The sequence below is a fragment of the Styela clava genome, chromosome 7 (assembly GCF_964204865.1).
Source record: "Styela clava chromosome 7, kaStyClav1.hap1.2, whole genome shotgun sequence".
Classification (NCBI taxonomy): domain Eukaryota; kingdom Metazoa; phylum Chordata; class Ascidiacea; order Stolidobranchia; family Styelidae; genus Styela; species Styela clava.
In genome coordinates, this window is record NC_135256.1 from 6,797,263 (window position 1) to 6,915,035 (window position 117,773).

General features: G+C 34.7%; 8 protein-coding genes across 12 annotated transcripts; 1 reads left to right on the top strand and 7 right to left on the bottom strand.

Annotated features, from left to right (window-relative positions):
• Positions 1 to 2,059: 2,059 nt before the first annotated feature.
• LOC120327789 (uncharacterized) lies at positions 2,060 to 13,388 on the bottom strand. Its single transcript, XM_078114245.1, has 12 exons — positions 13,272 to 13,388; positions 12,404 to 12,557; positions 12,004 to 12,050; positions 11,828 to 11,926; positions 11,008 to 11,146; positions 10,543 to 10,668; positions 9,849 to 10,016; positions 9,363 to 9,493; positions 9,042 to 9,104; positions 8,058 to 8,167; positions 7,492 to 7,636; positions 2,060 to 6,858 (listed from the first exon to the last, which is right to left on the bottom strand). Exons 2-12 carry the CDS (start codon positions 12,480 to 12,482, stop codon positions 6,757 to 6,759), a joined length of 1,209 nt encoding a protein of 402 aa, XP_077970371.1. The 5' UTR covers positions 12,483 to 12,557; positions 13,272 to 13,388; the 3' UTR covers positions 2,060 to 6,756.
• A 56-nt stretch (positions 13,389 to 13,444) lies between these two features.
• On the bottom strand, positions 13,445 to 16,885 carry LOC144425057 (kelch-like protein 31). Of its 2 annotated transcripts, none has more exons than XM_078114246.1 (6): positions 16,753 to 16,885; positions 16,080 to 16,246; positions 15,414 to 15,533; positions 14,682 to 14,776; positions 13,965 to 14,111; positions 13,445 to 13,576 (listed from the first exon to the last, which is right to left on the bottom strand). In XM_078114246.1, the coding sequence occupies exons 1-6, from the start codon at positions 16,872 to 16,874 to the stop codon at positions 13,460 to 13,462; spliced, it is 768 nt and encodes a 255-aa protein (XP_077970372.1). In that variant the 5' UTR covers positions 16,875 to 16,885; the 3' UTR covers positions 13,445 to 13,459. The 2 variants fall into 2 exon arrangements, with proteins under 2 accessions (XP_077970372.1, XP_077970373.1); XM_078114247.1 differs by having other exon boundaries at positions 13,476 to 13,576; positions 13,970 to 14,111.
• A 72-nt stretch (positions 16,886 to 16,957) lies between these two features.
• On the bottom strand, positions 16,958 to 24,155 carry LOC120327791 (propionyl-CoA carboxylase beta chain, mitochondrial-like). The gene is made up of 10 exons (XM_039394150.2): positions 23,796 to 24,155; positions 22,614 to 22,733; positions 22,252 to 22,377; positions 21,903 to 22,016; positions 21,347 to 21,499; positions 20,608 to 20,877; positions 20,266 to 20,389; positions 19,737 to 19,945; positions 19,199 to 19,397; positions 16,958 to 17,911 (listed from the first exon to the last, which is right to left on the bottom strand). The coding sequence occupies exons 1-10, from the start codon at positions 24,018 to 24,020 to the stop codon at positions 17,790 to 17,792; spliced, it is 1,662 nt and encodes a 553-aa protein (XP_039250084.1). The 5' UTR covers positions 24,021 to 24,155; the 3' UTR covers positions 16,958 to 17,789.
• Positions 24,156 to 24,662: 507 nt separating this feature from the next.
• Positions 24,663 to 62,679, top strand: LOC120328446 (elongation factor G, mitochondrial-like). Of its 2 annotated transcripts, none has more exons than XM_078114488.1 (17): positions 24,663 to 24,878; positions 25,116 to 25,289; positions 25,953 to 26,141; positions 26,538 to 26,686; positions 27,099 to 27,289; positions 27,930 to 28,006; positions 28,403 to 28,566; positions 29,692 to 29,773; positions 29,899 to 30,036; positions 30,825 to 30,926; positions 31,397 to 31,543; positions 31,871 to 32,001; positions 54,370 to 54,439; positions 54,605 to 54,697; positions 59,348 to 59,495; positions 61,208 to 61,422; positions 62,261 to 62,679. In XM_078114488.1, exons 1-17 carry the CDS (start codon positions 24,798 to 24,800, stop codon positions 62,393 to 62,395), a joined length of 2,286 nt encoding a protein of 761 aa, XP_077970614.1. In that variant the 5' UTR covers positions 24,663 to 24,797; the 3' UTR covers positions 62,396 to 62,679. The 2 variants fall into 2 exon arrangements, with proteins under 2 accessions (XP_077970614.1, XP_077970615.1); XM_078114489.1 differs by having other exon boundaries at positions 25,137 to 25,289.
• LOC120328447 (uncharacterized) lies at positions 32,900 to 39,326 on the bottom strand. 3 transcript variants are annotated; one of them, XM_039394935.2, is made up of 8 exons: positions 38,785 to 39,326; positions 38,004 to 38,180; positions 37,423 to 37,564; positions 35,851 to 35,973; positions 35,217 to 35,441; positions 33,579 to 33,674; positions 33,433 to 33,483; positions 32,900 to 33,237 (listed from the first exon to the last, which is right to left on the bottom strand). In XM_039394935.2, exons 1-8 carry the CDS (start codon positions 39,309 to 39,311, stop codon positions 33,208 to 33,210), a joined length of 1,371 nt encoding a protein of 456 aa, XP_039250869.2. In that variant the 5' UTR covers positions 39,312 to 39,326; the 3' UTR covers positions 32,900 to 33,207. The 3 variants fall into 3 exon arrangements, with proteins under 3 accessions (XP_039250869.2, XP_077970616.1, XP_077970617.1); XM_078114490.1 differs by having other exon boundaries at positions 37,423 to 37,570; XM_078114491.1 differs by lacking the exon at positions 33,433 to 33,483 and having other exon boundaries at positions 37,423 to 37,570.
• LOC144425285 (uncharacterized) lies at positions 48,549 to 51,807 on the bottom strand. The gene is made up of 5 exons (XM_078114851.1): positions 51,553 to 51,807; positions 51,098 to 51,243; positions 50,736 to 50,828; positions 50,126 to 50,233; positions 48,549 to 49,123 (listed from the first exon to the last, which is right to left on the bottom strand). The coding sequence occupies exons 1-5, from the start codon at positions 51,722 to 51,724 to the stop codon at positions 48,995 to 48,997; spliced, it is 648 nt and encodes a 215-aa protein (XP_077970977.1). The 5' UTR covers positions 51,725 to 51,807; the 3' UTR covers positions 48,549 to 48,994.
• Positions 62,680 to 63,196: 517 nt separating the features above from the next.
• On the bottom strand, positions 63,197 to 112,383 carry LOC120327875 (maltase-glucoamylase-like). Its single transcript, XM_078114376.1, has 60 exons — positions 112,267 to 112,383; positions 111,847 to 111,982; positions 111,357 to 111,450; positions 109,981 to 110,200; positions 109,302 to 109,450; positions 108,578 to 108,746; positions 104,464 to 104,560; positions 103,442 to 103,680; positions 102,420 to 102,538; positions 101,722 to 101,908; positions 100,935 to 101,048; positions 100,227 to 100,314; positions 99,515 to 99,659; positions 98,922 to 99,046; positions 98,224 to 98,404; positions 97,647 to 97,766; positions 97,207 to 97,347; positions 96,663 to 96,788; positions 96,160 to 96,298; positions 95,351 to 95,596; positions 86,885 to 86,971; positions 86,330 to 86,435; positions 85,231 to 85,366; positions 84,754 to 84,967; positions 84,204 to 84,352; positions 83,725 to 83,893; positions 83,226 to 83,322; positions 82,698 to 82,936; positions 81,948 to 82,066; positions 81,343 to 81,529; positions 80,376 to 80,489; positions 79,313 to 79,400; positions 79,098 to 79,242; positions 78,672 to 78,796; positions 77,891 to 78,071; positions 77,162 to 77,281; positions 76,924 to 77,076; positions 76,024 to 76,149; positions 75,334 to 75,472; positions 75,053 to 75,205; positions 73,143 to 73,248; positions 72,648 to 72,804; positions 72,386 to 72,491; positions 72,062 to 72,219; positions 71,607 to 71,720; positions 71,120 to 71,277; positions 70,630 to 70,749; positions 69,770 to 69,897; positions 68,771 to 68,877; positions 68,416 to 68,536; positions 68,208 to 68,327; positions 67,774 to 67,870; positions 67,348 to 67,481; positions 66,877 to 67,038; positions 65,831 to 65,947; positions 65,494 to 65,642; positions 65,265 to 65,409; positions 64,841 to 64,939; positions 64,295 to 64,453; positions 63,197 to 64,045 (listed from the first exon to the last, which is right to left on the bottom strand). Exons 1-60 carry the CDS (start codon positions 112,306 to 112,308, stop codon positions 63,797 to 63,799), a joined length of 8,430 nt encoding a protein of 2,809 aa, XP_077970502.1. The 5' UTR covers positions 112,309 to 112,383; the 3' UTR covers positions 63,197 to 63,796.
• Positions 104,857 to 108,044, bottom strand: LOC144425150 (zinc finger BED domain-containing protein 6-like). Its single transcript, XM_078114545.1, has 4 exons — positions 107,660 to 108,044; positions 106,309 to 106,604; positions 105,942 to 106,220; positions 104,857 to 105,685 (listed from the first exon to the last, which is right to left on the bottom strand). Exons 1-4 carry the CDS (start codon positions 107,664 to 107,666, stop codon positions 105,230 to 105,232), a joined length of 1,038 nt encoding a protein of 345 aa, XP_077970671.1. The 5' UTR covers positions 107,667 to 108,044; the 3' UTR covers positions 104,857 to 105,229.
• Positions 112,384 to 117,773: the final 5,390 nt, after the last annotated feature.

Genomic DNA, 117,773 nt, shown 5'->3' on the forward strand with positions numbered 1-117,773 from the left:
CATTCTTGAATATCGATTCTCCTGACGAATTCGGTTCATGATTTCCCTGTTTTCTTTTTGTACTTTCCATTCATATATCAAAGTTACGACCAAGACATAGATGTTTAATAAAAATGTGAAAGATGAAAAAATCACAGCCGCCAGCCATTGTCTATATACTTCCTCTTTATTGAATGAATCGGTATCATTGACCGAAACATTTTGGCTTTTTTGTAGAAACCACATCTTGTAGAAACTCCGAGAACGTTGAAGCAAAATGAAATTTTATTTATAATGCTTTAAAAAACAAAAATAGGTTGAAATTAGTGCATTGAATGTTTGGCCGAATTTTAGCCTCATATTTGCAGAAAACCATGTAATAATTTTTGTATTTAAATAAAATTAATATTGTGATTTCATATGGAGATATGTAGGTATAACTTTGTTATTTTATTAGAATTTTACTGTTGTTTTAAAACTAATAGTAGTAAACGGAGACAAATCAGTTAACATACCATCATAGCTTGTTTTTTTGGAGCTCTCGGAATATGTGCACCAAAATGGCGCACAACCTGAACATAGTATGTGTACCATGTTACGGTTCAGGTTGTGCGCCATCTCGAAATATGTGCACCAAGATGGCGCACAACCTGAACATAGTATGTGTACCATGTCACGGTTCAGGTTGTGCGCCATCTTGGTGCACATATTTCGAGAGCGCCGTTTTTTTTAGCTGGACATAATTGAGTTGAATAGTCCAAAGCCATTTTACAATATGACTAACTAGTTCTAATGATATGTATCTCAGTTCCACGCATGATTAGGACGTTTTCATGCATTGTTATTTAGTATATAAACAGGTTGTTGTTCACTATCTGATTGCGGTATCACACGTTGGAGTTGAAATTGAGAATAAAGACATTGCCTCGTTGAAGCCTCTGATTAAGTCTTGGGAGATCGGTGAAAGGCACTGTCTTGCTATTCGTCGTTGTCTAACGACCGAAGAAACATTTTTCTCCCCGGCAACAAACAACCAACAACAGGTCAATATTTACTTTCCTACCTACGAGGAATGCAATATGAGAAATAATCTCCTTGCATGTTTCTACTTTCTACCTTATCTAAAACTCCTGGACTAAATTCTGTGAAATTTATAAATAGGTAACGCCAAGAAAAAATGGCAACTAACCCACAGTCTCATCTCGTAAACAAACTATAGGTTCTCTCATTTTGCAAATATTCTGATAAATTATTTGTCCAATTTAGCAAATAATGACTGTCGCTATCCCACACCCATAGCTTTTCAGCAAGTTATCTCCAGTTTATTGCATAGAATTATTACTGATAATAGTTTTCTTACAACCCATTCTATATAAAATGCTCAGACACCTTGGCATCAAGTTTTTATCTTCACATGGCGCTTGAAAAAATCTTGAATATATCCAACTTATTAGTTAGATTCTAGAGATTCTTTAGAAAATATCTCTTGGCGTCGTCTCAGAATTCATCGTCTGATAATTTGAAAGCGATTTTGTATTTAAAGAAAAGGGCTATTTTGCATCAACAATAATAACAACGACATTTTTCCTTTTTGCCCATATTCATTATAGATTTCTCGAACATTTCCTCAAAGCATTAATTCCACCTGTCAAGTTAGTATAACGTTGCCGTACCATTCAATTGAACGATTAACATGAGCAACGGAATGCAAAATCCTGCAAAGTCAGTGAGATTTTTCAATAGATCCGTTGACACCCATGAGCACTGTGTTACAATCAGGAAGCGTCATAGAAAAACTGCAAAGTTGCTTTCTATTGTTATAGCAACGTACGAAAGAAGCATTCTCGGCATATTAGTAAAAATTATTTTTTTTTTAGTTCGTATTAAAAAATGACGAAATGGTCCTCTGTGGTTAGTCGCGAACAAAACTTGATCGCAGAGGATTGACCGCAGTAGCCTCATGCAACACACGCATAAAACTTGTCATTCGATACAAAAAAGCAAATTTGCAAATCAAGTCCCAATCCATAACCGTAGAAACTTACACCGCTACCGGAACGACCTTAGATGAAAATCCGGATTTATTTAAAAAATGTCGATTTGACATGATGCTCAATATACCGGAAATACGTTGTGAATTATTGCTCCAATTTATATATTATTTTAACGTTTGGTAGTGCGCTTTGAAATATAACATAAAGATTCATTAAAATAGATGTGTGAATGCACTATTGCTATAAAAATATATATATTTATTTTGTTCGTGCAGACTTCAATGTGTTTGCTATACAAATAGGCGGATGGAGTGCACCAATCAAAAATGCCGACGAAACTTATAAAAACGGTGAATCGTCAAGAGGCAAAGTTTCCTAGGCCAATCGTTATTTCTTTGAAATGCTTATCTGTAAACTTGTCTTTAGGCTCTCGCCAGCCGGCGCTGTAAACAAAATTTGCAGCATATAACAACACCACGCAATATGTAAACTAGCTAATGAGTATTTGCAGTATTTGAAGGAATTCAGATAATCACTGCTTTACTGACACGTAATCTTTTTATATATGATTCAATTATGATTTAAGTTTGGTGAATAAAATTCCTAGTCTTGAAAAAAGTAAAAATACAACGAATAAAGATAGCGATATATAATAAAGTACAAAATATATCTAAATATGTTAAACTACAACAGCCTGTAATAAAGAATGAAGCGAATACAAAACATTTTTGCAATAACATATTGTCAAAAATATGAATATAAATGATGTTAAATTCACTATATAATTACTACATATCAAACATTCTATATATGAGTGATTAAGTTTGCATTCCATGTGTAGACCAATTTTTTTAATCATTGTATAGGCTAGTTTATGGTTGATTACAGCGGACCAAATTTGAAAATTTAACCAAGGTCAGGGAACCTATTGGAGGAAAAGTCCTGAGAAACAGACACAATGATATTTTTACGTAAATTGTGCGAAAAGTTAGGAAATCGGAAAATAACATAATAATTATCATAATTCTTTTCATATAGACATCAAAATTGTGCGAAAAGCTAAGAATCGGAAAAGAACATGATAAATATCATAATTCTTTTCATATAGACATCAAAACGGGAGGCAGTCTCAGATACAAAAATCGGTACACCTGAAGTATGCGCACCAAGATGTCGCACAACCTGAACCCTAATCTGGTACACAACCTGAGTTCAAGTTGGGCGCCATCTTGGTGCGCATACTTCAGGAGGTCCCAAAAATCTTCTATGTATTCATCAGAAAATAGTAATATGATGATGAGACTGATTGGGGGGCTATCTGTGATTGTACCTTGAACTATTGTTTCGTGCCGAGCAAAAGAAAACAGTCTCTGTTTCCAATCACCCATGTCCACTATGGTACTGATAGTAGCAACTAGGATTATGAATTCCAATATAAGCGAATCAAAAATTATCAGGTGAAAGTACGAATTGTACTGTATAAATGAAACTATAGGACCAATGATCATTGCAAAGATGGGTATTGCTCTAGCAATCAAACACCGTTTCATTATTCTTCTTAAATTTGCATTATTATTTATTTTTAATTTCCAAAAACGATAAACGAAAAGAAAAAGTAAAAAAGATTGTGAAATTGCCATAGCAATATACATAGAAGCTATTTGCAACAGCAATGTGGGAATCGGATATTGCTTTTCGGGTGCGCAACCAACTGAGGTATTGCTATATTCACCACGAATAATCATTACGAGTAAACCCGTAAGCACACCAATGATAATAAAAGCTAAGATGTGCCAAATCAATACTTGCATAAATTTAAATCGCTTTACAGAAAATAGCTGGTACACTTGTCTGTGACGCCTAAAGTAAATTAGGTACGGTATAGAGACACAAATAGCGACCAAAACATGCTTCACATATCGCAGGTTTCTGCACAGATCCACTTCATCGTCATAAGAATAACGTAATTCAAGAAAATCAAGGCATCCCACAGCAACGAACAAAATCAGAAACGTTATGATTAAGTATCTCATAACGTTCCTATCTGTATATCTTTTCATGTTTAAATATCGAGTATTCCCATGAATTCGTTTCATGACTATTCTCTTCTCCTTTTGTACTTTCCATTCATAAATCAAAGTTACGACCAAGACATAGAAGTTTAATGAAAATCTGAAAGATGCAAAAATCACAGCCGCCAGCCATTGTCTATATACTTCCTCTTTATTGAACGAATCAGTATCATTGACCGAAACATTTTGGCTTTTTTGTAGAAACCACATCTTGTAGAAAATTCGAGAACGTTGAGACAAAACGAAATTTTATTTATAATGTTTTTTAGAACAAAAATAGGTTAAACATGGTGTATTGCACGTTTGTGCGAATTTTAACCCCATATTTGCAGAAAATCTTGTAATAGTTTTGCGTTAATATATGAGTAATGTTGTGATTTCTTATGAAGATCTATAGGTATATATAATTTGACTACCAACGAATCAATATTTAATTTCCTATTGATAGGTATGTATTAGAAGTAGTGATCTCCTTGCATGTTTCTACTTTATACCTTATCTAAAACTCCTGCACTAAATTCTGTGAAATTCATAAAATAGGTAACGACAAGAAAAAAAAAATCAAATAGTTCACAAACATTCATTCTCGTAGACGCAATATATATATATATAGGTTTTCTCATTTCGCAAATATTTCGATAAACCATCTATACAATTAAGCAAAAAATTACTGTCGCTATCCCACACACATCGCCTCTTACAACCGCTTCTATATGAAATGCTCATTTACCTTGGCATTGAGCTCAAATCTTCACTTGTTTTTGAAACTATCTTGAACATATACAAAACTATTATTTCACCACAGAGTCCGGAGATTCTTTAGAAAATATCTTGTGGTATCACCTCAGAAATCAGAATTCATCGTCTGACAGTTTGAAAGCGATTTGGGCTGTATTCAAAGAAAAGGGTTATTTTTGCCTCAAGAATAATAACAAAGACATTTTTTCTTTTCGCCCATATTCGGTATAGACTCCTTTAATAAATATTTCCTCAAAGCAATAAGCCTCAAATCGTTGCAAACATTCAATTGACAATAACAACGGAATGCAAACTCCTGACTCAGAGATTTTTCAATAGATCCACTGACTTCCTCGAGCACTGCGTCACAATCAGGAAGCGTTATAGTAAATTTGCTGAGGTGCTTCCTATTGTCATTGCAACATACGAAAGAAGCTTTCTCGGCATATAATCAAACACGAATTATTTCATATGATGGAATGATCTTTATGCAACCTACACATGAAACATATCAAACTTACACCGCTACCGGAAAGGCAATATCTGAGCACTCGGATTTGGCGAAAAAATGACTAACTTACATAGTGGCGTTTACAATTAACAATTATCGCTTTAGTGTTTATATTAATTTAACGCTTGGTAGTGTACTCATTTGAAATGTAAGATATGATATCATTTAAAATATACTTATTTACGTACTTAACAACAGAATAAACGCAGAATAAAAATGAGAAAGAAATTATATACAGGTCTCTATCTCACTCCACTCAAGTTTACTCACGCCCATTTTTACCCACTCAAGTTTTTTTTATATTAAATATCACTTCGAATAAGGTTGTATGTAGCCCCGAAACCCCGGCCGTGGAAATGCACAAAGTCACAGCCACACGTGACCTCTAGAATGAAAGAAGCTACAAAGAAAGGTAGACACAATACACATCCAGCATTTGACATATTGAATAAGAAACTACAACCCAAAGGGCATCTGCACCTATTCAATGAAAGGTGCAGACCATCTATCCCAAAATGTCACATACCCACAAAATGAGCACGCAACTAAAAAAAAACACTTTTCTTAGAAATAAGCATAACGTTACTTTATAAGGCGCAAGCTAGAAAATAAGCACAAATATTAGAAATAAGCACGATAGATAACCCTGTATATACGAGATGTTATATATTCGGAATTCTATTTTTCAACAGCCTCAAATCCGACCCAAATCGCCCAGTGTCTGTCAAGTTTTGTTGGAAACAACAACCTAGTGTAAGTATTGTCATAAAAACTTGACTGATAAAAATACCAACGCCTTATATGTGTAAATTTCTGTTATAAAATTCAGTTTAGTTCAGTAAAATTTTATTGGCCAAGTTTCCCGACAGTAGCTACAGATTTCCATAAAATATAGATATAAAAAAAAGGTTAACAACTATTATTGGTACAGATCTCATGAAAGCTAATCGATGGCGCAACATTTTTAAAAATCCATTGAAATTTTGCTGACAAAGAAAAAGGTGGTACTGATAGATTTCGGTGTGTGTTGCTTTTCAACGAGTGTATGCTTAACCAAGTACACTAGTACTTTCCTGCCCTCCTGTTTTTTAAATTAGTTATTGGTGCGTGTTGGATATTCCAAGAAGGCCATACTACCAACTGATTAAGATTTCGTTATGGTTCTTGAAGTAAGATTTGCGAATTGTACATAGAGTATGAACAAATCTAACTGAAAATTATATCAGAGTATGTAAAACGAAGGAGAATTTTCACAAAAATGCAAATTGCTGATATCTGCCTGTCTTAGATTACATTATTACCTACAACAGCTCTAAGCCTCCAAAAGATAAAAGTATGGAGATATTAATAGACTCAACAGAAATGAATCAATTATCTTCCCTCAACTATTTAACAACAGTTCCTCAATTTATTTTGATTCCAATTGAATACATTAAGTTGCTATTTCACTATCCTCCTATTGTTAAACTTCACTTGCATCAGCAGAGAAATCATCAGTCCATTGGCAAGTACTAGAATGTTGATGTGAGATCTTTGAAACATCTTCAAATGTTAATTCTTTGCCCTGCATACAAAATAGAAAATTACTTTTTCACAGAATTCCCGGCGCTCCATATGTGTGTGTACCAGTATGAAGGCAATTAATTTTGTTCGCCCACTTTACATCAAGTTGTGTAATTGGACTGAAACCCACCTGCAGGGGGTATATATTCACTTGGCTAACGAAGACGGTCAGCGAATTCGTTATAGAACTAAAATAAAGAATAAAATTATGGCTTAACCCTAACCTGGTTGGTGCACACATTACAAGAGAACCGAATTCCCATATCTGTGACAATTATACTTTAAAGCTTGAGTGCAATCTCATAAAAAGTAAGAGCAGCAGTTTTCAACCTTATAAGTGTAACAGAACCCCAATCAGTGCTCCAGAGGCTCGGGGAACCCCTGTGCATTAGTCCAGCTGCATTTTATTGTCTGTATTACATCAAATATAAATATATATATTAATGTAAACACGGTACAGTAGAACGATCTTTAACATGTTGCAAGTTTAGTAACAGAGCCAAACCTTATAGGTATTTAATTTAATTTAACAATATACAAATAATAATATATTCTCCCGCATTTGAGTGTAAACTTCAAAACTTTGTTAAATTTTTTGTGCCTTGAAAACATTGGCGAAAACCTAGAAATATACCTGCGTAATACTTTCTAAGTCAATAGCAGGTTGATATTCCATGTTAGGTGCAGTATCATCACTAATAGAGATATTTGCCAAATCCTCAGAACCAGAATCCTCTTGTTCCTTGTCATCAAGGAGCACTAACTTTAATTCGGGTAGTCTGAATATAATAGGGGGTATGGGGTTAGTTAGCCAGTTATTTGTTTCACACACATGAACCTCATGGTGGAGCAAGTCATAAACGAACAGCGGTTACGTAAACACCTTACAGTGTTCATCATTCGCATCGTGCATAATTATTTCCACAATACTCGGACCTGCAAACCAACGCAAGATAATCAGAGGTAAGTGTAATAAGTATAATTGTTTGCTCATGAACACTGAAGAGTAATAACGTAACAATTAGACGTGCGCCAAGCTGACTAAGTGTTAAGAATACGCTTGCCACCACCCCTCTGATTACTGTGTGATTTTTCAGGTCCGCATACCAAGTGGAATAATACTGTGCTGTAGAGCGATAAATATGAAAATCCTATCCTATTTTATTCTAGCTATAACTTTGAAGACAAATATTAAAATACCTTTTATTTATTCTTTTGTATCTACAATTCTTCATTTCACTTGCACTAACTGCGATTGCAATATTCTCTATTGTTTGTTGTCCTTCTTCCGGCAATACTTCATTTCCAACCTGAGGTGAGCAATAATGTATTATATGGATAACAAACTCTCGAATGGTAGAAGAAAAAAAAGTGACTTGGATTTGGTACTCTGGTTCCTCCATTGTATGTGAACCAAGATGGTGGACACCGGAACGTAGTGTGTGTACCAGGCTAGGGTTAGGCCATAATTTTATTTCAATTTTTCATTAGGAGTTCGGATACTAGCCAATGACTCCCATTTGTAACTAAAATTATGGCCCACCCTAACCTGGTACACATACTACATTCCAGTGTCTGCTGTCTTGGTTCGCATAGTACAGGAGTACCATATTCTTGATATATATCCAAAACAGATGAAATGTAAAAAGATGACCTTGTAATATGAAAAGTACTTGACATCTATCAGCCTCAAATACCTAGCGTGGAAGTTGATGTGAAATAAAATATACAAACACATATATGCCTATATACCATATTCCTATCCTGTTGTGTAAAAGATAGAACGTGAAAATACCAAAATAATTGCATTAGGAAATAAGAAATATTCAGTGTTACAAGGATTTAGTTATATTTATCCCGAAGAAGAAGGCTGGCAAAATGCCTTGGCGTATCACAGTCTCTGATTCGATCACCAGTCCATGTCAGGTATGGAATTAGTTAGCCAGTTTATTTGTTCCAGATTCACGGACTTGATAGTGGAGGAAGCAGTGCTACATGAAAACTACCCTGTTGCTTTCCCTGACGCATAGCATGATGCACCAACCACCCTGCCATGGTACCACTAAGATGTTTAGAATAAATTGATTGAAAATACATGCAATGAAGTAGGAGTACAGGCAGCATTCAACAGGGATCGGATTTTATTCACACAAACTACGCTTAAAAACTGCATGCATTTTCTACCTGTTCAACAAACGATGTTTCATCACCTTGTTGCCGTATTCTTTTAACTCTCAATTGTCCCCCCTGGAGTGATAAAGAAAACAATTTCACGGATATGTCATATGACATGTTTCAGAATGCTGGTTGAGCATATGTACTAAATAGTGAGCTTTGCTCATTTCTTTTTTCGAAGAACTATATAAGCCTGAGGTTGAAGGTCAGAACTATACAAAACTTTTAATTTTAAAAATTCTTTTTATATAGAAGATGATTTCTTCAAGCAAACTTGTCAAGATATTGAAACAACAACTGACTAGATCAAAACTATAGAACCATACTTACATCTTGCTCAGTGAATGATTGAATATCTTTCTGAATAGCTAATTTGACCATACATGTTCGTTTATGACTCTCACAGTTATCAGCACGAGAAAATGATCTGTCGCATATTTCACATTTGAACGGTTTTTCTCCTGCCAGAAAGAACATTTAGGGATTAGTAAAGGTTCTATACTTAATAATATCAAATGCAGTAAAATATTTTTATAGCACTGACAGAGCAAGATTCGGACTCCACATGAATTTTACCAAGATTTCGCTAGAACATAATCTGGATTCAGGTCAATGTAGTTTTATTTTTTATGGTAATAAGAATACAAAAAAAAAAAAAAAAAAAATTGGGAATAAATTTTTTTGAACTCTGATTCAGCATTTTGAATAAATAGTTAAATACATTAAAAAAATAGGGTAATGAAATACATTTAATTATTTCAAGCAAAGTGAAAAAATCATCTAGACAAGATGTTTGATCGAAAGAACTTTTGATACCTGTATGAGTTTTCATATGACGTTTCAAATGGAATTTATCAAGAAACTTTCTATCACACATTTCACACCCATGAAGACCAATACCCGTATGCTTCTTCTGATGTAACTTTAATCCATGAACATTTACAAACTGACGACCACAAGTTTCACAGCTGAATGGGCGATCTCCTGTGATTAAAATTCATTCAGTTTTGCACACCTTTACTTAGAGAACGGCTGAAGGAAAGCAGCTAATTAAATGTAACCATAAAGACCAGGGTATTATTAGTGCTTATGATCCCAGATGCCACAAACAAAATATTAGCCAGTAGCATTAGGAAGACTGAAGTCATTAAATCAACTGCTATAACTTAGACAAAACCCAGAACAGTAGTGACTTGATTTACCTCATGAGGATAGACTTCACAATTTGGTATTCAAAAATTTTATAAATTTTCTGGGGCTTAAACCGGATGGCACAGGAATAGACCCACAATTTTATTATTTATCTCAGTAGTGAGGATAGCCGACTAGACAGCTTAATCATATGATAATGACCTCGTCCGATTACCAGTTCATGAAGGTATGGGTATAGTAAATCATTATATTTTCAGATACATGAACTTGATGATGGTGGAAGCCATCAACAGTTCACAGAAACAGCTTTGTTGCAGATGTAACATTCACCATTTCATATTTTGCAGTAACTGTGTACCTGTATGCATCATAGTATGTCTTCTCAGATGATTTTGAAAAGCAAATGTTTTCCCACAAATTTTACAAGTCAATGGATTATTATGTCGAATAATATGATATGCAAGTCTATTTTGTTGCTTGAAACCTGAAATAGAGAAAGTCTTGTATACATTTCACAATTTATTAAAAAAAGCTCCATCATTAAGTTACACAATAGCTTTAGTAATGACAAATAATTCAAATACAGGATAATTAATAGAGTAGTCTAGTAGTACAGCTTGTATAAAAAAATAATATGGAAAAGACACAAAACACTTTCTCTGGGCAAAATTAGGCGCTCCTGTAGTATGTGCACCAATTTGGCGCACAACTGAACCCTAACCTGGTATGTTTATGTTGTGCACCATCTTGGTGCCCATACTACGAGAGCATCCAAGACTATATGAAAATGCATTCCTTTCTTGATAAATTACCAAATACATACGTTTTCCACAATGTGGACAGATAGGCTCAGATTTGCTGTGGGATTTCTGATGGATAAGCAATCCACCTTTATCCTTAAATTGTTTTGCACACAGTTCACAAAAGAAAGGTCGCTCATTGGAATGGGTTAATTGATGTCTCTACAAATGATAGAAAATTATTAAATTATTCAAATCTATTGGTCAAAATATACATTAAATTTTCGAATTTCTTGCTGATAGATAGTTTGCTGAATAATAATGAACAGCGGATAGGCCTTAGTAACTAATTTTTATTAATAACAAAATATATCTTGAATAATTAGTTGCCAGTGTTAAATTTAGGTCCTATTTCGAAATTTTCAACTTGAATGACCAACCATCATATTAAATATAAAGAGTTAATAGCGAACATGTGACGATAATATACATTTTGTGCTTTTCTTAAATATAAATTGAAGGGGTTGCGACATGTTAAAAAATATTCAAAAGTGGTTGCAAAGCAAAAAGGGTTGGGAACCACTGGCAGAGATGGAAAGATTCGGGACCCAAGAATGGTCGCTCTCTACGTATTGTTCACAGTTTGTATAAACCTTGGTCAGAGTAAAAGGTTTGAACAAATAATAAAAAAAAGATAAGCACGGGTGATGAAAACACCTTGCAAAAGCATAGCTTAGTAATAGAATTTCGAACATAAACTTGACACGTTGACTCATAAACAACATTATCCCATTAAAATCATTCATAAAATGATGTTGCAACAGTTCAGTTCTTCAATTACATTAATGATATTATCTTAATTCATGCATGCTATACAATTAATTTTTCAAACAAAATTTAAACCTTTAAATTATCTTTCGTTTTAAATTTTTTGTCACATTGATCACATTGAAACGGTCTTTCTGTAGAATGTGTTCTTTCATGCCTGGTTAGATGATCTGCCTGAAATACATGCATATATACTTACAAATCAAAACATATCAATGATTTACACAAATAAAAACATTTTATGAACTCACCTTTAAAAATAATTTGCCACACGTTGTGCAACAGTGTTTTCTTTCACCTAATTTTAAAAAACATCCCATAATAGAAAAGTAAAATTAGGTACTAAAAGAGATTGCTAAATCTATTTTGTTCTATAATTCTAATGTCAAAAATATTCTTCAATTAATAGAAAAAATAATATCAGAAAAAGGGAAAACAAGTTGAACCAAACTTCATTTTGAATCTTAGTTCCAAATGTCTTCAAATTCTTATTTATATAAAGTTCTGTTTTCGTTTATTTCATACTTGAAAAATGATCAATAAATAGATGAATATAATGGAATGAAAATTCTTTGCAAAATAAAGTTTTTAAACTAGCGTTAGTTGCAGCCTAAAAATAGGGTCAGCTAACACTATGATTGAAGCATTTACCTGAATGACTAAGCATATGCCTTTTTAAATGGCTTCTTGATCTAAACAGACTTTTACAAAGATGACAAGAAAATGGCATTCCTCTTGCAACTAATTTCTTCGCTTTCTTTTCAATTTGCAAGTGTTCAGACTGACTACCAATTACAGTTACAACCTATAAAAACAAAGGCAAAATTTGAGACTTTCTATCTAATTGATTTGAAGGTACTCCGGAAGTATATGAACCAAGATGGCAGACACCGGAACGTGGTATGTGTACCAGGTTAGGGTCAGGCTATAATTTTATTCCAATTTTCCTTATTTTAGTTCTATCACGAATTGGGGGACTAGCCAAGTGACTTCCATAGTATTTGTACCTGAAACTATGGCCTAACCCTAACCTGCTACACATACCACGTTCCGGTGTCTGCCATCTTGGGTCAAATACTTCGGGAGAACCGATTTGAAAATGGGATACATTTAATTCCAATTGAAAATCAACATACATAAACAACAAAGCACCATTCAAACATAATGACATGAAGACTAAAACAGATCAGTACCGGTATCAAACTTACAGAGTACCGGTAGTCTTTCTGACTTTGTCTAACTACCAGATCGCTGAAATGAGATCACAAAACCGCCACACAATGCACAATTTTTAAACTTTGATGACATCATCACACAAAACTTTAGAGTGAAAAACGAATCATTGGAGCCCACAGATAATATTTGGAATCAGTAGAAGTTAAACCCTCCTAGTGACAACAACAATCATTGACCACTGAAAATTTCAAAGCAATTGGACCCGCTTTCAAAGAAAAAAATTTTTTTAAACAACAACAACAAAAACACAAATTCATGTCCAGTATGTTTTCTTCAAACTTACTGCATTCACGCTGTCATGGGCAGTTTTCAGATGTAACTCTAGCGATTTATGATCACTGAAGACTTCTGAACAATGTTGGCATCGAGGTTTAGTGAAAGAATCTTGGAGATATTCAGTTCTCTGCGATAAAAGATATACAATACATTTATTTATTTCTTCTCTTCTTGGAAAAAAATTGTACACGAAGCTTATGAAGTTAAAGTCTCACTTGCCTGGTTTGAATAAGTTTGATTTTGCACAACTACAATTTCATCTGTTGATGTTTCTTTACTTTTACATCGCTGGGGAACCAACTTCAGAAAATCCTAAAATTATATTGTGAAATTAAAATCATAATCTACTAGTTGAATGTAAAAATGTACAACCAATCATGATGTAAGTGATTCAATAGTCTTGCTGAACGACAACACAAATATGTATTTCTGTAACGCTTCATTGTCAAACTTTTTCCAGAAATTCGGTCCTAATTCGACCGCAGCAAATTCTTAAATCACTTAGGATAATTATCTTTGCTCTTGCTACAGCAAGGGAATACCAAGAGAAATTTCCAAGAGAATTGTTTCCTGTGTGCGATTCTATTGCTTGGCGTTGTCAGCAGTGTCTGCATCAATATGGGCGTCAATTTAACGTTAGCACAAATTCATTATGTAAAAAACAAAACATGAACAAATGTGTAACAACAATAATACAAACCTCACATGTTTTTTGCAAAGCTTCCATCTTCAGATATTTTGATATTTTTAAAATTGCCGGACAATACTCTTTGCTGAGTAGAATTTCCCCGGTATAAATGAAGTCGAGGATCATAGTGAATGACTCTGGCTTTGGCATGTTGAAAATCTGAACATACATTTAATTACTAATTAGAATAATGATCACCAATGAATGAGAATAATAAAAAAAATTCGGCAATGTGATGATCTAGTACAGTGGTTGAAATACAATAAATAAATGTTAGATTTGATCTTGCCCGCCTTATTTGTTTTTAAAACTTCTTTATTTTATTATTTATGTTCTATCCACGTATTTCCAACGTGTAATTTGAATAAAACATACTTTCGGCGTACTATCTGGTAATTTGAGCTTATTGCTAGCTAGCTATTTTGAGGTGCGGCGCGAGGCATGACAAATTCTAAAAAGGGGGTGTGGCTTAAAAAGTTTGAGAACCACTGGTCTAGTAGTTAAGCATTAGACTTAGCTGTGTTGACATTCCAGATTACTCTCGGGTTCCATCCTCATGCAAAATTGGGTAGGCAATGACAGAACTGCGAAAATTTCTGTCTCGCCAGATGTGTGAAATATCAGTGGCTGCGTATACAGGTGCCTTGTGTATTTATAAAAATTGCAATCTATTTGCTTTTGTGGTCATGAAGAAAGTAACAACTCTAAATCAAAAGATAACTAACTTACAGTAATCCTCCTTGTATCAGATTGCATAATATTTGCAAAATATTCAGATGAGGCGGCAAGAATGCACTTGTGAACCCAGTAGGTATCATGGTTACCTATAAAAAAAATTTATTCAATATGGTTACTGCAAATTTGCAAAAGTATTTTCAATTCGTCGAAAAACTGTTCAGAGGAAAGAAGAGGTTCAATCAATTTGTACTAAAGTGAACATGTTAAAACTGAAGTCTGCATTTGATTTTACTTGTCAAATTGCATGTCTAAGAGGCAAAATTGTGATTGGTATAACATATTGTTTAATTCTGAATAATATTGAAAATACTGATTTGAAGATTTTGGTTAGTGGCACCTCGTGCTAAGCGTTAGAAATACACTTGTCATCGCACCTCTGATTACTCTGAATCAGAACAGGTTTGAATTCTGTGGAAATATTTATGTACGAGAAGATTGTTGAACTCGTCACCACTGGTTCACGTAACTGCTGGACAGTTACTGCTTCCTCTATTATCAAGTCCATACACCTGAAACTAATAACTTATTACCTAATCCCATCCCCAATATGGACTGATAACCAGATGAGAAGCCATTTTCGATATATGATTAAGCCATCCTATGACTTTCCTCCCCCTCGGGATAAAAAGATTCCTTATTGTTTCTATTTGTAGTTCCAGCTTCGAATAACAAAACAAAGGAAGCTTGTCTGAGGGAAAAATAACACAATATAAAATATTTTACCGATAACAACTTGCAAATCACAGAACTTGTTTTCCATTCTGTCTTGGCTCAATTTATTTATAATTCCTGTCCTATGCCTGGATTTCAACACCATTTCATTTGCGTCCTTCCATACCATACCTGGACCATAAAAAATAAATGCATGTATGATCGAATTTTATCTACCTTTTAAAGGAAATTGAATACATGATTATTTGAATAAGTTATGGTTAACTGGTTACTAAATTAACCAGATAGCTAATGGTTATAATTATTTTTGACCCATAACTTTCGTCTTGGGTTGTAGTCACTTATAGTTATTTATATCTACAGATCCACTCAAATAAAATTGAATTAAAAAACTAGTGATAAGGCTGCTAGCTGGTAAACAAAATATAGCAATCAAATATAAGATTTATGATCAAAATGTATTGCTGGAAACTTAATGTCACGAAAAGTATTTTAAGGATAGAAATTTAAAGTCATTGATCAAGTTTGCATTTGGATAGAAATATATACAAATTACTAAAGTTAAGAGTATTGCGCTTCGAGTTAACGGTTCTGGCGGTTAACATATCAATTTTGTCTGATAGGTTTTCAAATGTTTCATTAAATACATCCCCATGTTTAATTACTAAGCAACCAAGAATATAAACATTATTTTTGTAATAAAATAAGTGAAATTACCACTACTCAGTACGAGCACTTCGATGGCATCTGATCGTGATTTCAATCTATTCTGTTCAACAAAGGAGTCAATCAAGTCATGTATATCACCAATGTTTTGCTTTGGAGTTTCTACAGTAAGTTCTTGGGTGTCCTCAGTAAGAAGAATACTTTCTGACAAGTCATTCCTGAAAATAAAGTTTGATTTGATATTAACTATGAGGTATGCAAATTTAATATCTAATATAATCAATGTTAATATACAGCATTACTAAAAGTCCCAATTTTTATTTTAGATATCAGAACCTTGGGTGTCGCTGTTCGATAACCAGCTTTGGTTGCCTGAGACTTCTTTTCCTTGTAAAACTGTATAACGATCATTTTCTCATTATTTGTGTTCGATTGATTTTTTTTACCAATTGGAAAAAATGAGCTCGACTATCACAACAAAACACCTTGAAAATCTTTCAATAAAACAATTTTACAGCAAGTCTATTCACTTTATACAAGCAATTACTGCTAAGTAAGGGGGCACTATATTTCTGGTAAGAGTCTTTCTGGTTTAGCATTGCCTACATAACTTATTGAACCTTGAGTGAGGCCGTAAGTGTGGAATATTTAACCTGACAAATTAGATAACACTAACTACTAGGCCACTGCGACCAAACTTTTAAAATAAAATAAAATCCCTCACCGTTTGATTAAAAAATTCAGCAGTGACAAAACATCACCATCAAATACATCAAGAAATTTGTTAAATTCTCGACAAACAGATCCAGCTACTTCACCAAAAGATACTTTTGCAGATTCTCTCATTTTCAAATAATGTCATTAACACCTGACAATTCTAATAATATTTACTTATTTTGCGTCAGCTACAACATTCTAGATCATATACACTGAAAGTTAAAGTGGACTTATATTCATTGGTAAATAAGAGCATTCTGAGGACTAGCAAAAAGTTTATTTTCACATTGATGTAAGAGGGGGACAGTTTGATATACAACATTAAAACAGTACACATTATCAAAGTAGTACGATTCAACAACGTCAAAATATCAGAAAAAATCAAATTAAAATATCATCATTGTGACTTGAATAGTTTAAATAATAAATAAACATTAATTGAGATTGAAAAGATATTCTGTATGCTAAATATTGCTAATTTTATCTTATTTCCCTTTAGTATGAAAAAACACTCCTATGAAAAAACACTGTACTACACACAGTACATTTTAAGTGTGTCAGGATACACCACCAACTAAATTGTATCAATATAATATTGAATCAACTGGCCAGTGTTATACAACAACGTAGCCTTTATGTAATATCATAATTCAAATATTATTTTTCAAGAACATGATAAAAATATCTTCTACCCAGTTAAAAATTCATCCTTGGCACAAACAGGTTTCAAAATATTCACCAAATATGATCTATGTTATTTTTAATTATTTTACATATCACCGATAATTTCACACAACTGTCTAATTTGTATATCACGATAAAACAAAAAAAATCCCATGCTAAAATTGTTGTAATAGTTAATCGCTGATTTTATCGAGCCATTACAAATGCAGCTAAAATTGCAAGCAAGCAATTTGAATAATGTTCTGATGATACCAAAATGACAAATAATATAATTGGCTATGATGAATTTTGAACTGGGAAAATGGCTAAGATGCAATAAGTTGATAAAAAGCAAATGAATAATATTTAAAGTTGTTTTCATTAAAGAGGTATATTAGCATGTTTTTTCTTTGGATTGCTCTGCCTCTTACTACCAAGTAATTTTAAGTCTCTACAAATGAGTGCTCTTGTCGTGTTTGGTTCAATGATATCATCAACATAACCTGAAAAAAAAAGATTAACAATCATAATTACTGTTGAGTCTAATAATTACGAGAAGGAATTCCCGCCCCAGCCAGTAACTTTTTTGTTCTTGGGAGGAATTTTGCTTTGTCTCCACTGCAGCACTACTAATATTATTTACCAGTACATATTACTATAATACAGAGTGGTTGCTAGAAAAACAGAAAATTTGGATGTCAGATGAGATCACGAACAAAACGTGTCCTCATTACTTATCGATTTAATTCGGTAAGTATGTTGATAGGTATTTGTCTGTCTGTTAGATGCACGCGATATCTCACGAAAGCATTGAATCTGCTCCAGATTTTGCATGTGCATTCATCATATGTCGAATCAGAAGGCTATTGATTTCGGATGAATTATGTCGTCTAATTAGCGAGTTATTAATCAATTAGTGATATGACACAAGGTGTCACTATGGAGTAAGAGTGCTGTTTTGGGGGACCCCCTAACTTTCGATCAGTAAGTCTTGGTCTCTGACCGATATTTTCATTTCTTTTTTGATACGTTTTTATAGGTGCAATTGGAATGATAACCCACAAGTTAACATTTAAATCCCTACATGAGCTTGGACTTTTAGGCTAAGACACTGCTCTGAAGTGTACGGCCACGTTTGAGCATCTATAAGTGGAATATAACATATGCTTTTAAAAAACTTTGTAAAAATTAATAGCTGTTTGACAAATTTTCCCTTTTTTTAGCGACCACCCTGTATATAATTATGCACTCATTATGAACTACTTAAATTCTGCAAAAGCGGGAGTGTGACTTGCACATAACACTAGCTAAGGATGCATTAAATTAGTTCCAAAATTGGTGAAGAGAGGAATTTAACAACAACTGTTAAAAACCAATGATCTAATCTGTACTCATTCAGCAAAGAGTCCAAGTCATTACAAATTATGTGTGATATGTGGGGTAAATCTAAAATTTTCAGCCTTCTTTGTTTGAGACTTTGTTCATAACATTGTTCAGAGAGAGATCAAGTTGAACTAAAGACTTGCTTTATCACCAAATGTTTGCAACACAATATACAGAATAATTGTAACTACAACTGTCTGTAGAAGTAACTATATCACATGCTTTTAACGTATGTTTTTAAAATATTTATCCAAATGCAAATATTTATCCAAAGGCCCGCACATCCATGTTTTTGGCAAGTAAGGTATTGTGCACAGAGTCTCCAATAGTAATAATTTACCACCATTACAAGTTGAATAAACAACTTACATAAACACAATGCGATTTTTATTTATTTTAAATCTTACCTCTTATTGCAGCAGGAAAAGGATTTGCAAATTTTTCAACGTATTCTTCCTCCCTGTCAGCTTGATCTGGTATTCCTCTGAATATAATTTGCACAGCTCCTTTAGCTCCCATCACAGCGACTTCAGCAGTCGGCCATGCATAATTAACATCTCCTCGCAAGTGTTTCGAAGACATGACATCATATGCTCCACCATAAGCCTGGAATCAATACACAGATGAAGTATAGTTTGTCAAATTAAAACTGTAAACTAAACTGCACTGAAAAGAAAACGTTGTACATATTAAATCTTTTATTACTTTTAGTAAGTCACATGGGTAATTTCTATTGATATAACTAGTGATGGTATTCAAAATTTTAAAAACAAATTCTCTTTTGTATCAAGCTAAAAACAGATCTCTCATTCCAGAAAATGTATTCATCTCAAGAGTCAAGAACAGGTTTGCTGACTATCACAACATTCTTTGCACAAACCCCCCGAATCCTACCGCTGGTAATAATCCATCAATGAAGAAATTCATCCCGAAAAATCAGCCTACCTTTCTAGTAATTATGGTTATTTTTGGCACTGTTGCTTCTGCAAACGCATAAAGAAGTTTGGCTCCGTGTCTTATAATTCCTCCATATTCCTGAGCAGTACCAGGTAGAAACCCAGGCACATCTACTAATGTTATTATAGGAATGTTGAAGGCATCACAGAATCTAACAAATCTTGCTGCCTTGACTGATGCATTTATATCCAAACAACCTGCAGTAAACAATAATGAACAATAAGGATTAGCTTTCATATTTATCCCATGGTGCGGTTACCAGTCCATGTCGGTCATTGAATTAGTTAGACATTTATTTGTTTTATGGACTTGATAGTGCAGGAAGCAGTCAAGCAATCCTCTCACACATAATTATCCTCCACAGGATTGCAACCTTCAAACCCACACAGGATAATCAGAGATGCGATGACGAGCGTATTTATCACAGTTAGCACAATGTACCACCTGTCAGTTGTGATTATGAAAAAAACTATATTTCAGAATCGATATCGCATAAGCATCAAATGAATAACTTTACCTGAGGCAACTTTGGGTTGATTACCAACAAATCCAACAGTTTGTCCATCCATTCTACTGAACCCAATGACAATATTTTTGGCATAATTTGGCATCACTTCCCAGAACTTGTTATTGTCTGATAACTGGGGTTAAAAAATATAAATAGGCTACTATGTTTGAATTCTTATTAAGTCAGTGTAAAAGTAAAATACTAAAAATATATTACAAATAAGCAATGGTTGTATGAAAAATGGTGAAGAATTACAATATAACAATTATTTACGTTATGCAAAACTTAATATTTCACTCACCATAATTAGTTTGAATAATAAAATACCACAAAAAATAAACAAAAACTTACAGCAGAAATAACGTCCAACATATTATATGCTTTTGTACTTTCAATAGGAACGAGATCATCCAGTATAGGACATAATCGATCAGCAGGATCGTCATTTCTTAACATAGGAGAAGAGTCAAGATTGCTGAGTGGTAAATAACTATAAAATTCTCTCAATTGTAACAAGGCATCTATGTCATTTTCAAATGCTTTATGCGCAACTCCCGATACTGTTGTGTGAGTTTTGGCTCCACCTAATTCCTCTTGTGTAACATCTTCATTTGTGACAGACTAGAAAAAAATTGATTTCTTAGATTAGATATACGGTATTTCTTGATTTGTCAAGCATATTAATACAGAAAATATACACAATGTTTTTGGTAAAGATGGAGGGAGCGATATGACAATACAGTCATCCAAATTAGATCACTCATATTTACTACTATGCATAGGATTTACAGTTATTGAATTGACCACTTTTATCACAAAACATTATAGAAAGTTTAAAATGAACTAATGATTGAAGCAATGGATTTACTACTTGCATGTATACAGGTCGATGCATATTTCAATTCATAACAATTATTCAAGTGTATCCACTAAGGAAATAGTCGAAATTCACAGTTATCAAAATAATTTTGGCCTCATTTCATTTATATATCTAGTGTGAGTATCTACGAATGATTTTATTATAGTTCTATGTGAAAATAGCATCAAAGCAAAAAATCAAATCAAAATAATAATAAACAAGTGAACTTACCTTGACAACATCAGGTCCAGTAATAAATAAATAAGAAGTGTCTTTCACCATGAAAGTAAAGTCAGTTAGTGCAGGAGAATACACTGCACCACCGGCACACGGACCCATGATCAATGATATTTGCGGTACAACACCAGATGCCATGACGTTTCGCTAGATGATGTAAAATTGGATAAATATATGAAAACTATGTTATTCTCCTATTCATCAGACAATCAATGAGTCAACATTGTGATATTATTCCTTACTAGTCGAATCTTCAAAGTTCTTCAATCTCACACACATTCATTGATAACTCATGCTATTGATTGAATTTTCACAAGACTCACTAATTTTTCTACAAAGCTTTTATGCTGGTAGATCCCTATGCATAAAATGCAAGGATGTTGTAGTAAGAGTGAAGATAACTATTCTAAGTGATACCCGAAAGACTCTTTGTTTCACATATAAATTGCAAAAGGGGTTATTTCTATCGATTCAATTTTTGAATGTATAAGCTAGTGCGTAATCAAAGAAATTTTGATGCAAACAAACTCAAAACAAGAATACCACAAACCTGAAATATATCTGCATAACCAGCAAGTGATTCTACGCCTTCTTGGATTCGAGCTCCACCAGAATCATTCAGTCCTATGACTGGAGCACCAACAAGCATAGCTTGGTCCATTATCTTGAAAATTTTAAATTTACATCCGGATTCTCATGTTTATGTTAAAAATAAACCATAAATACCGAGATTTAAAGAATAAAAATAAGTAAGAATAGCCTATATTATTGCTTTGAGAATGACAGTATTTAACATACCAATAACTGCATATATTTGAATGTGATTACCTTTAACATTTGAAAAAAATCCTGTTCAACATTCATAATATATGTACTTTTAGTGAATGTTTGACTCATACCTTACAAATTTTCTGAGCGTGGGCAGATGACAGAGATCCACCAAATACAGTGAAATCTTGTGAAAACACAAATGCTTGTCTTCCATGAATTAATCCATGTCCAGTTACAACAGAATCTCCTGGAAACTGAAACAAAAAGATATAACAAAAGAAACTATGTGGATTACTATGACCTACAGTCATTATTCATTTTGTTTGGTGTACTAATTATTAACCTTTATAAGCAAGATATGATGTGCAAAAACACATCAATAAATATTTGCTTGAGAGCGAAGTGAATAAAAGATATACAGGATAGGCTTTTTATCCCTGGCATAAGAAAGATAAGCTTAGATAATGAGTCTTAAAAATTGAAAAAAAACCTTATTAGCATCAGCATCCATTCCAAAGTCTGTACATCGTTGTTCAACAAACATGTCATATTCAATGAATGTTCCTTGATCAAGTAGAAGATCAATACGCTCTCTCGCGGTCAATTTGCCCTGGAAAATTCAAGTAATTTAGATGTGATAGAGCAGGGGCGGAAAACCAGTATTCGGCTAAAATCGACTGAATTTTTCGAAATATCTTCCGATCGATAATGAATTTGTGGCTTTCGACAAGTAATGTTTTTGTTTTTATATAGGTTGGACACAAAAATATTTTAGGCATGTCGTTATGTCCATTCATCATCAGATGCAATCGACTACTAGAGACGTGGCGATCGTCGAGCTGGTCACAATCGACATGTTGGCCACCTCTTTGATAGAGGAATAGCAAACTGGGGGATATAGCCTAAAAAGTATTGCTTTGGTTGTTTTGATCAGGATTGTACATTTGCAATAAAATATACAGTCATCACAGCTGAAATGTCCTTTTATAATCACAAACAGTAAACGAGAATGTCGGTCAGAGACAGAAGACTTACCGATCGAAAGTTAGGGTATCCCCCAAAACAGCGCTCTTACTCCATAGTGACACCTTGTGTCCCATCACTAATTAATTTATAACTCACTAAATATACGACATAATTCATCCAAAATAAATAGGCTTCTGGTCCGACATATGATAAATGTACATGCAAAATCTGGAGCAGATTCAATCTCGCTTTCGTGAGATATCGCGTGCATCTAACAGACAGACAAACAGACAAATACCTATCAACATACTTACCGATTAAAATCGATAAGTAATGAAGACTTTAGTAAAAGATTTCTGATAATTCAAATAATTCAATTTTAGATATAAACCCTTCTAAGACTTAAGGCTATATATATTTCAATATTCATTAGTATTCGTTATAAATCAGAATATATTAAAGTAAATATTATTGTTTGCAACTTGCTTAAATGTGTCACCTAAAACTAAAAACGACAGAAAAATGTTATTTTTACAAAATACTTGAGATAAACAATCCTGGTTCCCCGCGACTTCCCTTCCCCAGTAAAAATGTGTGTTTAATTTTGTATGTTATTTTTTACTGGATGGAAAAAATAAACTTGACTATAACTAGCCTATACGACTCATGAGAGTCAGAGGTTATATAATTAAGTTTACTATTCTACCTTCTTATGTTGTGCTTCCATACGATATTGTCCACCACCTTGAAGAGCCTTTTTCCTTTTCTCTTCAATCCGCTCATGAACTGATAATTGAGTGCTTGTGCGATGGTGACTTAAAAATCCCATTGCTTGTGCATATTTGCCAGAACGTCCAACAGAGTTTATTCCATTAAAATTCGACCTCAATAACAAACTTCCCAACGTCTTCACTTTACAAAGGTTGGCCATAACTTTAGTGTATCAGTAATATCAATGAACAGGATAGATGATGGCGCAAAACAACGAAGTCCCAAATCTGTAAATTGCTTGTAAGAACAACTTTTTGGATTTCGAATATGTGGCACATGAGGTGGCAGCATTAAAACGTCACTGGCACAACCGTGATGCCACGTCAATCATAGGCTGAAGGACACTCACGCCTGAATGGTTTCATGCTTTATTGTATGTGAGTTTGGGAATTTGGAAACATGTTCTGATTGTTGCCAGAGAAAGACAGATAGAGATTGATTGTCACAAAAACAAAGTCAACACTATTTATTCATTAAGAAAAATTATTTAAACAATAATACTGTAATAACCGTGAGTTAAGATCGTTTTGTGCAGGTCAGTGTTCTGGACCAATAAAAAATATAAAAATTACCGTATTTTGTTTTGCTATTGCTGTATTGTAAAGTGAAAATACTATGGTAACATTTCTGCATTTTGGGTCGGAATTCTTAATGCTAATATTGTCTCTGACTGTCCGTATTGTTAAGTTAAATTCATCAAGGTGATTAAAAAGGCCTTGTACTTCCAGAAATTCTCTTCGACCTTCATAATTCTCACAGTTCCCATTTATATTAATTCAAAATTGTATTTTTCTTCTTCAGCTTTGGAATATGGTGACAAAGTTATGAGATAAATTGAGACTTAGTCTATAAACTATATATGTATTTTGAGTTCAGCAGGAGTTGTTTATTCCTGGACTAAAACGGGTATTTAATTTTACTTCCTTGAAGCTACAAGATGCGTTTGGTCTTTAATGTTCTCGGAAGGCGATTGCAGCAGAAAGGGCTCTCTACATTATATTGTGGATCAAAATTGAAGGTAATCTAAGGTTATATAAGGATATAATAATGGCCATGCTTTGATTTTTATAGCTAGAATTTAGGAGTTTCTAGGTGGGGCTTGAGATTGACATGTGCAAAATTGGTTATGCTACGAATTTAGGACTCAGCATTCAAACTTATAAAAATGAAAACACATTTAATTTTACTTATCACAATATTTCTATGTCAATTTATTATTAGTAGGCCTAACTGATATATATTTTGTTATTTCAAGCTTTCAGCTCTTTCATTGCAGCATGCAAAACTTTTTGCAACGACTTCAGTTAATCACGATGAATTTTTACGAAAAATGCGAAACATCGGAATTGCTGCTCATATTGACTCAGGAAAAACTACAGTTACAGAGCGTCTTTTGTTTTACACTGGAAAAATCAGCAAAATGCATGAGGTGAGAAAATAGTGAAAATATTGTCAATTTTCATCGCATTGAGTACATGAATCTACACAAACAGCTTAGCTATTTCCTAATCGGACATAGCTGACATGGACTGGTAACAGAAAACAGGAATAATATTGACTTATTTGTTTCTGGGTTAGATATGAAAGGCATATCCTTTCATATATTACATATTCATATAAGTATGGTAGTATGATTATCTAAGATAGCATTTAAAATCGTTTTTTATATGTAGTATTTTCAGTATAGAGCTGTGCATGAAACCTATCGGACCTACGCTCATGTCCTTGAAAAATTCCATTCATTTGTTGTTTTGCTTTGTGTTTTTGTAGTTTAATTAACTCATTTTCTAAATTTGATGAAGTTTGCTCGTGTATCTATCTATCAAATAAACACAGATGCCTATTTTAATATTTCGTTTGATCTGTTTCGTACTTCTATGCAATATATTTTGACTTAGATGTCTTCTCGTAATTTATAATACTTTTTTGTTTCAAGATCTTTCAAAGTTTGATAAAGTTTGATACTCCTCATTCCATAGTCTTTTTGAATTATCAATTAATTGATTAATTCCGGGGGTTTGTCCACTCTTCAGCAATACTTTTTTCTGAAAGTTTTGTTTTGGAGAATGTAACATTTGATATTGTCTTGTAGGTGAAGGGAAAAGACAAAGTTGGTGCGACAATGGATTCAATGGAATTGGAGAGACAAAGAGGAATTACCATTCAGTCAGCAGCAACACACATCACATGGAAAGATCATCCTATTAATATCATTGATACCCCTGGTCATGTGGATTTCACTGTTGAAGTTGAAAGAGCATTACGAGTGCTGGATGGTGCAGTTAGTATATTTTCCTATTATTTTCCTGCATTTTTTAGTGCATCTTATTAAAGTCATAGGAATGATCTGCTTAACAATTGTGGTTGCTGATATTGATGACTTTTTAACAGTTGTATTGCTACCACCCAGTGATATAGCGAAAACTTCATGTTCATCCATTCAAATATTATATATATATATATATATGTATAATGTGCGTTTTTCGGGTTTGACACCCGAGCCATAAAATTGATTTAGAATGTTGTGTAGGTATTGTTATATTATATTCCACAGTTGAATGTACAAAATATATTATATTTGGAATTCTTACTCAATTTTACCAGTCCTAATCTGTAATTGGGTTATAAAAACAAACTCAGGATCTTATTTTATTTATCTGATCTGATTATTTTTAAGGTTCTTGTTATCTGTGCTGTTGGTGGTGTTCAGAGTCAAACATATACAGTATATCGACAGATGCAGAGATACAATGTTCCTTGCATTGCATTTATTAATAAACTGGATAGAATGGGAGCAAATCCTCACAGATGCCTTATGCAACTAAGGTCTGTTTTTTGAGTGTTATTATGAGTCTTTATATCCTTTTTTTCTTGTGATGCTTTTTCACGACTTTTGCTCCAAACAGGGCCCTGTACAAGCAGCCACAGATATTTACTTATATGTAAGGAGCTTCTATCATTTTGGACGTTTCTAAATCTGTCAGATTTAACATTGCCCACTTCATTTATTACACCCTGGGTGAGGTAGGGGTCATGAGAATTTAACCCGAAATTTGCTATGCCAACAGAGGCAAGTCTAACGCTTCAAATGCTAGGCCAACATCCTTTTAGGACTTAATATATTTTGATCATTGAATACCGGTAAGTACAAATTATGACTTGAGTCTCGGCTATCCTGCCTTCATAGGTTATCCATACATTCTATCTACATGTTAGATTTTGGTCAATGATATTTCAGAGACAAACTTGGACACAATGCAGCCTTTATGCAAATTCCAGTTGGTCTTGAGTCGGAATCGACTGGGATAGTTGATGTTATATCAAGGAAAGCGCTGTATTTTGAAGGAGAATCGGGAGAAAATATTGTTGAGAAATCAATTCCTGACAATTTAGTTGATATAACAGAAGAAAAAAGAAATGAATTAATAGGTTGGCATTTGCTTCATGTTTTGGGACCTATAAATCATTTTATGCTTTGTCTTACAAAGGAAGATTTTGTCAGTGACAATGCACTTATTACTTATCGATTTTAATCGGTAAGTATGTTGATAAATATTTGTCTGTTTGTTTGTCTGTTAGATGCACGCGATATCTCACGAAAGCAAGATTGAATCTGCTCCAGATTTTGCATGTGCATTTGTCATATGTCGTACCAGTAGTATAATTAGCGAGTTATTAATTGATTAGTGGTGGGACACAAGGTGCACTATAGAGTAAGAGCACTGTTTTGGGGGATCCCCTAACTTTCGATTGATAAGTCTTCAGTCTCTGACCCATATTCTCATATTTTTGTATTATTTTGTTTTTGCAATGTGAAATAAAATTATTTCTCTGGATTCATTCCATCGTGGATTTCTATTGCATGAGTTGAGCTGGATTTTTGTTAACTTGAGCATTTTTTCAATGATGTTATTAATTATTGCTGAAATGCAAGGGACTGTATTTTGAAGTTAAATTGACCATCGTGTTAGACTCTTTTATTTTCCTAATATACTGTCATGTTTGCTGTCAGGTATTTTGGCAGCTAAAATGACATTGCAAAGTTTAATAAGAAATTCGACTTTTTCAGAATGTGTTAGCAACGTTGATGATGAGTTAGCGGAAATGTTTCTTGTTGATAAACAGCCCACAGATGAACAACTTTATGTATGTAATCGAATGCATTTATTTGAATATTCACATTTATCGGGAAGATAAATTGACTGTATTCTGTTTAACCTGTATGTCCTAGAATAGACGTAGTCCCATGTCAATGCTATATATGCACTAATAAAACAAACGCAATACACAGTGATCAGTGAGTTTAGGAATGCTTTGATCAAAACTTCAAATATGGTTTGAAAACTGACAAAAAAATGTTCTGCTACAGATGGAAAGCTAATAACAAATGTCAGCTCACCTCATCAACTTGTCAGGTATATATTATTTTTCAAACTAAGAAAAGTGGAAATAATTTGTGGTATGCTTTTATATTTCCTTGTAACTTTGTTTTATTCACCATCCATATCAATATTACGTAAATCCTTATATAATTTTCTTCAGGATGCTATTCGGAGAGCTACAGTTGCCAGAAAATTCACTCCAGTATTTATGGGAACTGCGCTTAAGAATAAAGGAGTTCAGCCTGTGTTAGATGCCATTGTCAAATATCTTCCTGATCCTTCAGAAGTAAAGAATTATGCGTTAGATAATTCAAAGCAAGATGAGTAAGTTTACATTGACTGGATTCAATTTGTTTAGTTACGCAGGGTCGAATGCGGAGCAGTTTTGATTATCAGTTTCTAAATAAGGGGAATTTGTATTTACAGAGCGTTTAATTCAATTTGGATACTTTTGCAACGTCCATATATTGTTGTTTGTAGGCTAAGAGGTTTTTCCACAAATGAAAAATTGACCCATATTAGCGTAAAAATGGATGTACAAATTCCTCAGTTGTGTGACGGTTTCCATCAGTAATTGAGTAGTTAATTGTTTAATAAGACCGTCTGAAGCAGTGGTCGGCAACCACCGTGCTGCGGTCCATCGCCGGTCCATGGAAAGGTGACACAAAAGCGGACAAGGCCCTAACAAAACCTCTATAGTTCAACCACTTACCCTACAAATAAAAAACAGCACCCAACAGCTAACCAGACAAACACAACGCATTTGAGCAGCCTGTCTGACTTCACAATCAATTCCCATGTCATTATGTCGCAATAATGCTGGGTCAATTGTGTCCTCTGCGCCAGGGTAAGAAAGTCTCACACCAGTTCGAATAAGATCTCTCGAACAAAATGATTCTCGCTAAGAACGTGACTACTCCACTACTGACTCATAGCTAACCATCAATAAAGTCAAACATCAATCAATACCCAGACTAGAGACAGAAGGTTTACAGGCATTGTTACCTTTCCCAACATCCTATTAATGTGAGGCCTGGTTTTCAATATTGATAACTACAAAAACGAAATATCAAAGTAGGCTGGATGTAAGAAACACGATATGTGTGTCGTTGTTGACCATATCTCCAATATGAGAACAGTTAATCGCCAGCCAACAAGTACATATCTCGCAATAAATAGCATCACTTTGGTTTTTTAGTATATTGTCATCATAAGTGTCCTAACGCGTATAATTTATTGCATGAGCTTAGTTTGTTTGTATAAAAGTGGTCCGCCAAAATTTTCGCCAGGCTTTACAGGTTCGTTACCTAAAAAAGGTTGCCGACCACTGATCTAAAGGTGTTGTTAGTGCATTAACTTATGACATAAAAGCCATTTTAATTTATATTCAGTATAACTAGAATTTTTTTGTTTTTTTGATGTTGTTCATGTTGCATAATTTTATTTCAGAGAAGGAAAGGGTGAAAGGTTACTGATGAATTATGAAAGAAGTTTCGAAAATCCTGCTGTTGCCCTTGCATTTAAACTTGAGGTTGGCCATTTTAATTGTTTTAATTGTTCACTCTCAAGATATGCAAGTTATTCTATGTTTGACATATTATGTTGGGAAAAATATTCACTGAAAAATGTACTTTATGTCTTATTTTTTAATTACAGCAAAGCAATTTTGGGCAACTAACATATCTTAGAATATATCAAGGAGGATTAGAAAGAGGCGATTTTATCTACAATACTCGGACTGGTAAAAAGTCAAGAGCATCAAGATTGGTGCAAATGCATGCAGATAAAATGGAGGTTTGTGTGTTTCATTTTACTTCATTGTTCAATGATATCAGAAATGTAATAATAATGTGATATATCAACAATTTACATTGTTTTATTTTCTTTACTAAACAGTAGCTATTTACATATTGTGAAATATCAGTGGCTACTCATATAACACCTTGTTCGCACCGAGATGCACATGCACAAGTAAACATCCTATTAAAAATATCCTTTTGTTTTATTCAATCTCAGGATCCCATTGAAATATTTTTTTATTTGATCTTATATTAAAGTATAACTATGGAGGTCTCAATTACTGGTAATAGATTTCGAACCAATGTAATATAATTTTGTTCGGGTAGTTGGATTGCCATCGCTCAATGGCCCACACAGCAGAAAGAGTTCATGGTTTGGCGCATTGTGCTAAGCGTTAGGAATATGCTTGCCTAGCTCTGTGTTCGCTGGTTTGAATCCTGTTGCAGGTAATGATGTGTGAAAGAAGTTCTGGACTTCTCGTCATCCTATGGTGGTTCACATAAGCGCTGGTTGTCTACGTAGTATTCCACCATCAAGTCCATGCATCTGAACCAAACAACTGGCTAACTAATCCCATACCCAGCATTGACTGGTATTCGGACGTAGGGCCAGGGTAAGCCGAATGATTATGTTGCTGTATCGGCTTTCCTCTCCCCTCTGAATAATTATGAAAAGCCTATCGTATCCTATATATCTGGCAAGCTATTCTCATATATGACCTATACTGGTAACTGGCATCTTATCAACCCATCTACTTTAACATTTTTCAACACCTCTTTTAGGATGTGAATGAAGTGTTTGCTGGAGATATTTGTGCATTATTTGGAGTTGACTGTGCTAGTGGTGATACTTTTGTAAAGGACAAGAAATATCAGGTTTCCATGGTATGTATATATGTATTTTTTTTTTCCTTTTTATAATAACCTTATCTTAAAATTATGCGATTCCAATGCGTTTTTTTTAAATATGAAGGATTTAGAGTAATTTTAAAGTAGATTGATTTCTATATCAATTGTCAGGAATGTTGGTGGTGCTTTTTTCATAGTTTAAAAATGTGTTTTTTATTTACAAAGCTTTTTTAAAACTGTTGTATTTGTTTGTATATTTTGAACCTTGCAGGATTTCAAGAGCTTTTGAACTAGATTAATTTCAGTGTCAATGATTACAGTTTGTTGAATATGTTCATGTTGCTCTTTATCATAGTTTAAAACGTGTTTTGCTGCTTGTTGTTTGAAATGAGGGATTTTATAATCCCAATCACTTGTATTAAAACACCATGTCTACATTCATCTTGTCTCGTATACATTAACCTCATTTATCATAACACTTTGCTTCAATTTTTCCTCTATTGTAGGAGTCAATTCATGTTCCTGAACCAGTAGTGTCAATGTCATTGAAATTAGATGCAAGAGATGATAGCGGGAAGTTGAGTAAAGCTTTAAACAGATTCACTAAAGAAGATCCAACCTTCACTGTTTTTTGGGATCAAGAAGCAAGAGAGGTTTGTTGCCACATTATACCAATATTTATTATTTCTGTTTTAGTTATGAAAAGTTCAGGGCTGCATTTCAATATGTTTCGCGTATGAATGAACATATTCATCACTTAACAGCTTCTCAGTTTTAAGAGCATCACTTACACCAGTGGTTCCCAATGTGATGTTTAATACTTCTCATTCGGTGCCAAAGTTTCCCACCCTTGCTATGTTTTTGCGGTATGGCCAATTATATCTCATACAATTTCTATACGCATGACTATGACTTGCATATATTTTCGACATAATTCTGCTCAACACCTATCACTTCATTCCTGATTTTCTTCTGTTTAGAGAGTGGTATCAGGAATGGGAGAACTTCATTTAGAAATCTACGCTCAAAGAATTACAAGCGAATACAATCTTCCTGTTACGCTTGGAAAACCAACTGTGGCATTTAGAGAAACAATTGTTCAACCTGTAGAGTGAGTTAACTAAATTTGGTGTGATGATGGTTAGATAGTTATGTTAGAAGCATGTGAAATACCGATGTTAGATGATTAATACTTCTACACAAGAGTATCTCAATCATTATAAAGGTTACTGAACATGGCTTGTCATAACTCCCGTAGTATGTGTACCAGGTTAGGGTTAGGCCATAATTTTACTCCGATTTTCCTTATTTTAGTTCTATTACGAGTTCGGACACTTTCTGTATTAGCCAAGTGAAGATACATAGGTTTCAGTCCCTTCAGCCCCTAATTGTAGCTTAGATGCTAATATGTGACATATGCTCTTGTATCAAACACTTGGCATTGGAAAACTACTATATTTTTGGAAGGTTCACACTCATGGGTGAATAAAAGACTATTATCCTCTGAATAATTAGGGAGTTATCCACTTTCCTTTCCCACAAGATAATCATGTGAATTCGATCTGGGCTTCCCTTATCTCATACTTTACATGGGCTGTTGTGGTTAACAAATGATAAAACTGCACAAGCATTTAAAACATTAACATAGATAAAATTCTGACTAAAAGGCTAGGGTGGATGGAGATTACAAGTCTCCATTTAATGCTATTTTGCTTTACGTGCCGCCTCAGATGTTTTTTGCTGCAAGACAATACTTGCTCGTTTCGCCAGTTCACTATTCTCCAAATGAAACAAATACATTTTGTTATTCTAGTTTATTAATAAAAATTGGCTAATAATGCTGCTATGAAATAAGGGCACAAAAAGAATAATGTGAGTAGCACTAGCAGGACAGAAAATTAGGTACTCCCCTAGTGTGTGTACCAGGTTAGGGTTAGGCCCCAATTTCATTTCGATTTTTCTCATTTTCGTTCTATTATGAGTGCGGGGACTGTTGGATGTAAACACAACTTGATGTAAAATAGGCGAACAAAATTAGTTACCTCAATATTGGTACACACACTTCTGGAGCGCCGAAAGTTATGCTGGCTGTACTATTTCAATGCTTAAAATGAAAAAGTATCTAAAATACTTTCCTAAAATCGAAGATGAGAATGTAATTTAACAATGACTTGTTTACGACATCTTTGCCTAACTAATGATGCCAGTTCAGTTGAATTGATGACAGCAAAATAAATTGTGATATATGTTTTGAAGCATTGGGTGACTGACTGGAAGATATGCGCTAATTATGATGTTGCTTTATTACATTTTTGTCTCACTGCAGCAGTTCTTCTCCCGCAACGTCCTGTTAAAACATGATTATGTTTATTGACATTTCTAATATGCAGGTCTTATTTTTTATTTATTATACTTGTTGCATGCTCTAATAGAATAAAGCTGATGGGATGAACTATCTCTCGGCAAGTCAAAATGTATGAATGCAATGGATATGTGTTAGATGTATAGATTTTTATCCTGGCGCATTACTGCCGGAACATACCTTGTCAAAGCCATTTAATGGTGTTGGCTCACTGTATGAATCACCGCTTGTCTGCGTTGGAAGCAAAATATAATATTTTAGTTTTGGTTTTTGGGGAGTCCATTTTTGCAATTAACAACATAATGCTATCAAAAAATTATACTCACATCTGCTTCTTCGTTGAGAATCGGCGCTGGACGAAATCCCGATCCTTCTGGTTCCGTTGGTCTGTCCCCTCTACCTCCTTCGTCTATGTCAAAATCCTAGGACAAATTTTAAAAATAAGTAGTACATTTATTTTTATTTTCGTATACTTGTCATCTTTACTGCGTCATAGAGTCACTCTAGCGCAGTAGTTCTCAAAGTGCAGTCCGCAGTCGCTTAGCTTTAGGGGGCCGCGAGACAAGTTCGACTGTGGCACAGAAGCACTACTTATGATGTCATGCTAGTGCAGAGTTTCTCATAATTACGCACTCCCCTTCGAAGACATTATTACGTGACATATCGAATGTTCTGGGAAGTTCTGAACTTCAATTGCTGAAGCATATGCAAGGTGCAGTCACGCTGACGGAAACAATCGCAAATGCAATCGCACGTGTTATTAGCGACTTTTTCAGTCTTCCAAAATTTTCAAAAGGGGGGGGGGGGGGGGGAATTCCAAACAGGATGGCAGAGTGACATGATTTGAGAGTTGCATTGCCCCAAACTGAACCCAAGATAGAAGAACTAGTGGAAGCCAAGCAGGCGCACCCACCCATCTATCTCATTGAACTAATGTCATGCAATGAATGAAGGCTTGATGTACCGTGTAAGCATTCAATTCTTTAGTGGATCGCGAGTCATCAGATAATTTATAAGGGGAACGTTATGCATAATTTTTTAAGTTTAATAACCACTGCTCTGGCGAGATTGTCATTCTGGTGATGGGGTTGCAATTTTTCTTCGTTTGGCAGTTGTTTTGATTTAACGTACGCTATACTCTCTTTTGTTCTGTAGCATAACTACAGAGTCCAGTGTTAAAAATTAGTGTTTTAATATACAACAGCAAACAAGCTTTTACACTTCTCTACAATAAATAATATTAGTGCTGATTAATGATTTCGCTCATGCTCTCAAGGCCGCAGCCGCTGTTATCAGTTGTGGTCGGTTAGAGATGTAAAATATCCACCTCAAGAAGAAAGATACGTGAAGTGTTTCAGCTCAGTTTTATGTATAAAAGCTTTGTTGTTCTTAGTAAGAATTATGGGATTTTCATTGTCTCTAGTTTTTGCTTAGTTGCGATTATGCTAAGCTTTTCCTATTTGGAAGGATTTGGATCATTACGAACTAATTATTTGTTGCTATTGCATGTCAACGGAAAATTGAGAAAACAAATTGGCGATTTACCGCTTGATTCTAACCTATTGCGGTAATCCGTAATTTCTTTTGTATTTCGTCAAACAATGCATTTGAATTTTTGTTTGCATAGTTAAAATATGTTTTTTGGAATGAACGGACCCTGGTAAACTTTAAATTTTGTGTACGGACCTTCAGTGAAAATAGTTTAGTCTCCATATTTATCCATGAGGAAAGAATGACCGATAACATATTCAGATGGCGTATCACGGCCTCTCGTACGATTACCAGTCCATGCCGTGTAAAGGATAAGTTAGATAGTTTTTTGTTTCAGATGCACGGGCTTGTCTGCAATTTGCCTATTTACAAACGCTATGCGCATATTAAAATAAAGGAAGTCTGCAATGTTACTAACGCTGTTACTTTTTATTTGTGTTCATTTTCGTTGCCAGATAAGATTTTACATTTACCTGAGGGAAAGTGACGATGGGCAAAGTAGTCGTTGTAGGTCCTTCTGTTGTTTCTTCAGTTCTAGGTTTTGTTGGACGTCTGCTTGGTGTAGGTCTATGTGGTAGTCTACTCGCAGGGACTTCTACTCCGCTGCTCATTGTAAAGTCTTTGCATCGTATGTGAATATTGTAGGCAGAACGTCCGGGTTGTGTCCAACCCGAAATATGGCATGATCTCTCTGGGCGCTGTGAAGGATAGGGAAAAAATAGTTTATTTTTCTTCCCCTGGGAGAGAAAAACCAGTAAGACGACGCAATACATAGCGTGCCGAGACCCCTCATCCGCTTCCATATCGACTAATGGATCAGTTAGCCAGTTATTTGTTTCAAAATCGTGGACGTGATGGTTGAGAGAGCCCTAACCGATCAGAGGCTATGTGAACCACCCTACGACGGCGAGGAGTCCAGCAATACTCTCGCATATAATTGTCCCCAACAGAACTCGAACCCACGCAGTATGATCAGAGGTGCGATGGCAAGCCTACTCCTAACGCTTCGTATACGATGGGTACAGCCGCAAGTTGAGCAGTTTAATAGTAGCACAACGGTTTTTGTCAAATGTAATGTGTTACTTAGCATTATAAGTTCGGACTTACATCTCGTTCAACTCCACACTCGCAATTCCCAGACCTGCATTCTGGCGCCAATACCAAGGTTGCTGTTGCCCTCATGTGATCGAAGACGCACACTCCGTTTGTGCATTTTTTACATCGCCGTACCTGTCGAAGTTGAAAGAAAATTTCAAAGCTGATATGACTGCTACAGACGCTTGTTTTGAAGATAGGAGCATAAAACCGTTGAAAAAATGAATGTGCTCGTTCTAACTTCTGCGCGCGATGATAATTACGGGCATTTTGACCAGGTATAAAATTTAGGACAATATTAAGACAATTAAGGTTATTCTCTTGATACTGCAATGGTTTATTAGACGAGTTATACGGCCTATCAAATAATACTTTCATCTAGAGAATTTTTCTATCTCTCCTGCTTACGCAATCGCTTACTACATGGGTTATAAGGCTTATTAAATAATATAAATAATACTTTTGGTTTGGATGATTCCTATATTTATCCTGGTAATGCAATCTATTATTACACGAGTTATGCGGCCCATTAAATATTGAATAGTTTTGTTTAGTTTATAGAGAATTCCTATATTTCTCCTGATAATGCAATCGTTTATTACACGAGTCATACGGCTTATTGAATAATCCTTCTGTTTAGAGAATTCTCATATTCTCCCGATAATGCAAAATCGAATAATATAAATATTACTTTTGGCTTGGTGAATTCCTATATTCCCTTATGATGCAATTTCCTATTACTCGATTTATACATATTCAATTAAACATTGCATATATGGGTTTTATTTTTGTACAATAAGACGCATCGTTCTGGTGGTCAATGTTTTTGACGTTTTGCTATTTCGACAACGTTGATTGATTATGGAGACGAACAATAGTCTACAGTGAAAGTGTTGTTTGGGGGGAATTAACGCCACGAGTTAATGATTTATTGTCTTGGTTTTCGTTTTGCACCAAAGTTCGCATTGTTTCCCAATGTCCCAGGATACTATACCGCATACCAATTTATTCCTGTTATTTCAGGTTGGAGCTGCCAAACCAATATCGATGTCATCTGCGTGATAATTCTTTATTATCTCCCCTACGTTTTATGTTTTTCTCAGCCGTACATGATAATATATATTTCTAGACGTGAATAAATTGGTTTGATGTAATACATAACGGGTGGGCCATCCGCAAAAAAGCCATTATTTGGGAAGGATTTAAATCTAATCGTCTTTGGTACGGTTAAGCCTAATATCCATAACCTAATATTTCACGATTGGGAAAATTGATTCTGCAAACATGTCTTGACCGTAAATTTACTCATTTCCCTAGGTCGTCACCAGTTCGCGTCGTTTGAGTGTTTTAATTTATTTGGTACCGGTAATTGTTATCGCGAATTGGGCAGAATGTACAAGTATATATAAGCCTATTGAATTTTGATGGCGCTATATTGAGACCACTTGTATAGTATTTTATATCACTTTTAGAGTACTTGCGTACGGTAGTTATAGCTTTGTATGTTTTGAATGTTGCATTATTTTATCGAACTCAAACTTTGATTAAAAAATAGATGAATAGATATTTGATTTATAAACTTACCCCTGGCCTTGCTATTCTCTTGATCGCAAGAATGTCTCTACCATCTCGTTCATTTATTCTCGCTAAGCTTTCCCGTGCCACAGACATTATATCAACATGGCGAATGGTGGGGCATGAAATGCGCCGAGAGTGCGTGTTTCTCCTGTTACTGAACAAAACATATATTCTTTGAATATGAGAAGCAAGAATGTCTTTGCATGTGCAAGCATATGTAAATATGACTCATTCATTAATTTCGTAAACAATTGATATCATTTCTTTAATATATATTTTTTAAGCCGTGGTTTCAATTGGGATCTGTGGCACCCTAGGGTCCCGCCGTTACACTCCACCTTTCAAATCTGAGACACCAGGTTAGAGTTTGGCCATAATTTCAGTACAAATACTACTGGAGTCACTTGGTTAATTCCGAACTCGTAATAGAACTAAAATAAGGAAAATTGGAATCAAATTATGGCCTAACCCTAACCTGGTACACATACTACGTTCCGGTGTCCGCCGTCTTGGTTCACATACTTCGGGAGTACCCTAATTAATATTTAAATATCTTATAAACAAGAATAATACAGACAGGCTCCTACCTGGCAGTTTCATATATCGATCTCGCTGGCAAGTACAGTGGTCCTTTTCTTCCGATAGAACGAGCCGAAGATATTTTGAGTCCTTGCGTCATGGACGGTTGAAGTTTTCCCGCAAATTTTCTGTATCGCATTCCGACGGGCGGCTGACGACGAATTCTACCAGCGGGTACAAAGTGACTGGAAATAGATAAAAAAAAAAATAGTAGGAGTTTGTACCGATGTCATCCATCTTTGAATCGAATATTGAATGTAAACGTTTGCAATGCAATCTTTATAAATCTTTTTACAGAAAATCTTCACTACATTTTGTACCACGTATATATTCTTACACTGTTGTGACAAAATTATATCATAGATTACATCATTTTCACACCTATTTATGCAAGTTACAGAACCAGAATTTATAGTGACAGATACCAACAATTTACTAGCACTATATTAGTGAATTTATTGAAAAAAAATAGTCAGGGCCCGTCGATTGATATTAGCTGTTAAAAAATCACCCAGTGTTTTGCAAACTTGCTATTTTCGGATTCATGAAATTTGGTTAATGGTGGATTAAACTATAAACTATAACTATATCTCGACAACTAAAGTTCGAGTTTGAGCTACTATATTAAGCAGGTAATGTTATACCAACTATGATTGTGATTGTCCAGTACTTTTGGAGATGTCTTGGAAAATCAAACAGCCACCAAATGGAGCTATTTCTAATGATTGAATATTAGTTGATAAATTTTTATTCAATTTACTGAAATCTTATCACAAAGAAGTAACTTACTACGATGTAGTTTCAGGTATTGCCATGAGTATTGCTGACATAGCAAGAAGGAATCCAATCGCTCTTTCCATCTTCTCACGTTGCCCTAACAACCAATGTACGACTATTAAACTGCAAATGACAAGAATCGTTAGTGTCTTTTCGTTATGTACAAATATTGATGGAAAAATCGTATTGAAAACTGATTGCTGACTTTCCAACAAGAACAAACCTAGCATAATTTTTGGAATTCTGTCTCTGCTTTCTGCCTCAGAAAGCTCCGTCGATGCCGGCTTTTTGGGGGTGTGTCGTGGGTCGTTACGAGTCATAGTCTGACTTTGTAAAAATTCAGGAAGACAATTTTTTAATATTGTATGTAATAGATCATGGTGACATTTAGAGGCAAATCCACGTACATATCTTATCACTTTGAATACTTTGGAGAACAATGGTTCCATGGTAATAATATTAATCCTGAAAAGATAAGCACCAATAAAACATCTTATGCGACGACAGATGATATCCAAGTCGATTTGCTCTCCTGCCATTAGGATTATGCGATATGCCTTGGTTTTAGGTTTATACTTGAACATTGTCCTAGCTTGGCATCTCTTCATCAAAGGCAAAGTCTACTACCTGGTATATTTAAGAATTGACATATCAGATTCATCACAAATTTTGATTTTTAAGTATTCTCGTGAATGCTTCTCTGATCGAGTATAGCGATTCCCAATGCGGTTTGTTTAAGCTGTCTGCCTTCATTTCAAATTGTAGTTGAACCATAAATACTATCTATTTTATACCGACGGCGAATCATTAGGGTTCCTTTTCGTCGCAGAATTGCGGCGCAAAGGTGTGACTCATTTTTTTTTGCAACATCTTTGCGGCATTTTAAAGAAAGGTATACAAGCCTATATCACTTGGCTGTGATTGGTCAATTGGTGTTGGTATCTATTTAAAGACCACGGGGGTGCTACAATTTACGAGAAATACATTATTTCGAATGGAAAAATATTGTTTAATTATATACATTATTTAACTTATTGGTTCGATGAGGGTTATCTTATCTGTCTACTCTCGGTTTTTATTGTCAGATGAAATCATCTTAGCTCGGTATAATTATTTCTTTTATTTGGTTTTCTATGCAGTATTGTTCATTTAAACCAATTAACATTATAATTTATTCAACCGCAGGCCCAACCGTTGCACAGTGCATTGACTATTGATTGAATTGTAATAAAAGAAACCCACCGTGTTTGGTTCAATGTACAATGTTGCAAATGAGAAATAAATCGCGAGAGCAGCAACCGGACACCGACCCCAAAATAAATCAGTCTGGTTTTGTATTAGTCATAATACCACTAATCCCTTAGGAAAGGTTCAAATAGTCGCTCTTTGTAAACCACTGTAGTGTGTCGTACATTGGGGTTTGTTTGGCCGAGTTCAATTGAATTTACCTGATACCTGATTGGATGAGACCCAAGAGATTTCGCTTTCGATTTATTTATATCTGCCAACATCTTATAATCTGGTATAGATAGTGTTTATTTCCAAAAGTTTAGCTCTTGTTTTGGAGAGCTCTTTTTGAGTAATTGTGGTCCAGGGGTTTAATATTTAATAGTTCAGAGTTCAAATCGTAAACAATGAATGATCCCCTGTCTTCATCGCTTCATTTTTTTTTAAATTATGCTTTGAAATTGGCGATTTCGAATTATTTTAATAAATCTATTCAGTAGAAAGATACTGACGCATGCCAATTTATACTTACTAAAGTTGACGTAAATCTTCATCTCACTGCGTGAGTTGTAAATTTCGGAATAAAATCGTCGATTTCGATTATCGGATTCCTTACCAACGAAACGTCCTTGTGATTTGTATTAGTTTCGTTGCCTGATTTCATTAGTTATATTTTTTTATTTCGAATTATGTTATTCCATAAAATTGAATATAAGGGTCTTCGCGTTAACCTTCTACATTGCGATCTTATTTGTCTGACCGACACCTGAATGTAGATAGGTATTAATCGTTGATAGTTATGTAATATGTCTGGTAACATGAATTATAAATAACTGTACGAACTAAGAACATCTCGAGGGAGCAAAATCCGTTATAGACTCGGACGTGGGTTCCGCAGTTCGGTTCATGCTAACAGCATAGAATGAAAAATGGAACGTTTATACATAATATAATGGTAAACTACAGACTTCGCATATTTTTGACTGTTTGTGGGCTTTCATTGACTGTTCTTGTTCTAACCCCGGACTCCTGATCGGAAACGATGCTCAAAGTGTTATTTTCGAAAAAAATTTCAGGTTTTGCCCAACGTCTGTCATAAAATTTTTCACATTTTCATAATCCTGATTGATGTGGTCACAAGTCATATAACGGTTGTTAAATTCGGGATCGCGCTCTTTATATTTCAACTGCGCATTTATGTCAAATTTACTAGTATCGTATGTTCTGTGTGCCCATATACACTGATATATACACGCTATTTCTTGTATGTCTCTAAATTGGACCCTATATCATCGCTGTTTATTATTTTTAACTTTCTATCCATACCACCATCTCTAGCCTCCTCTACGTTACTCCATGTCCAAACGAATCGTTCGTTGGACTGAGAAAAACTATTGATCACTGTTGGATCACAATAAGCCCTTATGTATACATTTCATTACTCTTCTTTGTTTACCATCGTTTATCACAAGTTCGTTAACTGGGGTTAACCTGGCGTTCTCAAATTTAGTGAGGAATGCTGATTTCTGTCATTCAATAAGCACTTAACCTCCATTACTGTTTGGTCTAGTCTGTATGGTAATCCAGCCTTATCCGATTACTAAGCGAAAATTCAACATTTACTCTGTAAAACTAAACCGTCTTATTTCAACAAAATCCTTCGTTTCTATTCATATCCATTAGAGGTACGTTCTCAGCAGATAACATTTTCTGCGGGAGTGATTAAATTGAATCAAAAACTAATCAAAAGGCATTCTGTTGTTCTTAATTGTTTTCTGACTAATTGTTCTCAGTTGCCAAATCCTGGTAAGTCATTTACCACGCATGCGATGCGGGTAAAGTGCTTGTTGCCTATTTTCTCCCACAATATCCCCGTCCCGGACTAAACTTTGCAATATTACGTTGTCTGCCATATATTTATGTAGTTTGCTTTTTTCTTTGGAATTTGACAATTTCTCAAAAAAAAATGTTGCATTATGCATTTGTGTGTGCACTGATTGCACTTTAACTAAAGTGGTGTCAAAACATTTCTTGGCCTCTGAAGTTCTCTCGCTATGTGTGGCGACCGACCCATATCCAAATTTTATGACCGTTTACAATTTGTAATCATTTCGAAAGAAATTCCAATTATGGTGTATGATCGATGACGTCTTTTAGGGTCGTAATTAATTTAAGGGGATCTAACACCCCCCCCCCCCTTTTAAAAAATATTCGTTTTTTTATCATACACAGCGGGTTTTCGTAGCTTGACACACTTTTTAGACCTTAAAGACTCCTGAAACCCACGGACCCACTAGCCCATACGGTCTATCTCGCATATCAGAAATTACACAACCACCCTCTCTTCTTTGAAATTTCCCTGAATACGCCCTTGCAGTGAATGTACATAGGAAACATTAACAATAGCATATTTTAATTTAGAAATCTTGTCTTGTGCATGCCATATTTATTATATCTGCAATATTGCATTAGGATAGTGCTATATTAGTTACTTGTGTGACCAATTCCAAATACGGACGTAGCGCTATAACATATATGTATAGAAGGAAAAACATTTGGTTGTATGTCTCAAGCCCGCTTTAGATTCCTTGAATTGTTGTAGGTTTTCAACAGTCGTGTAGCCAGATGTACATGCCCATGTGGGTTCAATGACGAATAATGCGATTGGATGTCTAAAACCTTAACGATGACAAATGCGTATGTTTTGAATACTATGAACTTCTGAATATGGCGTTTAAATATTATTTTGTCGTAGACTGATTACCGATTACTCTGGCGAATGTAATCTCTCATTTTAGCCGCTTTCGGTATTTTGAGATTTTCATATGTCCATTTAGGTCATTTTCTTAATATGTACGGTGTTCTGTCTGTATCCCGTTGGATTTAGATTTTAGTCCAGTCGTATGCGAGAAACTTATGACTATTCAAATCTGTGCGACTTGCATACAGTTATTCGTAGGAAAAACATCCTCCATAATTATGACCACTTTGTTATTTTGCATTATGCCACGTGGTTTCATTATATGTTGGAGAGATCATACTCGCCCACCTGGAATTAGTACCTCCCGTAAGTTTTAATCTGGGTAAATTCTTTTGGATAAGAAAAGTAAATTAAGAAAATAGATAATTTGGTAATCCGCAGTGTGTGTACCAGGTTAGGTTTGGGCCATAATTTTATTCCGATTTTCCCTATTTTAGTTCTATTAAGTAGTTCGGGGACTGTCTGTGAATATACCCACAGGTTTTAGTCCCTTTACACAGCTTGATGTGAAGTAGGCGAACAAAATTAGTTCCCTCCATCCTTGTACCCACACTTCTGGAGCGCAGCTAATTTTTCGTCAGCTGGACTATATATGTGTGCTCCAAACCCTGTTACAATATACGTGATTTCCAACATCGGTAATATTTGTAGCTATGACTTCACTAAATAAAATTCTGTAACTTTTCGAAAATATTGGTGCTCTGAAAATAGAAGGATAAACTGGTCTAGTAGGATTCTTTAAATACAGATTGCAAAAACAATTTCGAACCGCGATCGATTTTGTCAAACTTTCGTTATCAGTTATACTATTTCATTTCGAATTAAATGCGATATGAGATTACAGCTACGGTATATGCTTTTACCAAAGAATCTATTTCAAACAGTTACTTAGCATGTGGTCCCAAACGCAATGTTCTGAATTCCATGTTTAACTGGATATTTGGACCTATCTTATATTATTGTTCCCAATTGTAAAGCTATTGCAGTCGTAAGCGAAATACTTCACATTCCAATACAATCTGCTTGTTTGTACTATAATCAGAATGAAACATAATGTTTCTTGCGTGTGGGCCCCATTACCAACGTTATCTTTACAACTGAATAATTTTTCAATCTTCTCAATATCAAGTTCATCAAATTTTTCTTTTTTGAACATAAACGACTTTGGAAAAATACAATAATTTATCAAGATTGTATCTCCTACTTGCGGAAACATCTTGCAGTTTATATAGTGTATATTGCAAGGTTACAGTCGGTCGTAGCGGCCTAAGCGTCATACAAGAATAATCCGTCATTAGAGTTCCAGATCGTTCAAGCAAATACGGAAGAACTGCGCGTCGGTTTCCTGACTAATTCCAGGTGGTATTTGTTAACGGAGAAGCATATATTGATAAAATTCAACCTCTTAAAAATTATTCCAAAATATATCCCTCTGACCATGTAATTCAAATAATAAAGCTCGCGGGCCTTCGTTAAAATTAGAACTTAATGTCGTCGCCTGACTTGATTGCGAAATTGTCGGTATTCCGTTGTATGTATACCAGGTTAGGGTTAGGCTATAATTTTATTTCGATTTTCCTTATTTTAGTTCTATTACGAGTTCGGGGACTGTCTGTTTCAGCCAAGTGAATATACCCCCTGCCCATAGGTTTCAGTCCCTTTACACAACTTGATGTTAGGTAGGCGCACAAAATTAGTTATCTCCCTATTGGTACACACACTTTCTGGAGCGCCAAATTGTTTCCAGAATGCAGCTCTTCTGTGAATCCAATCGAGAAGTATTTCTTAGTATCAATCCCGGATAGAGTCTGTTGGACTTAGAAATTAGATGAATGTAATCCAGCGCGCGAGCTATCTTTAAAAATTAGTTTTCGTTAATGGGAGATTCGGAACTTTTCGACCGCGCGTTTTAAATGAAACACCTGTGCGGAAACGAATTCCAAAAAAATTAAGTTCTTATAAATAACCTGCCGGAGAAATTCCATCACAAGTTGAGGCGATTCGATACAATTATAGCGATCAGCGGCGCCTAATTACATAATAATGATCACCTATTAAGTTTTAATATTTTTTTGATTTACATTAAGTACCTGTTGTATTATCTGCAAAATGTATAGTAGATTCGTTATAGCATATCACCAACCACAAGTATGCCCACCCCTTATTTTCTTTTAATATGTCTTATTTTGGGTATAGTGCGGGGTTTTTCTTTCTTGTATAATCAAGCATTACAGTGGTTGTATTATGGGAGCCATATGAATACACAAAACTCAACTTTAAAAGACATCGTCTACTCGACTAGCGGCCCATGTATATGCAACTGTCTTACAAGTTACAAATTTAACTTTCTAGACTCGATGCGGTTTTGATTAATTTCTCCCAGCTCCATTTCGATTTATCTCCAGATTTCTGTCTGTGGTTTGGTTTTTCCCCTTCATTCGGCTGTTAATTTATCTTGACAGGGGTGCACAACCTCCATTACTTATTACGCCTTACCTATACTTGCCTTGTGCAAATTTTGCAGCTAAAACACACACCACAACGGCCGTTGTTGCTCAACCGAAAATTCACCATTTTACATTCTTATGCAACATGTACCATCATCTAGATATCATCGCCATTTTAGCAAAATCAAATATATATTGTCGTCATCGAACAAATTCTTACAAAGCCACTCAGCTAAACTATACAATTTGCATGTTCGCTAATTAATTTTTCCTCTCATAGTTATCACAAGTACAATTGTTTATCAAATGCGAAGTCAAAATAATATAATGTATGGTACTATGTCGAACTGTTCAGCTGAAAGTTGAGTTCTTGTTCTTCTATTGACTATAAATACAATGTCTTGGAAGTTGTGAAAGCTGATTCTACTTTTGTCTTCGGTCTTTTAAACCTAATAAAAATAGCTATTCCTTTAGCACAACTGCATTTGCATTCTCTGTCACCAAATAAAATGCTAACATTGAAAATAAAATATCAACGGTTTAGATTAAAGTCATGTATAAATACACACCCATTGCCAATCTGACCGACTCAAGTCAAAGCATGCCTAATTAGCATGTGATGGATAGCACTTGTACTACCACTCCGAGTTTTTCGGTATTTCGGCTATTCTGGTACAAAATCGCAGCACAAAATTTTTAAAATGATTTTCATTACAAACATTTATTCATATTTACTTCTTATTCCCCTAACAGTTTGGACTTCTCGAAGCACATTCGCGTCTGAAGACCATATCATACGACTTAGATTATTGAGCTAGCGCGATTTTTGCAAATCCATTAGTCGTTACTGTAATTAAGTTTATTTTGGTTTCCATTAGCACTACAATACCCTCGGTCTTTGTATACACTGCACATTGATCTTTACTCTCGTGGTCATTGTCTAACTCCATTTATCTGATAAGTTATCTCAAGGAATTTCATCGCGACGCCTAATCCTACTTAAGTAATCAGAGTAGAATTGTCAGGGTATCCCGAACCTCGTTGCTAATATCAGTCTAAATGGGCCTTTTTAACAACGCACAAAATGTCTTCACCATTTCAAACGTCTTTTAATTTTAGACTCCAGTATTTAATTTATTCGCATGTTACAGAAGGAAAGTATTTCGTAACTCCTATTTTCGGTATTCCCGTAGTATGTGTACCAGGTTAGGATCAGGCCATAATTTTATTCCGATTTTCCTTCCTTTAGTTCTATTACGAGTTCGGGGACTGTCCGTGTCAGCCAAGTGAATATACCTGCCCATAGGTTTCCGTCCCTTCACACAACTTGATTTAAAGTAGGCGAGCAAAATTAGTTACTTTCATATTAATACACATATTTCTGGAGCGCTGTATTTTTTTTTTAATTTGAGGCATATTAGTCGAAAACATCTAATGTCCTCAGCAAACTCTTTTCATTTGGATTCATACATACGTCACTGACTCTCTACTTTTGTCTGTCAGAAATCGATGATGACCTTGATAGAAGTGTCGCCAAATGCCATAATAAACAATATTCGTTTATTGGAATTTGCTTTTACTTGCCTGAAATAAATAAAGACAATCGGTTTCCTATTCAAGTATATTGAAGTTGCTCAAACCCAGTAATCCAGCCATGGACTTCGATGGAAACGCGTGCGAAGAAATTTTATTTTGTAATCACACGTGACATAGAATCAAACGTATTTCCAAGTGACATATTGTTGGATACTTTATTCAAATTCATTGCCTTTTCTGTCTATGACGACAGTTTTTGTGTCGTCTTTTACCGATATATTGGATTTAATTTCTTAGCAAATAGTTGAAATTAATTTACCAGACACTCTGAGCAAAATAAATTAAATTATGTTGACTTAGCTCTTATGGTCACGACCGTCGTGGTCTGAAGTGATAAATATTTCTCAGATACGAATGTTTTATTGAATGATATGTGTTTAATTTGGCGATGCACTGATTTAATAAATCATACTTGGGGTTTGGTATGTCTTTTATTGTCTGAATTGTATAAATTATAAACCTCGGATCAACTTGAAACTTGTTTTAGTCAACAAAAAGATTAACTCTATTATATATTTATTATATATCCGATATCCGATTTATTATATATACATCTAATGTCCTCATTATATCCTCCTTATTATATAAATCGGATAGATGATATGTTTTTGTTGAAACTTTGAATTATTTTTTTGATTTTCATGTCGAATAAAAATTTTATCAAAGTTTGACGGTAATTGAATTATACGTATCTAGACATTAATATGAATGTAGTAGTTCAATCATGAGTGAATCATTCTTTTTTGGTTTGGCCATGTACAAAATCATGCAGGACCATAGAGTTAATCGATACCACAGGAAATTCAAAAACACTTATAGTATTTTACATATACACTAAGCGAGTATGCTAAAACTTGAGTACAAGCTACTGAAGCTAATTAAAAAATACAATTTGTCAGTTTTTTTTTATCGGGAACATGAGTGAAATATTGCAAAATGCGGCGTAAACAATAGTACCCACCGTTCACAATTACAAACGGTTAAAGTTGTTTCGGCGGTTTTTGAAGATAATTCAACCAGATAATATGTTTTTCTACTTTTGACCGATTTGACTAAACAATGCTTCCAAACGTGACTATTCTCACTGCTAATTATTCCAAGAATGTCGGATCTCTTTGAGGCATTCACGGTGCTGTTAACAAACCGAAATTTCGTGAAGGTATTTTTAATAACAGCATTCAACACCAATGGCTAAATATTGGGTTATAAATTATTTTGAGAATTCTGTAATAGGACATTAAAATGGTTGACGCGCGATGAAATAAAATATAAAACGTCTTTGTTGCATAAAAGAACAAATCCGCGAACTCGGCCCCAAATCATATTCGGAGATATCTTCAATTATATGTCCTTCTCAAAAAAATGCATGTCCCACGCTTGTCCCTATTGTCTCACTTGTACCACACTTCTCACTTGTATCACACTTGTCCCTTTGCCTTACTTGTACCACCATTGTACATCCTTCGCCACTGTTCTTAGTTAAGGTAGATTTAATACTTAGGTCAGAAGTAAGCATATGAATTGAAATTCATTCAACTGGGAGAGTGTGGCTCACGTGAGACATGTGTGGTACAAGTGAGGGGGATATTGAGACAGTCCACCGGATGTCGCTTTCGAGTTTTGCGGTTGACGTACGCAATGTACGAAAAGTGGAAATCTAATTAATAATATATTATCACCCATGCCAATTCTGTCCTGTCGGTTGTTAATCTGTCAGTACAACTGATAGACAATATTTCATACTATTTGCTGTACAAGCTTTGCTTTATTATCTTTGCCAATTATGTACATAGAAGAACGATTAAATTAAATAGAAATAAATTAACACTTTACATTTGAACAATATACATTTCACCAAACATTCAATAATTCATAACATGTGCTACAGCTAATATCCGTGGCTGAATTAATCAATTTAAACAATTTCTTCAATTAATTAAAAATACAAAGTCTATTAGTTGTTGGGGTGGTAGTAACAAATTATCATATTGCTGGTTGTTCAATAAGGTCCAAACCCCGTAAAATGATATCTCTTCACGGTGAAATGGGTTTTTTTTAAATTACGTAAAATTATAGTATGTCACAATAAATTCGAAATTGTGAGTGTAGCCTGCTTGGAAAAATATGACCTAAATATTTGAAGTTTCAGAAGCGTCAGAAGCGGTTTGTTTTATATTCGTGTTGTTCAGATTTAGACTGGATGGGGTCTGCCATCATCCACTCCCCATTTCTTTTCGTAAAGTGCTTTTGGTTGACTTTTTGTGGCGCCTTCTCTGATGAGGTTGTTCAGCATTTCGTATTTGTCGCCGGCCATGCTCTCCTGTTTAAATTCAAAATTATATATTAATTTGATGCAATTTATCACAGATTTGAATCAATATTGTCGGTGCCTATTTGCCTGTAACCGAACTTTATTTTATTGGGTCCAAGGTTGAAAAAAATTACGCTATGCTATTTTATTGTTGAAATACATCTTTGATGAAACTTTTATATTCTTCAAATTAATAGTTCGTCTGGTATTTGTTTTCCAATAAGATTGGGTTTATGTAGTTCATACTCGCTGAAAGCCGATTACTAAAAATATCTGTTTCATGTGTGAAATTCAAATTTTGGGATTGCCAGGAAAGTATGATTCATTACTTTCCGCACTGGGATATGATTGTGAGATTCCACAACCGACAACAAACGTAATAAATGGGTAATATCGATAGGCGCATCTGCTAATGGACGAATATGTGTTTGAGGTATAAACTCTCAAGCGGCTAAATTTCGTCTCAATCGGTAAAAACAATTTTAGCGAACGCCTTTACACCAAATGTTAGACTGAACTGTATACAAAAACCCATTTAATTCTTGACTTTTTGGAAATTATTTAAAAGACGATGCGTAGCTGTATTTTACAGACCCGCTGCGCAGGGCCTTATGTTACTTAAATTTTATCAGATGGGGTTTAAAATTGATCTGACACAGACATGTATCAACACGGATATGTTGAATCAACGATTTTGAAATATTTGCAATGACCTTTCGACTAAAATTTCCAAAATGTTAATATATTTTGCAATTTCAAAATAATATTTTGAATAGTTGCAGAAACTTGATCCGATTCAGTATGTATTTAGTGTATTTTTCATATTGGTTCACATAAACGTATTTTTTCGCTTAATTTGCACATAAATACTTATCCTGTCTATCATATTTATCAAATCAGATTTATATCGAAATACGTTGTTTGATTTATTCCTATTTATCTTGTACTTTTGTTTACCCGGAATGACTTCAAAATATTGTTATTGGATTGAATAGTGAAATCGATTCTTACCTCTTTAAGTCCAGATTCTGAGAATTGTGAATATGAACTATCGCATAACACGGGTTCATTCAATATCAAAGATTGCATGTCGAAAGTAGCAACACACGTTTGTAGGTTCTAAAATATAAGAAAATATGTGTCAATATGTCTAAATACAATAATTTTTGATTTATTGTATGTTTGTGTGAAGTTCCGAAGTGGATTCTTTAGCTTGGCCACCCAAATACGGTAGCTAATAGAAGGTTGAGCCATTTGAAATTCTAACAATATTTATAACCAGTTTCATTATCCTCGACTCGATATCATTACCGCTCTAGCTATTGATCTGTTGTTAACTTATACGGTGGTAATGGTAACTAAATGATGGTATCTTAATGTATACATTGTTAATGGCAATTCTTTAAAAAGCTAGACTCTTGCCAGAGCGAAATCGTAGTAAAATGTATAAGTTTCCAGAGTTGAACTATCCACAAAATTCGGATTGGGCCCCAAGCACAGATTATTTAATATTCTTTCCAAATTAGTCTAATTTAATCATTAGTACAATTATGAACTTGGTAAATGACACAAACCTACATATTAGCCAAAAAGCAATGTCGGTCATTTCAAGTTAACTTACGTATGATGCAGGAATGCAATCCTCGACACCGCGCGCTCCGTCACATGTTATTTCTCGCATCTGCATGACAACTTGACACTGGTCCATATCGGCCTGTTGGATTTTGTAAAGTTTTGTATTTCATTAAAAGTGGTTTCACCCAACGTTAAGATTCGTTTCACAGACCGATCACAGTCGAGAATGAAATGAAGTTCATGCTACCGGTTACCATGGTTGGGGGACGCATACTTTGATCATCAAAATTGTCTTAACTAGAAGTACCCGATTATTTTTTATTTGGTGAAAAAAAAGTTTAATTTTTGATCGACACATTCCCTTGGAGTGATTCTAACATAAGAATTATAAAATAAACTTTTACTCACGGAACAATCGCTGACTGGTTCATGCAACAGTTTGAAAAGTTTGTTCTCTTGCGCTCCCTCGCGATTGTATTCAGAAACCAACCATTTAGCAAGAACTGTTCCGATAACAGATTTTGGTCTTCCTGGAGCGCTGTTTGGCAATGGCTCTGTAAAAATAAACATACTATGATTAGCCACAGTCATCAGGATGAGGCAATGCAAGGCTTGTACGCCTATGACTTGTATTACCTCGTATGCAGATAACCTGGATTTGTACTGTCAGAATTACACAGAAAGAACAATAAAAACCATCAATTTTGATCCATTTTCTATTGCGATGTAAGAAATAGCAATGTATGGTCTTCGCGACGACGCGATTGCCGACTTTCCACATTTGAGAAGGCGGGAATAGGCATGGCGAAAAGTGAATGCTATGGAATAATATCACTGTTAACATTAAGGGTGGAAAAACTTACCTCTGAATTGAGTAGCAACGTTGGAAATATCAGCATCATAACTTTTTAGTGATTGTCGGCCTCCATGTCCAAATCTATGCATTTCATCGTCGTTCATTGGCAAATACACGGCGTTTGAAATCTTGGCGAATGTTGCTACAATAGCAAAGCATAAGGCAATTTTGGAATTCATCTCGAAAAAGTGTTGTCTCGTGATAATGGTGTATAGGACTATAGAAAGGCTTTCACCGAGTTTTAGTTCTGTATAGTATATTATACTGTAAAAAAACAATCATTTTTAACAAATACGTCAATATTCGCAGTTGATTGTATGTGGTACAGCGAGCTTATTGGCGTTAAACGAGGTTTTAGTTTGCGTTTTTTTGACTAATTAAGTTTGATGGCTAATTGTGTGTATTAGATAAATCTTCGAAAACTTTCGTACGCCGTCAAGTCAATTTTTCGATTAGGCTATTTTTAATTCTCTGTTTTTTGCTTCCCGTTATTATATATAATTTCAGATTTTAATTTTAAAATCCCACAACTATTAAAGTATTATATTCATAAAAAACGTAGCAGTCTCGTATTCACTACGCAAAAATGACCTTTTGCCAAATTTTGACAACAACTTCTTCTTAGCACTGTTTTCGCAACTGGCAAATTACAAATTTACTTACTATGCAATAATTATCTCTACCGACCGATTCAACTTAAAATAACAATACTTTTACTCTTGTGTCATTACAGTGTCCCTCATTAATAAACAAATCATACTTGTTTCTCAAGTTTCATAAATGCGCAGTGTCGTCTTAATAGCATCACAATGGTATGGGACGAATACATCGGTACTAATGCCATCTCTCGCTGTGCAGGTCAAGACGCTTCATCGTGCCTTTGATAGAGTCGAACCTATACACTTCTGCGGTCGATTCAATGCTCAATGCATTCATACAAACTCTTACTGGTTTAAGAAGCGAATGAAACGTCGAGTGTGATTTCTGATCGCAGAATACGACGTTTATATACTCTCTCCGCCTCTTCACTTATGCACGATGATCTTTTAATTTTAAGTTACGGTTTTGATTCTTCTTTTTATGAATTTTTAAATTCGAGTGAGTAGCAAATCACGATCGTATTCCAACTTCGTCACCCAGTAATTAAGGGATTCGGGGCTTAACCGCAACGCATGCAATATGCGTATCACACATATGGTGACTAACCGAAATTTTATGTAAGAATAAAAAAATACCTAGAGAAAAACTCGAAAAAAACTTGTTAGTTAATTAATTATTTAAGCTATTACTTTAATTCCTGTGAGAAAACGTATCATCTGGGTAATCAAATTCATAATTTAGTTTGAAAATTTGACTTTGATATTTAGTTCTAGTTTGATATTTTTACATTGACTCTCGTCTATCGATCCTCAGACAACACTCGGCAATCTATCTTTTCACGCTTTGCTGACCGTTGGACCGTATACCAGGTTAGGGTTGGGCCATAATTTTATTCCGATTTTTTCTATTTTAGTTCTATTACGAGTTCAGGAATGTCTGTGTTAGCCAAGTGAATACACCCCCCGCGCATAGGTGTCCGTCCCTTCACACAACTTGATGTAAAGTAGGCAAAATTAGTTACCTTTATATTGGTACACACACTTTAGACCGCCGGGTTTTGTGTCTAAACCGTATTCGTCGGCGAAAAACATGCTGCGCTTTATGTTGCAGCTCAATTTTAAAATTTGATTTATTTTAGTAGAATTGAAAAATAAAAACTTGTAACGAATGTCGAAAATATTAGGTACCGATAATAAATGGCCTCTTTTATCAAGGGACATAAAGTACAATCCATACTAAATTTCTGGCCGTATATTCTCACCGTATTTGTAAATGATGCTATAATATACTAGCCAGATTGTATGGCATTGTAATAACATGGCGTGATTCCTCGTTGTCAATTTTTATTGAACGCTAACAAGGCCATCGTATAGACTTTTTAGCCTTTTTTGGCAAATACATGTTTAAATTATAAAATTTACATATTGCGGTCCCTGTATTACTGAAAAATGCAGATTTGTGCTTTTAAGCGGTATATTTCTTAGAAATTGGTATTTTTTCCTCATGATTACAATCTAAAATATATGTAAAAGGTCCCTCTTTCCCTGAAGTATAAATTTCTAGCTTCTGCATTGTAAACAAAATTTTATCAAAAATTAATCTAATAGGGATTTTATAAGACATATCGGCATTGCGTTCACGCTATAAAGATATAACGTGAAATTACTGTTGTCGACTTGTCTCTCAGTATTCTCTTTTGTTTGACTTTGTGGGTATCATTTTAAAAGATGAAATGAGAGGCTTTCAATCACAGTTTCCCCGTGGGATCTATGGATGTCTTGATGAACATGCTCTCCTTGGAGTTTTATTCTCTATGGAAATGCCATGGAGGGAGTCTTTACAAACAAAATTGTCAGAAATTACTCTAGATTGAAAGTGTCTAGTACATTAGAAACCAAATCACACCCACTATTTTTATATTTAGCAGACACCCTATGGATTGTTTTGTTATTATGTTGTTGTTGTTCTCGTTGGTATTTTTTTTCTTTAATTATTTGACTAATTGCTTTGAAATTTTTAGTGGTCAAAGATTGTATTTTTCGATAGAAGGCTATTACTTTCATTTAGAATTTCTGTCATCGAAAAATTGCGCATCTTGTGGCGGTTCTGCTTTCGCGTTAGTCTTGAAGATTTCGGTGCCGATAGTCTACTATGCCATATTGCATACCACACTACTTCGTTTTGACGTGCTCATATATTTGAGCATCGCTATCTTGTATTTCAGATTTGATTATACTCACAAACGACAAAGTGGAGGATCTGGACAATATGGTCGCGTGATCGGATATGTAGAGGTATATTCAAAAATTAATTAAAATGGACATTTTTGTTTATGAAGCTAATCACGTCATTTTCGCGTTCCAAGTATTTTTTGTGGTGCTTTAGCCCACAGGTAATAATATTATATTTATTTAAATTTTCTATTTATTGGCATCTGGACACAATGTTTGATTTTTCAGCCTCTTTCTCCCGACAACTACACGAAAATTGAATTCCGAGATGACACGAAAGGACAAAATCTTCCGAGGCAATATATTCCAGCGGTTAAAAAGGTAATGTAATTGAAATTTTATTGTTTCAGGTAATTTGATTAAATTTTGCCTTATTTTCAAGGGATTAAAATGTTCCTATGCGTCAGGAATACCCTCTACAAACTGAACTGATTTATAGATTTACTTGTCAAATTGATTTTGCACAGAAATAATTTATGCATAGCGAATTTTAGTCAACTAATTGTTCAATAAAACGGCATACTCAATTAGATTAAACTATTACAAGGCTAGTTTTTTATTTTAATAGTTGTCATAAAACCGAAGATATTACATTTTAGATAAATTCCTAACCAAAATGTACAATATATATAACCAGTTGTATTGTAGTTTTCCGTATTATATTGCTGTCCTAATCTTCCCTTCCAAAACGAAAAAAACAATTTTAAGCATCAGCAACTCTCGGTTGGGACAACGCTGCCCATGCCCCCACAGTATCAACACATTTTGAAAAAAATGTACTTTTTTCATTTCCTGTCGTTATGTACCAGGGGTCATCGTTTGGTCTGAGGTTCGAAGCTAGAGGTTTAATGTTTTATGTTTATTATGACGTTTGTCTATTAGAACTATTACAAAATACGATTTTCTCAAAACCTTGAAATGTGAGATGTTGCGTTTAGTTCTGCACTTCGCATTTTTTCAAACTATTGAATAGGAAACGCCAGCGTTACGTCATTACAAGCAGTTATTGCATAAGACTTGTAAATTGGGAACTTGAATGACAATTTCTAATTCACATGATATCAAATTTTCTCATTATGGATTTTACGCTTCCGCGGTAATATTAAAATGAAAAAATAGACTCCATTTCCTTGCAATTAATTCGTAAACTTAGACTTTATTTATATAATGGAGTGTAATATGACATTCAAGATATTTTCCGGGCGCTAGTTTGATATATTGCCAGCTTTTTTCGTCTTATTCACGTGGTTTAAAAAAAGTGGTTCTGCTTTAAGCTTGATAAACATGTACATCTACGCTATTTTTATATGCAGCCCATGTTAAAATTTTAGATGACAAAAGGGAAATACAGTGAATGGTCAACCCTATGCGCTGCCCTTATTTTAACAATCGTTGTGCCGTGGAGTAATTTCAACTCACCTGACTTTTCGTTGTGGACATCTGTTGTTGTTCGAAGGCTAAAATGACTCAATAAAGTGGACCTCTGTATATACGTATAAATACGTCACTGTTGACGCAAATATAGGGAATCATAAAATTGTTTACCTCTCAAATTCCCGTAATTTTTTTTTGCAGGGAGGGTAGGTCAGTTTTTTATAACTAGACTCATGAGAATAATCCAAATTGACGAAAATGTGCATTTTGGTATTAAAGTCCTAAATTATCTATAAGATTTACAGTCCAGCCTCGCTTTGTAAAATTGTTTGTCAGAAGACCTAATTTGTCGATCAAAGCGGTGTTATCATTTGCATATCTTGGTTAGACACACCAGACTGCACACAAAAGTACCCACATTAGATACATGTTCCATTGACGCAGGAGCATATTGTTTTCAACATTATCTAAGTTATTCTGATTATTTTATGCATAACTTTTCTGAGTTGACCAATATTTTGGCATAGCCTCGGCATCGCTTTTCATCTACAACCGAGTGTGTGTGTTGTTCACGAGACTATTCACGAGACTATTTTGTTTTCCTCGCCGTCTCGTTTTGGTGCAGTTTGTAAATGGTCAGTATTCCTATGGGATTTGAATGGGCAGTGTTTATATTTTAATGGAGACATATTGAGCAAAACTGCTTGTAATTTCCCATCAAATTTGCTACGGTCAGCCAAGAGTCACACATCTTTAAATAATATCAGTCTCAGACTAGAATATGTGTTTCTGGTAATTAATTTTACAAGAAGCAACAAATATCATATTTTTCTAAAAGTGCTGACTGTTGCATGACGTCATTACTTACTTGGGCAAATCATAGCCACTTCATGTAGATGTTATAACTTACGTGAACTATGTTGTTGGCAAGTAAACAACAAAGTAACAACAAATATGTTATGAAATTTCCCAATAAATGAAATTGAGATGTATTTTGTCTGTCAGCATTTGCATGCCATGAGTTGGTTATTTTCCTGCAATATTTCTTTTTTCAATGTTTGTTTTCGAACTGCATGCTATTATTTCTTGTACCCTCGTTTTTTATCGATCCCATGATTTGAATAAATTCATGTCGTGCGACTACTAACATTTGTATTATAATATAGGATATGTAATAAAAATCATTTTATTAGCACCAAGTTGTAGGCGTTTTATTCGGAGGTATTAAAAATATTAATAGATGTGGACGGGAATTATGTTCATCATTTTAGATCTGTTACTTCGCTACAGTTTGCTAGTTTTTGTTTGTAAATTATGTCAAAGTTATTTTGCACAATAAACCTGTTTAAACTATTCAGAATACAATTTTAATTTGCAAAGAATTCGATAATTTACATTTTCAATCACATTCGCTCGAGTTAGTGACATAATATTTGACAACAGGGTCGTATTGTTGGTGTTTTATTTTGGTAAGATTGTAAACGCATCGTGTTGGTTGATCTCACCGCTTCGTGCGTGTTGGAGAAGGCCCCTATGGCCCATGGTAACACAGAACACTTAATAACACCTTCCCATGTAATTATTATTAAATCCTATAATGTCCGTCATCCTTGATCGAATGTCTGACGACGAGTCAGGTCAATCCTTGTCAAGGTGTCGAATCCGATTACAGGATTAGTGGTCTAATACCCCTAGAGCACAAAATTACTACACCACGGAGTGAAAAATTAATTTGATACCTTCTAATATAAAAAAAATACTTTTAAGAAAATGCGTGTATTCATAGCAATTTTGCTATAAGCATGGTTATACGTTACCGACGAAATATTGGATATACATGCTCCGCTTTATCTTTATAATATTCGATACATTTGCCATTCTGCTGCAGCATACAATTAAAATTGGCAATCTGGCATATTTTAACCCTTATTTACGATATATGTTTTTTAGCCGAGATGCGCTGTTCGGTTTCATTGTTCACGTTGGTTTTCGCATAAATATTTGATTTGTGTATGGTACAATTAAATTCATGAAGGTTATGATTTTATCGCTTATAGAACATGGTGATTTGATACTTACAACATGTACTTAAAAGCTAATCAAGCATCTGCATAATACATGCAAAATTAAATATTCCCACCTTCCAAGAATTTTTTTCCTCGTGGTGTGACATTTATGCATTGCGCATTAGAACTTGGCCCATAATATTACTTGGCCGTGAAGATAAATTCTTTACATGGGAATGCTACAATACTGGAGAGCTCGCCCTCTTCTCACCTTTGCAAGGATAGAACGTATTTGTCAACGAGTCTTTCATTGGCCTATTACAGTCATATTTACTGCAAAGTTAGGAATTGTTTCACTCGCTAAACCGTAAAGTCGCTCTAAACTTTCATATGAAAAATAAAAAATCAGACGAATTACTACCGTCTTATAGATATGGTCTGTTTTCTTAATGATCAACGTTACAATATTAAGTGAAAACATTGCATTGTTTTTGTTATATTCCATTTAAAAAATTTGCAGCTAATTTTCTATAAGTTTGCACAAAAATTGAACAATTCATTTTATTCTTGTACTAGTCCTAATTCTACCAACTGTACTTCTCTGACAGTTTATATGTAAAAAACTGAGAAATATACTTAATTTGTGAACCAATATGGCGGGCACCGGAACGTAGTATATGTACCAGGTAAAGATTAGGCCATAGTTATATTCCAATTTTCCTTATTTTAGTTCTATTACAAGTTCGGGTACTAGCCAAGTGACTCCCGTAGTATTTGTGTCTGAAATTATGACCTAACCCTTACCTGGTACACATACTACGTCCCGGTGTCCGCCATCTTGGTTCACATACTTTGGCAGTACCCTTAATTTATTTAAACTAAATCTGGACTACTTAACTTTTTTAACTGAACTAATTACTGGGAGAGTGGAAAAAGCGATATATTTCAAATCTCAAACCTTTACCATGAAATCATGTATTGTTGAAGTTGTCGTAAAATTAAATTTGAAAAATTCTCCAAAAATCTACTCAATGGAACATCCTACAGTAAGATCTCTCGCTAACCATCTCTGTCTTTTAGTTGACTGGTATCATGTTGTGTTTAGGATCTCATGGGTAACAGGTCACGAATATGAACGTCGCTAATTTCCTCGTCTCCTTGCCCTTCCCATGAGACGGAAATTCTGTTTGACCTTATCCAATATTTTACTATTTTATATTGCCGCATTAAATATGACAAAATTAACTACAGGAAAGATGTGATATATTGAAGGGTCGCGTATGTGACGCTCTTCCAAATTTTTTGTATATTTTTAAGGATATTTTTTATAAATTTATCGTGATTGATGCTTGGGTAAAATTACCGTTGAGTTTTGCAACGATTGGTAGAGTTTGCCAATGTATATTACCTCTAACTAATGTCATGAATTGTGGCGCAGTAACTTATGCTCTTAATAACATGAAATATTGTTTCAGCTAGAATTTGAAAAATCATTCCGTACCGTACTTCATATCGGTAATCGTAATTTACAATTCAGCAAGTTTTTGTTGATGTTCTGCAGTTAACGCATACTTGCATATTTCGATTTCAGGGTATGATTGAAGACGTCTGTGAATCGGGGTTATTGATGGGAACCAAAGTTCGAGGATTTCGTATTGTTATTCAAGATGGAGCTCATCATATGGTGGATTCTTCTGAAATTGCATTCAAACTTGCCGGCCAGGGTGCCATGAAACAAGGTAAACATCATCAGTCGTTTGATCATATTCTTATTTATGAATGTTGTAATACATTAGTTCTTTTTATAGAAAATATGGTATAGTTTTTTCAAAAAGTTATGTTGCTGGCAGGTATGCTCAAACTCAGTGGGTTTTCCGTGGTTAGCTAGGTAATTTTTGCAATCGCTTTTGTTTTTTCTTTTGATTTTATTCCCCTTCTAGGCATGTTATGTATATCACGGCCCTACGTAATGTCTCGTGAAAATCGTCGATTCTCCGTTCCCAGAATTGCAAGTCGACATTTGTGTTTTCCGCATATTGTGCGTAAATAGGAGAGAATTTCCTCCTTAAAACTACCCTTTTAAAACCTATTGTTTTATTTTTAATCTTGAAGTTAAATTTACAATGCATATCGGTTAGTTGGTTACGAATTCCCGCGAGAGAATTTACGCACGTCGTGCGTAAGTACGTCCAATTTTGTGCGTAACTTACATAACATGGGTAACCTGAGGTCGAAATACGGCAATACAGTATTTACCTTCCTATTAAAACTCTAAATTCACACTTGATTGAAAAGCTACTGTAGGACTAGATAATTTGTTTGATCTGTTTTCGTATCAATCTGCATCTGCATATTAGACATGTTTTTATGGCGAAATGGGGATGTTCAGTTAAGTCATACTTGTTGGCGTCATCAACTTCAGTGAGTTATAATGTTATGAATCTTAGGGGAAAAAACAGGTTCTTCCATTAAAACCTAGTCTAGTGAACTTTGAAGATATTATTGCAGCGGGAAATTGCAACATATAGGAATAGGAAGGAATACGCTACCAGACAACTATTTTTCTTTGTCCGTCTTGATAGCGAAAATTCAAAGCCCTCGAATAAGCCTATTTAATCTGTCATACATTGGGTTTATCGCTTAAATATGCGAGTATGTACATTTTCCTCAAACAGGACTTGTCCAACCAAATACGCACTGTTTATCAACCTATATCATCGCCGTTCTTTGTGATTTTCGTATCGTATTTGCCTCTGCATACATTTGTTACCCGAAGACATTCCCACATACGCACTTGTATATCAAAGCATAGTCAGTAGTCACCCTATTCGTATTCTCGCAGAGATTGACATGTATAGTCACTTACCCTTACAGTTTATGTGCCTTTGTTACCATTGAACCTCGGATGATTACATTTTTATACACAGCGTTATCTCGTATATATCATCGCACCTTTCTGTTGTAAATTTGTATAAGCATTTTGGACAATGCTGTTCCATGTTAGAGAGTTTTGTAATTTTTTAAAGTAATTCAGCTTTTTCTAATAGAGGTAATAGAGGTATGTAATGGTATTGTACTGTACCTCTGTTCTGAGCAGTAGTATTCTGCGGAGAATATGGGTATATACTCGCACACAGATGCATTTGTTACAATTGAATCCTGGATGAGCACATACATTTGCGTACATTGCGTAAATTTTTATTTTATAAGAATCTCAGACATTTTCGCCTCATGTTAGAGTGTTTGCAAATTGTTGGAGTTAATCGATCTTTTCATAGCAGTATACAGTATATAATGACATCCTACCTATTTTTGAGGAGGAGTAGTATTCTGGGAAAATATGGGTAGGTTCTATATGCACATACTCAATATATCAAATTGTTGAATATCATATTTTTAGCACATTGCTTTTCATATTGTTATATCATGCTATAATACACTGTTTTTGTAGTACTTGAAAAGGGAATGATACGGATAATCGAACCAATTATGCGAGTAGAAGTAACGTTTCCAGCCGAATTTCAAGGTGAAGTTACGGGAAGCATATCTAAGCGAAAAGGAGTGATTTCAGACACGGATGGTGTTGCGGATTTGTTATCTATCCATGCTCAAGTTCCTCTGAATGACATGTTCGGTTATGCAACAGAACTTCGCTCCCTTACAGAGGCATGTTAAAAATTTCATTATATGATTTAAATAATGAGGATGTCCCCATTTATAGCTTCCCGGAGGCTTTAGGCACTCATGGCCCCTGTTTATCATTCCAGTGGTATTTATAGCATTGTTATGATTGGTAGATTCCAAATCCCAATATTTTCAAACAATTCATGCACAAACAAGTGAAAGATCCTTTGAAATAACCCTATTAAGCAATGAGCACTGAAACTAAGAAAAAGCGTTTTTTCATAAAGTCAAAGGTAAAATCAGTTTGCGCCTAGCACTGTGCCCCCTCCAACTTCTATGCACCCTCTCGGGTGGGGGCTTATGGGCATGGCCCTCCGATTGGGAACCGCTGCTAAAGGTTATTGTGCACTGAATTGCAACTACTTTCTCCTTGTTTACTTCCAACTTTGTATGTGTTCATTGCCATAAGGGAAAATATTGCGCTATTCTAAGTTGAACAACTTCAACAGAAGTCCTTAATACCTAAAATTATCAATAATTTACTGATAACTACCATCGGTATTCAAATTTATCAGAGGCCTGTCCTATCCTAGTTTATTTTATGTGGGCTTAATGCCATTGATAGCTTTTAAAAATCAAATCATGAGTACGTTTAAACGTGTGTAGTTCATTCACTGGCGCTCCAATATTTGTACCAATATGGAGATATCTAATTTCGTTCGCTTATGAACAAGCTACTACAGACAGTCGCCGACTCATAATAGAGGGAACATCGGAATAAAATCATGGCCTAGCCCTAACCTGGTACACAAACTACGGGAGTACCCATTTACTTGACGGTATTTCCAGCGTGAGACTAATTGATATATTTTATCGTCAGGGCAAAGGCGAATACACGATGGAGTACAGTCATTATGCACCGTGTCGGGATGAAGTCGAAGATAGATTAATACAAAAATATAAAGAAGAGAATGAACCCCAAGTTCAAAATAAAAAATCAGGGAAGCGGAGATGATGTTTTTTATTTACCATAAATATAATTACTAGGAAATTGATTCGACATGTTATCGCCCTTTTCTGACTGGACATGGCTTGATTTCGTGTCTGACAACTCGTTCCTTGGAAAGTTATCATTTGTACCCCGAATCTCTTTATATACTTTCTTCGGCAGTTATACAAGTAACAAGCGAGATAAAATGCAACTAATTTGTCCTCAGTAACTCATAAATGGATTTGGGAAATGTTCCTTTGTTTATTTAAATTCTTTGAACTCTAATAAAAGTATTTTATAGTGCATAATTGAATCTCCGCACTAGGAGACCCTTATTATCAGTCGTTCTGTTTGTCTGTCTGTCTGTTTAGATTAGTCTTAACGGCTGGTCCAATCTGGATGAAATTTTTCACGTGGTTTATCCTGTCACCCTAGTAATGTGCGTTTTATAGAATAGTCCGGATAGGGGTTTCGTTTCCATGGTAACAACGAAAAACGCGCCGATCGTTATGAAATTTCCATTTTTTTCACAATTTATCGCCGTTTTCTCGCCAACCAAGTCGAAAACTACAATTCCAGGAACGCTACCTTCCGCATAGCAAAATATTCTTCCCAATAAGCAATCTTTGGTTTCAATACTCCATAAACTGGAGAAGCCTTAGGGATTTTAGTGAACATCATTTTTTAAATTTTTAGCCACAATATACTAGTCACGAGAGTAAGACTACGAAACGCGCAGCGCTTGAAATGAACTGGCATTTTCGGTAACCAGCTCTTATATCGCGCCGTCGTTAAAGATCTGCAAGTTTCTATAGATTCATAGATTGTAAGCACTTGCTTGAGCGAGGGCCTCAACTATCAGCGGAGATCCTGCGCGCCTACCGGCTTGTTATACATATATTTCACTTTTAGCAGGTAAGAAGTATATGTTGGGGCTTGACTAACCTCGATTAATGTATAATTTAGGAGTGTTGTAATCGTGTTAGCTTGAATGGAATAAGGAGGGAACGTGTGAATGGCTACCGATTCATTTCTTATTCTCCATACATGGTATACGATAACCCGACTTGCGTGTCTTTCCAGTATGCACAATGGTTATCAGTGTAGCACACCTAACTGAGTTGGAATAGAATCAAAAAAAATTTCTAAAGCAACCATCATGTGTTACTATAAATTTAAGGCAAAAAAAATGCTATTTGGAAATTTGATAGTCACCATAACTTATAATCGGAGCCATTGTACGGTTAGCGATTATTAAAGGGAGGTATCGATTCGGGCTTGAACAACAAGGCAATTTTAGGAAAATAAGTAATCAGCATTTAAAGAAAAGTTAACTATGGGGGAAAGAAGCGTACATACGAGTCGCTTTCGTCTTAGATTACATCATTAAACAATTAAAATATTGCACGCATTATATTGCAGGGTTCAAGACCAATAAACCACATTTGGTTGGTCTAATCTTAAGGAAAGTCCAGTTAATTGCAGGCTCTTGTCTTTGTACTCAAAATCCACACTCTGGCCGTTGGATGGAGGTCCTGAAGTCATAGCATTTTTAAATGCGACGACCGAAGTGATATTGTCGGCTTTAATTCCTAATACCGCTATTCTTGTGAAACGCAGTGCAGAGACATCAAAGTCGATTGGTTGATGATGAACCATAAAAGTAAGTGTAGACTGAAAATATACAACCATGTTGAATTAACTTGAAACTTTTCAATTGACATTCTACTTATAAAATTACTTATCTCGAGTATTTAATTATTTGCAGAAGAGATGCATAAAACTATCATTAACCTCGAAAATATAACTGGCAAGGTTTTGGATCACTATAACCAGAATTTTACTCCACCGAGTTTGGTGCGCGAAAGATTGAATTATTATGCTACCGTTATTACCCGGCCCCAAGCATTGTAGCCTACTTACATTGGAACATATAAAATGTATGGCCACATATTTATCTCCAACGTTTCTGGATTCTCCATCATCCCAGTATAAAGAACCAAAGGATTCTTCGGCATCATCAAGTGCAACCAACAATGACATTGGATTTGTCCGAGACAACACAGTCGTAACAGCAGGATCCTGAACAATAGTATTGTAAAGTTACTAAATAGTGTCAAGGTAATAAGGAGTATATATAAAGGATTCCAGGCAGGCTTATTCAGTGATGAGATTATAAATTTCAAGGACATGTTCTCTTTAGTATCGAACTCGCTAACAACAGGTTTCCGCATTTTGGTAAACCATACCGAACAAAAGCAAAAAGAACAATAACGGGTAGGCCTGCTTGAAAACCCCATAATTCCCACTGCGGTCAATACTGCTTTTAGTTGAGAGCCACGTTGCCGAGTTGTAAGCAGATTAATTAGCACACGATAAAAATATGTTTATACGTATTTAATATTTTTACAGCTAATTTATTTAGGCTACTCAGTTCATAGGTAGCCTACTTGATAAGAAATGACTCACTTGCATTGGAATTATTGTACCACCTCTGATATGAAGATTAATGTGATCCATCGGTGCATCCAGAGTAACGAAGTGTCCGCGTCGATAAAGTTCTTTGCCCTGTGGTGATGATTTTAATAGTTTTTGTTCAACAGCAGCGCATACCGAGCACAGACATGTATACACACGTTGGGGTGGTTATATACTGTAATCAATAGACCAGTGGTTTCTAACCTTTTTTATCAAATTCCTCCCTTCGCCCATTTTGGAACTCTTTATCCCTCTCTCATATGCAGAGACAGTAATTATTCAATCTTCAAATGATGATTAGCTAGTGTTATGTGCAAGTCGCATTCCCGTTTTTTCACAGTACATAAGTGTACATAAGTAACCAGTAGTAATAGTAATAAAAGAAGATATTTTATGTGAAAGAATATTATCATACCGTGTGAAAATCGAACCATCGTGATGCCTCCGGAAAATATCCGGTAACTTGACGAGCCCCCATTTTTAAAACTGGCGTTATTAGGAATCCACTTCCCAGCAGAAATTGCTCGTCAGCGTCCAATGCGTTTCTGTCCGATGGAAATCTAAATACAAGAAATTTATCGAATTTATTTATCGAAGACGTGTTTGCCAATTTCAAACGTGCATCAAGTATTCATAATTCTTACTCGTGTACTAAAGATCGTATAACAGTTCCACCATGATGATTCGCTTGATGGTGTATCGTATAAAAATGGGGTAATATTGAGTAGCGTATTTCGAGAACTTTCTTCGAGGATGCAGCGACTTCTGGGCCGTAGAACGTTGGATGTTGAGGCTGAAAATATTCCAAGCTTATATAGTGTATTGGGACCTCCTGAAGTATGCGCACCAGGATGGCGCACAACCTGAACTCAGGTTGTGTACCAGGTTAGTTTTCAGGTTGTGCGACATCTTGGTGCGCATACTTCAAGAGTACCGTGTATTGGATAGCAAAAACTAACGACGGTAAAGTCGTTGATTCACCTGTTTCCCGTTTGCATTATGATTTCTACTGAAAGGATAGAAAGCTCCAACTTGCATCCATCTTGAACACAATTCAGCGGAAGCATCTAGCATGAAGCCACAAATATCAGCACCAACCTACAGAAACAAAATATTAATCAATCGAAGTATATTTTTTGAAGTAAATTTCATCTGTGCCCAAAAGAGCGATACTCAAATACATGAACACGACAGATTTTTGGAATGAATAAAAGTAACAGCCTTTTAAGCAAAAATACAATCTTCAATCCCTGAAAATATTAAAACGAGTGGTCCAGTAATCAGTGACAAAAGTGATTTATTCATAACAACAAGGAAAACGAGAATATCGGTCCGAGACCGAAGATTTATCGATCGAAAGTTAGAGGATCCCAAAACAGCGCTCTCACTCCATAGAGACACTATGTGTTCCACCAGTAATTAATTAATAACTCGCTAATTATACGACATAATTCATCCAAAATCAATAGGCTTCTGGTACGGCATATGTTGAATGCACATGCAAAATGGAGCAGATTCAACCTCGCTTTCGTGAGATATCGCGTGCATCTAACAGACAAACAAACAGACAGACAAATACATATCAACATACTTACTGATTAAAATCGATAAGTAACAATAAGAATACAAAATGATAAGATGATCCCCGAGTCATTTCGTGTCCAATAATGATATATAAGTCATAACTGAAAGCTATAGATCAGGGGAGGGCAAGGTTTTTGAACCAGGGGCCAAAAATTCTGCTCATCTAGACTGGCGGGCCAAATAAGTGTGACAAGAAAAGTAACATTTTAAGAACAATATTTACAGTGTTACAAAGCAAAGGTGGAAAACAATATGCCTCGTGCCAAAACTAATTTTAACCGCAATCTCAGCAAATTCAGCAAAATTTGCTGAAACATCAAATTTCGGTTTGGTTGTGGCAGCATCAGGCGGGCCAGATTGAATAAACCAACTGGCCGTACTTTGCCCTTGTCTGCTATAGAGCGTAATCGATTCCATTCAGTAACGTTCAATGCATAACTTACGTAAGATATTCCGAAAAGATTGAACTCTATCATTCCTGTTATCGCCCAAGCCATGGGTTCCCATAGACTCTGATTATCACCGAGCCAATGTCCGGCATACTTTCCAGTGCCAGCAAAGGTCGATCGAGTTATCACCAAACTTCGATGATTAGGCATCATTCTCTGTGTAGGAATAATAATTAAATGCAAACGCCGTTAATATTCAGATGTATAGAGTAATTTATAGCCACCATGTTGTTACTAATAAATATAATTTACGAAAATTTGAAATCACATGAAGCAAATCATTGCAATGTGGAATGAACGCAGCCAATGTAATAAAATACAGAATTTTTGTGCTATGAATGCGTTTAATGCACTGAACATGTATTTATTCGAATACTCCAATGCAAATAGTCAAATAGATGTTATTTTGATGTTTTGCTGTTATTTGAATCGTTGTTAAAATTATTACTAATAAAAACGTGATACCTCGAGTGTGTCGTATGTAACAGTTGACATCGTATGTCCATACAAACTATGCAAATCATAATGCCTTCCAAGATATTGTCTGCTCTCCATGCATAATGTCCTGCTATGAAGTCCAGTTCTGTCCCATAAAACTTCTGCGAATAAAAAGAGGGCACATACGTGGTGGGCCAGAAAACCTCTCACATTTAGTTTTTAGAAAAAATAGACAAGTAAAGCGTTTATTAAATTTTTGTTACATACTCGTACTTAAAAACGCATTTGATTACTATCACGTTTTCACGCTAATCATACTTTGTTAAATAATTGCCTCATTAATCCAATATTTATTCATTCTTTAATTTGATATTCATTCCGCAAGATTAAAATACAAAAATGAAATACAATAAAGCGTAATAGTATTGAAATTTATAACTCTATGTCACTTACTTGGCATGAATGGTGGATTATTGAATTCTTCACTGCAACTTATATTTGTAGCATCCAACGGTGAAATATTTTGAAAACTGGAAGGCTCATTCATGTCCTAAAATAATTGATGACAAATATGAGTTAATGAGAGCGTTTGTTAAATCAATTTATTGGCTTTAGTTAGAATAGAAATACTGCATTTTCGTTTTGATAGAAACTCAAGAGTATAGGCCCATAACTTAGCTAGATATAGGCTTGGGTCTATAAGCTTGTTAAATTGCTTTGAGCAATCACTGCACAAAAATGAGGTTCAATTATACTTGCTACCAAGACTATCGCCAAGAAGTTTTAATACGCTGGAGAAATTCTCTATGAACTATACATAACCAACGCTCGTAACGGATTAATATTGGATTATCATTTTTCAATTCATAATGTCCATCTGATCATACCACCCATAAACCATCGAATTCGATTCCGTCATCATGATAAAATTTGTTGCATTGATCGTACCACCAATCTGTAACGTTTGGATTCGTGTAGTCTGTATGAAAAGTCAAGCCAGGCCATACCTAGACATATATTAAACATGGTTACGTTATCTTTAGTTCAAAATGTTCCATACTATGTTAAAACAAATGAAGAAGGTAAAACACTTACTCTCGTACTAGCTGGTTCAGTACCATTTCCGTTCATGACAAAAACATTATTTTTCATTCCTTCATCATATGCGTTATATCCTTCTTCAATCTTAATTGCTGGATCAAGTATGATTATGTATCTAGGAAATATTTATAGTATATATAGAAAAAACATCCAGAATTAAAATAAACAATTGCAGCACAAAACTTGTGGATTGATCAAAAATACATGACTAAACAATTTAGGTTGAGTTGTTTCATGGATTCTTCTCATATAATTAAAACTAAAATCTGAAATAATTGTGCAAATATGTGTTTTCGCATATAATAGACCTAAATGACTGTACTGAATTCGAAAGAGCGTCAATTCTTACTTCATTCCCCAGCCATGTAAATCATCAACAAATTGTGGAAGTCCGGCATAGTTAACTTGATCGTAAGTGAAGTCTTTAGCATCTTCCATGTAATCGATGTCACCATACTAATTTAAGATAAAATTATTGGGGGCTCCCGAAGTATGCGAATCAAGATGGCGCACATCGGAATGTAATATGTGTACTAGGTTAGGGTTAGGTCATAATTTTAGGTATAAATACTACGGGAGGCTCTTGGCTTGTCTTCGAACTGATAATAGGACTAAAATAAGGAAAATTGGAAAGAAATTATCGCCTAACCCTAACCTGTTACCCATGTTACGTTCCGATGTCTGCCATCTTGGTTCGCATACTTCGGGAGCACCAATTATTGATTATATACGCTTAACAAAAAACTACGAGGAGATGAAAACCTAAGGGGTTAAGGCCGATGAATGAGGTAAGGATTTAATGTCACCTTAAACTGCTGATCATCTTTTATCGAAGTCCCTCTGTCAGCCAGCGTAACGCTCTGTATTCACTTTTTGAGCGCTTTATTCTCGTCTTTGAACCAATACGGACAGATTATGCCATGTTCGTAACTACATACCCACGCCGCGCACTTTACTAATTGTAACGACCTCTGTAAGTATTCCTTCAGAGGTGCTGTTACCCAGTTAACATGCCCTGGCAGCAGAAAATGTTTTTTAGCAGAAAACCAAGTGGGTAATTGAAATTTTTTCCTAACGGGTGCAAGTCTGTTTCCATCGACAAGGAAGTCATTTGGAACATATTTCAGAGAGAACATAACTTTTGTACAATGCGTCGTAGATTTTTAAAATTTTGGACACAATCAAACATAAACAGAAAATCGGACGCGAACAAAATAAATTATTTGTTTCATCCATTTACGTAGAAATAATTATGAAATTTATGGTTCCTGTTTTTGGGGTCACTTCATATTAAATATAGAATAAGAAATACGCAACCACACAAAATGTGAAAGATAAGGATTTATACTTGGACATCAAATGGAATTTCTGCAACTCTCATCTCATTTACAACTTCCTTAACTCGATCTAATGATCCATAGCCCCAACGCGATAGTTGAAATCCGAGAGCCCAATATGGCGGCATCATTGGAATACCTGTATGTGGAAAGATTATGGAAATTATTTCTATCTACTTGAAAATATTTCCAGTATTCAGCTATGTTCGCGGTTAATCAGCCACAGTATTATTAAGCATTGGTGACAGCACATTTGTTTTGCAACCATGTACACGTAATCGGCGTAAATAGTGCTAGAAAGCGCCAGCCGCTAAATGTTTGAATAGCATCTCGCATTACTGTTAAAAAATGTTAGTCGTTAAATGTTCAAGTAGCATTTCGCACTTATTTTAATTTGACCAAAATCCGTCTCATACTGCTTCGCGCAGTAACTGGTCTCATGTTTAATGCAAATGTCTGCGAGTTGAAATGTACGTGGGTGCAAATGTCCGCTGGTGCAAATGCACATGGGTGCAAATTATTTGTGGGTGCTAAAGTCTGGCGGTGCAATTGTATGGGTGCAATTGTTCATGGGTGCAAATGTCTCTAGGTGTCAAAGTATACGGGTGCAAATGTTCTGGGTGCACTTTACGGGGGCGAATGTACGGGTGAAAATGTACAGGTGTTACAAAGATAATGAAACCGGTAGCATCAAATTTTAACAAAGCATTGTTTTGGAACAGAAGACAAAATCCATCGCTTAAAAATACAATTAAACATGATTATTGGAAAATGAATTTAAGCGAAATAAATTCTAAAACGCTGTTTTGGGACATTGATTTGACAGGTATTTGCAAAAAGTAAAAAGACATCGGTAGGTAACACTACTTACCAATTAAATCATGGTATTCTCGTATCAGACCCTCTTGTGAACTTGAAATAAAAACGTAAAAATCGAGAACTCCGCCTGTTATTCTGTATGTTAGAGAAGGAAATGGACGCAAGGTGACATCTGTAAGAACAATTATTTTAACATTATTTACTTACAACGAGCAACAGCAAAATGAAACTGACGCATGTGTTACAAGCATTAGTCACAGTGCCCTGTTAATCATACATATATATATATATATATATATATATGTGTATGAAAATTTCATATACGAAGATTTTTACCACAGTATTATAAAATAGGTGTAGTCATAAATTTGGATGAGTAAATAATTCGGTCAGCCAGGGCTGTGACACAGCAACTCAATATTTTATTTAGAGATTTTAATGAAAAGAGTTTTAGAGGCAAATTTAACTCCGAGAGGTAAATTTATAAGCATTGGTTGGAAGACAGATGAGTTTTGTTAAATTTATTAGTGTCTATACAATACCCATTGCATTTGAATTATGTAGGTATACTCCAACAGCAGTTCCTGTCGCAGGATCGTCTATCGCCATGTAAAATGTTTGAGTTCCGTAGAAGTTTTGTTCTCCCGCTGGAGGGCAATCTCGAGCAAACATTCCCCAACGCTTCCAATTCAAATCGTGTCTGCAGGTAACAGTTAACTTTGTGAAAATCATTCCAAAAGTTTCAAATAAAGGTATAGGTTTATATCTAGTGGTGGCATTCAGAGGGTTTGCACGAACCCGTTAGGAATGCCGCGATGATCATCGAAACCCTGCTTGTTATTTGTTTCAGGCGCTAGACGACCGTGCAAATAGTCATGGCGCACCGAAGCAGGTGACTAGCGCTATATGTCTTCGTTTCAAAAGTTATAAGATTTACGCGTGTCGTGTTACTGTAGCTTAGGTAGTGACATACATATATTATCTGAAATGAGAGAACCTGTTGTTGTTCGATTCTAGCAATTTTTTTACCTGTAACGTTTGTGATTATGTTCTCCAAATCCGAATACGTTGTCGGAAGGTAAAGTTGTTGATATTTCTAAATATTTATTTTCAAAGACAAGAGTTCCAACAGATGTGTCAAATCTAAAAATGCAAGATTACAGATAATCACTGTTTGCTTTAAATTTAGATTGTAAATTAATTAGGATCGCAGATAGTCCCTGTTTGCTTTAAATTTGGATTGTAAAAATTTCTTGCTGTAGGTGTTTTAATTGGGTGTAATACCAAAAATTTATTCACATAGGCCTATACAATTTTCTGTCTTTTTATTTTTGGGGCAACTAATGGCTAACATGAACGCATCTTAATTTTCGTGGGCATAAATATGGAGATAATACATGCACTCGTGATTCGCGCTATAGGTAATATTAGTATTCAATTGGGCATATAATTAATATTCATGTAATTGTTCTTTCTTAGCCTACATAATTTTCCCAGTTGATTTTCGCAATATTTTTAAACTGAAAGGTTCTTCTGTGACGAGAACTTGATATAAAGCTTCGGTTTCATTTGACGATATTGCGTTTGCCATGTGAAAGATTTCGCTTGGAATTTCAAATAATTCCTCCGATGAATCTGAAATCTATAAAATATAGGATATTATTGAGCTTTGCTGTGTGACTGTTAACAGACAGTTGCCTAGATCTATTGCACGTTTTAAAGGCAACAGGGTTAGACTGTTTCTTCGTGTTACAATATGCATCCACCAAAAAAGACCAAAAATACGTTTTTAAAGCAATATGGGATACCTTAAAATGAAGTCTATTTGAAGTCTGATATTCAATGCTCAACTTGAGTTCCTCTGATGGTTCCCCGTATATTTGTTGAGCTTTGTTATTCCTTGTTAAGGTATAACTAAATTATGATATAAACACGTTTAAAATGTGTGCTCTTTCAGTTTCACAAAAAGCAAAACAAATCGACGATGGAAATTAAATAAACAGATTTGGAATTAAGTACATTGGACGCAATAATACGAAAAATAGTTGCCATGATTACAATTTCACGTACTTCGTTATTCCATCTCCTGTTTGCAGCAATGTTGACTTGTAAGACGGCAATTCTTCTTTATCATTCAACGCATAAAAACAGCTTGGAACTACATCAGGAGATGTGACTGAAGGGTCCCAAATGCAACCTCTCCTATTGCACGTCAGACTATTAGGCCCTTGAAAAATTTAATCAAATTTAGTTAGACTTGGTATTTAACAGCGGCTTTAATTTTCTCCTAGGTTCTGATTTTGAATAGGGTACAGGAGTAGGAATTAAATTCATTAACAACCATACGATGTGTTTTATGTTTCCGAATATAATATATTTTATTGTAAGATGTTCCAGTAGTTCCGATGAGTCAATTTCTGATATTTCAAATCGCAGCTCAAATTATATTCAGATGCGTCAATCTTATTTCGCCACTCAATTGCAAGAGTTAGTTTCTTTCCATGTAAGAGTCTGAGTTAAACTGAATGATGACTAAATAACTACATCTGTTTTTCTGCTACTTACTTTCGCTTTGACTTGGCATACAATCAATTCTTCTCCATTCATTGTTAAGTTCCCAGCGGATTTCAAACTGTGTTTTAAGGTCAAGACTCAACTCGCCCAACACAATCTGAAAGAATGAGAGGATTTCTTAAGTTACCGCTAAGTTACAAACTTAAACCTTGAGAAGTTCACACTGGAACAAGAGAGAAACGCTCAAATATATGAACACGAATGCCAAAACGAAGGGATTGATTTCTCAACCAAAATAAATATAAATATGAAAGCATACATGCAAATAAATGCACACTGTTTTTTGGTAAAGACTGGAGGGCGATACGATTATATATAAACGGTCAGTCAGGACAGCTCTCCCCAAATTCACTGCTATGCATAGGATTCACAGTTATTGGATGACTATGTGTGTAACGGCTAATTATTGGACACGTCTAGTGGCCATAACGATCGTTTCAAAATTTTGTTGTTATTGGACACGAAATGGACATAACGATCGTTTCAATATTATGTTGTTGTTGTTGTTGTTGTTGTTGTTGTTGTTGTTGTTCTTTGACACGTTTTTAAAAAGTCGCTTTTCTCTTCGAATACTGGACCAATTGCTTTGAAATTTTCAGTGGTTGAAGATTAATTTTTTCGCTAGAAGGCTATTACTTTTATTTATTTCAAAATTTTGCGTGAATTCTATGAAATTTGATATTTCGTCTAAAATTTTGCTGTATTAATTTTTATCCACGGGAACACGGATTTTAGTCAGTGTCATGACTGGCTGTACGTTTTGATTCTGCAAAATTCTTGCTACTGGAAATTCAGAACTTTTTTGAGGGTACCGGTAGCGTCAAAGGTACCGGTAAGGACTGATTCGCTCTGGTCTGACGTGTCCATATATTTGTGCGAAGCTCTCTTGTTGTTATTGTTGTTATTTGTCTCCGTCTTCAATTTTAAAAAATCGCTTTTCTCTTCGAATACTGGACCAATTGCTTTGAAATTTTCAGTGGTTAAAGATTAATTTTTTCGCTAGAAGGCTATTACTTTTATTTATTTCAAAATTTTGCGTGAATTTTATGAAATTTGATATTTCGTCTAAAATTTTGCTGTATTATTTTTTATCCATGGGAACACGGATTTTAGTCAGTGTCATGACTGGCTGTACGTTTTGATTCTACAAAATTCTTGCTACTGGAAATTCAGAACTTTTTTGAGGGTACCGGTAGCGTTAAAGGTACCGGTAAGGACTGATTCGCTCTGGTCTAACGTGTCCATATATTTGTGCGTAGCTCTCTTGTTATTAGAGTATTATACACGTGTATTAGTTTAACAAAAAGCACAGATACAAGAAACTAATGATTAAAGTTAGTTATCATGTTTGATCCATGTACATTCACGAAAATTACTAAGGGTTTAGAAAGTTAATAATTTTTAGATATGGAGAATAAAAGTGGGGTTATTATGCCCAATGAGCATATTTAGATAATCATTGGGGTTTATGAAAAGGAATATAAATGGAACAATAAATAGCATCAATCAGAAATATCAAATCTTTTACAGAACCGGTAAGCTTTCTCATACAAAAAACTTTACAGGTCGCTGGAATGCGATCGCGGAAACGCCACGGTACGCAGTTTTTAATTTTGATAACGCCATCACACATAAAGTGAAGGTGTGTGAAAAATGAGTGCCATACAACCCACACGGATTTTTGAAATCGATGGAAGCAATAGCCTTCTAGCGACAACAACAATCTTTAACCCCTAAAAATATCAAAGCAATTGGTTCAGTAGTTACAGGGAAAGGCAGTTTTTTCACAATAATAATACAAGTAAAAGAAGAATCTAACAACAACGATTAGGGGAAACGATCCATAGCTCCATTTCGTGTCCAATAAAACACAATTTAGCAAAATTCAGAAGTTGAATTACCTGATTTGTGTCATTATCATAGGTGAAATCTATATCAATTCCGTCAAGTTTAACTGTTGTTACAATATCGTTGACACCAAAAATGTTTATAATCCCCAACGTTAAGTTCTCAGCATGATTGTAAGAATGTGTTACTTTGCTGATTAAAGTATTCTAAGAAAAATTAGTAATTCGTGTAAATTTACAACTATATAATAGAAATTTTGGGCCTGTCGATAAGAATTATTAAAATATTGAAGAATTATTGTTGTGGTTTTGTAAGCTGATTTGAATTATTTCACCATTTCCAATGAAAAGTTTATCTCCGTGTATTCCATGTTTGTAATGGTGTCGATTGATACACCATCATCCCAAAATAATTTCCCTTCCGCTTTTCCATTGTTATCAGGTGCAACAATCAGCCCAAACGCGTTTTGACGACTGTAATAGTGAAATAATTGATATTACGAAAGTACAATTTAAAAGCACGACAAAAATATTTAATATAAAAGTATGTACAATTATAAATTAATATTAAGGATCGCTTATCGTCTAGCTCGTCGGGGTTTAGCACGTGATAGTTTGGTCAGGATAATATGTTTTTATTTTATTTTTAGGTGCTCCTGAAGTATGTGAACCAAGATGGCGGACACCGGAACGTGGTATATGTACCAGGTTGGGGTTAGGTCATAATTTCCAAATATTTTAGTTCTATTACAAGTTCGGTGACCAGCCAAGTGAATCCCGTAGTATTTGTACCTGAAAATATTGCCTAAGATTAACCTGGTACACACACTATGTTCCGGTGTCCGCCATCTTGGTTCGCATACTTCGGGAGCACCTATTTTTATTTAATACCATACGTAGCTCAGCGTAATTCGATTAAGTATATCACGTTTATATAATTAATCGGTGGTACTGAGGATTCAAAATTGATTATAACCCACCGATTACTGATTTTGCCTATCAATTGCATTTTTATTGCGGCCCACCTTTGATACGTCGTAGTTGATGGTTCTTGAGTAGGAATTATGTTTCCGCCGTTAACGTAAACAACTATATGGTCAAGTGGCGCTCTAAAAGTGCCAACAGCTCCCGAAGCTCCAAGTTCTTTTCCACTACGGATATAAAATTATATTTTATCGAGAGAACTCATTACCGTGGGGGTGATGGTTAAAGATGGGCATTTTTGAATACCTCATGATTTCAGGATAGAATCGAATATATTTTTTTCGAATTGAATCGAATCTCGAATACTTATTACTTGTTATTCAATTGTATGTAAGTAAAGAGTCCTCCACGCACATAAATTATTGAAAACATAGAATCCATCACTCACTCAGTAAGTACGCTGAGTGTTAACACACAATAAGAAATATGTTTCATCAATAAACTCATTTGTAAGTAAAGAGTCTTATGTCATAATTACATTTTGAAAATATGGATTCAATAAAAAAAACTTGAGGAATTCACCGCAAACTTTGGCAGCAAGAACATTTTTGTCAAATTTACAATTCGGTTCTATTCGAAACGATCAGACCTAGTAAGGTGAGGACATCATATAACACGATACAAATAGTATCTACTACATACTAGACAAATGTGATGTCAGAGTAAGAGCAGTTTCTAACTCACGCAAGGCCACTACGTCTGCAATATCAGCAATAGCTTTCAGACCATTGACCTTAATATTTTGTGTATGAGTTATGTTTGAGACACCGTTCCACATATATTGTACTAGAAATATACTCATTCCTCATTTTTACAGATTGCCGACAATAACTCGCACAAATTGTAGGCAGGGAGGGGGATGATATGTTTTAATTTTTTTCATCAAATTTTATATTGAATTTTATATATAATCTTTTTTGTGCTATCAGTAAGTATCTTACCTATAAAAGTCATACCATCGCGCATTTGCTGGCATATAAGCGTTCACATGCCTCCAATTCTCTTCCAAAACTGGCATTATCATGAGTCCACTTCCCCACATAAATTGGGTGTTAATGTATGGTGTTGTGTATGTGTTAGGATCATCAGGGAATCTGAACAAAATCATGAATTCGAAAAAATAAACAATATGAAGAAAAATTAGAAAAGACGAAGGAAATACTGAATAAAAATGCTTACACATTCATTAAAGGTCGCACAACTGTACTTCCAGTCACGTGAGCATCGTAAAACAAAGTGTATAAATACGGCAAAAGTCGTTGTCGTGTCAACATGGCTGGTTTAACAGCGGAAACGAAACTGAAATATAAATTCGGTCACTTCAGATATACCTTTTTCCATAAATCCAATATTCCATTAAACAAAATTGTCCGCAAGTTGCACCACACTGCTCAAAATTTAGTACTCCCGTAGTGTATGTACCGGGTTAGGTTTAGGCATTCTGTTACGAGTTCGGGACCTGTCTGTGTTAGCTAAGTGAATATACCCCCTACCCATAGGCTTTCGTCCCTTTGGCCTTTACACAACCTGATGTAAAGTAGGCTAACAAAATTAGTTACCTCAATATTAGTACACACACTTCTGCAGCGCCCAAAAAGTAATCCATATTAAAGTGATACATGAAATTTATGTATTCAGACCAATTGGATGATGTATTATCGCTTGTAATCTATATGCACATGTACACATAGATGTACTTACAAACATAGTATTCAGTCGTATTGGATAATCAATCAATCAGTATTATTTTTGTCGCTTTGGCATAAAACAAAAAAAAACAACGAACGGACAAACAAAATCCAAAGATACCTAGAAGAATGTATTATGTCAATTATGACTTACAATCTATATGCACATGCCTACGTCATTAAAATTTTAAGGGTATTTATAATATGAAAGAAATCATACTCTGGTCCAAAGACAGCCGGATCTTGGTCCTTTGTTTTCTCTACGTTATGATTTCTATAAAATGGATAAAAAGCACCAAGTTGCATCCATCGAAGGCAGAGTTCGTATTCTGTGTCTTCAAAAAATCCACAAACATCCGCACCAACGTATGGGACTCCAAATAAACTATATTCTTGCATTCCTGCAATACAATTCATAAAAGCAATATTCAAAAAAACATAGAACATGATAAATAAAATGAGAATGTTCAGGGATATTTTGGTAGGAATTTACTAAATCTTAGTACAATTGTTAATGTTTATTGAAGTAATAATAGAACACGAATCAACGTGGCAATTTAGACTTTTTTAAATTAGAAACTGCCAAAACAGGTTTTACGGTGGACATAACCAAGCTCAAAACTATTCCACCATGACTAGCCAGTTTTAATAATACTTTATCCCGGTTTCACACTTGATTAGGACATTTTCATGATTTGAGTTTTCATGAATTGAAGAGACAATCAGCTGTTAGTAAATAAGTGGCATATGTTTCACAAACTGTGTTAAGTGTCTGAATAAGATTTGAGGATTTGTGCAGTAAAGACACTATACCGTGGTATTCGTCATGTAACGACAGAGGAAAACTTTTCCTCTACAATACAACAAATACAAGTTGAAATATTATTTTTACTTATAAATGCTCTAAAATGTAGGAATCCAATATTGTATCTAAGTGCTGTCTCCACGATGTGCAATGTCAATAAATCAAACTAAAAAGACTATAAGTAATTACAGCTTGCCTATAATGGAAGCACCCAAATGACTCCATTTGCTTGTATTGTCACCTAACCAATGTCCAGCATATTTTCCACTCCCAGGATATGTAGATCTGGTTAAAACCAGACACCGTTCTCCTGTAGATTTCCTGGAATCAAAAAAATAATTCTCATAATAAATTATAACAGGAGCGTTTTTGGATGAAACCTCACAAATGTTGAATGATATCGTTAAACTTAATCACTGGTGTCTCTGCTCGGTAACGAACATCGGTTATTCGATTCTCACTTAACCCGGGAATTACGTTTTCTCATATTTGGAGTTGGTACAAAGTCTATTTTCAGTATATGGTGAAAAAATGAACCACTGACTGACTATAATTTAGAATGACCACTATTTCATAAGTTCAAAATAAAATTTCAAAAACTTTTGAAACATAACCGATCTACCTGCATGCTTCTAGAGTCGGTTGACATTCGCTGTGTCCGTACAAACTATGTAGATTGTAATGTTCAGTTGGTACATTTGTTATAGGGTGATATTGCATGTTATTCATACATATTGTTTTTTCGTACAATTTGTCGCTGACAAGTTCTGAAAAGTGAAAATTGCTCAACTATTGTGCAATTGAAGCCGAGATTGATGAAATTAAAATAACACATACTTGGTGAATAAGGCGGGTTATCAAATTTACTCGTTTCTGGACATCCATTTGGCGATCCGTCCGTAAAAGATGCCGGCTCGTTCATGTCCTGTAATTCATTTAAAAAAATTAAAAACATAGATCGTAAAATTAGCAACTGAAAAAAGTCTAATTTCGTAATCATCCAAGGAAGAAGATCCTCCTCTATTCTTATTAATTTCATCAGATCGAGCTCTAATAAGTGGTATGAGAATTAACTTCAGTTGTTCTGTGATCCTTTGTTTATGTTCTGTCATTATTACATTATTGTTCTTTGTGTTGTGATTCCTGATTATCGTCAAGCGACAACGGACTGCATCCGCCTTATACTGCATTAGTTACCACCTGTTACGAGTATCAGACGGTGGTTCGATTGAGTTTGTCTATCATTAGTGATTCAATGTAATTATGTTGCATGTTTTTGTGTTTGGTTAAAATGCGTTTTCAGTTTCTTAAAGTATTAATTTTGGTTATATTGAATAAACTATCACAACAATAAGGTAAATAGAATATTTTGAGACAAATATCCAATTCTAAATTAATTAAATCAATTTAATGTTCGTTGCGTGGTTTCAAAATTGAAATTTTGTTATGTGGTTTCAAGTAGTTTATCACATTTGGAGATGTACGCCCTCGTAAAAGCAAATGATATGCTTACAATTATGGCTGGGTATTTTCGAATATGTCATGATTTCAGAATCGAATTGGATATTTTTTCCCGAATCAAATGGAATCTCGAATGCTTAGAAGATATGTAATCGTATGTGACGTTTACATTGTAATGGATCCTCTAGCTAGGGACACATATTACTGAAAATATTGAATTCATCACTCAGACAGTTTCATCTATAACTCACAAGCAAGAAAGAAGTCGTATGTAGGAATTTTAAAATAAATGCATTTGAAAAAAAAAAAAAATGACGGATCCACTTCCACCTTTAGTGGACAAAAAAGATGGCGACGATTCGGTCTAAATAAACCATTTAAATACTTTACTATTCAATTCGTTTGGGATACTCGATTTGAAATGTCCAGCCTTACTTACAATCCATAATCCATCGAATTTAATCCTGCCGTAGAAATCAACAATTAAATCTGTCCACCATTTAGAGGTATTTGGATGAAAAAAGTCTGGATATGCCGTGTGAGATCTGTAATGCTAAAATAATATCGAGCAATGATAAAGAGAGAGAGAAAGAGATTTTAATTCTCAAATAGAGTCAACACAAAAAACATTTGAAGTAACAGAAACAAAAAATATAAATAGATAGTTAGATTTATAATACTTCTATATATATAATAATTTTATCTATGGTTGCAGTCAGTGGCGATATTCAAGAAATAACGTCGGTAAACCCTTTCGTGAGATGGTCAGTGTTAGATTTGAAATGTCGAAAGGTATGCATTAGATTTATGTAAAGCGAGTCGTGTTAGTGTTGCTTACAAAGTGACGTACATTAGTAAATAGGACGTATAGTGGGTAATTAACTCGGTAAGCTACATTATCATAACAAGCTTCACATAAATCTAATACTGTACATAACTATTGAAACGCCAAGCATACCAGTAGTCGTCATATGCGGTTATATAAGCGTGGCATGGAAAAAACACGGTATAATGATGTATTCACTCGGCATCGTGAGATTAGAGAATAGAAGTCTATAAAAGTACAATAGATATAGTACTTGTGTTAAATTCGTGTTCTCTTTGCGGACCCTAAAATTCGTTTCGCGACTCCTTTCAGGGCCACGGCCGCTAGTTTGGGAAGCCCTGCACTAGAGTAACTTTAAGAATTACTTTGATTTGAATTTTGATAATGTACATAATATCTATTTTGTTTGGGTTCAGACTCTGCCCAATCTCACCAACATGCTGTTGTCGAGGTGATGGGATTGTACTAATAATACATTGGTTGGAATTCATGATTTCTCTGCCTCCAAGCTAAACACCATTACACGCGCCTTGACGTGAACAGACAGAGTCTTAGAAAAAATGAAATAAAATATTATTACCTCTGTTTTATAATCCCAGTCTTGAGAAGGATCGACATCAATTCCTGGCAAGTCTGGCCAAACTTTACCCCATGCCAAATTGCCATTAGGGGTTTTTATGAAAATATTATCTCTGATGCCGTTGTCAAATGCCGGGTAAGACGTTGTTTCATTTCCACTTATTGCTGGGTCGAGAATAATGATATATCTAAAGTAAAATAAAAGATTTTGGTAATGTTCCATAATCTTTCCTTCCCAAATCATTGTTACATTTGCCTAGAGAAATAAAATACAAACAAATCTAAAGGAATGTTTTACGTAGAATCGCTTTCACAATTACTCCGTATTATTAGTAGCTGTCCAGGCAGCGAGATAATGCAAACTGGAGTTCTGCTAGTGTCCTCAATTCAATATCATTTTTCTCTATTGAAAGTAAACTCAATAATTGATAACCATTATTTATTGTCGTGCAACTGCTTTTCTTGTCATATATTTGAAATATACTTTTCTGAGGAAGTCTGACCCCGGCAGACAAAACGTAACAAAAATACATTTGTGTTAGTGTACTGCAAGACTTTTTATTGGAACAAATATTGTTACTAGGAAAAATGTAAAATTTATCTGACCTCATTTTATGCTCCTCTTTTAAATTGCTGACAAAATCTTCAAGTCCATAATATGTATCGTTATCAATTGTAAAATCTAATTGTCTTTCCATGTAATCAATGTCGCTATATTGCACTTCCTGGTCATGACAAATTTAAATAAAAAAAGTTTAATTTATTGCTCCAAATTCAATTCAAATCAAATAAAAACGCGAAACGGGCTGCGGTCTGATAGACGATTCCGAAATTCACATTTGCCAGGAGTAATCCAAGATTTCTTTGAACTAGATTATATTTATATTCTCTTAGCTGTATAACTAACTCAATTTTATATTGTGGAAGATGATTTATCTTTTGCATTTACGACCTAAGAAGTCGTAATAGTTCGCTCCTAGATTTTCAAATGAGGACAAAATACAAACATTAGATAATGGTGACTGAAACAAATCGATATCCTAAACAAAGGATTTTGGATATTGCTTGCATACTTCGCAAACAGTTTGAAGCGTTTAATTCAATAATAAAATATCTTTACAATTCCATGATAGTGTCCGTCTCATAATTTAGAATTGCCGCCTTTTCAACTGATGAACCCATGAGATAACGCATCGTATTACGCAATATAAAAACAAAACGTAAAACGTATATATACGTGTATATAGTGCAACAAAAAAGAATATCCGGGGTCTCATTTCTCTCCCCCCTCATCTGTGTATTGTGAAAAGAAAAAACCTATTGAAGATTACATGGAATACTCATTTGTTAACTTACGTATGGTATCCCAGCTGCTAAGTTGCGTTCAACGACTTTTGTCAAATTCTCCAGCGAACCATACTCCCATCTGCACAACTGAAACCCTAGGGACCAATACGGAGGAAGAAACGGCCTTCCTATAATTTCAGTGTACTGCTGAGTAACTTGTTCTGGTGTTGGTCCAAGAAAAATGTAAAAGTCAAAAATCCCTCCCGTGGTCCGATAAGTGATAGCTGGGGTTGGCTGTAGCGTTACATCTAGAATGAGAAGGTAAAATTTGAAAGTCACTCGCTCCGCTAAGGAATCATTCTCTTTTGTCTCTGAGTAAATTCTGGCGACTTTGCTTTTAGCAAATATCCTTGGAAAAAGGAAAATATACTTTATTATTTAATGCCCGAAAAGTAGGTTCTGTGTCGGTTAAAATTTGGCTAATTTTGCCGAAAAATTGAGTTTCTAAAGCACTATAAAAATATTCAATTTCGCTGTACAATATAGTTATATAGGAATAAACAATAATTTCATCTAAACAGCAAAAGCATGACATACCCATCGCATTGCTGTTGACGAAGAAAACGCCATACGCGTTTCCATTTTCTTCCATGCATAGAAAGTACGGTTGTACTCCGTACAAATTGTAACCAGGCTGCAAAATAATATACATTCAGTGTTTACTTGTATTTAGTAATTTGGATCAAAATTAAAAAAAAGTTTGCGTATCGTTTGTAATATTCATTTTTAACATTTACTAATTCAAAACATCAAATATACCTATTTACGTCACATAAGCGTAGCGAGGAATGTCTGCGGATAACTTATTTAATTAAGAAATCGCTAGATATTAGTTGCAGCTTATACCTGACCTTGTTCGGGGCGGAAGACGCTAGTAAGGTCATATTTTCAAAAAAATTCGCTCTCTCCCCAAATATTGGTCTGGCTACACCCCTATTACGTCATCAGAACTACATTTGCGTACTCTCTCACTGTTTTTTAAAAAGGGTATTCATTATTAGAATTCTACTGACTGTAAAGGTCAGAGTCACATTACCTCTACCCCTTTGTCTCTTGAAAACATTCCATAAGTTTTCCAATTCATATTGTGATTGAAAGTTTCATGCATATGTTCACCGAATCCATAGATATATTCCGAAGCCACACGAGTAGAAATTTGTAAAAATTGATCCGAGAACATTAGTTCTCCAAATGTAGTGTCGAATCTGAATGTACAAAAGAATAAGTGTTTTTTGTGCTACAAATTCACAAATCTACATAAATGGTTTTGCAAAGAACGAAAATAAAATGAATTGGGAACAAAATAACAGAGCGACGTGACGTTATGCTTGTTCGATTACATACCACGCCATTATAAATACAAGCAGACCGAGATATAGCCAGACAGGCGGACTGGCGGTTACAAACTGACAGACAGGCAAAGACAAGAAGACAGGCACACAGGCAGGTATTCGTACCCAACGTACTAAAGTCATAAAATTTCCTCAAATTAAACTTGGAATAATAATCACTCACACTGTACTAGAATTTAATTTCCGTATTATTTTTACACCCGGTTCATCAGTTTTGTTTGAATGTTGAACTGAATATAAAGCTGTCAATCGTTTACTGATTCCTGTTGGATGCTCCATCGGAACTTCATACCTTTCTTCATTGGGATAAATCTAACAATAAATGATTAATTTCATGTGGATTTTAGCATTTAAAATATTATTTTTTATTTTCACACTCTTGGTTTTGTGCATTTCACATTAATAATTACTCTTTGCTAGAATTTAAAGAGAGAATTAAATTTCATAATCAAATAGGTTATATTCATTCATGACATATGAATTGTAAATCTCATCATTACTGAAATTGTACTGTTTGATCCGAAGGGTAACATTTTTAACTTTACTACTTTACTGAAGCTTATTTTATCATTTTCTGTTGGCAGTTTTATTAACGTGACGTAAGTTACGTTTATGTTCAATGTAACCGATGCAAGGTTCAAAACGATTTGTAAACGGGATAATGTCGCCGAGCGTTTAATTAATGTAATACAATATAGGCCATTTTTACTAACCTTTACACGAACGGTAGTTTCCGATATATAAACGGTTTGAACAGTCAATTTATTGAAATTATCTCCAAAATGAGTAAGATAATCTTGTTGAGATACTTTTAAAGTCGAATACTCCCCGTCCTCCGTACTAACGGTATCTCCATCTTTTGAATACAATCGCGGCCCGGAGAAGAAACACGTCGGCACCGATGGACTACTATCTGAATATACACACCTGTAAAAAAAGAATATTAAAAATTAGAAATTCTAAAATCCAATAATGTGGTTTAAAAATCGCAAGCTGTTCATTCATGATACCATAATATTTGACCCAAAGACTTGGTGAACTATAGCGTGGTGTTGTCGCATTCAAATAGTACAATTTTATGGATATAGACACAACTTTTGATCGCTATTTTGGGCATTGTAGGAAACAGAAAAAGTTTGTATCGGATTTTGTATTCATATACCAAGTTTCACACAGTCGCTTATACACACCCGCGACCTTCACATTCTGCTTTTGTAATGTTCTTATCTGGAGAACAATCCACTCTCTCACTTTCATATATCCACGGTCTTGGTGTAGTCGGAGGAGTGACCGTTATAATAATAGTTGATTCCGCGGGCTTCGGTTCTGTTGAAAATTATTCAATACTATGAACTATTATTATACTTAGAATATTCTATTAATATTAATCAGGTTGTAAAATGCTTCTGAGGAAGTCTGACTTTGGTCGGACGAAACGTGACAGAAATACATATCTGTTAGTATGCAGCTGGACTCTTTAATTGGATAGAATATTCATAAAGTTTCTAATATATAAATACTCTTAGGTATTTCACATTATATAACAAGCCTAAAGTGACTGTTGCACGGTATGTTTAATTAAAATATCATCTTTTTCAAACTATTTGCTCAAAGCAAAGTCCCGAAAAATCACTCAGAAATTAAAAAGAATGATCCCTGGGCGAAGTTATATGCGACCACTAAAATGTCGAGAGCTACAGACACTGTAAAGAACTAGGGAGTAGAATTGTGTAGATTCGATACAGATTGACAGGAGACTTGAAGCAGCCCACGTCAAAATAATCAGGTAAACAGCTATGAGGTTGTGAATTCCACATAACTGAAGTTCTTGTAAAAAAAATTTGGGATTGAATGTAGTAGGTACAATGACTGTAAACGGGCATCGTGCTAAGCGTTAGGAAAAAGCTCGCCATCCCCCTCTGATTACCCTGCGTGGGTTCGCAGGTTCGAATCCCGTGCGGGGATAGTTATTTTCGAGTGGATTGCTGAACTCCTCGCCCCCACAATAGGGTTCACGTAACAGCTGGTCGGTTACGGCTTTCTATACCATCAAGTCCATGCTTCCAAAAACAAATTACTGGCTAACAAACCACATACGCGGCTGGTAAACGGACAAGAAGCAGTGGTCGTGGTTCGGCATATAATTGGGCCGTCATATAAACTTTTCTCTCCTTCAAAGTTAATATGTAAATCTTATGCTATTTTATGATAGTTCACAAGCAACCGAGTTTGACGACTGTAAATCTTTTTTGGAGGAGATTATTCAGTAAAATTAAAGGTAATAGTCACTTGTAGAAGTGAAGTATACAGGAAAAAATATAGCGCTGAAGAGAACGACGGCTCCAACACTTATTCCACTTATCACGATGCACTTTTTCTTGCCACCACCATTTTTCTGAAATAGATATAAATACAGTGAGACAATGAAGCGAAGGAATAGAATGAGTCGGTGAGTATTCTATTTTTTCGCCAAACTGAAAATACACTTTGTACAAACATTAAATAAGAAAAATCGTGAAAATGGCATTTCAGGGTGAAGGAAGACGTAAAAAAACAATACTGGTTATCGAGCAGCGACACTCATAATTAGGTCTAACCTGCGTGCTCATGGTTTCTGGCGAATGTGCAATTTTTGAAATAAACGTACATGGTTCAAAAATTTATATCCCAGGGAAAAAGAGTTGCACAGGATCTAATTACTTCAAAAAACCTAATCTGTGAGTGCTATTTCTTAATATTTCTAAATGACATCGTCTTTATTAAATGTTGTGGCAAAAACTTGTATTTAACATGTACTGCATACGTAACTTATAACAATATCAAGCATTTTAATTATAGTATCACCTCACTATTTTTCGGTCCATCATCAAATTCTAAATTGCTTGTTTCAAGTTTATCTGTGGAAGCACTCATTCTAGCAATATAATTAAGCTGTCTCCAGATTATAAAATTTTAAACATCAACTCAAATACAGACTCAGACAGCATCAATTTACCATGGTAGGTAAGATATCATATGCTTGATATGCGGATAGGCATATATTATTAGGTAGATTTTCAAACTGATTCCGTGACACCCTCGTGTTTTGCCAGTACAGTCCAAAAGTTGTGCAAGTTTTAATTCCAATCCGATAGTCTATATTTTTATATGTATTTTTTATAAATAGAATCCAAGACGTAAGAGGTTTGCCACTATTATTAAACTTGCTACACTTTAATTATTAAGTTTGATTTTATATTTATACCGTAATTATAGTTCATACAATGCAGATAATAAAAGACAAGAGGTTCCACGAGCCCCTGGTATGTTTCACTGGGGTTCCGCTCCATCAGAAAGGCTTAAAACTACTGCTGTAGAGCATCGTGCAGAAATCAACAACAAAATGAGTTAGAGACTTGAAAATAGAATCATTTGTGGCGATCGGATGTGACAGCAGATATATATTTATAACAAATACATCGGAAAAGACATAAAATCAATTGCTCAGAATTTTTTTCCTATTTTTCTTGTCACATGACAATGACCCACTAACTATTTCTGATCCTCCCAGTTAGATAGAGGTGTCCTCTCGTTTTCCTTGTGAACTTATTCTTACGATGTGCACACTCCAATCCTTATTTTTAACAGCGTTGTATTTCATCACTTTCATGATTATAATTAGGCACAACTGTCAATAGAGACTACATTTTTGAGATTTGCTGCAAAGTCCCAATACCATATATGGGCGCAAGCCAGGTTAATCAGTCTAATCAGAAATAGAAGACCTAGCTTTTAGAACTTCCTTACTGATTTTAAAAGTTCTTATTTTTAAACTGCTCTGTTTTTAGCAAATTACGTTTCCTTCATAACAGGCACACACTGCAGGGAAACAGTGCATATACCTACACGCTTTGTTAAACCAATATTTTATACGTCTTTACCAACACATCGGTAAAAATAAATTCAACATTGCTTCATTTAGGTAGATATCATTAATCATTAACTTTGTTAATTAAATGACAATAGATTCGAGCATGGTATCGGTATATCGGATCAGTTGAATATTGTTGAGGGAAGATAAACCATCTTGTACAGTAAACTGCGAAAAGATATTGAAGCAACAATTATAACAGTAAATAACAACATGAGCATATCCACAAGTGAATATCAATAATAGTAATAAACAATTATACATTTATAAATAATATAAATAACTGCAATTGAAAAGGAATCGTAAAGTCGCCGTTGAATTGTAATGGTTACGGGGAAAAAAAACAGGAATGCTAGATAAAATTAGGATATAATTTATCTACCTTTTAGGTGATCATGTGGTTTTATTGAGACACAGTAATTCGCAATTTATTTATGTATAAACAAGAGGGCAATGCACGAATTTCAAACGACTGCCATAAAAGGACCAAACGATGGATACAATTTCTCTGTTTTCACTTTATTAGATGGTTACTATAGAAATTAGCATAAACAAAATACTATGCAGTTAGGTATAATATTTACCGATTGCAAGGGTTATTCGAAGTTTTAGGAATCATCTGAAATTACATTGTTATGTGCTTTGACGGCAATATGGGGCTGAATATTTACTTATTAAAAACTAAGGAAATTGCGTCATTGACCGTTTTTCGATCCTCTGCGTGCATTCCAATATGCGTTCCATTGCATTTGTTCATTTAAATGCTAGAAATTCGACGAACTATTGCAAGCCAAAATCACATATGTATAGCTGTATATAAACCCCCAAAAAAAAATTTAAAATAGAATTGGACTTCTAGTGATTTTTTCCATTTTTGAATGAATACTGGAGATTTGGAATCGATTGACCGATTGGTTACGAAGAAAAAATTATACAGCCTCAACAACAACAACAATTTATCACGGGTTCCCGCGGCTACCAAAAATATTTTCTGAAATATATATATGAACACATAGGTGCAATTACTAAAAGCAGTAGCTTGTGCGACATACACGGGCATCACTTATCAACGTTACAATTTACATCAGTATCGATGAGAACTCAGATGCGCACCAGGTTGTCGGATAGATCGGTGGTCCCTAACCTTTTTTCCAGCGACCCGAATTTTTCCAAAATAAATTCAGTGAAATCTCACGACTCAAGGACCTGCTCAAATATTAAACGTCATGTAGCACTTTTTATGGCGCAAAATTAATGACTGATATGAAACCATCATTTGTACATGACATTTACTCCCTCAGAAATTATTTCAAAGTGAGGAAGCAGCGCTTGTCTACCATCAGCAAGTTTTTGAAATTGTGGTGTAACTTAGCAAAATGAATGCTGCCAAGTCTTTACGAATTGATACTTCCCACATAAGCAATTACTATAAATACATTTCGTGTCCAATCATAAGCAGATAAAACCTGATCAAGTTTCACATAAACAATATCGATAATAGTGATTTGCTGGCGCATGAAAAAGTTCTTGGTGTTCAAATTGCACATTGTGATTCACCACGATTCCCACGTTACTGTAGGACACATGCTAGTCAGGATAGCGAAGATCCCACATTTCTTTTGATAGAGTGACGATTTCGCCAGACACTAGCATAAGTATTTTATTCTGTAAGACGAAAAGACAACATTTATTAACTATAATGCCTAACAGATTTACACTTTATCCTAAAGACGCTCTTAAAACATATTTGCATACTTTTCAAAGAAATGTTGCTTTGCTGAATTATTTGACCCTAGCCTCATCTAGCAAGAAAAGTCAACCTTTTAAACGATTGTCAGGTAATAATTGTCGATTTAATCGATTTTGTAATTGCTTGGCCCATTGTAGAAGGAGGATAATCTTTGTTTTATGTGCTCGGACAACTACACAACGATTTCCACATTGGGAGTGGCAGAAATTAAACACTCAGTGGTCAAAATTCCTTCCAATTCTATATCCCCAAATTTACCCCAAATTTAAAATAGATCAACATTTTCCAACGATCAGGCCACATATGACATCCAATATTCAAGTTTTTAAGATTATTTTAAAAATTTTAGAAAATTTAATTCAACAAATATTACAATGCTTTCAATATAAGGTATAACTTCATTTTTTTTTATGTAAAATTCGATTTGATAAATGCTTTTCAACATCCATTCAATTTTTCAACTTTTCAAAATATAAGCGCTTCGGGATAAAAGAAATACCATTTTCAATTATTAAAAAGAGGTAAAATTTTAATGCCAGAAACATGTTTTGCTAGATCTAAATGCAAACCTGGTATGCCATTCCAAGCCATGTTGATATTGCCGTCCGCTCAGCTTTAATAGATTTTCGTAAATAAGTTTGCAGTTGTCGATAGTGTGCGAGGTCATAGATATCAGCAAGTTTTCCTTTTTTTTACATTCCAATACAGTTGATTTTATATTACCTGATCCCGCTTGTATTAATAACTGAAACCGTTTTGAATTATACACGAAGTCTTCGTGAGGCGGGCGACGGTACAAAAAAAATTCATCTACCGAATTTATTTATCTATTGGTGCCATCCAAATTTATTTCATACTCAAATGCAATATTTCCGGTTTCGTTAACTCCGTATTGCGTTAACTTCCATATATATCTCAATATACCAAAATCGCCCAGAGATATCATCAACTTCTCATAACGCAGAAGAGAAAAAGCCTAATCCTTCATTATAGTGGTTCCGTACGCATCTGAGAATGTGCTACCAAAGCCTTGATTAGAGATAAGACATAAGACAATTTCTAAAATACGAATTACTATCGGTAAAAATTTTATTCATGTTCAATTAACATTCTCGGCAAAGAGATGTTCCTATGTACTACTTTCTTTAACGGAGCTAATGTTATTTACTTTACTGATTGACCGTATGCTGTTGGTATCATTTATATTTTTTTAATTAATAGTTTTTATGTAGCACTTATTACCGCATCAACTGTTTGACTCATCACTCTTAGTCAGATCCCCTAATTGTGCGTGATATCAATTGACTAAAAGAATGTTTAACTTTCTATATATACTGAAAGTCGAAAAACGATAATGGTTCCATAAAATTATATATATATATTTTACGAATTTCAATCGAACTCAAATTGAGTGGGCTTTGTCGATCTCCCACAAAGAGTTCAACAACAATATTATTCATACTGAATCTTACTCGTTTCACATCAAAATTTGACTAATAACTCAGAGCATTATGTTTAAATTGCCTCAAAACTCACCTTCCTCGTTACTGGTCTGAAAAAATATTAAACAAATTTATCTTTAAATTTAAAAATTAATATGATATAATATATGTGTGGTTTGTTGTCGCTAGTACTCACATTAATTGTTTCTATGCTTTCGCATTGTGGAGTGTCGGAATCATCTTCAATGTTAACCTTTATTGGAATATCTGGCGAATGTAAGACATATCGCAGCATTAATAAGGCAGAAAATGTCAGATCATGGTTTACAATATTGGCGCATATCATATCTGAGAGATTCTGAACTTTGTTCTTCAAAAACTCTATTTATCGCATCAAGATATAACTATGATGAAATTGATCAGGAGTCCGAGTACAGTTGTTATTCCGACTACATGTAATTTAAAATATCAATGGACAAAATAATATTATTTTCTGTCCGAAACTGTTATTCTTTGAAATTATATAATGGATATGTAAACAACCAACGGCGACATATTATAAAACTTAAAGAGGTTGCGTGAGGCCTCAATTTCTATTTTTCTGCATACTTTTTCAGATTAACGCAGCGATTTTGTTAAATTCCATTTCCCTATTTTGGAATTCTTTCCTCCCGTTCAATGCATAAAACTACTTTATTTTTTCATCCTTAATGGATACTTCGCAAGTATTATGCGCAAGTGGCACACTTATATATTGGGTACTCCCGTGGTATGTGTACCAGGTTAGGGTCAGGGCCATAATTTTATTCCGATTTTCTTTATATTATTTCTATTACGAATTCGGGAACTATCTGTCTTAGCCAAGTGAATATACTCCTCTTAACCATAGGCTTGCGTCCTTTTACACAGCTCGATGTTTAATATGCGAACAAAAATAGTTACCTCCATATTGGTACACATACTTCTGAAGCACCGATTACTGTACGGCTTTCTTGCGTACGTGAATAATTATTCTAGTATTTGAAAAAAACTAAAGGATGTTGGTGATACCACAGGAGAACCAAAGCAAAATTTATTGCCACAGACAGGAATTCTCCCCAATTCGTAACTGGATGGGAAACACTGAGAAACATTACAGTTTAATGCAATTAAAACATATATCGTCTCATGCGAAAATTCCAACCCCGTAAGGTTTGTAATCTTTTGGCTTATTCACAGTTTCGTTATTGGCGCCATAAATTAGATTTTAAGTTTTTACATTGTATTAAAAGAAAGTACTCACCTCCAGTGGTGAGATTCAAATTCACTATTAAAGAATCACAGTTAATGTATATAAATCATGTATCATTTGATCTGTTTGGCACACAATATATCCGTTGATAATAAGACTCAAATTCAAAGAGTTTGGGCGGTGATTCTTGAGAAAGAAAAATATATAGACGCAGTAAAAATAAACCAGCGTGAGCGGGCTTGAAGAGTTGGAGTTGAGTTCTGGTACCTATTTTTGTGTCAAAATTCTGTTAATTGACATACCGCCAGGGACTGAAGATTGCAGGGCTGCGATCGCTCATATTCAAATTGTTAATTTCTGGGCCAGTATGGTAATTTTCAAAACCCCGAATCTTGGACGTACCGTTATTCAGCTATTGGCTCTGACATCGTTTACGAAATAACAATGCAATTGATCCATCAATTTCTGGTAACGTCTTGTCTCTTACGGAAGTGCATTTGCATTTATAGATTATACGAGAACTAGATTCTAGTTTTCATTTTATTAGTTTCCCGCCTACTATGCTGTTGATAAAACAAAATCTTTCATACTTGAAATAAAAACCTAGAAATCTGAAATAACAATGGGGCAGTGTAAGAGGACATTAATGTGGTTGAGAGCTGATCTAGAACTATATTACCGTGTTTTCCCAAAAATAAGACTGGGTCTTATTTCAATTTTCGGCCGAAAAACTAAAATTGAGCTTATGTTCGGGAGATGTCTTATATTTTTATTTATCAAAAACAAAATTATAAAGTAGAGAACTACGATATTTTCGAACATACAAAATATAAAAACCGATATCATTGACACGTTTAAAATAACTGCAAAACATAGATTATCAATCATGTAAAACGTGTAGAAGAGATCTGAAGAGATCTCAGATCGAGTAAATCAAAAAAAATTGGCGCTATTGACTAGATCTTATTTTAAGAGAAGGACTTATATTAAAATCATTTTTAAAATTCATGTTAGGTCTTATTTTCAGGGAAACACGGTACTTCTAGAGTGGAATTCTCTCCAAACTCTTTGAAACCGTAAAATATTTTGCCGCATCATCCTAAGCGTTTTTAGTAATTCGTATGCGTATTTTCGTACTCTAATTTCATAAAATCGAGTGCCATAAAAAGTCCCCAATTGAAGTGATAAAAAAGGAAAGCCCAAAAATACACCAACAGAAGCTTATAAGATTTGTTTCAGAAGTTTCTTATAGATACATATCTGTGACCACTCTCTTATGTTCGCCGATAAAAATATAATTTTTGACCCATTCATTGAAAAAGATTCGCCATCCCTGACATATGCTCTATTGCAGGGCTACTCAACTGGCGGACCGCGGTCCGAATCCGGACCTTTCGAGTATTTGATTCGGACCGCCCCTAATTCTTTATCTTCTTCAGATCATTAGACCCATTTTTGAAGTTTCATTCTATAAAATGACTTTTCTAGTTTTGAATATATATGAAAAGAACTATAACACCATAATAAGCAATTATGATTAGCTAATAATCATTAGCCGGTCGAAGAAGTGTGCGTTTGAGGGTGCCGATATATAAATTCTGGAAAGACCGGACCCAAATAATTTTGAAGTTTTGTATGCGGATCTTCGGTAAAAATAGTTGAGTAGTCCTACTCTATTGTATTAATGTATGCCTCTTCCTTAGCTTCATTTGGATAGAACGCTCACACAAATACGTTTGTTTTATTTTTGTATTCAAAATTGCGCTATATAGTTATTAAATGAGTTTAATAGTGAGACTGTAGAAAATTGAATTATTTTGAAAGCCACTTTGGGGTTTGTCAAGGTGAAGATAATTTACCTTTTGGAGTTAACTTTTGCGAGCTAGAAATTACTTTCTTTCTACTACACCAATACGCTGCCGGTTATATTTTATTGCATCAGTGGTTTTCAACAGGGATCCCGCGACACCCTATAGGGTTCCGTCCGTACAGCCCAAGAACTCCGTGAGCTTTCATTCAAATCCGAGAGTCTATAATCAAATACCTACTAAGTTTGCCACTATTATTAGACTTGCTACACCTTAAAGATTATTTTGTTTTGCCAGTATAGGGGTTGCTTTTATATATAGTTATAGTCAATTATTATTGTCTCATCAGGCTTCCGCTCCACCATAACGGTTGAAAACCGCTGACCACATAGCAAACTGAAAAATTGTTGGAATTGAAACGTCCTGTGTTGCGCAATAAATTTATACCGCTCCCAAAAAAGTTTTTGTTTGTTAATTATAAATAAAACATTAGCATTGTTTGGTGCTTCGACTGTCGCCAAAGGAACTAAAATTGGACATCCGTATCCAAAATTCCACATTGTAATTAGTTGCAAATATCTTTTACCCATTGAGTCAATAAAGCAGTGGTTTTCAAACATTTTAAGCCGCGCCCCCTTCTTAGAACTTTTCAAGTCTCGTGCCCCACCTCAAAAATGAACTAGCTAGCAATAAGCTAGATAATAACAAATATTGAGGCGAAAGTATGTTTTTTTTTTCAAAAAACACGCTAAAAATACGTGAATATAATGTAAATAATGAAGTGAATGAAAGGTTTTGAAATGAAAATATCCGGAATAAGGCGGGCAAGATCGCATCTAACGAATTTTTATTTAATTAGCTTCATGTCCCTCAAAAAATTGTCGACGCCTCCATTGTGGGGCGCGCCCCACCGTTTGAAAGCCACTGCATTAAAGGAATTTGTAGAAGTGTAAATATAAAAAGAACCCATGTGCTACAGATGGTTGTTTGATTACTAGCAAAGGCAACGTTTAAAATTAAAATGATTGAAAATAAAAATAAGAATAGTCAGTAACTTCAAATTATAATCAAATCAAATCAAATTTAAGCATGTATACTCAAAAAATTGATTGAGCTGTTAGCTAAACTATGTCTATATAAGTTCTGAATGAACATCAATTATTGTTTTAGTTCCAAAAGATGACGTGTTCTTCACCAAATGCCAAATTTAGTTTAGTTATCATCAAAGCTGAACCGCTCAACTCCCACTCAAGACCATCAGTTCCGCTTCCTGATTCAGCCCGGATGCTTTCACCTACAACCACGTTGTTTATGGTGTTTTCTTGAACTCCATAGATGGAAATGTTTTCAAAGTAAAGCGAAGAAATATCGAGTTTGGTTGGTGCTTGTTTTGTAATATTGATGTACAATGTGGACTGTGAAGTAAAAGAAACAATGAGCTATATACATGATGCAAATATTAATGGCATTCATGGAACAAAAAATGTGTCAAAAAATAAACGCTTCATTTATGAATTTGGAGTAGTTACGGTATGTCCATAGGTTCGTCATATCTTGTGACATTAATAAATATGACGTATAGTTTTATAGGCAGGCTTGTCCATGATACACATTTTTTTCTGTCCCGTCCCATCCCACAGCAATTTGAGCCTATCTCATCCCATGATATTCTTATTGGAAAAGAAAGTTCAAATTCAAAGAGTAGAGAGACATGAGAATTTAATCAGACATAAAATATATAACCCAAGTGTTTCAGAGTCTTGCTACAGCCTGCATACGGATCCACCGGCACAAAAGAATAGAAGAAGGATGTGTAGTTAGTCTCGCAGAAACCAAATCATTAGCTCAAATATATAAGCTCTATTTTAAATGTATGGTATCGACGCAGAATTGTGACTCAACTCAGTTTCATTGCATTTTTACCTACAGTTTAATTTCTACATCAAACATTCATCAAAGGCCCAAAATCGATTCATACCGCTTCACAATTGAACTTCATCAAAGCATATTCTCCATTTTCAATTGTATCAATAGAGTTTCCATCATCCCAGAACAAATCTCCTGTTGCTTTGTATTCTTCGTCTAGTGCTACAACCAATCCCATAGGATTCTGTCGACTGGAAAAAATAAATAATTGATCAGCGCGTAAGAATAATTATGATGAATTCATTTAGGTGTCATAACAGCGGTGTAAACAACGTTGTAGTGAAAAAAACTTTCTGTTTCCCTAATGAAACATTCTAGAGGCTTGAGGAAACCCTGTGCCATAGTGCTGGTGTCCTATTTGTGTAGCAGGAAAAAATGTGAATTTATTGTTAGCAAAATTTATCCTGGGAAAGGGAAATTTCACCCCAACGAGTGAATTTACCCCGCGTTAGGAAACTCTCACTCAGATGGATCAAATTTGTAAATATGCGATGAACATTACATCGCAACAAAAATTTACGACACCACAGCTACATAATCAATCGATGTGCTTACCTGTAATATGTATTATTACCCGGTTGTTGAGTCGGTAGAATATATCCGCCTAAAACGTGAACATTTATTTCATTTATAGCCGTAGGAAGATCGACATCTTGGCCGGTGTTCTCTACTTCTTCCCCACTAAAATAAAATAGTCATAACGAACAATTTTAATTGAATTGCACTGAAGAATGAGGCCTACATCCTTACTTCAAAAGCGAGTTTGAATTAAAGAAAAAACTGCGGAAATTCCTATCCAGTTGCTCGTAACATTGTCGTCTCTTCCAGTTCTCAAATAAATTTTAAAGCATCATTTTTGATTGCACAATTTTTTTTAACTGGAATATTTCAACTGAACGTCTTATGATTGGGGTAGTAGAGTAGACATAAAGATCATTTACAGTTGTAGTGAAAAGGAAAAAAATTGTTTTAATCGACAATACAGAAACAATACAAAATAACTTTTTACCGATTTCTATCAAAAATAATTTACTTGTCAGTCATATATGATAGGCGAAAATTTATCAAGTCAGTTGGTAAGAAATTATTTTGTATATACCTGTAATAATTATACCATCTTGCACTTGGAAAATAACCGGTCACCGCAGTCGCATCCTCTTCCACAACCGCTGTTATCAGGAGAGCAGACCCCCATAAAAATTGACGGTCGATAGTATATGTTTTGATGTCTGTGGGAAACCTATAATACCACCAGACCAGAATATATTTACAATAAAAAAATGTAATAAAAAAAACTAATTTAAAAAATTTCCCTGGTTTCCAATAATTTCCATCCAATAGTTATTCCATAGTCTATTCAATTTATCATCTCCAGTTATATAATAGTATACGGCCATAATTAAATTATGCCTACAAATTATGCCTGATGTGTTAAGAATCGCGTTAGGAATTGCATTTTTGAATATTATTATATATAAGTTTCTGATAGATGAATTGCTATAAAAGCACGTTGTTTATTTAATAATGAACTAAACTTACTGATGCATGAGAGCTCTGACCACTGTTGATCCAGTTGTATGTGCGTGGTAAAACAACGTATATAAATACGGAAGAAGTGCGTATCTTGTCTCCATTGCTGGCTTTATATTTTCAATAAATCTGCAGACACATTATATTGTTAGTAACAGTCTATTTATATAATGGAATGTTGGTTTTTACTACTACAGATTTAGTAAGAGTGAAAGATTTTGAAAAATTGATCAAATATTTTTTTCACACAATCTGAATATAAAATGAGTATATATAAGGTTTTCGAAAACAAATTTAAAAAATTTGGTGAGACGAAACGTTACAGAGATGCATTTGTGTTAGTGTGCAGCAACACTCTTGAATCAAACAATTTTTGCAGTATGGGAAATTGAGAATTTTTAATCTTACAATATATAAGTTTGATTGATGTGATGCTTTCGCATTTTATTTGTTTATCTCTATCCCGGATTCATTACAAGTTATTAAATGTGACTTCATAAGTCTAGTAAGTGAAATATGTACTACGAATATGAATAGAGAAGCATAAGTGCTATATATAAAACAAAATATATTTATTGATACATACTCTGTACCAAATACTGCTGGGTCTTGATCAATCGTGTGTTGTATATTGTGGTTTCTATAAAACGGATAAAAAGCACCAAGTTGCATCCACCGTAGACATAACTGCTCATTCGTGTCCTGAAAAAATCCGCAAACATCTGCACCGTTGTATGGAAATCCGAATAGAGTGAACTCAATCATTCCTAAATATTACTTTATGTTAACAACAAATTCTACCTAAAATCAAATATATTTGAGAGTCTGTTGAATGACACTATTTCGGCGCTTGAGTGAAATATTTGTTAGCCTTGCGCTTTGACGTTATTTTATAATTACTTTTGTTACTTCAGTAATTATCGTATTTAATGATCATATTGGATTAAGACATCCGCCCATCCCATGAAAAGTAACATCGTATCCTTTTCACAATATTATCACATATAGCAAATGTAGATGACAAATCTATAAAAAAGCAGTCAAATATTTTTCGAATGCAAAAAAGATAGTATATGGGACTAAATATTAGCTTACACATCTCATCGAATTTTCTCGTGCAAAATATTTTCATTTATGAATAAAAGACTAAATAAGATTTCACATGAAAAATTACAGTCAGTTCAAAATAACGAATATTACGACTATTTAACGCGTCGAATCATCGGGACGCCGATGTGACAGAGTAGCGTCGTTCTAGGAAAACAGAAAAAAAAATAAATAAACCTATTATAGATGCCTGAAGATGACTCCATACGCTTATGTTGTCTCCAAGCCAATGTCCGGAATATTTTCCAGCACCGGGATAAGTCGCTCTTGTGAGTACGATGCATCGTTCCCCCGTAGAATCTCTGACATCAATTTCGTATTTAACAATTTTATACAAAAAATAATTACCAGATTACCTCCATATTTTACAGTCTGGTCCTTTTTACCGTTATATTAACAGTTAGTTTTTGTATGAGGCTTACACTAGCCTATCGCACCTGTAAAATCCCCCGTACAGGTAGACACTGATATCTAACGATATGTAAGGTGCTATTATTTATTTGTGAACACCGGAATCTTTTCGGTTCGGCATCGCCTACGCCCTACACTATTTATTACACCTTGGGTGAGGTAGGAGCGTGGGGTAGTACCTGAGATTTTTAATTTGCAATGCTAACACAGTTAAGTTCATTTAGCATGTGTAGCATGTGTTTATGCTAGAATATTTTTATTAACCAATTGTTCCGATGAATACAGTCAGGTCAAAATCAACAGCACCGGACACTAAGTAACAAGTTTTATAGTAGAAATCGCTTTTTGAATTTTAATACCTGCATGCTTCAAGAGTAGGTAAGGTTTCACTCCAGCCGTAAAGACTGTGTAAATTGTAGTGTTCAGTGTACTTCTTCGTAACTGGATGATATTGAATTGTTTGCATACAAATCGAAAGATCGTAAATAGTATCTCCAGCCAGATCTGAAAATGTTAGGCAAATAAGATACAGAAAATTGTTAGTTTGTTAAGTACAGTGGTTTACAACCTTCTTCATTATGCATAAAAATTAATTTATTTATTCAATCTTAAATGATTATTTCTGTCCTTAGTTAGTGTTAGCATTCCCGCATTTGTACAGTATGAGTAGTTAATAATATGTGCTTAGTATTAGTATTAATGATAAAAACTCAAAAAGATTGGTAATATTGTAGCAAATACAAACTAAAATTCTCCCCCAAAACTTCCTCCTTGGAGAGAAATTCGTCTCCGGCTGGGAAACGTGGGTTAGAGGAAAAACAGATCAAGTTAAATGAAATTGACGCAAGGATGACAAAGAATACAATATCAAAAATGTGGGAGAAAGAATTTAAAAATTGAAATAGTGGATATTAGTATTGGTGGGATTCGAAATATCAACAACAGCTTCTCCTTTGCATCGAACCCACTAACAACGGGTTTTATGTGAGAAAACCATACCGGACTTATAGCTCCACAAAAACAACCACCCGAATTTTACCACTGAATGTAGGAAATATAAATACTTCTTACTTGGAAGATATGGTGGATTGTCGTGAATGCTCTCAGGACAGTTTCCTTCTGGACGTCCATTTGTAAACGAAGTCGGCTCATTCATATCCTAAATTTTTTTAGGTATTTTAGCTGAATTTTTTGCTATAGTGGTCCCTAAACACTTTTGTAAAATTGCTCCCATGCCCATTTGTGAACTCTTTATTTCACCCTCCCTGTACACGAAACTATACTTTATTCGTTCAATCTTTAATAGGTCCTTTGCCAGCGCTATGCGCAAGTCAAACTCCCGATTTTTTACAGTTCGAGTAGTTTATTATGTGTTCATGAATAAGTATTATATTAACACTGTATTAAATGCCTAGAGAATATTGGTAATACGACAGCAAATACAAAGCAAAATACCTCCCCCAAACGGCAAAATTGTAGAGGGGTTTTCACTCCCTATATTGGGTGCAGGGGAATCACTGGTGGAAGGTCTCACGTCTATAATGTAGTACTATATATGTAATGACTTACGTTACGTGTCAATATCCAATTTTTTTTTATATGCAAAAGGTGTAGCATACTTTAGTCAACAATGCACCGCAAAAGTATGTATAGTAATAATAAAAAATTCCTCATCCAAAACAGAAAAATTCTTCTCTTGGAAGAAATTCTCCACTTACACGTGGGAAACGTTGCTTTATTTAGTATCACATGCAAATTACAAAATAAAAATTAACTCACTATCCATAATCCGTCAAATTCTATTTTATCACGAAAATCAACAATTAACTGCTTCCACCACTTTGATGTGTTCGGATGAAAAAAGTCTGGGTATGCAGCATGTGCTCGATAGTTCTGAATATCATGAAAAATAGTTTAACCAACCTACATTATGATATTGATCTTATTTGAATTATGTAGATAGATAATTATAATTAAATATACATAGTGGGTGCACACATGGTGGGTTTTAGGGCAAGGGAAGGCAATTACTTTTCTGAGTGGGCCAGTTACAGATAATGGACTTGGTTATTTGGCCGGATACTCAAAACTCGATATAAAAACAGTTTATTTACAACCACTATGCTAAGTGCATATCCTAATAAGAAGCATAATGTTACAATTGGTGTCTTTGTGACGTTTTTTTCATCCATATTATCATCGTAAATTTCCAACATCCATAGAAACTAAAGTGGTAATATATAATATCGTGGTAATCAGAGAACCCGTCCTTGTTTTTTGTTTCAGACGTTAGACGACCGCAGCAAACGTGTATCACAGCTGACGACCAACTTCATATTTGGCGTACTGATAGTCATGTATTGAATTTATGTAATAGTCTCATGTTAATGTAGCACCTAGTGACATACGTACAGTATTTAAATTATGGAACTTGTTGCTATTGAGTTCAAAAGAAAACCTCATACCAAAATTTTTAATTCTCCCACTGGATATGGCCCTCTATTCTCGATACTTCAAAGTTTTATGTTCATATAAATCCCATATTTATTATCAATTCTCAGATTACCTCAACTTGATAGTCTTTGTCTTTTGACTTGTTGACATAAATTCCAGGCAGATCGGGCCATACTTTACCCCATGCAATTTCGCCATTGGGATATTTAATGAAGACATCATCCCGAACACCATTATCAAATGTTGGGTAGGGTTCAGTCTCATTCCCGCTGATGGCAGGATCTATGATAATGATATATCTAAAAATAAATGATTAGAATTTTCAAAAAATTCAACGCAGAAACTTTTATAACTGAATGGAAATATTTTTCCATTTATGGTATTTGTGATTAAATGAGAAACGAAGATTCAATTAGATATTTTTCCAATTATAACTTGGTGTGGGTATCTTCGAATACCTGATGATTTCATAATTGAGTGGCTTTTTTTTACAAATCGAATCTCCAATCCTTGGAAGATATAAAATAAGAAACAAGATGGCGCCGATTCGAAATTTTCGTCTAAACTGATTCGAATAATTTACTAATAATAATTTAATATTTCATTCAAAATGCCCAGTCGGAATTATAACCCATAAAACAGAAAAGTATATCGTATTATACATACAGCCTAACATGTAGTTATTTTATCAACAAAAATATAAAAGGATTTTTATATTTTATCAGATTCCTCCCGCTAAGATTTTTTTTTCGTGGAAACCCTTGGTGAAAAATCTAAAATCTAATCGAATGGTTACTTTGTCGTAACAACCTCATTTTGTATTCCGATTTCAAATTCAAAACAAAGTCTGTAATTCCGTTGTACGTTTCATTATCAATTGTAAAATCCAACTGACGTTCCATGTAGTCAATATCACTGTATTGGACATCCTGTGAATAGGACAATTAATTCCTAATACAAAAGTAAAAAGAAAATGATAAAGGTAAAAGTCATATATAAAATATATATAAACCAAAAATATTTATGAGGCAAAATAAAAATTTACTCAATTGAAAATTAGATGGAAGCAATAGCTCGGAAATAGTTTTTGTGATTTGTGCAATTAAATATCAGTGGTATTCAATAGGGGTCAAGTCAAGTCAAGTTTATTTTTTCCGACCAGTAAAAAACATATCGCAAGCACAAATTGAGAAAATGATAATTTTTACAGTTTTACTGGCAAAGGGGAGTCGCGTAGAAACAAAGCTGGTTATCGAGCAGCGACACCCAAGGTTCAAATATCTAATTTGAGTCAGTTAAAGTTCTAGAGTTCTGAAGCTACTGATATTGCCGGCGAGTATCGTATGAAATATCTAACTAACACCGCTTACCAGAGACATTACAGTCCTGGGGTTCCGCAAGTTTTAATTCAATTCTGAGTCTCTATATTATTATATGTATATTGTTTAAATAAAATCAGGACCTCCAGAAGTATGCGCACTAAGATGACGCACAACCTGAACATAATATGTGTGTACCGGTTAGGGTTCATGTTGTGCGACATCTTGGTCCGCATACTTCTGGAGCACCTAAAATCAAATACACGTGCGAATCTAATTATATGATAAGTGTGGTTGATACGTGGAAGGCCTTTCTTTATAGGTGTTCTGCGTCAAATTGGAGTTTCACACTTTTTGTTTGACACATTTTACGACACAAATATAATCATATATTAAATATACTTATCATCAATTGCATAAGGATTTTTCACCCTCTCGAAAGTTTCATCCACCCCAACAAGAAGATTAAAAACCCCTGCTAAATATAGTAAATTACAAAAGATTTATACTAACGTAAGGTATTCCAGATTTAAGATTACGGTCCACCACTTTAGTTAAGTTTTCCAAACTATTGTAACCCCATCTGCATAGCTGGAATCCCAATGACCAATAAGGTGGGAAATACGGCATCCCAATCATTCTCATATACTGGTGGTTGACTTCTTCTGGTGACGGGCCAAAGAAAATGTAGAAGTCTAGAATTCCTCCCACAGTACGATATGTTATGGCAGGTGTCGGCTGGAGCTCAACTTCTGCAGAATGAAATGATTCATAGTTCAAAGTCAGAAGACATGCGAGTATAGTTCCTTACTTTGAATAAAATTGAATCTAGTCTATATTAAACAAACATAACTAGGAAGAATATAAAGTTATTCGCGTTTTTATTGTGTCTACTCAGTTTTTAAAAATATTAATATTTGTATTAAATATTAATTATTAGGTTTTAGCGTTCAGAATTAGCGTTGATTCTCATCTTTTTAATTAACGCAAACCAGTTTCACGTTCATTAAACGAAACCATCTATATTGTCTGTTAATCTTGTTCCTGTTCCATCGAAAATCCCGAATCAAAAAAAAATATCAATTTAGCGTAATCAGAAGTCGTCAATCACTCAAATGCACAACATGTCCTTCCTTTATTATCTAGCGCGCAGTGTTTAATTCCTATTCAAGATTGTATTAATTGAAAGTAGGGCGCTCCGAGAGTATTCGTACCAAGATGACGCACAACCTGAACAACCCCAACCTGGTACACATACTATGTTCAGGTTTTTCACCATCTTGGTACAAATAATTCAGGAACACCGAAGGTATAGACTTCGAGGTCGTAATATTAGGCGACAAGACGCACCCAAAAATCGTGCAATAGCTTTATCTTAGAATAATACTTCGACAAAGGTTTATCGCTTCATCACTCTATAATTGTATCCATAAAATCGTATTGTACTGGGAGACCTCATTATATTTTAGTGCTATCTATTATTATACAGACGTTGAAATTTATAGTTTTGGTAATGGACTATTCAGTCAGTTTACCCATAGCATTACTATTGACAAATAGTACTCCATATGCATTTCCATCCCCTTCCATACAAGTGAAATATGTCTGCACTCCGTATAAGTTGAAATCGGGCTGTAAAAACATATAATTCACTGGAAAGACTTTTTTGTTATGATACGTTATGATATGCAAATCTTAGACAAAGCTCAAGTTATAATAAAATATAGAATGTGCTTTCAACGCGCTTGTGAAACTTAGACGAGACTAAAGATGATTTGTATGCGATATTTATAATATGAAACGCTTAACGGCTTGAGCCAATCAAATTCTTCTTTTCGTAGTTATAACAAATTTTGAATATTTGTTTCTATAGCAGGGCTCATCAACTATTATTACCAAAGGATTCGTATTGTATACAACACTTTGAAACTACTGGAATACGGTATTTTCAGAAAATATATTTAACAGTGCGCCTGAATATATTTCAGTGTTTTCAACTTTGAGGGTAAAATATTAACAGAAAAATAATCTGTGGTGAACTGAGTAAACGTAAAGCGCTTGTATTCTAGTTATTCGTTGATCAAGACTAGGGATGTAAGTTTCGAATATTTTTTTTTTCGAATCGAATACCGAATATTTTTTTTTCGAATCGAATATTTTCGAATCGATTCTGATTAGTACAACATCACTTTTTCTTTGACTTTATTCAACACACACAAGGTTATTTTTCAGTAAACACGCATATTAATACATGCACGCATAATAATGTTCAATTGAGGTGAACAATAAACTAGCAATCATTCACTGCTGCATCAAACTTCGGTTGCAGTGCAAGAAGTTTAACTCATTTACGTGTGTACCACTGAGTCTGGTTCTTAATCTGGAAACTGTCAAACCAGCAGAAGAGAAGGCTCTCTCCGCTGGTGCTGACGTACACGGTATAGCCAAGTACCGAATGGCCATTTTGTGTAGGGATGGAGAATCAGTTTTTCGGGCATGCCACCACAATAATGGGTTTAACCGCTCTGTATTTCTGTCCAATTTCTCTTTCAAGTACTGTGAAATTTCCTCCGACACTTTAGATGCATATCCTTCCGATTCAGACGAGCTTGACTGTTCAATCCCTATCGAAAAGAGTCCTTGGAGAGAAATTTGTTCCACCTCTGGAGCAGTAACCGCAGAAGGTTCAACGTGTATTTCATCTTGTATTTCTGGCATTGAAGCTTTAGTGGCTTCCATTTCTAGAGAAACTCTGACCTCGAAACACAAAAAAAAAATATTATATGGGTTTGTACAAGTCTATAAATGATATGAAAGGGATAATGTTAGTTGAACCACTTGTATAACTCACACAATGAACAACAGAATCCAGAATACTACCAACACATGTAAAAGAAAAAATCACAGTTGCAAATTAGGAACATCACAGCCTATGCGTTTGAAAGAGTAATTTTGACCTGACTTCACAAATTTAAGAAATACAATGGTATACCAGATTTTAAGTGAATATTACCTGGACTCTGAAAGAACGATCAAAAAATTTCCCTTTATGACAAGGATGGAGCCATGTTGCTTTTTGGAACAAGTTGACCTCTTCTTGACTGGGTATTTCCAGTATAGAACGAAATCGAAGTTTGAGAGAATTTATGAGAGTGTTGCAAAATTCATTCGTAATAGCTGATAGTGTCCCACCCTCATTTCTCTTTTCCTCACAATGGCCCAACAGCCCTTTTGTGAGAGGAATCAAAGAGGAAACTGTTACATAGTCACCTTCAAGATGGTCAGAGGCAGCCTGTCAAAATATGAAACAAATAATTTTATTTCATACATATATGTGCTGCTAACAAATATCAAGAGATATGCAAAGTAATTTACACTACCTTGAAGGGTTCTAAAATCTCTGCTAGCACTGTAAGCATATTCCATGTTGTTTCACCTAATTCCAGGTGACTTGCTGCTGTTCTAGGAGTAATTGTTGGGTCACATAATACAGATCGAATAGTCCATTGATGAGAGATCAAATTTTTTATCATAACATAAGTGGAATTCCATCTTGTAGATACGTCGATTGGCATTTCTATTGAAGGAGATGTGCCATCCTGAGCATGTCGATGTCTTAAAGTTGTCATAGCTTTCGTTGATCGGCGAAAGTACTGCACCAAATGACGAGCTCCAGCTGCAAAAACGAAGAAATTATTGCACTTAACAATACAAATGCTTACAATGAAATAATAACCTATGCAGATTAAAAAATATGCATTTTTTCTCTCATAAATTAGGTTTTTACAAAGACAAGTAATTTTAGTTAATAAACCTTTTCAACATAAATTAAAATCACCTAATGCATGAGATATTTCTTCAATTTTTAAGCCATCTTTGATGCAGAGCTGAATCGTATGTGCAGCGCATCTAATATGGTACCAACCATATTCTTCGTAAAGTGAACGACAAGCTGACACCACATTTGCTCCATTATCTGTTGTCACTGAGAGCACCTTTGTCGGGCTGATATCAAACTCACTCAATGATTTTAAAATTTCTGATTTTATATTTTCTGCCGTTTGAGCCTCATCCATCTGTTCTGTTGTCAATACATACTTGAGTAATTGACCATCGCTCGGATCTACGAAATGGGCAGTGACAGTTATATATGCTTGCATTCTTGCACTGGTCCACATGTCTGTTGTAAGTGAGACAGATTTTTCTTTTATGGCCCCTATTATGTTAATAAGCTTTTCTTTACATTCTTTATACCTCCTTTCAATATGTTTAGTTACAGTGTTACGCCCGGGTAATACATAGCCTGGCTGTAAGTGATGTATCAGTGAACGAAAATGCTGTCCCTCAACAAGGTTTATTGGCCGGAGGTCTCCAACAATAACTTCAGTTATCAATCTATCTATTGTCTCACACTGACCCTTAGTTATTGGCTTGAAATAGGCAGTCAAGCTGCTTTGCTGAACTGAAGAAGTTCTGGAATTAAAAGAACAACAGGTTAACCTCATCTCAAGACTGCAAGAGGACTTGTTGAATAAAGTCCACTATCCAGACTATCTGACTACAGGACTATGTTTCACCAAAAACTACAGACAGGCAGAACTACTGACAGACTGAACTAACAGAAATTCATAGCATGTAGCGGCTTAAGCGGACGAAAATTAGAAAACAAAAAGATAAATATACGGGTGTACAGGATAAATATGTAAATCCTATCCTAAGCTATTGACTTACCCAGCATGAACAATGTTTCGGGGAGCAAAGGTGTCCTCACATGTAGGCCTATCCTTCACGTCCTTAGGCCGGATAGGGCTTGAAATGCCAGTTGAGGCGGTCACAAACGTATGCTTCCTCCGTAAATGGTTTAGCAAGTTTCCGGTAGTGTTTTGATACACAAATTTTTCCTTGCAAACAGAGCACAAGGTGTAAAATGTGCCATTTTCCTCCAGCGGCGTACAGAAATAATTCCACACAACAGACGTCGGCCGCCTACCCTGTTTTCTGATACCGGGTTTCGACTTCTTATTGATGTTTTGCATCTATCAGTTTATGAAATACACGTTTGAAACATACGATGGCATTACAATTGCACGAAGCGACTAAAATAAACGTGCGGAGCTCGCTCGTAGCCACAATAAACATGTCTAAACCAGTCACTTTGGTCTAAACTTGTCCCGGCGACATAGATAAATAGTCGATAAGGCGCAAATTTAACAATTAATCGATTTTATTCGCTGGCCAACGTGACGTTTGTCTTACGACGCGGAGAATGCATTATTTCAATTGATTTTTTTTTAATCAGAATCACGGCTCTTTTTTGAAAATTGCTTCGAATCGATTCGAATCAGATTTGATTCGAATCGATTCGATTCGAAATTCTGAAACTTACATCCCTAATCAAGACAGTGCTATCCCCGTTTTATGTATAAGCAAGCGCAAATGTGATCAAGTGATAAAAAAAATACTCAAAATCTACAAATAAAACCGGATCGGGCTGCTGTCCGTCAGTTGAGTACCCCTGTTATAAATAAAACAATATAGAACAACAATAAATCCCCAGATTTCACCTTGAAGTGATTATGAATGGCATATATTGTTAAATGATTGGTAAAGTTTGATGCTGCTGTCCAATTACAAATTTTGTATAATCACCTTGACGTTTTGATCAAACGTGAACATCCCATAGGTGATCCAATTCATATCATGCTTTAATGTTTCGTGCATGTGTTCACCAAACCCATAAATATATTCGGAGGCAACTTTAGTTGAAATTTGTAGAAACTGTTCAGCAAACATCATTTGACCGAGCGATGTATCAAAGCTAAATGGATACAAAGCACGTGAAATAAAATAAGAAAAATCAATTGTTCCTATGGAATTAAACTATAAAAAATATTCTACGCGGCAGCGAGTTCCATTCGCATCTAAATAGGTAACGTTGCCAAGCTATTTTATTGCACTACAAACACGGATGCAAATATTTGTAGATGGTAAACACAATGTGACAGCAGGAGTCTTTGTTTCAATACACGCAGGACTTCTGATTAATCATCAAACGTACTTTGTGTCTCGAATCGCTCCCATATTAGCGGCGATAAGAATTTGTGATGATCTATTGTGAAACGAGTGAATTAAGCACCCAATTTCAATTCACCACCTCACTTGTTAATATTCGTCAATTAAGTCATTGCCAAATATTGTTAGAATTTAAGTTTTGTCGTTATAAAAGATAGACAGCCGATGGTTTTCAAAGCATATTACTGTTTATTGCCTCAACAATCGAACAGTATTTAACAGCCGATGTCAAAATTGCAATGGACGTTGAAAATATATCTCGTGTCTAACAATTTAATAAAAAATCCAGTTAAAGCCTTACAGTATTTTCCCCGTGGCGACTCTTGTTACTTTTACTCCAAAGTTTTCACCGTCGTCAGAATGTTCGACTTTGTAAAGCGGAGAACTTATTGTTTCTTGAGCAGGATGTTCCAAAGGTACTTCGTATCTTTCAATATCTTTTGGATATATCTAGATATTAGAAGTAAATTTCATTTGTAACATAATGTAATTCCAAAACTGTTAAAATATGAATCATCCTAGTAAATGTATGTTATATATCACTATTATATTCTACAATGAAATGCTTATATAATTAGAGGACATGTATGCCAAGTATATCTGTATATATAACATCTGAATAGACAGTAGATAGTTAGACAGTAGCCATGTACACAAATATTATGAATAGGAATTTACAGAAATTCTTGTATGTAAGGAGCTGGTTTTGAATAAATATAAAATCATGAATTAACATCCTGATTCGCAGTAAGGTTGACTCGGTTACATGGTCCTTTCACGATATTTGTTTAGACTGTCAATATCTTCGAAATTTACTTGACAAACTATTTTATTTAGCATTTATATATACACAAAAAAAAAATTAATACTCTTGTTACTGTACCTTGATTTGTAAAGATGTATCCGATATAAACATTGATGACATTTTCACAACTATTTTATTCAGCAGTTATACATGAAAAATTCAATAGTTAAGATACCTTGATTCGCAAAGATGTATCTGATATAAACATTGAAGAGGCCACAATATCGGTATATTGTTTTCCATAAAATTTTCCGGCGTTTGGATCACTTAGTTTTAACTCGCTTGTGAATCCAGTATCATCACTGCCAACAGTATCTCCACTTAGCCCATAGAAGCTAGACCGACCAAAGTAACAACTGGGAACACCGGGTTCTGTGCTGTCCGACCAAAAGCAACTGAATAAAAGGATTCTTTATATTATAATCTTCTACAGCCAGTAAAAATTAATTTCACACAAATTACGAGATAAAATTTGGTTTTACTAGAGAAGGAAAGCCGTGGGGAACCAAATCTGGTTATCGAGCAAAGGCATGACCAGTGAGTATGGCTTGTGCGAAGTTCCCAACAAATATCGCTCTAGAAGATTTCATTGAAGTGAAGACTGGATGTTCATTGTATTTCCACTTTTACTGGACTAATTCGAGCAAAATTACACTCAATGTAAAGAATAATTTGGGGTATTTTGAAGGTAATAGCCATTCATGAAATTATAATGGTGAAGTGTTGGACGGTATGCACTGACTACAAAAATGGGGAAAACTGGTACAAGAAATTAAATATAATTAAACAGAACCAGGCTTCATGGTGTTTAACAGTTGACAGGCAGAATAATGTAGGAATATATTGAGATTTTAATATAAATGCATAGCATCAACAAAACGAAGGTCACAAACAAACATTGAAAACTATGCGAATTAAAAAAACCCAGTCTCCTTCCACACCAATTAACCTAAATAACAGAGTATAGACAGACCTAATATATACATATGTAGCTTTTTCGGAGTTTATTATAATAACTCGAATCAGCAATTGATATAAGCTTTCAAATTTGCAGTTATACCTTGTTTTTTCTGGAAAAGCGATACCATAATCTAGCGCGAGCTTATTATAATATACTTGCTATTTCGTGGAAAGAGATTCTGCTGCTATTCCTAAAGTATATTAGTTAAACGCATTATATAACAAGTTAGAACGCTATTCATTCACAGAAACTTTTATTCTCTTAATTTGGACAACTATTACATAATATTAATTAGGAATTGTCTCACACATTAATTTGTATTATGATATCAAATTGTAATTTTATTAAATTTGATTTTATACTCATAACATGTGCACGATGGACCGCTTTGTCATAAAATTTTGTAGCCAATAAAAAAACAAGTATATTGAGGTTTGATACTAGGTTACCATGCTTATCGGCATGGCTTGGCCAAACGACGACATGTATTTTTAGGAAAGTATTATGTAAATAAGTCGCTTTTATGATGCCACAAAGTCCCCAAATAATCAGAGTCAAATGGGTTTTTGTGCTATCCCGCTCGTACTCACCCTCTTTCTATACACAGTTCTAGGGTTGGGTCATCAACTCCTGGTAGACAGTTAAATTTTTCGTTGTCCAAAGGTTCCGTCGTAGGCGGAGGAACTGTTATAATATTGTTTGGTTGAATGGCAAAATGGCAGTTACCGATGAGAAACACACTTGTTTGGTGCTGGTGTTTTAAAAGACTTTAGAATGAATTGAAAAATTTAAAAAAGCAATTACAAAGTTTCAACGTTTATGTTTTATTTGTGTGAGCTATATCACTCATTATATGTGCCATCAAAATTACACTTCTCTCGCTTATCATATTATTGAATTGCATGTCTCAAATGCCACGCCTTAGGATCACATCACTTTATCTCCGGTTTTTCGTACTATAGTAAATCGATAGCAAGGTAATAAAGATAGTCATACAAAATTGTAGAGCAATCATTCAACTTTTTACTTCTATATCCCTCCCTGTTTGTTTGCTCCCTCAATCACTTTATTGATACTCACCGATCACTTTAAAATAAACAGGAAGAATTACAATAAGAACAACAACAGCAAATGCTGCAATAATCCCTGTAATTTTCATGAAAGTTTTATTGCTGTCTTCATCGCCAAAAAAGCCATTCTTCTTCCCTGAGGAAACCTAAATATTGAGCATGGAAGGATAGAATTTTAGAAACATTTTAATTATGCTGGAGGTTTACCTAATTTAGGGCACAGACAAATTAAGCTCTAAGATTCTTGGATAAATGTAACCAAACTCGTCTATCCATTACAAATATTAAACAAATGTCACAAATTTAATTCAAAAATTAAGATTTAAGTGCATCTCAAAATTATTTTTAAAACATTATTCAATTGACAATGAGTTTTATTTATTTTCAAAAGTAGAAATCACTGAATTATGTTAGAAATGATTGTGTTTACCTCTGAATCCATGTCACTCCCGTGTGCATTATTTTGTGGCATAGTTGATTCTGATTTTTCAGGCTGTCTAACTATTGTGAAATGCGCTGAGAGTTAAATCTACCTGACGGATATACTACAAGATTATGTAGTAATAAATTAAAATTAAATCATTTAGGCAATGCTGTCCGAATGATGGGAACTTACTTTAATTTTAATGCATCGTCTCATATTTTAACAATGACTTTTCTTTACGTACTTTGTAAGCCAGATATGCTTATAGGGACCCGACTCCATTTTATTATACTCGTAAGAAAGCCAAATGTTAACGAGGCATTATTCGCTTTTTATTATCATTACATAGAGGAACGTGTCGTTGAAATTAATTTTCTTTTACGGGTATGGTATCTAAACGAAATATTTCATAAATAACGAATAAATTCAACAACCAACCATTTGATGAACAAAATTCAAGGCCGGAAATTTTTCTACTCCTGAACTGTAGCACCCTAGCAAAACACAACAGCAAGTACCACGATGTCACTAATTTTAGAACTCTCTATACAATTCCTAGAATATTTTTGCTGGCAGCAAATAACGGTCGGACCGCCTGCCTTCTGCAACTGGTGAAGTTTTATCAGTACTTGTATTTAATAAGGCTTTATTATTTGCTTTCCTTTTGGTTACATAAGAAAAGTAAGCGCAAAGTTTGTAAACAACTTAAAGACGTAATGTTTTCCGCGCTTCCCCCAATCCTCCATCATTTTCAACTTAGTAGCATTGATGTCAAAAGTAAAATAAACACGTTCGACTAAGTTAATTAGTAACAAAGGCGCTCTTGTTAGAATATTTAGGACGACCAAAGTTTTTTAAGTTAGCGGTAAATAATGTTATCAGTTAGTGGAAAATTCGTTCCAACATGGAGATTGATGACCATTTGTGCAATTCTTGAACTATGTATTCTATACCACATCAAAATTCATTTAGGAACACATCTCCTCCAGATAATGCTGTAATCGCATGAAATCTAGAGAATACAATACATCTCTAATCATCCCACCTCATATGTTAGCCTTATGATACCGACAAATATATCAATATTAGCAACAATAAGAGCTATGGACAAATTCCAAGGCGTTCGTGGTCAAGCTTATTATTCTATTTAATCTGAAAAATTGAATTTTAATTCAAAAAAGTTTAAATAATGTTGCCGTCTAATGTGCATTCAATAATGTCAATGAAGTGCAGTGTTTATTACAATCGACCAATTTGTTTTCTCGACACGGCTGAGCTTCTGTTTTTTCGTATTTTCTTGTTTCTACTGATATATATTATACTGATGCAAAAGAAATCCATGTCTTGCATTCTATTTGTTTATGGTTTCTCTTACGCCTTTTCTATTAGTAATTTATTGACTTTGAAGTGGGCCAATTTAAGTGGGTTAACGACATTTTAGTCATCAGCTATATTTCGTGATATTCGAGCTATAGTTTTGTTTTATGTGCTTTCGTTTAAAATGTTTACAAGATTTCATCTTAGTAGAACCCAGAACCCTTTTATTAAAGCAATTCTCTCACATTCAATTATATTGCGTTCATTTTTCAAGTACTTTGCCTATTTGCCGATCGAAGGCATTTTGCGCTGAGTTGCAGATGTTATTTGGTTATTTCGTTTCCGCGACATACCGAAAACACAATGGGCCGACAATAAAATTTATTACAACTCTAACTCTATTACAACTAACTTGCAATATGGGTACATTACTACTTTATCGGTCAAAAATGTAACCTGACACGAGCGTGTGTAGCATTTTATCATCAACAATGTTTACCCTACGCAAGATATCAACAGCGTGTGTTACATATTTACGTCGTAAAAACATTTTTTGCCCTGTACGTCAGTTAACAACATTTGTGCATCGTGGTTGATGCCAGAATGATGCCTTGAACAGAATGTAGTCTGAATAACAAGTCGAGTTACAATTTGACAAGTTTTGCTAATCCAGTACCCTAGTGACGACTTGTGCAAAGCCTTGAGCTGAGAAAACGTGTGTAGATTTGTGAAAGCACAATAAATATAATATAGGAAAGACTATATATAACTAGGTGCTACGGAATGAGGAATATATAATTTGTTGAGGCTGATTATGCGTTGGGGGCGGACTGGCGGTTGGGACCTATGCGAAACGGGTCGGGTGGGACCTTATCTTAATGGAGATATTGCCTGAGAAATAAGCTTTTACATTTTATTATTTTTTGAAACTAGACCTTTTTTTGAAACTGTTACAGATTCTGCATGCATATTGCTAACTGAGATAAGTACGCCTCTCGCCGTTTAGGTTCTTACCGATTTCAATTATGGTGCCTTGCAGCGACGGAAGTTAGACACCTGATACTTTGCTAAAAGGCGCAATCGGAGTTCTTGCGATGTTAGATTATGATTAATTTTGGAGTGAAAAGCCTTGAAAATGAGTCATAGTGCAAGGAAAGCAAATGAGTTGCTGATTAAAGTCTTCACGTATTAAAATATTTCTTTACGATTTCATTAAAGGTTTATAACGAATAAATATATCTATCATTTATCTTTATACTGCTATTTTCTGTAAAATAAATTTTTTACTCTTCTGATCACCCTGTATATGAATAAAATTTCGGGTGAAGTCGGGTCCCAGATAGCAGAGTCCGTAGATAACATTGAATAAAATAATGGAAATAGCCACCTTGCAGCATCTTTGAGCACTTAAAGTTGACTGTTTTGAAAAAAAAAAAAATTCGAATAAAAAAATAATAACTCAATAACAGCAACAAGAGAACAATGCTCAAATATTTAGAAACGAAGGTGAAAACAAAATATTTTACCCCCAATTCCCCTCAAAACCCTATCCTTGAAGAAGCTGAACTGTGGACCATCATAACTTACTAATACCCAAACTGTCCTGATTTTACCAGGTCCTGCGAAAACGATGATGCTTACGTCTTTTACCAACTTGAATTAAAATGATTCGGCGGAAAACTGTAGTATTAGATCACTTTACCTTTTACAGTAACTTACCGTGCGGTCTACCTACAGTGCGTCCCCGATACCGATTTGCGTCGTGAGATTTTGCAAAATTAAAACGCAAGACAGCCGTATAGCTTAGCTTGGTGGATTGAAAACCGTGTTTCGAAAAATGAAAAATATCGCAGTGAAATTTCGGAAGGAATGTCAGATTTCATAGGATTCATAGAACTTTTAGGAATAAATAATAAGTAATAAACAAATATTATGTAATAGCCCTCTAGCGACAACAATCTTTAAAAACTCAAATTTCAAAGCAATGGGTCTAGTAGTCAAAAATATAAGCGAATTTTACATAACAAATAGAATATGAACGATAACATGAAAATGAATTCTAAAAACAACATAATAATAAAACCATCTATAGGTCCAATAATAGGAATAACAGAGACAATTTAACAAAACGAGCAATAAGTTCACTCTAATGAAATGAACAGTTGTTAGCGATAAAACTGCAAAGTGGTTTGGTGTTGTTGGCTTTAATATTCGTGGTCATGGTTTCTATTGTTGACCTCTTTTCTGAGGCCGTAAGGGGTCTCGTAAACTCTTATTTCATATAAGAGACGTCCATAGCGTATAGTATATAAAATTTTCATTATTGTGTACTTAGAAATAGCCTGCCTTCTTCTTTCAAATATATCCAATCGTTTCAATATTCGTTGCCGCGTATACATATATAAGTTCAGGCAGAGGCAAGATCTGAATATAATTTTCGGCACATGCGATAAACATATAGTGACATATGTTTCATGTTGTGTGTATAGTATTTCAGTTGATAGGTGAATTGTTATAGTTCATATCAGTAAGCCAGCCCTTTCTGTCGTACTCAATCAATATAGTGTGAGATCCAAAGAAAATGAATCAATTGCATTGAGTTTCGCAGAGAAAAGATTTCGCGGACTTATATTTATCATGTCGGAAGAGTTTTTTTTATGTTTCCTAGGAAAGTAAGTATAAACTGATTTTAGAGAAATTTATTAGGATAATATTTACCGAGTGCAAACAACTAACAAATGTTTTCGCAAGAATGCATTCAGTAATCTATACGCACAGTCTCGTGGAGTAATGCACGTCGCATTCAAAAGTGAGTTGTAAACAAGCTTTTAGAATATTTGCGTGGTTATAATAGATAGGTATTTCTGCTACTGTCAGTGAATCGCTACGATGATTATACTGAACTCTTGGATAAGAAATTGCAACAAAGTTTGGAATTATTAATAAAAAAAGATTGTAACGTGAGAATTTCTTTGTATCATATGTTTAGATTCATCTTTGCCATCAACGATTACGAGCGCAAAATTCTTTACCGATGGCACACTTTAAGCACACTCTCGGTTTTATATTTCAATTTGATAAGTTTTGGGAATGTTTAGCATAGAATACAACAGGCGCGTTGTGGCACAAGGGATTTAATTAGGATCGTAAATTTCACGGTTCAGAGATCTTTTGGTATCGGACTCACTTCACATGCGAAAGTTAATAATAATGTGATGAGCGTTGTAACTATCAGTTGAGGTTACGCGAGACTAAATACCTTTCCTTGCTCTATGCATTTGCGTGAGTGGATATGCATATAATGCAAGACTGCTGCAGCAAGAATACAATTGGCTATTAAATTCTAATCACTTGGTGCACACTAACACAATGTATTTCTGTAACGTTTCGTTAGGGTGCAGCGAGACTCTTGAATTAAATAGAGCGTTTTAGTGTAAGGATAGTTACGTGTGAATGAATGCAGGAGAACGACCTTGCTTTGCCAAAAGAATCTAAACGATATTAGTATAAGAGTAAGGAATCAGGACAAGAGATGTCATTCTGTTATAATTAAGGGCTAAAAGGTGAAATTAAAAAAAAAGAATAGTCCGATTTGATAGCCTCATGGCGTATATCAGAAAAATACTAAAATAATGGAATAGAAATACCATTTAAAAGTTATAAATAAATGCATATGAGTTGTCCAGACGTTTGCACGGCTGTAAGACTGTTTTTCATTCTGCATATATTGGTTTCACAGCTACCGAGGAGAGTGTCACTCCCGTAAAGAAACTAGTATATCTAATCGTGCGAAAATGCATTTATTCATTTAAAATGTCTTGATCATTCAAAAGAATATTCGTGGTTGCATCACACAACCTTGATTTCCGAGAGGGCTGGTAATTTTCGAATACTTATTGATTTCAGAATCGAAAACATAGCTTCAATAACGAAAACAATGACGTATTCACTTCGACGATGGCGACGTTTAATAATTTTCGTCTGAATTAATTCGAAAAATTGGTACTCCCGCAGTGTGTGTACCAGGTTAGGGTTAAGCCATTGATTTTTATCTGTGTTAGCCAAGTGATAAACCCAATGCTCAAAGGTTTCAGTCCTTTTACACAACTTTATGTAAAGTTCATTTATGAACTTTCGTTAGATCTTAGTCTAACGAAAGATCATTAATAAACTTACTATTTCGTGGAAAGAGATTA

Coding starts and splice junctions, on each gene's coding strand:
- LOC120328446 (XM_078114488.1), top strand. CDS start 24,798: ATGCGTTTGGTCTTTAATGTTCTCGGAAGGCGATTGCAGCAGAAAGGG. Junction 26,142..26,537: donor TACGAGTGCTGGATGGTGCA/GTTAGTATATTT, acceptor ATTATTTTTAAG/GTTCTTGTTATCTGTGCTGT. Junction 61,423..62,260: donor AACTTCGCTCCCTTACAGAG/GCATGTTAAAAA, acceptor TTTTATCGTCAG/GGCAAAGGCGAATACACGAT.
- LOC120328447 (XM_078114490.1), bottom strand. CDS start 39,311: ATGGCAGGAGAGCAAATCGACTTGGATATCATCTGTCGTCGCATAAGA. Junction 35,442..35,850: donor AGTGTGGAGTTGAACGAGAT/GTAAGTCCGAAC, acceptor TATCCTTCACAG/CGCCCAGAGAGATCATGCCA. Junction 33,675..35,216: donor CCATCGTCACTTTCCCTCAG/GTAAATGTAAAA, acceptor AATTTGTCCTAG/GATTTTGACATAGACGAAGG.
- LOC144425150 (XM_078114545.1), bottom strand. Junction 106,221..106,308: donor AGATTTTAGAACCCTTCAAG/GTAGTGTAAATT, acceptor ATATTTTGACAG/GCTGCCTCTGACCATCTTGA. Junction 105,686..105,941: donor ATCGTTCTTTCAGAGTCCAG/GTAATATTCACT, acceptor TTGTGTTTCGAG/GTCAGAGTTTCTCTAGAAAT.
- LOC120327789 (XM_078114245.1), bottom strand. CDS start 12,482: ATGCCATTTTCTTGTCATCTTTGTAAAAGTCTGTTTAGATCAAGAAGC. Junction 10,669..11,007: donor CTGTCCACATTGTGGAAAAC/GTATGTATTTGG, acceptor TCTCTATTTCAG/GTTTCAAGCAACAAAATAGA. Junction 7,637..8,057: donor TACAAAAGAATAAATAAAAG/GTATTTTAATAT, acceptor TATTATATTCAG/ACTACCCGAATTAAAGTTAG.
- LOC144425057 (XM_078114246.1), bottom strand. CDS start 16,874: ATGAGAGAATCTGCAAAAGTATCTTTTGGTGAAGTAGCTGGATCTGTT. Junction 16,247..16,752: donor CTGAATTTTTTAATCAAACG/GTGAGGGATTTT, acceptor CTTTATTTTCAG/GAATGACTTGTCAGAAAGTA. Junction 13,577..13,964: donor CTTTGCAAAAAACATGTGAG/GTTTGTATTATT, acceptor ATATAATTTTAG/GATTTTCTGAAGTTGGTTCC.
- LOC144425285 (XM_078114851.1), bottom strand. CDS start 51,724: ATGAATTCCAAAATTGCCTTATGCTTTGCTATTGTAGCAACATTCGCC. Junction 51,244..51,552: donor CGTTGCTACTCAATTCAGAG/GTAAGTTTTTCC, acceptor TTATTTTTACAG/AGCCATTGCCAAACAGCGCT. Junction 50,829..51,097: donor AACCAGTCAGCGATTGTTCC/GTGAGTAAAAGT, acceptor AAAATCCAACAG/GCCGATATGGACCAGTGTCA.
- LOC120327791 (XM_039394150.2), bottom strand. CDS start 24,020: ATGGCCAACCTTTGTAAAGTGAAGACGTTGGGAAGTTTGTTATTGAGG. Junction 22,734..23,795: donor TGGAAGCACAACATAAGAAG/GTAGAATAGTAA, acceptor TGAATTTTCCAG/GGCAAATTGACCGCGAGAGA. Junction 19,398..19,736: donor TAACCATAATTACTAGAAAG/GTAGGCTGATTT, acceptor TATTGATTCCAG/GCTTATGGTGGAGCATATGA.
- LOC120327875 (XM_078114376.1), bottom strand. CDS start 112,308: ATGCCACAAAATAATGCACACGGGAGTGACATGGATTCAGAG. Junction 101,909..102,419: donor AAATCGGAATACAAAATGAG/GTTGTTACGACA, acceptor ATTTATTTTTAG/ATATATCATTATCATAGATC. Junction 79,243..79,312: donor TAACCCGCCTTATTCACCAA/GTATGTGTTATT, acceptor TTCACTTTTCAG/AACTTGTCAGCGACAAATTG.